Source organism: Mytilus galloprovincialis, chromosome 12, assembly GCF_965363235.1.
Source record: "Mytilus galloprovincialis chromosome 12, xbMytGall1.hap1.1, whole genome shotgun sequence".
Taxonomy (NCBI): domain Eukaryota; kingdom Metazoa; phylum Mollusca; class Bivalvia; order Mytilida; family Mytilidae; genus Mytilus; species Mytilus galloprovincialis.
Genome location: NC_134849.1, coordinates 12,265,330 through 12,409,508, shown reverse-complemented (window position 1 = coordinate 12,409,508; position 144,179 = coordinate 12,265,330). Strand labels below are relative to the sequence as shown.

General features: G+C 31.9%; 3 protein-coding genes and 3 long non-coding RNA genes across 8 annotated transcripts; 3 read left to right on the top strand and 3 right to left on the bottom strand.

Annotated features, from left to right (window-relative positions):
* The first annotated feature begins 37,499 nt into the window (after nucleotides 1–37,499).
* On the top strand, nucleotides 37,500–46,527 carry LOC143054261 (uncharacterized). The gene is made up of 5 exons (XM_076227217.1): nucleotides 37,500–37,865; nucleotides 40,259–40,408; nucleotides 43,716–43,863; nucleotides 44,890–45,135; nucleotides 46,251–46,527. Exons 1-5 carry the CDS (start codon nucleotides 37,768–37,770, stop codon nucleotides 46,443–46,445), a joined length of 837 nt encoding a protein of 278 aa, XP_076083332.1. The 5' UTR covers nucleotides 37,500–37,767; the 3' UTR covers nucleotides 46,446–46,527.
* Nucleotides 46,528–49,314: 2,787 nt separating this feature from the next.
* LOC143054298 (uncharacterized) lies at nucleotides 49,315–53,063 on the bottom strand. Its single transcript, XM_076227257.1, has 5 exons — nucleotides 52,904–53,063; nucleotides 50,921–51,051; nucleotides 50,668–50,774; nucleotides 49,959–50,048; nucleotides 49,315–49,549 (listed from the first exon to the last, which is right to left on the bottom strand). The coding sequence occupies exons 1-5, from the start codon at nucleotides 53,036–53,038 to the stop codon at nucleotides 49,386–49,388; spliced, it is 627 nt and encodes a 208-aa protein (XP_076083372.1). The 5' UTR covers nucleotides 53,039–53,063; the 3' UTR covers nucleotides 49,315–49,385.
* A 7,055-nt stretch (nucleotides 53,064–60,118) lies between these two features.
* LOC143054204 (uncharacterized) lies at nucleotides 60,119–83,596 on the top strand. The gene is made up of 4 exons (XR_012971595.1): nucleotides 60,119–60,228; nucleotides 71,792–71,867; nucleotides 77,375–77,541; nucleotides 81,864–83,596. It is a non-coding gene; the product is annotated as an uncharacterized LOC143054204 (long non-coding RNA).
* Nucleotides 82,037–85,441, bottom strand: LOC143054206 (uncharacterized). The gene is made up of 3 exons (XR_012971596.1): nucleotides 85,359–85,441; nucleotides 84,324–84,437; nucleotides 82,037–82,173 (listed from the first exon to the last, which is right to left on the bottom strand). It is a non-coding gene; the product is annotated as an uncharacterized LOC143054206 (long non-coding RNA).
* A 7,594-nt stretch (nucleotides 85,442–93,035) lies between these two features.
* LOC143055212 (zinc finger protein 862-like) lies at nucleotides 93,036–97,770 on the top strand. The gene is made up of 2 exons (XM_076228346.1): nucleotides 93,036–93,390; nucleotides 95,201–97,770. Exons 1-2 carry the CDS (start codon nucleotides 93,345–93,347, stop codon nucleotides 97,768–97,770), a joined length of 2,616 nt encoding a protein of 871 aa, XP_076084461.1. The 5' UTR covers nucleotides 93,036–93,344.
* A 4,205-nt stretch (nucleotides 97,771–101,975) lies between these two features.
* On the bottom strand, nucleotides 101,976–105,890 carry LOC143054881 (uncharacterized). 3 transcript variants are annotated; one of them, XR_012971859.1, is made up of 4 exons: nucleotides 105,753–105,890; nucleotides 103,769–103,865; nucleotides 102,693–102,771; nucleotides 101,976–102,287 (listed from the first exon to the last, which is right to left on the bottom strand). It is a non-coding gene; the product is annotated as an uncharacterized LOC143054881 (long non-coding RNA). The 3 variants fall into 3 exon arrangements; XR_012971860.1 differs by lacking the exon at nucleotides 105,753–105,890 and adding an exon at nucleotides 105,341–105,395; XR_012971858.1 differs by lacking the exon at nucleotides 105,753–105,890 and adding an exon at nucleotides 105,220–105,324.
* Between the last annotated feature and the right edge of the window lie 38,289 nt (nucleotides 105,891–144,179).

Below are 144,179 nucleotides of genomic sequence, written 5' to 3'. Positions count from 1 at the left end.
GTGTATATGCTGGGATTCAAAATCAAGACCTTTAGAATACCAAGCCACGACACAACAACTCCACCAGGACGACTTGATACGAACTATCAGTAATTTAACATACTTAAAGGAATCAAGGTGATTTTAATAAGTGGGTCGAGTTGACAGACCTTTATTCAGTGGGTTTTAAACCCTTTTCGTTAATAAGTGAGTTGTCAGTGATTGTTCAGTTTGATTTTACACTTTTTCAAAAGTTGGGTGAGTCGGTAAACAAGAGTGGGGCGATTTGTTTTATAAAGTGGCGATATAGGTTGGGCCGATTGGCCAGTGGGGCTAGTTGACAATGCTTTATATCTACTCATCGTGTTAGGGGGTTCAAAAAGAGTATAAATCATACAGTAATGTATAAAGTATATTATAATGGTTGTGTGGCGTCCTAAACTAGATTTAATGAATTGTAAATGGTTTTTCGTCTAATCTAAAACAGCTGGGATGTAAAATAGTTATCCACTTCTTACACTGACACACTGCGTCATCGTGGGATAACTATTAAAGAACTAAGTGTACGATAAGGGATGAAATAGTTTACATTTAATAAACATTTTTATAAGTATCGGCTATCGTTTTATGAAACTGATGTCATGGTTTTACTTTCAATTTCACAAATTCCTAAATGTGACAAATTTTACATGTTTTTAAACTTTCCTTTACAAAAAAATCAACAGCTGTCTATCATTATTTATTTTGCGAATACACATATGCTAAGAGTTTACATATTTTAACCGGATCACTGAATGACCTTAACTGGACACTCATTTATTAGTTTATCCAAGGATTTGTATAGTAAGACGTATACAAATCCTTGGTTTATCCTATAGATGGACTGGTCTATGATGAGCGAACTAGTTAAACTCCGCCCAGTCAAGTGAAATAAATTGAGTAATATCTTGTATAAAATGCACCAAACTCTAGCTCTTTTGTATTTGTTTTTCACCCTTCACAATGATAAATTTGATTAGAAACCCCAGAATTCAAGTCTCGACAAATATTTTTAACTAAAATATTTGACCTTTTTGCTGTGTAATTCCCTAAATTTATCCCTTGGTTATTTCTAAAAAAAAGTAGTCTATTAAAATGGGAAATGGTCTGGTTAAGTTTGTTCTGTTAATGGAGTGAGGCAATATTTGGTCATAATAGAAGCATTGTCAGTGTAAAAAGTGTACAGCTAAGAAAAAAGAGGCCCAATTGAGGCTAAATTTAGATCGATTTTATATTCTCTTGTGTAAAGAATTGTTACATTCTTAGTAATTCTTTCAGCAATTGTGCAATAGTGCTTCCTTTTGTAGTGTCTATCTTTCATTAAATAAAGCATATATTGTTTTTAAATTTTTTTTACTATTTGAAAGGACTTTTGTTGGAAATGAATACTCCCTAGGGACATAATTCAGCTTTTAAGGTGGTACCCAACACTTTAACTAAAATTAATTTGGCTCGTTTAATTTTCTTGAAATTTTGACACAGTATTTACTTTGACCCTTTGAGAAAAATATAAAAACTTAAAAAAAAAAAATTGAACCAACCGTTTTATCAGAAAAATTACACTGGTTGTATAGCAGTTTGACAAACTCTTATTTTGATCATTGAGAAGCTTAATATTCCCTTAACAACACATCGTAATTAAAACGTTTAGCTGATTTTACAGAATAATCTCCCTGCAGTGTTAGGTACCACCGTAACAGATTGATACTGTCAAGAAAGGCAACTTTACAGCTGAGTAGTATGCCTATTTAATGCTTTAAGTGTCTAATATCTCTGTTTTTATCATTTCAAAATAGAATAATGAATTGTTTTACAAGTTGTAAAATTTTTATCCACAATATGGTATATACTAAAGCATGGAAGGGAGATTAGTATAAAAAATCCTGAATTTGTGCTTATGATGTAAATTTCAAATAAATTGAATACAAATTGAATGGAATTGTCATTTGTATTTGTTTAAATGGTACTATTTATTATTCTTTTTAAATAAGATGAGGTATGATTGGATACAGGTAGCTATTATAGTTTATCAAGCCTCATCTGAAAGAAGTATAGAGAGAGGTTAACCAGCATATGGAGGTGGGGATATGAGATGATCCATGTATCATTAAGTAATGGGAAACATACAAGAATTTATTATTGCCAAGGTTTTCACAATAACCCAGTATTGCATTAATGGTGTCATAAGAATTCTTTATATCTTTATGTAACAGTTTATTTAAAAATCTTTACTAACTGAAAAAACAAGTTGGACCGGACAGGATTTATTCCCAGAATGTGTCAATTTTTGGCAGTCAACTGAAGCTTACTCCTTCGTGAGCAAAAATAAGCCGTTGTTCAAACAATCTTTGTATTATATGTCAGATTTCAGAAAATGAAATAAAACTGTCCACTCTAACTGTAAGAGGTAAACAAACCTGACTTTTTGTGTTTCTTTGGTACATGTGACGTGGCTCTGTACTTTAAAACATCCTGCCATTATGTTATTGTTCTATTATAATGCCATTATGTTATTGTTCTATTATAATTTTGAAAATACTTTGAACGAAAAAAATATTTTATATCTCTTCCTGTTTGCATTTACATTCTGACGTCAAACACGCCACTCTACACTACAGTTGATATTTCAATCCTTTATGGGTTGATTTAAAATACATATATAAGTAAGCAATGACTGTGGTTGTTAAATTTGATAGATGCTTTTTTGTGCTTCTTTGTTAGATATTTGTTATTTTTGTTCTAATTGAGATTTTAAAATTCACATATAAGTAAGCACCATGAATGTGGTTGTCAAATTTGATAGATGCTATATATGAAGGCTGTGAAAAACAAGTTTTGCATTCTTTGGTGTAATGATGATTCACGATATTTTTAAAGTCATATGAACGGGGGACTGGTGAAAAATACTGTTGATCCAATTTTCGAACCAATGAATGTATATATCCTCTGTGCACGATTTTATCATTTTTTACGCAAATATGGCTGCTCATTAAATGCCATGTTTTGAAGCCGAAGATAAACGATTTGCCACTTAAAGTAAACAATGAACTCAAATCATGGGTATTGAGCACGTGTTTAACATGTACAATCAGATGCTTGTTTATTTTAATGACGGATTCATGCGTATTGCGATCACCGGATTTTTACGAGGAGGGTCACGCTAAGGGAAACTGTGTCGGCAAATTGCTTCCTGGAAGCAAGCAATGAGAAATAAGTAAACCTCTTCTAAATGTTGACAAATTAAAGAATTTTCCTCAGAAAAAGTATATGTACATAAGTTGTATAATGAAAACTATCCATTTAGTTATAAAAAAACATATGCATATTTTTTTAATTTGAGGTTTCATGTGACTTATAATTAGAAACTTACAGACATCAGACTATCCACTGAATGAACAATATTTTATGACATAGCTTTGTGTTAATTAATGCATGGCAAAGTGTTTAATTGGTAAATAAAGGATTATATTAATGTATTTACTTACGGTTTCTGTGCAAGATAATAAGCAACTGAATTGCCTCCAATCTCATAAAAAGAAGAATGGCTAATTCTTTATTTGTTATAATTAAACGTTATACTGCTTATATATACAGATGTTTTAGTCTTTTTTACATTGTTACAGTACGATAATTATTTGCGTATATGGAAGAGGAAAAGGTATCATTGGCTTTTCAGAAAGAAAAAAATCTTTTTTTCCATTAAGATCATGAAGTACATTTTATTTAAACAATACGAAAAAAAAGAAAAATATGTGTGCAACACATTGCAAATCAGCAGGTTGTTTATTGATATTTAACCTACCGGAGAGAGAAAGAGCATAGAGTACATTTGATAAAAACAATACGAAAAAATTATTATCTAGGTACCACATTGCAAATCAGTAGACATTATTTTATACTTTTAACTATCAAAACAATACACATAAGAACATAATGTTGATAACCGGACCAATACACAATAGAAAGTTCTAAAAAGACCATTTCAATAACCAACTTTCAACTCCGGATTCTATAAAATGATTGACATGTTACATAATCTGTGGTAGGACATCTTGGTCAATGAGCCAAAAGTAAAATCACAAAAATACTGAACTCCGAGGAAAATTTAAAACGGAAAGTCCCTAATCAAATGGCAAAATCAAATGACAAAACACATCAAACGAATGGACAACAACTGTCATATTCCTGACTTCGTAGAGGCATTTTTTTGTTTTTATAGCACTAAACCTCTCAATTGTATGTACGTGCAACCAAAAGAAATAAAATCAAATACTCACATCTGCAATTTGGAGGTGACGTTGACTGTTTTTCGTTGATTTAGACATGTATAGAAAGAATTACACAGTAAAATTTTCCTTCAAAAGGGAAACGAATGAAATCTTCAATTTTCCTAGTTACATCTTTGAACATACTTTTGCATGACCGAAGACCAGAATGTCCTACAGGAAGAAAAGTAACCTGTCAACAGAATATAAATTCCGGTGTCAATAACAGTAATATGAAAATGGTCTATTATATCGTTTTTCATACGTCATAGAAAAATCAGTTTATCTTTTTGTGAGATATCAGATAAATAAATAACGTATTTCTATGAAAAAAAATTTCTTTTAAAAGTTTTAAAAATCGCCTAAAAAGCTTTGGAAGTATGTCACGCCGTGCAATACGTATTCCTATATATAGGCTTTTTCACAACGAACAGTACACGAATAAACAAATAACGATGCTTAAGAAAGTAAAACAAAAACACTACACAGAGAATGAATCATGCCGTGCCTAAAATTCTGAGGTCAAATTTGCTAGTAAATGTCTTTAAAAAGAATTAAAGCAAAAGGTTTCTCATACGCTTTATGTATTTTTAACAACAACAACAACAAATATCAAAATACACGTTTGCATTTAGCGTAAGAGCCAACCACTTAATATGTGTAGTTTAATCAAGTTTGAGTCTCACAGAATGTATGTTTGACGATGTTAACAAGTAACTCACTGACATCTCTATTTAAAATAGTTACATGGTGTTCATGTTATATAAATGATATTCACTGCTGCCAGGAGCAGTAAACTTTGTTTTCATAGATATTGAATACTGAAGTAAACATTACGTCAATAAGTCTTTGGTGTAAATATAATGACCTATACAGGCTTACTTTCACAAAGTGTGTCTTAAATGGAGAGTTGTCTCATTGGTACTAACACTATATCATCTTATATCTAAGATCGGTCTATCTATCATCATCGATTCACGATGATGAAACGTTTAACACCATCAACTGTACGGCGGTTATACGTTGTATAGATTCAAGATAACATGTGACAATAGACTGCTTTCTTACAACTGCGTATTTGTTAATTTGTAACACCAACTTAGAAGAAATTCAAACATAAATTAAGGTGAATCGACTCTTCCTTTTTCGAACTTCCCTTACAGCATTAGATGTATACACAATGGCATCATAACTATCAATTATCCAGTCATCAAAACGTCAATTGGTTGTACAAGATGAAAACGTTTCCACTCATTTAATCAAAATGAAATGAAGATCGTTTTGTAAATGCGTGTTGTTTAAATGTTTGATTGGCTTGCTTGTTTTGTTTGAATAAATGTTTCCTCAATATGAATTATAAAGCACAAGCAAACATCTGAATCAATAAAGCAAACAAGCTACAGATGGTTGCGGTTCTAACCTTGACAAAAATTAACTTTGAGCAGACTTGTTGACTGCTTTCTAAGTTAACTCGAGAATTTTTAAGCAGACCAGCAAGTTAACTTCGTCGTTGGTGGACCAGACCTACAGTCTGCTTTTTTTAAGATTGTTGCAGACCTTTCAATAGGTCCGCTCTAGACCAGACTTGTGGACAGGCCTGCTTCTAACCAGAACTGTGGACAAGTCTGCTATTGACCAGACCTTAGAACAGGTCTGCTTATGACAGGTTATCGTGTTTAAGAGTTTTCGTGTCACACTTGAGATTTGATTCAAATATGCAAACAACATGCATTTGCATTGTTTTTCCCAGATAGCAAATTTCTTTTCTCGATATATAGACTCTACTAGATATTCTAAGTTTTTTTCATTTAATAAATTCTTATTCTTATTTCCATTTTTGATTTTATTATATACATTAAACAATGGCTATACAAATCACAGAGAGTTATCATAAAGGAAATTAGAGTTTTTTTTTGTTTTTTTTTGTTAGAATTCGGAAAGAAAGGTTACCCAACGCATCGGAACAATATCCTTATATCATGGGATATCAACATCATTGTCAACAATCCTAGGACTAGTCAGAGTAGTGCTAAATCCGGTCACAGGTTAACTTTGACAAATCCAAATGACTGGTTATCAAGTTAACTTGCTGTACAGGTTAGGACTGCATCCATCTGTAACCACCTTTAAACTACAAGCATTAGGAAAATAGCTCCTATAACGTTTAATATATTAGTATGCGACGTAGATTTTGACCGAAACGGACTTTGCTTTTTCTTTGACTTGAATTGGTTTAATACGGGCATACGATACAGTTTTGATCCCGTATTTAAAATTTGATGAAAATTTTCATATAGCATATTTTTTTCCTGATTAAATAAAATATGTAATAAAAAATATACCTTCATATGCTACTTTTTGAGTTAAATGAGGTCGAAATTTTGTACAATGCTCAAAATTCGGATTTGTGGTCGTATTTTCCCTTTTCCAGAGAAAGACAGAACTTTTTTGTTTTAAAAGATAAACACAAACTGTTTTTTGTTAAATAATTTGTAATTTCTGTATTTTATAAGCATTCTCAAGATTTATTCATTTTTTTTTATTTAGAAATAACTCATATTTATCAAAAGGTCATGAATTGAGAAAAAACGTCATTTTTTGCTGTATATTAATCAAATAAAAAAAGATAGCACTATTTACAGTTTTATAAAATTTGGTCAACATAATCTCCCTGCAAAATGAAACAAAATGTCATTTTAAAATATTGGGTCCATGCACTCGTTTTAAAATTAAATCAGTTTGATGATAAAAATCAGTCGAAAAATGCATCTTTTCCCGATATGTCACAGTTTGGCGTCGAGAAAATAAAATTTTACGTTAGCAACGTCATTCCTCTGTAACTGTATCGTATGCCCTTAACTTAACAAGATATATGTATTCAATGATGGCGTGTCATCGGGAAGATATATTTTATCCTACATATAATTCTGAATCTGGACAAACTATTAGAAAAAAGAGAATAAACAATATAAGTAATACAATGTCATGCCATTTTTAAGGAATGAATAGATATATGACCTCAGACTTTCACTCACGTAGTATACATATATAATCAATCCTTCTGACTTCATACATTTTGTTGGAGAGTCGACTGAAGTTAGGCTTTATATAAAAAAGTTTCATTAATTTCCTTCTGTGAAAATGCCTCGCATGTACAATTATAGAAATGAATCGTCCTACAGTTAAAATGAAAGTCTAGGATCATTATTCGACAGTAAACATGAACATAAATCGCATACCGAAAACAACACAGTGGAATTTGATTTAATATCAACAACCTGAATAACAAAATATATTTAAAGTTATACAACATTAACAATTATGTTAAAATATACATTTTTCTACGGAAATTCGATCACATAACGTAGTGGGGAAAAATGTGCAGGTTGTTCAATATGAGTGAATACGAATCTAAAACTTTTATACAAGGGAAGTACGACATGCAAATAAAGATGTGTGTTATTATTGAGTCTATTTTACTACTAGACGTATTGTCAGCATCTGTGCCATGCATATTTATACAAGTATGTACGACATCTACATCTACTATAGTGCAATGACCCCTTGAATACAGTTCTGGCATTTGGAAAAATACTCAAGGTTATATATACATTATTGTCGCTATACCCGCTCAAATGTCTCAAATAATAGTCCGATCCAAACGTCAATACATTGTCGCCGATGTTGACTCTATTTACTTTCAATTATTTGTTGTAAAGAACTAGACCCGTGATATTAATTTTTTTTGTATACCTTTGTTTATCTGGAGGAACATTTTTGGCATCGTGTTGTCTCTCTTTTGAAGTAAGGATAATGCGTTATATTATTTTAAGATAATGATGTTAGACTTGTCGTAAGAAACGCTGCATATTCCAAGAGAACATAATTGATTAAAATCAACAAATATAAACCGTAAAATCAAAAAGTTCCTTATTTTCATTAAATTTAATATTTCCTGGGTTGGTATTTTCAATGTCAAGGAACATTAATTTTGATTATTTGTAATCTTGTTCATGAATTTTATAGTGGTGAGGCATTTTAATGTTCGGTGGCGTTTCACGTTGTATGTGCTCATTTGAATAAATATCGAATGTAATAATCACAAAACAACATAAACAATTATTTATTGTTTTTTTTTTCTTATCTTGAAAAATTCCCTGAAAATAAAAAAAATATATATATATTATATATATATGATTATTTTATGACAAAACAATCGATTTTGTGCGAAATAATTAACACATTAACAGCAAGTACATATGTACTAGAACAATTTCATCGTGTTCTCATAGTAATTGATTTGATAGACACTTTGACTTTCAACAATTTCATTAGTTTTGTTTTGATATCTGTTTGGAGATATGGTAAAAAAAACGTCACTATAAAAAACGTATAATAGATAAGATGAAAACAGCACTTAATCTACTAGATATACATGTATCTGTTCTACAGAGAAAACCGTAACCATAATATGCTAAGCATTTCAACCAAACAAGACGTGTTTAGTTTCACGGTAGCAAGGGTTTTAATTTTTTTACACAATACGTTTTCGTTTAAATTATACTATCTAGTTTTAGGAATTATACCTATTACATTATAAAAAAAAGTAACACAAATGATATGAAAATTCCTTCTCTGTATGAAAATTTTATAAAAAAAGAAAACTTAACCAGATTTATAATTTATTTTTGATAAACGTTATTGATATACTCATACATTTAAAACAAAACTGTGTTTTTGTCATATAGCTCTTTAATGATTTTGGTACTTATACATCTTTGGATTTCAAATGTTTGGCTCTGAGCGTTCCTGATAAAGGTAAATACAGAAAAGCGCTTCAGACGCATACAATTATTAAACGTATTGTTTTCAATTTTTTCTACGTCCTTTTCTTCTAATTCTAATTACACATATCATTAGAGATTTGTGGTAGTGGTCTTATTAGACAGTCTGCTTATTCCCACAGGAAACATTGAATTATATTTAGGAGATCATTTAAATTAATTAATCACACGAGTTATGAAAGTACAACAAAAATACCCAACCCCGAGGTAAGTTCAAAAAGGTGAGTCAATAAAAGCTGACAAAATCTAAAGTTATCAATCAACGGAACGAGAAAAAAAAACTGTCTGTCATATTAACTAGCCAAATTTCCCGACATTGATTGCTAATAAAGTATTTAATAAAAAAAAAATAAAAAAAATAGGTCACTTAAGATTTATGAAACAGTTCCATTAGAAACTATTCATATTCCCACATGCAACATTAAGTTATAATCATGAAATGAGATCTATTTTATTTTAATTGCACAATCAACAGAATAAATGATGAATGTGTATATAAAATATTTAAAAGACTTGTTTAAAGTAGAGAACGTAATTTGTTTGTGCTATGCAATTACCATTCTTTGCCAGCTTACGTGCAATGAATGTTTGAAAAAGAAAGACACATAACTATTTTTTGTGATGGTTCAATTAATAAAAATGTGCCATTTGATATTCTTACTATTTATCCTTATTGCTTGGACTTTATGTGAAATAGTTGTTATAAAGAAACAAATAGACAAAATATACACAGGTCATGTGCTGTTTCAAGTATCAATGCCAACGTGGTCTGTATGTGCTCAATACTGTTCAAGAATAAAAGTATGCGAATCTATTAACTTTATAGCATTGAATAAAACTTGCCAGATAAATGATGCTGAACCCGGGATTAGTGATTGTGAACTCCGTGAGAGTTTTGGAAGCAGCTTTGTCGCGGCGTCGACTTTTTCACAGGTATGATAAATTCAGTTCGAACACTTAAATAACATCCTAAAAAAAACATAACATCAAATAAAAGGATTTAATTACATGATATGAAAACTATCACCAAAAAAAAAATCAAAGGAAAAATGCACAAAATAGCGATAATTATATATCCAACTCACAACTAAAAATGTTTAATATGTATCTGAACTATTATTAAATCTAGTCACTAATTTTTTTAAAGTTGCTGTTGAAACATTTCAGTAATCTTGTAAACATGTTAAAAGACACTTTCTCGATGATATATTGGTTTTTTAAGTTTCATTTTCATGTAATTTAAATTTCAGAAATTAGCTGGTCAATGCAATGATAATGATTGTGAGCTAGATCAGGCATGCATGCCAAATGGAATGGATTACTACTGTGTACCATTACCTATCCATGCATCTGACAGTAAGTTTAATATATAATTGTATATGCGTTTATGCTATGAAATCTGATAATAATGTCTTTGCATTCCCGACTTAAAATGGGTTTACCTTCATATTTCAAGTGGAACCTCATATTTTTAGATGCTTTTAATTACTGTATTTTCATTTTAACACTTGCTCTCTTTATCCCCTTCTTATTAAAGTGTTTTGTAAACAGGAAATTTAGAAAAATGACCACATTATTGATATTCATGTCAACACCGGAGTGTTAACTACTTGGCTGGCGACACCCTCGGGGACGAAACGTCTACTAGCAGTGGCATCGACACAGTGGTGTAACAGTTATCAAAGGTACCAGGATTATAATTTAGTACGCTAGACGCGCGTTTCGTCTACATAAGACTCATCACTGACGCTCATATCAAAATATTTATAAAGCCAAACAAGTAAAAAGTTGAAGAGCATTGAGGATCCAAAATTCCATTACACCTAATATTGGAAGCTGTACATTCACCTTTGACCTTGTGAGTAATCTCATGTGTTAAAATTTCTTGTTATTTAAGTGAAATATTACAAAAAAATGAAATATTCTGATTGGATTGAGTCTCCAAAACACATTGTATGAAAATTTTTACATGAAATAGGACTATTCGATGAATATTAAGTTTTTTTTGTTGGGGGGGGGGGGAAGGGGGGGGGGGGCTTTTTATCTTTATTTCTTATAGGAAATACTTAAATAGGAATAAATTGACCAAAAGAGACCTTACAAAGTGAAAAAGTCACAATCAATTTATTAAACAATAATGTCTTCTTTATCAATTGATGGCAATGCTATTGGTGAAAAACTGGAGAAAATAATTTCGCGCCAATTTTTCTGCATTTTTAGTTCGTTATCACGGCTTTACGGTATATTGTTTATTTATAACAGTGATCTTGTAACAGTTAGAGAAAACATCATTAGGTCATAAACAAACAAAATATCACTTTTTTAAATGTTTTTCAGAAATTCTACCACGTGACTGCAGTGATCTTCCACAAGGAAGCCAATCAGGAGTATATACAATACATCCAACAAATGAGACGTTTGATGTTTACTGTGATATGGATACAGCAGGATTTGGTTGGACTGTAAATATAGTGAAGACCTAGAGTTTTATTAATCTATTATATTAGTGTATTTTATCATTTTAAACGTCCAGAAAAAAAAAAACGTATTTTTAAATAGGATATTTTCTATTTATAATATTCTATATATATAAATTTGTTTTATTGTCGGAATTTGTAATATTTGCAAGAAACATGCGAAACTTATTAATAATAATGTTTTATTCGTAAGCAATACAGCTTAATATATAATACAAATATTACAAATATTCAATAACATCAGTGACATATATCTACATTTAATCAATAAGTCAAATAATCATATAAGTAAGTATAGCTTACTGTGTTTTGCGACTTGTTTCCTAAAGCTTCACCATCTAAACAAAATCTTCCAAAGCTTAATTTTATCATTGAAAACACTGTTAATTGTAATTTTGCTTACAATTTCGTTTATAGGTAAGAAAAAAATAATAATAATATAAAGTAAAAAAAATAAACTTTTTATTTTAGCCCTCGATAAAAATAATGTCTCATCAAAATCTGCTTCATTGATTTTCTATTAGAGTAGAATAAGAAGATATACACTCATATTGTTTCATTTCTTGAACATGTTGAATGTATTGGTGCTCACTGACAGCTGAAAACATTGACCTCTATATCTTTTGGAAACTGCACAAGGTTTGTCATTCTCTCAGACAGGGATTAGTTTATGTTTATTAAATTTTGATGTGTCGGCAACAGTTTAATTTCTGTTCATCATATGATAGCCAAATATGGTCCCATTAAAAATACCAGGATTCGAAATGTGTATGCAATTCTTAATTGAAAATTCATACCAGAGGTAACCTTTACAATGCAAAATGAATCATGCATCTTATCAAAATTTAAATTCAGCAAAAAAAAAAAATAACATACAGGAATCTCGTGGAGTATTTTTTTTTTTCAATGTTATTATCAATTTTTTTCATGTAATTTTTTAAAAGGTTTTCCAGAGCAGAATCAATGGAACTGTCGATTTTTACAAAGAATGGTGTGAATATGAAGTTGGTTTTGGAAATTTGAAATCCGAGTTTTGGTTGGGTAATTTTTTCATGTATAACTAATTGAAATACATGTTTTCCATTCAACACAACTAGTTAAGGCAGATTTGAAAAGTATTTTCGTCTTATCTAATACACACGCATCTCGGGCTTATAAACAAATGATAAATGATTTATTAAGAATGTCAACAAATTGTAAACCTTAGAAAAACATAGATATATGAAGATGTGGTGTGAGTGCCAATGAGACAACTCTCCATACAAATAACAATTTATAAAAGTAAACCATTATAGGTCAATGTACGGCTTTCAACACGAAGCCTTGGCTCACACCGAACAAAAATCTATAAAGGGCCCCAAAATTACTAGTGTAAAACCATTCCCTTTTCTGAAACAATAGCATAACATCACAACATAGAAAACCACACGATAAAATATCAATTGGACGGCTTAACTCAATCAATAAACGTAAATTAACACATGATGAACGAATAAATTTGCTTTGAAAGTTTAGTTTTAATATCCTTTCAGCAGTAGAGTGAACCCGTGTGGACATTTCTGTTGGCTGAAAAAACTATTTTTATAATTACAAACAATTAATACAAATGTTTATTTAGTGTTTAGGTTTGGGATGCAAATATACGTACGTGTATGTGTGTATGCCTCTGTAAAGAAGTAACTTGCGGTGAAATGTAATTTGAAGAAAAAAAAACCATCAAACATCAATTAAGATATTTAAATCATTTATTAGTTATTAGGGAAAACAGTATTATTTACGCTGCCATAGGCGACAATACTAACATTTTCTAATTTTACCACTTTTTATAATAAAAACCTGGATAAAACAGTTATGTGTGGTGTTAGTACTTTATTACTCTATTTTAAAAATTGAAGCCAAATAGTATCATGACCAATTTCCAACGGAGCTTGTTTATGTTATTCATGCCCACCGTCATTTTGCAGCAAATTTATAAAATTTTCAAAGCCTTTTCGAATAGTTCTCTTGAAAATATTTCAATGGGTTTTGAAATTTATAATTTAAATATAAACACTGCAGTTATTCATAGATAAATAAAAAAAAAACATATTGTACCCTTACATCCAATCACGGCGCTCATAAGTTGACTTCCTTCACATGTCTTGGGTACACAAAAGGCCAACCTAAAGCTGGGAAAATGTAATAGTACCGTTTTCCCTATTATACGTTGTTGGAATTATGGCTTACACATGTTACATCTTTCATCATAAATGTGATGTGCCATGAAAGTTTAAGTTACCAAAACTCATTGTTGAAGGCCGTATGATGACCTATAGTTGTTAATTTCTATGTCGTTTAGTCTTTGGTGGAGAGTGGTATCATTGGCAATCATGCCACATTTTTTTTATATCATCAAGTACAAACATTGTAAGCGCAGTTTAAGATTATAGAAATTATCAAAAGAAATAAAAATTTAATCGATTGACATTCTTTAGCAGATTATTTAAGAAAAAAATTAATTTTCACAGGAAATAAATTCATTAATCTTCTGACGTCATCCGGCAACTACAAGCTTTACATTCACCTGGAAGATTTTGACGGGAATACCAGATATGCAGAGTATAGCGAGTTTATTTTCGGAGATGCCTCAACACACTATACTTTAACAATAAGTGGATTTAGTGGAAATGCAGGTAAACGTTTTGAGTTTATATACTTTTTTTCATAAAACAACGTTTGTGATATTTTTCATGCCAGTTTTTCTTAGTGTTAAATAACATTATAAAATATATATTCATTCAATTACCAATAGAATCAAATTGATGTTATGGGTCCATATAGTATGTTTATTTTAAACACAATGTGTTTCCATACTAACAAGTATTTTGTAACGTTTTGTAATCCATATAGGATAGTAAATATATTTTGTAATGCATAATATTTAGAATTAGGTTTTTCAGTTTTTACGGTACCCATTTCATTCATGATAATGAATTGTGTAATAGTATCTAAAACAAATGGAATTAACAGTTATGTTTGAAAACTAAATTCAAAAGAAACACATAGTACTTATTATTTCACCCGATGTTAACATTATTTTCCTCTTGATAAGTGAAAAATGTTCTGTACCAAGTAAGAAATATTGCAGTCGTGAATTTACCGTTCGTTTCTGTGTATGTTGCATTTTCATTTTTTTGTTAAACTTCAGTGTTTCTGTTTATTTCGTTGTTTTTTCTCTTATAGTTGATTAATTTCATTCGGTTTTAGTTTGTAACCCACCTATGTTTTTTCTCAATTGATTTATGACTTTTGAACAGTGGTATACTATTGTTGTCTTTATATTGTCAAACAGCTGTGTACGACATTTTGGCCAAGTATAATAGACAATTTATCGCTTTTGATTTTAATTCTACCTTTAAAACATAAGATATGGTATGATTGCTAATGAGACAACTCTTCCCAAGTGAAATTGCACTGACATTTACATTAATTTATAGTTCACCGTACGGTATTCAGTTCAGTTCAGTCCATACACAAAACCTTAAATTCCCAAAAAAAAGTTTAAAAGAATATAATTTGATTGCGGTAACTCGACGACCATTCAAACCATAATGGCGTTCGTAAACTTTCAAAAAGATGACTGCAACTTTATTGTTTAGAATCATTAATACAATAGCTTCACCGTAAACAGAAATCCAGCTTCACATTGAGGAAAATATGGATTGGAAGCGCACGTCTTTGAATGTCGTATCAACTGAGATACAAATGTGCATATATAAGGGGTATTTTGTTATAGTACGGCATAGAGAGAACGACTTTGTTTGCATTTGACAAAATATAACTTTAGAACTTCATAGTATACAAAAGTATTCAAAGATGAGCAATACCGAACCAAAAATAGTATGAAGTAATTGATCTTAAATTCTTCCTTTTTTCAATGTTACTTCACCAATTAAAGAATCTCATTTCAAAACACAATTTGTATCAACCACATAATTATTCAGTTTACTAGTTTTCTACTTCGGTATCCAAATTCAAAGATCAAAAACGTAATCTTATTATAACATTGATCCTGTTGATCAGTAATTGTGTATATTTCCCTAACTCGATAGACAACTATATATTGTATGTATATCTACATCATGTTTGTGTTTGTTATATTCTACAGGAAACAGCCTGATGTTTGCGGGTTTTACAATCAACAACATGATGTTTTCTACCAAAGACAAGGATAACGACAAGCATAGCATCTCATGCGCAATCAAGTATCAAACTGGATGGTGGTTGAATGCTTGTTCCGCAGCTAACTTGAATGGGGCATATTTAGAAGTCAATGACGTGGTCTCTCCTGCTGGCTTTGGAATCAATTGGTTAACATGGAGAGGGAATGGTTATTCACTGAAGGCAACTAAAATGATGATAAAACGACAATAAGAACCAATCGTTTTAAGAAATATAAAAGTCTAGTATGAAATCCCAAGAAAATAGTGGTTTTATATAGTATATTGATAATTTACAAGTAGGAATTGATACTTCAGGGAAAATAGTAATAAATAGAAAATGATAATTCTTTGATTCGATGTTTGGTTACCCGTTTTGATCATATTTTATGAATTTTTAAGAGGTTGAGGACAACCTTCCAAAAGGGGAATTATTCCTACAATGAGTAACAATCGTTTGAGTTATCATTTTGTAGTGCTGAGTATTTTTTTTTTTTCAAAATGGTACATATTCATTAAAAATGCAGCAAATTCTCGCCAAGATAAATAGCTATATGTTGATGAACTATTAGAAGTGGTAAACCTATGTAAAGTTCGAAAAATCGACAATTTTCAACGCTACTTATTTTGATAAAGCCCATAATAAAAACATAATGCTATAAAAGAAGTTGATCCATTTTGTCAAATGATTACTCAAGTGAGGTATTGTTTATCATTTGAGGAATATTTGACAAATTGGCGGGATGTACCTTACCTATTTAATCATCACTGACATTCTAACTAAATTGGGACGTCAAATTTTGACATAATCATAAGAATCACCAAAAGAAATCGATTCAAAACAGTAGAAGGTTGAAAGCGAAGTTGAAGAGCATTGACTAAAGATTGTTGCAGATACAAATGTATACGACAGGGAGTACGACTGAGACTCTATGTGTCTGGGATTTGAAATAAATTTATTCAATATTTTATAAACAACAATTTTACGGATTGATATTAATGATATTTTATTCTTTAAATGTTCATATCCAAAATTATCTATTTTTCTATTTTCTATGTACAATAATAATTTTAAACGTTTGAAGGTGTCGGTAGATATATGCATGTTATTTTTATTTCGTACTTTTAATTATGAAATAGCTCTTCAAGTGTTTCTATGTTTATATATTGACTTATAGATGCTCGGATTTGGAATTTAAAGTAGCAGATAACAATTGGTCTAGGTCTTTAATGAAATGTGCACATTTTATGGAACAGTATGTTATTCATGTGTAAAACTTTTAATGAAAATATAGACAATTATATGTCTTATCATATTTACGGGTGTAATTTCTAAAAAAAGACCAAAAGTGTGTTTGATTATTTTTTTTCGACTTAAGGAGAGAAAACTCTGACGAAGTAATTTTTGTAATAGGAAGTGTTTTGAATTATACGATTTTAAAATGTAGCAAGAAAACTAGTTCGGTGATCCATTTTTTTCTTTATCTTATCCAAAAAGCATGTTATAAGGGATATCAGCTCAAATTTTATCTAAAATTTCTTTTTAAAACTAAAAATTAGATTTGTCATGCAAATCTGACAATTTTGCACAACCTGTAACGTAAAAGTTTGACATAGTATAATGACCCATATCTTTTATCATATTTTTAAAATAAACATGATCATAACAACTTTATTTTGATAAGTTATAAAAATAATCTATGAATTTTAGTTTAGACCTTAATTCAAATATTTGGCTATCCATGTACATACAGGAAACCGCTACGAACTAATGAATTTATAAAGTGTTTTATTTATTTTTTTATTTTTTTTTTTTAAATAAACTTTTCTTGCATTGGTTATATTTAACATTCATTTATTGACTTTTTTTGTTAAAAAGTTAAATGGATAAGAGTCATATTTTCCATTTAATTCAGATTTGATAATCATGATGATATCCAGTAATATGTGTTTTGTGTGTTACATTTCTCCACATGTGAAAGCCAATAGTTTTGTACAAAGCATACGTGTTTCAATTTTAATTAACACATGTAATATTACCAAATTTAAGAAAATCGGAAAAGTCCGTAAATCCAAATTTTCCTTTCTCACCAAATTTGGGCTAAACAAATGATATTACGGTAGCCAAATATTTTCCAAATATATCTGTTGTACATAGTAACCAAAAGTATCAATTTTACTATTTGCTGTCTTTGTCGTTGGTTCTTTTTCTCATCTTCTTTTTCAATATAGTCAAGTAACATGTATGTTGTTTATATATGTTCAGTGGCGGATCCAGAGGGGGGGTTCCGGGGGTCCGCACCCCCCCTTTATTTTGGCCGATCAATGCATTTGAATCGGGACATATGTTTTGCACCCCCCTGCACCCCCCCTTTGCCCTGGGCTAGCACCCCCCCTTTCAAAAATTCCTGCATCCGCCACTGTATGTTTATATAATGCATGCTCACATTAAATTTGTATTGTTATCTACATTGAATAAGTTTGTGTCTGGTTCTTTTTACTTTGAGCGAATAAAATATGTTTAAATTATAACGTATTTAAATTGTTGAATTGTGAACTTCCTTAGTTTCTAAAAGAAACTATTGAGAGATAGGAGAAATATTTGAGAAACATATCCTATCTAAACTACAAGTGTCTTGTTAATCGATGAAATTTTTAATATTATTTTTCAACTGAGATCAACCGACCAATATTAGCAAAGGTAAATGGTCATCAGTGTCGAAAGACGGAACCCTTCTCTTTCATGAATGTGACCTACCGAATTAGACTATTTACCGGAATTGTAATAACATTAGTAACACAACATGTGCCACATGTGGAGCAGGTTCTGTTTTCCTATCCGGAACACCTGATATCACCTCCATTTTTTTGGTGGCCGGGGGTTCGCGTTGCTTAGTCTTTATCTTACTATGTGTCTTCTGTACTAGTATTCGTCTGTTTGTCTTTTTTATTTTTAGCCATGACGTTGTCAGTTTATTTTCGATCTAAGAATATGACTGACCCTCTGGTATCATTCGTCTTAAGTATAAAGTTGTTTTATTGAAATATTATAGGGCATATCACAGCGGATATAAAAACTAGAGGCTCTAAAGAGCCTGTGTCGCTCACCTTGGTCTATATGAATATTAAACAAAGGACACAGATGGATTCATGACAAAATTGTGTTTTGGTGATCGTGATGTGTTTGTGGATCTTACTTTACTAAAAATTCTTGCAGCTACAATTATCTCTATCTATAATGAACTCGCCCAGCAGTTTCAGTGGAAAATGTTAGTGAAAATTTCCAAATTTTATGAAAATTCAAAAAAATTTACTATGAAGGGCAATTACTCCTTATAGGGGTAAATTGACCATTTTGGTCATGTTGACTTATTTTTAGGTCTTACTTTGCTGTACATTATTGCTGTTTACATTTTATCTCTATCTATAATAATATTCAAGAAAATAGCAAAAAACGGCAAAGTTTCCTTAAAATTACCAATTCAAGGGCAGCAACCTAACAACAGATTATCCAATTCATCTGAAAATTCCAGGGCAGATAGAAATTGACCTGATCAACAATTTTACCTCCTATCAGGTTGCTCTAAATGCTTTGATTTTTGAGTTATAAGACAAAAACTGCATTTTACCCCTATGTTCTATTTTTAGCCATAGCGGCCTTCTTGGTTGGTTTGCCGTGTCACCGGACACATTTTTTAACTAAATACCCCAATGATGATTGCGGCCAAGTTTGGTTTAAATTGGCTCAGTAGTTTCAGAGGAGAAGATTTTTGTAACAGATTACTAAGATTTACGAAAAATTGTTAAAAATAGACTATAAAGGGCAATAACTCCTATAGGGGTCAACTGACCATTTTTGTCTTGCTAACTTATTTGTAAATCTTACCTTGTTGGACATTATTGCTGTTTACAGTTTATCTCTATCTATAATAATATTCAAGATAATAACCAAAAACAGCAAAATTTCCTTAAAATTACCAATTCAGGGGCAGCAACCTAACAACGGGTTGTCCGATTCATCTAAAAATTTCAGGGCAGATAGATCTTGACCTGATAGACAATTTTACCACATGTCAGATTTGCTCTAAATGCTTTGGTTTTTGAGTTATATGCCAAAAACTGCATTTTACCCCTATGTTCTATTTTTAGCCATGGTGGCCATCTTGGCTGATTTGCCGGGTCACCGGACACATTTTTCAAACTAGATACCCCAATGATGATTGTGGCTAAGTTTGGCCCGGTAGTTTCAGAGGAGAAGTTTTTTGTAAAAGTTAACGACGACGGACGACAGACGACGGACGACGGACGCCAAGTGATGAGAAAAACTGACTTCGCCCTTCGGCCCAGGTGAGCTAAAAAAGGAATTTGTATGCTGTAGGCTTATTGATAGCTTTTTATATAAACGGCAAATTGGTGTGACTCCGTGAACTTTTACAACCAAGAGCAACATTAGACAACAATACAATACACAATTCCTAAAACAGACCGTCCTACTCTTTCCTGTCAATTACAGTTCATTCAACAAGCTGTCGTATTCTTTAGCTAGTGTGCATGCAATCATGGCTTTCTGTATATCAGAAATATGATAGCGTTAATTGATCTTTTTTTTTAGATTGATATTTATCAGATGGTTTTTCTGTGAACTTTTAATCAGTAGCGTCCTCGCAGGGAAGGTTCAATCATTGTTTAGTTTCAGGATCTCGGGTTTTGCAAGGAAATTATATTTTCGATTAAATATTTTTACATATTATCTCTCAAAGTATCTTTTGAAAAGATAATGGACACGGATGTCTGTGAATCCAATTTTAGATTGAAAGCAAGAATATTCCTTACATGATGAAAAAATAAATATTTTATTAGAAATAACGACCTTATCTGATGTTAAAACAAATTATTATAACATCATTACAATTCTGTTCGCAAGTATACAAAAGTAAAATGGTAATTATAGCTTTTAAAGTACACGGATACCAACTGATACGAATCGCCATTAAACAGAGCGTAATGTCATAATGATCATTCTTAATGATATCGTTTTGTTGTTACCTTACGATACAACGAATCTTATTTGTTTTTAATCTCCAAATTTTAAATCCTACATTTTATATAGAGTCTAATACATGACCTTTTCCATATCAGCCTGGGTATCATCCCGAGACCCCCATATCAGCCCGAGACGGAGTCGGGGTGCTGATATGGGTCGAGGGATGATACCCAGGCTGATATGGAAAAGGCCATGTATTAATCGCTTTATCATACACTTCCGACAATAGTTTTATGTAAGGCAAATAAACAAATGCAATAACTAAAACAGTCAAAAACTGTATATAAAAGAAGTTAAATTATGAATCAAATATACTATAATTGTCCAACAACAGCATCACTACCTCCATAGTGGGTCTCATTGGGGTCTAAGCGTGACGCGGGATTTCCGATTGTTTATAAGCGTGAAACGTAAAAGTCGAATTATTGTGCCGTGAAAACGGAAACTGAAGTCTAGCGGGACACGGGAAATTACAAAAAAAAAATGAAAATTGCTAACGTAAATAGCGTAAGCGGGATACGGGAATCTGACAAAACAGTAAGCGGGACCCGGGATCAGAACCCCCCAATGAGACCCCCTCAATATATATGTATGGTAACATTTCCTATAGAGGCATTTTGAAACATTGAAAATTTGGAAGAGTTTTATGATCATTATTACTCCCTGTTTGTTGTACTATAAAATGATTATTAATTGTCAATGGCATTTGTTAGCAAGTACTAAACTATCCCCACAAAAGTTCCCGTAAATTTTGACGTCGTCATAAAAAATATCTGACGTCACAATGGAAAAGTAAACAATCGATACCAGAAACACCGGAAGTAACTTGCACAAGAAGCACTGTTATGGGTTTTTGCACGAGACGCCCCAGATATGGGTTATCAGCCCGGGTGGGAAGTTATGGCTTGTGTACTTCCGCTCATTACACATATGCAAAAGCTATCATATCAATGCTAAGTATATGATAAATAGTATTATCATATACTTAGACTAAATAACATATGATTTTTACTGTATGATAATAGCATTAAATTAACGTAAATTCCATATTTTTCGAATTGGTGCTTAGCGGGCTGATATGAAAAGTTTATCACATGCTTCGATTGTTATCACATGCCTTTCCGTAACGTTATCACATGGCATTCCGGTGATACTCGGCAAATTCCGGAAAATACACCTCAATGCTACGTTTTCAGTGAAAAACATTACGAAATAGTATACAAAACAATTATTTAGATACTGAAAAGTATACTGTGTAAAAAAATAACAAACAAAATTAAAATAAACAAAAAAATAAACAAACAAACAAATTATTAAACAAATGCATTCTTTATAAGTTTCAAACATAATTTAGAAAGTTACTTTGAAAAGGTTGACTTTTCCAAACAGTGTTCATTATGTATATTGTTGTGTGTTTTTTTTTTTTTTTTTTTGGTTTGTCGAGTCGTCCATATCAAAAATGTTTTCTCCTCTGTTGAGGCATATTGCAGAAAGATTTGATATCGAATGTACTAAATTTGGGTCCGACGTCCGTGAACTTTTCAATCTTTGAACTTCTATTTGGGAACCACGTAAAAGGATCAATATATGAATCTGTTATTTTACTCCATTTTTGAAGCATACGATAAAAAGATCATAACATGTCATTTTTCCATATCGCATGTATTATCAGCCCTCGGTCAATATCAGCCCTCGAGCCATGCGGCTCTTGGGCTGATATTGAACCTAGGGCTGATAATACATGCGATATGAAAAATGCCATGTAATAATCTGATATTAATCTGCTGATCAGCATTATGAGTTAATTAAAAGGAAACAATGTGTGACATTTTCAATATCGGAAACATAATTTAAAAGATGCATTCTTTTTTAATGATGTTCGCTCCTCTTGTTTTTTTGAATAATTTTCCATTTTGCATGGACGTCAAGTTGGTTACTTATTCCCTATTCCCTATTCGTTATATGGACGTCAAGTTGGTTACTTATTCCCTATTCCCTATTCGTTACCTATTCCCTATTCCCTATTCGTTACCTATTCCCTATTCCCTATTCGTTACCTATTCGTTACCTATTCCCTATTCCCTATTCGTTACCTATTCCCTATTCCCTATTCGTTACCTATTCGTTACCTATTCCCTATTCGTTACCTATTCGTTACCCATTCCCTATTCCCTATTCGTTACCTATTCCCTATTCCCTATTCGTTACCTATTCCCTATTCCCTATTCGTTACCTATTCGTTACCCATTCCCTATTCCCTATTCGTTACATATTCCCTATTCCCTATTCGTTACCTATTCGTTACCTATTCCCTATTCGTTACCTATTCGTTACCCATTCCCTATTCCCTATTCGTTACCTATTCCCTATTCGTTACCTATTCCCTATTCCCTATTCCCTATTCGTTACCTATTCCCTATTCCCTATTCGTTACCTATTCGTTACCTATTCCCTATTCCCTATTCGTTACCTATTCCCTATTCCCTATTCGTTACCTATTCGTTACCTATTCCCTATTCGTTACCTATTCGTTACCCATTCCCTATTCCCTATTCGTTACCTATTCCCTATTCGTTACCTATTCCCTATTCCCTATTCGTTACCTATTCCCTATTCCCTATTCGTTACCTATTCCCTATTCCCTATTCCCTATTCGTTACCTATTCCCTATTCCCTATTCGTTACCTATTCGTTACCTATTCCCTATTCCCTATTCGTTACCTATTCGTTACCTATTCGTTACTAATTCCCTATTCCCTATTCGTCACCTATTCGTTACCTATTCCCTATTCGTTACCTATTCGTTACATATTCCTTATTCCTTATTCGTGACCTATTCGTTACTTATTCCTTATTACCTATTCGTTACTTATTACTTATTCCTTATTCGTTACTTATTCGATTTTTGATATCCTTCCCCCTTTTTAATTGTTTATATTCTTATCTCTGGTTATAGTTCTAAATTTGTTGAGGTAAAATGAACTTTTTATGACCTATTTATATATGTTTGCTCAACCGATCCTGTTGATTTATGTTCGATACTTATTTGTTTCTTATTTGATTTGTATACGTTCTACCTTTTAAATGTTTTATATTCGTATGTTTGAAGATCTGGTTCTTGGTTCGAAGAGGAGAAATCACCTTTTAGCGCTTGTATAAAAATGAAGATGTGGTATGATCGCCAATGAGACAACTTACCACAATAGACCAAAATGACACAGAAATTAACAACTACAGGTCACGATATGGCCTTCAACAATAAGCAAAGCCCATACCGCATGGTCAGCTATAAAACATGTTAGCGGGGTGTACATCGTTTCGGAGCTTGACCAATACCTTGTTTATAACACGCGTATTATACGTTGGACCTTTTAGAAAATGATTTTCAATTGTGTTCTTGTCTCTGGCGGTAACTATGTGTTCTTAGAGATTCTTATTTATTCTCGTTTCTTATTCGCTTTTAATACGCGTGGTATACGTTGCACGTTGAAAAAAATCGATTTGTTTTCATGTCTCTAGCGGTAATTACGTGTTCTCTGAGGTGAAAAAAAACTATTAGCGCATATGTATTCGTTTCACCGCTACACTGATACCCTGTTACTTATTCGTTCCTTTTCGATTTTAATTCGTGTGGTATACGTTGCACCTTGAAAAAATCGATTTGTTTTCATGTCTCTGGCGGTAATTACGTGTTCTCTGAGGTGAAAAAAACTATTAGCGCATATGTATTCGTTTCACCGCTACACTGATACCCTGTTACTAATTCGTTTCTTATTCGCTTTTAATACGCGTGGTATACGTTGCACCTTGAAATAAATCGATTATCAAAGTTTTTCATGTCTCTGGCGGTAATTATGTGTTCTCCGAGGTGAAAAAAACCCTACTAGCGCATATGTACCCGTTCCAGCGCTGGGATAATAGGCTGTTACTTATTCGTTACTTATTCGCTTTTAATACGTGGGGTATACGTTGCACCTTGAAATAAATCATTTTTCAATTATATTCATGGATCTAGTGGTAACAATGTGCTCTTAGAGATGAAATAACCCTGTTAGCGCGTATGTATCCGTTCCAGCGCTTGGTAAATACCCTGTTACTTATTCGTTCCTTATTCGCTTATAATACGTTTGTTATACGTTGCATCTTTTAGAAATGGATTTTCAATTGTATTCATGTCTCTGGCGGTAACAATGTCTTCTTAGAGATGAAATATCCCTATTAGCGCGTATGTACCCCGGCGTTCCAGCGTTCGGTTAATAGAGGTTTCTCAACATCTTACGAACGGACGAAACTCTACGAACGTATCGTTATGGAGCAGTAATTTTGTTATAATAAAATCCATAATAAATGTCTACCGATATTGCAGTGTGTTTAAAAGACAACAGTTAACAACTTAATATCCTTTTTTGCAACCTTGCATTTTATTGTTGTCATTAAACATCCGTGTTCCAATTTATTTTCTGTTTTTGACTGTTTCGTTTTCTTACGTTGAATTCCGTTTGTTGACATGTCGTATATATGCGTTCGATTTATCTCCCTTATCCATTCAAAAAGATTTTTTTTTATAATGTCATTGATTAAAAAACTCAACACATCTAGTTTGCAATTGGTTGATTGATTGTTTGGTGTTTAACGTTCAGTGGCAAATATTCCATTCATTTCATTGCGAAATTAGCGTTTAGTAAAGGAGTGATAAGTGATCGAGATAACACATTTTTAATATGTTTCATATATCCACACGTCCCTTCTATGGGTCCAATCTGTTTGAGTTACTATGAGTTTCATTATTTCGTATCGGAGAGTATCTTGAATAGACATGTCGCAACATAGCTTTTTTATTTCTAATATTTATTGGGAATCAGTTAAAGAAATTAAAAGGTGCACGCGATCTATCGTTAGAAATAGAGTTTTGTGTGTTCTTGTTGAAAGTATGAGTGCTACAGCCCTAACACAACTGGTAGTCACATAGTTATCAAAATATATATTTTTATATATTACATCCCTAACTAAAAAGAAAAATGAAAAATATGAAAAATAGGGGAAATATACACAGTATGCCATAGAAGCTTAACGGAAACAATAAACAAGAAAAAAAAATATGTGTATACTCATAATTATACTATAGAGGAAACATACACACATAGAATAAGAAAGGCCATGATAACAACAAAAAAACACAATATATAAGTTTAAATATTTTCCTTTGTTTTTCTTGTTAAGTCTACCAATTTATGACAATATATCAATAAGAAGAGATCATTTGGATTTTAGTGGTTGGGGCAAAGAAGTTATCCAGGAACTTATTGGGATGTTTTCTTTTCAAATTTAAATCGAAAGGCGTTCACTTCTAGATTTATTTTACCTCGTGTCCACGAACGAATTTTTACCGTAAATCAGCATAAAAAAAAAATCCTAGCCCACATGATTCTATATTTACCTTTTTCACATAAACTAAATAGTGATGTTGTCATCATGTTTATTAAAATTTCTTGTACGATTACTGTCCTTTGATTAAATATTCTTCACTTAAATTTATAGATCAATAAGACTTTCAACTGTGTTGATTGAACAGTAAATTGTATATTATATATTATATAATATCAAATAAATATAATATGTATTTGTTTCAAAATGGTTTTAAAAAATCAAGCATGCATATTTTACATGTAAAAGACATTTCAAAGGGAAGAAGAGCACAGCCGATAATCCAAAATTATAAGATAAATTACTGCTCCCTCTTTTCTCGTTACGGCAAGTTACGTTAAGTTAGGGCGATTTTCGTTCGTTCGTAAGATGTTGAGAAACCTCTAATACCCTGTTACTTGTTCGTTACTTATTCGCTTATAGGTTGCATTTCTGTAAGTATTGAAAATGCAATTTCCCATAGGAACTCCTTTTACGGCTAAAACTTTACCACTTTTACTATGAAGTTTTGAAAAAAATCTTATCCTAGAATTGAAAGTTCATATGCACCACAATTTTTTTCAAAGGTCAAAATATAGGGCTGTGCGGCATATTTTCAACGTTTATATGCCCTGAACTTCTCAGAGTTTAAACTTACACTAATTTTCTTAACTACCCCTACCTCGAATGAAAGGTTACCACAGATTTCAATGTAAACAATATGCACGTGTTTATTTACTGGTAACATTCCCAAGTTCTGTCTCTGCGATATGGATCACAGAGAGCATAACTGGGAACCAGAATGTAAACAAAATTAATGTTCTATGAATATTCAATTACTCCCCAAAATAGGCGTGTTTTGAGAAACAGCTGTATTTACAAAGTGCAACCTATAATACGTTTGTTATACTTTGCACCTTTTAGAAAAGGATTTTCAATTGTGTTCATGTCTCTGGCGGTTATAATGTATTCTTAGGGATTTCACCTCTAAGAACCGACAGTTACCACCAGAGACACGAAAATATTTCTTTTTAAAATTGGAACGTATAACACACGTTTTATAAGCGAGTAAGGAACGAATAAGTAACAGGATAACAGTGTAGCGCTGAAACGGGTACATAGGCGCTAATAGGGTTTTTCCCCCTCTTAGAACACATAGGTACCACAAGAGACAAGAAAACAATTGAAAATCATTTTCTAAAAGGTGCAACGTATAACAAACTTATGAGACGCGAATAAGAAACGAATAAGTAACAGGGTAACAGTCGAGCGCTGATACGGGTACATACGCGCTTATAGAGTTAAATCACCCTTTAGAACCCAAATTTACCACCAGTGACAAGAAAACAATTGAAAATCATTTTTATTTAAATGTGCAACGTATAACAAGCGTATTATACGCGAATAAGGAACGAATATTAAGTAACAGGGTATCAGTCGAGCGCTGAAACTGCTACATAAGCGCTGATAGGGGTATATCACCTCTTAGAAACGAAATCTACCACTAGAAACAAGAAAACAATTTAAATCCTTTTTTTAAAAGGTGCAACGTATACCACGCGTATTAAAAGCGATTAAGGAACGAATAAGTAACAGGGTATAAACCGAGCGCTGGAACGGGTACATACGCGCTAATAGTGTTATTTCATCTCTAAGAAAACATAGTTACCGCCAGAGACAAGAACACAATTGAAAATCATTTTCTAAAAGGTCCAACGTATAATACGCGTGTTATAAACAAGATATTGGTCAAGCTCCGAAACGATGTACACCCCGCTAACATGTTTTATAGCTGACCATGCGGTATGGGCTTTGCTTATTGTTGAAGGCCATATCGTGACCTGTAGTTGTTAATTTCTGTGTCATTTTGGTCTATTGTGGTGAGTTGTCTCGTTGGCGATCATACCACATCTTCATTTTTATACAAGCGCTAAAAGGTGATTTCACCTCTTCGAACAAAGAACCAGATCTTCAAACATACGAATATAAAACATTTAAAAGGTAGAACGTATAAAAATCAAATAAGAAACAAATAAGTATCGAACATAATCAACAGGATCGGTTGAGCACAAACACATAGAAATAGGTCATAAAAAGTTCATTTTACCTCAACAAATTTAGAACTATAACCAGAGATAAGAATATAAACAATTAAAAAGGGGGAATGATATCAAAAATGGAATAAGTCACGAATAAGGAATAAGTAATGAGTAACGAATAGGTAATAAGGAATAAGTAACGAATGATATCAAAAATGGAATAAGTCACGAATAAGGAATAAGTAATGAGTAACGAATAGGTAATAAGGAATAAGTAACGAATAGGTCACGAATAAGGAATAAGGAATAAGTAACGAATAGGTAACGAATAGGGAATAGGGAATAAGTGACGAATAGGTAACGAATAGGGAATAGGGAATAGGTAACGAATAGGTAACGAATAGGGCATAGGGAATAGGTAACGAATAGGTAACGAATAGGGAATAGGTAACGAATTAAAACATTCTTCACTAACCCCTACAAGCATACAGTGTGGTATGTGGGTCCCATTGAGACAACTATCAAGTTGTGATAAAATGGCGTGCACGGCATCACCAATGGACAAAGCCATAATGTACGTACGTATTGCTATTATGTATAAAAAAACCTGACATGACAAAATATGTATAACAATTCAAAATTTAATCAGGAAACCAGCTGAGTAATTGTGATAAAACAATAAATGAATACAAAATATGAAACACAGCAGCTACCGACATCAACGTATGCACTGAAATACAAGCTCCTAAAGTTGGGACAAACACAAAATTTTTGTGAGCGCTCAACTCTCCTCTAACCACGGACAGTGTCGTAAATAACAACACAACACAAAAAACTACTGTAGATTTTGGTTGGAAAGGGTTTACTCATCAGATGGACACGAATTAAAAAGCACAAACAATAACGAGGCACCTCAGGCTAGGGGTTTTCAAGAAATAAAAAAACAATCACTATTTCTCGTGAATATATTATGAAATAATCACATATTGATAATGATTATTTACATTTTACGGAGCCCCGCTAGGGACATGCTAAGAAAAAAATATATTGTGCGCACAACTTAAATAAATTGTGCGCACAAAATAATATAGTGTGCTCACAGAATAATATAGTGTGCGCACAGAATAATATGGTGTGCGCCGGTACAACTTAAATATATTGTGCGCACAACTTAAACATACTGTGCGCACAATATAATATGGTGTGCACCCAAACTTAGTTTTCACTTGACCATGAACTCATTTTATGGATCATTAAACAAGGTTAAGTGTTCATGGTTTAGACGAAATCTAAGATACCAAATGCAATAGTTTGGTCGTATGAAACGATTTTAATGTGTTAATGTACACTTGACATGTGTCATCTGACCTTGATCTCATTTTCAGGGTGTATTGGTCAATGTTAAATATCTAAGAATTGGTCTATTTTTAGATACGATAATAAAGGTATAGTTTAACTGTATTTAATGTACAAAATCATTATAAGGCGCGCGTGTTGTATAAGGTTTGTTTCTAAGATACATTTGGTTCTTCAATACAACAAGAAAATTGTGCACCCAAAGGCGCGCTTCAGCTGGCCCATAAACAAAAATATGTACTAGTGCAGCGTTAATGGACGTCAAGTTATACTTCTTATGTGTTTCTTGTTTCTCGTTTTTTTTTATATATAGATTAGACCGTTGGTTTTCCCGTTTGAATGGTTTAACACTAGTAATTTTGGGGACCCTTTATAGCTTGCTGCTCGTTGTGAGCCTAAGCTACGTGTTAAAGGCCGTACCTTTATCTATAATAGTTTTCTTTTAAATTGTGACTTGGATGGAGTGTTGTCTCATAGGCACTTATACCACATCTTCCTTTATCTATCCAAAATATATACAAGAAACTAAAATTAAAGTTCATAAAAGACCAGCCCAAAGGCCAGAGGCTCCTGACCTTGGACAGGCACGAAAATGCGGCGGAGTTAAACATGTTTTGTGAGATCTCAACCCTCCTGTTATCATCATGACCTCTAGCCAATGCAGATAAAAAAAAAACACAGCAATACCGACAGTAAAACTCAGTTTAAAAGAAGTCCGTATCCGATGTCAGAATACATTACAAATTAAACTTAACAAAATGACAATGATACATAAAATAACAAAAGACTACTAGCAGTTACTGACATGCCAGCTCCACACCTCAATTAAACTGATTTAAAGATTATGTCTTAAATCATTTGAATATCAAGCACAATCTCTTCCGTTAGGGGTTAAATATCAACCCAGATTCAGATTCAGATTCAATAGTTTATTTTAAAAAGTCTCACCACATACAACATGATTAAAACAAGATACAATTATTAAATTAATTATACAGTAAACATAGTTAAAACAATTAAATACATGTATGTGCCATTCTTAAAAGAATTATGAGAGACTATTAAAATACAAATAATACTTATTCATTTTATAAAATACTACAAAATTTATACAGTAAAATACTGTTTCTCCTTGTTAAAATGTTATTATAAAAAAGAAGATGTGGTATGATTGCCAATGAGACAACTATCCACAAAAGACCAAAAATGACACAGACATTAACAACTATAGGTCACCGTACGGCCTTCAACAATGAGCAAAACCCATACCGCATAGTCAGCTATAAAAGGCCCCGATAAGACAATGTAAAACAATTCAAACGAGAAAACCAACGGCCTTATTTATGTAAAAAAATGAACGAAAAACAAATATGTAACACATAAACAAACGACAACCACTGAATATACAGGCAGGTTTTGGCAACAATATTACAAATATTGGTATTTTTAAACATATATATAAATTTTTCTTCATCAGACAAGTTTAAAAACATATCATTATGATACAATATATCAATAAAAAGAGCATGTCTTAGATCTTCATACAAGGGACAATTTAAAAGTACATGTTTTACATCCTTTAAAATATTGCAGTTTAAACAGACTCTTTCGTCTAGATTTTTCCTTTCATATCGACCATTTTCAATTTTTAATGGTGCTACACCACATCTAAACTTTGAAAAAGCACTACGATGGCGCTGTGGCATTTTCTGTAGCAAATATTGCTCAGTGTAATATAAGTATGTTTAAAAAGTTTATATGTTCTCAATTTACAACCGGTACTATATGAAAACATCCGTGTACACTAGTCTTTTTATCAAACAGTTTCTCTTCTAACTGAGATATACTATAACTATCAAGAAAATTTTCATTTATTTTACAATATCTTTCAAAATCAAAGGATTTCAACATCTCAGGCCATAACTTTGTAGCACCAATTTTTTAATTTACAACTACCTTTCATCACTGACCATTTAAAAACTTTATAATTAATTCTATTATTGTCCATTTTTGTACATTTGGACCAGTGTCTAAAAAATATTTATCCACTGTTTAACATATGGTGGTTTCCAGCCCATGTCACCTGACACAACATCGTTTGGGGTATATTTACCCACACCCATGTAGAAACGCATGGCGCGATTCTGTACTGCAGTGATGCACGAGAAATCTCTCGTGCCCCAAATAGATGAGCCATAATTTATGACTGACCAAACCATCGTATCAAATACCTTTGTGTAGATATTGTGCTGAAAACCACCATGTGCTTTACATTTAACAATAAGTAAACCTAATGCCCTACTTTCTGACCTGGCTACAGCTTTTGCCATTAATTGGTAGTCTTAAAACTCTGTTAACAATAAACCTAAGTATTGGTAATTTGAAGCATACTCAATATTTTCATCATTTAAACTAAACTGAAAATCTGATCTGGCTACAGAAGGATTTCTAAAATGTATAACATTTGATTTTCTTAAATTTACTTTTAAGCTATTATGATTACACCATACATTTAAAACATCTAATAATTTTTGTAAATCCTCAGCATTTTCTGCTAATAAAACTATGTCATCGGCATACAGCAAGATAGACAATTTTTCACCATCAATATTGATACCAATGTCTAACAACTTTATATCATCAATTAAATCATTAATAAATATATTAAACATTACTGTTGATAATACACAGCCTTGTTTTAAACCAGTATTTACATTGAACCATTCAGTCATGTTACCATTTAATCTGACACTGCATTCTACATTAGAATAAATAGCCTTTAAAGCATACATAAATTTTGTACTAACACCCAGTTTTCCTAATTTATTAAATAACAAAGCTCTATCAATAGAATCATAAGCTTTCTTAAAATCAACGAAAGATACAAAAGTTGACAGCTTACATTCTTTTCTAGTTTCAATAACAGATGTTAATGTACTGATATGATCTATTGTACTTCTACCTTTAATAAACCCATTTTGTTCATCATTTATTATATCCCTTTTGTCTAACCCATCATAATATATACGTACAGAATATAACCCGTATTTGTATGAGCTATGGTGTATATGTATATAGTTGTCTCATTGGTACTCGCATCGACCGCGATCAATCGTGCCACACATTTTTTAATGCCCTAAAACGAACCATATTTGGAAAATGATTCATAATTGTTCCGTTTGTTTTCAATATATACCACTGAGGAATACATTTTCATTGACTATTCCTAAATTGCTTCGTAACATTTCAGTTTCATAATGAATACGAACAATATTCTGTAAATCTATAATACTAAAATTACGAGGTCCAATTTGTCAGCCGTCATCACGTAAAAACGACGAATCAAAGAATTCAACTTTATATACAACTAATATAGTACAAAGGTGTAGATTAAAAATTACACCACTCCAGGCCCCTTTGTTTTCCACGTAATTAATATCGCCAATAATTAGGAAGTTCCGGGTCGAGTCCGATACCGATACCAATAGTATAATCACTTGTTACCTATTACCTTATCTGTACGTTCCGCATCTGACAGGCGCACCACCAAACGGTGTATTCAGGATTAATATGCTATATAATGCTGTTGATTAAAAAAAAACTCCATTTCAGGACCTTTTGTTTTCCAAATATTTAATATTACCAATAATTGATAAGTTTCAGTTTGATGGGTTCAAACAGAAAGATTTGAAAGCAGAGAAAATTGTGTATCTTATAATCGGCATGACTTTATCAGATGACAGTACTAATACTAAGATAAGGCTTGCGCATAGTTATATACTTTAATTCAGTCACGGACTCGCGATATCACGGGTGTGTTCTAGTATGTAAAATGAAATCGATAAAAAATAGATACGATCAGTGACCTAGCTCTTGTCCTCTCTTCTTTTAATCAGAATGAAACATTTGTACACAACTCTTAAAAATTCTGAATCATAATTAGCATACTGTTCTATGTCGAAAACTTGTTATTTAGAGATTATCGTTTATTGGTGTGGTTCATATATATTTTTATCGTTTTGTTATAGCCATTTCGGGCCTTTTATAGTTTGCTGTTTGGTGTCAGCCAACGCTCCGTAATAAAGACCGCACTATAACCAATAATTGTTATTTCTCCATATTCTGTCACTTTACAAAGGAGACATTGCAGCCCAAAATCATGTTTAAGGTCAAAGAATTTATTGCACACTATATTATGTTGTGCGCACAATATATTTAATTGTGCGCATAATGTATTTCAGTTGTGCGCACAATATATTTTAGTTGTGCACACAATATGTTAAAGTTGACTTGTGCGCACAATATAATTAAATTGTGCGCACAATTTCTTATTTTGTGCGCACAATACATTTTTTTCTTTGTACTATAGCGGGGCTCCGTAACTTTTTCAAACAAGATAATTAAAAAAAAAAATAAGAATATGTTGCCTTCCGTAAATTATTTTCCATTAGCTGATTAGTATCGGCACCTTGTGTACCCGGGATTCGTGCAAGAGCGTCTGAATTGGGGCCCTTCATTTTTATTTTTATTTATTTCTTTAAGTCCATTTTTTCTATTCACCTCTACTCATGATCCGATAATGGTATCAGTTATAATAAAAGCGTCAGATAAACCAAATGCTATTCCAAAAAGCAAACATTTGCAGCGTATTAACTGGAATAAGATTGATAAATGTGAATATCAGCGATTAATGGAATTAAATTTACAGTCAAAAGTAACTGAAATAGATAATCTATCAATTGAAAACTTTGATGAATTTGTGTTCTCTGCTTGTGAGATAATAACTCAAACCGCTGATTCGCTTCAACCTCCTAAAAGTAGAAAACGTGGGAAAAATAATAGATGTTGGACTCCGAATATGACTGAAATTTTAAACCGTAGTAAATATCATTATTGGATGTGGAGACAAGAGGGAACATCAGATAAACTAAGCATTCATTATCAACAAATGAGAGTACTTAAAAAGAAACTTAGATCAGAACAAAGGAAAATAGAATCTGCTAAGAGACAGTCTAAATTTACTGATATTATGTCACTATCTGACAGAAATGATAAAAATTTCTATACTTTAATTAACAACCAGCGTAACTTGCGCTCTTCTGTGACATCTATTTTAAAATATGACAATAAAATAATTAATACTGAGGAAGAAATTTTAGATACCTGGGCTTCATATTACGAAAAGTTAGCCACCCCGGTCGATAACCCGGACTTTGATGATACATATAAACTTATCGTGGAACAGGACATATCAGCCTTGACCGATACTTATACTAATAATAGAGATACTCTGGCCCCAGTCTCAGAAAAGGAGGTGGTACAAATTATTAATTCACTTAAGAATGGAAAGGCACCTGATGCCTCTAGAGTAACTTGTGAACATTTAAAATTTGGTGGAAAAACTCTCTCTTACGTTTTAACATCTATTATAACATTCTCATTTTCAAACCATATTATTCCAACTGTATTTAAAAATGGACTTGCTTGTCCTGTTTTCAAGAAAAAGGGGAAACCGAAAGAGGATCCTGGTTCCTACAGGAAGATTACTATTACTAATCCCGTTGGGAAATTAACAGAAAAATTACATCTTGTCAGGAATAAGGACAATATACAAAGTCCGTTACAGAAAGGTTTTACTCAAGGTGAAATACCGCTTGTTGCTGCTCTTATTCTTACTGAATTACATACTGAGGCTAAAGAGAATGGGAATCCACTTATTATTGCACTCACAGATGCTAAAAGTGCTTTCGATGTTGTTTGGCATGATGGTCTTCTTCTTGAAATGAATAAAGCTGGACTTTGCGGTGACAATTGGCTCCTCTTTAAGGACTGGTATAATGGGCTGAACTCTAATATCAAATGGCAAGGACAAACGTCCAGAACATTCCTGGAATCTCAAGGTGTCCGACAGGGTGGTGTCTGGTCCCCAACCGCTTATAAGATTTTCATAAACTCTCTTCTCACTACACTAGAAACCTATCGTATAGGTTCTCATATTGGTTCAATCTATGTAGGAGTCCCGACAGTCGCAGATGATGTCACCTTAGTTTCAAACTGTCCATACGAAATACAGTCTATGTTAGATTTACAAACTTTTCATGCTAATAAATTTCGTTATCTTATTAGTAGTCAAAAATCGTGCGTACTTAACTACAGATGTGCCGACTCTTATGACTGGTCTATTAACGGTGAAATTTTGGATACTCCGGAAAATGCTGTTCATCTCGGTATACAACGTGATAAGCTTTCCCGTTTAGGCACTAAAGAAGTTGTCCCTGGTCGCATTCAACTAGCCAGACAGACTGTCTACTCACTGATGGGTGCTGGACTTTATGGACTAAATGGAGTCAACCCTAAGGTTTCACTTCATCTTATCCGCTGCTATGTGATTCCCAGGCTTTTATATGGACTTGAGGTCATACTGCTTTCTAAAACAGACATTAGTAACCTTACAATATATTTTGTGAAGCTATTAAAACGTATTCAACATTTACCGGACCGTACAGCAAATGCTGCAGTTCTATTACTAATTGGACAAATTCCTATTGAAGCGGAAATCCACAAAAGAATTCTTGGTATCTTTAGAAACATTATTGATAATGATAACTCTGTCGAACGTGACTTAGCATTCCGTCAACTTGCAATGAAATCCGATTCATCAAACAGCTGGTTTCGTAAAGTAGTTATAATCACAGAATTATATGATCTGCCGTCACCTCATGATTTACTTGTCAGCCCTCCTTCAAAGTCAAAATGGAAAAAAATTGGTTAACTCCTCAGTAAACTACTACTGGATAACTAAACTAAAATCTGAAGCGTCAGAAAAATCATCTTTAAATCTTTTAAACTATGCTGATGCTGAATTTGGAAGCATTCATTCTATTTGGAATACTTGTGGATCTGAACCTTACTCTACCTTACGTGCCTGTATCAAATCTAATTTAGCATGTAACACTTATACTCTTCAATGTGATAAGTCTAAATTTAGTAAACGACAAATTAGTGCAATCTGTCCGCTATGTGGAATTGAGGATGAGAACCGGTTACATTTTATCTTGAGATGCAGTAGATTAAATAATGTGAGAAACAGTTTTATACAGAGTCTAAAAACTTTTATTAAAGATGTTGTAACTACTAATCTTTATGATGAACTATTTAGTTCCGAAATCAACACTTTACAGTTAATTATCGACTGCAGTGTATTTCATTTTCTGACCAGAGGCGATGTTTTTAAAGTGGAATGTATTACTAGAGGACTATGCTTTAAGTTACATCAGGTGCGTTCGAATTTATTGAGGTAGTACTAATAAATCAATATCAAACAGCTTAATGAATAAGTGTGCAAAAGTGACAATTGATAATTTGAAATGGGGCAACGAACATTTTGAGTCCAATGACTTGCGCTCCAGTTTCGGTCATGTATATATTCATGGGATGTATTTATTCTCGTGTGTAAATAGAGGTGGTGGTTAATGTGTATAAACAATCAATATTAGTGCATTGGATTAACTGACAATATATATATATATGATATTCACACTGAAAAGTGGGTCGTCTGATATAGGCGGAACAGTACAGACTAAAGTAAGTAAAGTATCTTTTACCATTATTCTCTATATATTTGAGCATCTCATTATTCTCTACTCTTTAATTTGTGTGCCTATTTTTCACTATTCTTTATATTTTCGCCCCATTATTACGCTATTCTGTAAACCCCCATCCACACCCTCGGTCATATTTTAAAGACACTTTGGACAGTTTTATACTGAAACCTAACCTTTTTTTAAATAGAAGTACTAGAAAGGACGAGATGGTCTTGGGTACGAAAGAAACCAAGTCGTCACAAAAAAAAATGTCAGCCTCCATACATAAAAGACAACGAAGAGAAAATTCAGATGATTCTGACGATGAATGGACGGGAGAATCTTCTAGGTCAAGCCAGAAATGTATACCCCATGACACAAGTGAATGGACTGATAATACTCTTCGTAAACTTAACATAAGTTGGCACCAAACCGTAACAAACAGTCCGAATGATTTACTAGATTTCGTGAATGTTCCAATCTTGTCGGAGGAATTGGAAAATACTTCTACGTATATTGAGAAGAAACTTGATTTCGACATGACATTTGATGATATTGATCTTGACTTCAAAGCTGTATATGATAAATTCTCAGACTTGCAACAACTTCTGAAAAATTCTGCTGGAGAAACTCCAAGGTTTATGTCAAAATTATAAACATATATATACAGATTGAAATAAACAATTAATTTCCCCATAGGCGTTAATGGTAGACTTTTTTGAGATACAGACTTGAGAAAGTTGATTTTTTTTAACGAAACCTTGCTAGAATCAAAGAAAAGTTATTAGGACAGTATTTGTTGGTCCAAAAAATATAGCTTTGCGTTGCTTTTCTTAGCGTATTTTGTACTTATCTCCCATGCCTATCAATTTTTCCCTTAAAAATACATGTCTTGCCCTAGCGTTGAAAAGTCATCTCAGTGCCTTTAGGGCTAAGGAATAATTTTTATTTTGCCTTTTGCATAAAGCAGAGTGCATGAAGTCTCTAATCAATGCTAATAATAAAAAATAATGGGCGCACATATCGACCAATCAGGATTTGCCATACTCTTAATTCTAAATACCATGTTATGCTCATAAAATGGCTGCGCCCATAAAATCTAATGGTGTATTGTAACCCACATGATACAGATTTAGAGTAGTCCAAATAATTATGATGTCTTGGAAGGATATTTGTATTTTGGTTTTGACCCCCTCCTGCGTCCATAGATGTAAGGCGTCAAAGAAAAAAAATATAAAAGCCTTTCAAGACGTCATAATAATAATTTGGAATACACATTTGCTAGTCATGCTAGTCCAAATGATTATGACGTTTCAAGGCTACGTTTTTTTTAAGTTTATTTTTTTTTCTGGGACGCCAAATAATAATGACATCTTGCAATTACTAAGGGCATGAACATGATGAAGGACATTGAATTACTACTAGACTATGAAATAATTTTTTTTTCTTTCCTTCTGACTTTATTAAAGAAGTCCCACTTTTCCTGCGCCATGTGTCCCAGATTATTTTTTTAAATAGCCTTGTAAGACGTCATAAATATTTGGACTACACTTTTGGGTATTTAACATGTTTAAGTATAAGAAGATGTGGTATGAGTGCCAATGAAACAACTCTCTATCAAAGTCATAATTTGTGAAAGTAAACCATTATAGATAAAATTTTGGTCTTTAAAACAGAGCCTTGGCTCACACTGAAAAGCAAGCAATAAAAGGGGGGGGGGTACAATGTATCTGCATGAAAAAACGTGATATAAAACTGCCATTTCACGATGAATGAACAATTAAAAATGTCTTGCATCTTGATCTTTTTAGCAATTTTACAAAACAGGATGAATAACAAACCTTTTTCACATCTGCATGTGGAATAAGAATTGCTAATAACGTTGCACCCAAACAACCCTTTACCATCCTCTATAAAGGTCCCCAACAAACGAGTGAAACGACTAGTATAAAACAATTCAAACGGGAGAACCATATCTATGTAAAAAACAAGAAACATTTATGAACCACAATAACAAACGACAACCACTGAACATCAAGTACCTGACTTACATGACTAAGGACAGATGCAAAAAAACGCAGTGGGTTCAAACATTTTTATAAGTACCAACCTTCATAACACCCTTACCTGAAACAATAGTGTAACATCACAACATAGAAGGACACACTCTAAAATATCAATTGAAATGGCTTAAAATCATTGTTAATTAAGGGGGGTTTTAATTCTTATTATCAGCTAATTAATTATAGTTCAATTTTATCTATAATTTTAATTAAGAAAGTGTCCACAAGACAGTTTAGTTTGAATTAAAGCATATATAAACTAATTTAATTAAAGAAAACACATTTCTAATGTGAACAGTATACATGGTAAAGTGGGAACTATTTACCTGCATTGGAATTAAAAAAAGAAAACTGCATGAACCTTAATCATGTTAATAACAAATTCCATTTACATGTGATTCAAATTCAGTTTGAAATTAAATGTACATGTATGTGAAGGAGGCATAAAAATGGGAAGATGCATTTACAATTGTCAATGAGACAACTAAGCATCATACATGTATTCCAAATCAGAACTCACACCACAGACCAAAATTCATCTTTTATTTCATATTTGAATGTCATGAATGTTTCAACATTAATCAAAGTCTTTCATATACATGCATGTATATGTATAAAATTGAGAATGGAAATGGGGAATGTGCCAAAGAGACAACAACCCGACCATAGAAAAAAAACAACAACAGCAGAAGGTCACCAACAGGTCTTCAATGTAGCGAGAAATTCCATGCACTTTCATTTAACAGGTTTAAGGTTTATTCGTATTCAACGCAGCTCAAACATGTATGTTAAACAGTAAAATGTATGAATGATTTTAATAAATGCTATCAGTAATGTTGTTAATTTCATTTTAGGCCTGTGAATTACAAATTAAATGGACATGATGTAAGGGTATCATTGATATTGAGCTCATCTTCTACTGATTCTTCTAGTGTCAAAAGAAATACAATCTGTATTTATTTTTCAGTTCATTTGAACCAGTTCGAACATATGGAATTGAATTTCTAGCAGCCTTAAAGAAACTTGTTGTCAGTAGGGCCTATGCCCTGAATAGTTATAAAGCCTCCTTCCTGACCATTTTAGAATCCTTCTGCAAGATGTGTCAGTTATTTGGAAGGTATGGAAAATGTATACTGTTGATTCATTATGATTCATTGGATACTAATTTTTATGGATTTCGTAGGTACAGGCTAACCAAGAAATCAAATGTTCAACGAATAACAAATTTTCCATAGTCTTGGATGCAGACTTTGACAAAACTACGAAATTAAATATTCACAAACACGTAAGACATGTAAGACTTTCTTCATCAACGAAAAATGAAAATTAGTAATCACAAAAACAAATGAATCCACATTATCACTATTTTGTGCATTTTTCCTTTGATCTGTTTTAAGTTTGTGATAATTTTTCATATCATGCTACTTGCTTGAGATGGAAAATGATAGCTAGAAACTGAGGAGGCACGTGGCCTTGCTGATGAAATTGACATGAAATTGACACGTAGTCATAGGTACATGTAAAACAGTGATCAACAGATTATCATTGATCATCTCAACTCAATTGCTTTTCCTGATTTCGCCGTACCAGCTCAAGCGAGAAAATCACTCTCGATGAGATGATCAATGATAATCTATAAGTATATGAAATTTGCAGTGCAGAATTTATGGAAGATGGGGAAGAATTTCATAAGGGCATTGACCATTTAGGAGTCATATAGCATTTACCTTTTCTGTCTGACACGCATCAACAATTTTTGGAAATATACCATATATTATGGCTTTTCTACATATTAAAATTGAGAATGGAAATGGGGAACAACAACCCGACAATAGAGTTTTTTATTTATGAAAATTCGCTCATTTTTAACCAGATTTTTGTGACAAAAATGTCGGTTATTGATTTGGGGATGTACGGCGGGCGGTCGGTCGGGCGGGCATCAACCAAATGTTGTCCGTGTATTTACTCATGAACTGTTCATCCCAAGCATTTAAAATTATAAGATGAACAAAATGAAGGTCAAGTTCAAGAATGTCGATTTTGACTTATACTGTTCAGGAGTTATGGTTCTTGAAAGATTGAAAAATGGCGTTTCCAGTTGTGTCCGTGCATTTACTCATGAACTGTTCAACCAAAGCTTCCCAAATTTTAATATGTTGTTACCGATGACAAAATGGAAGTCAAGTTCAAGAATGACGATTTTTACTTCTACCGTTCAGGAGTTATGGTTCTTGAAACATTGAAAAATGGCATTTCCAGTCGTGTCTGTGCATTTACGCATGAACTGTTCAACCAAAGCTTCCCAAATTTTAATATATTGTTACTGATGACAAAATGGAGGTCAAGTTTAAGAATGACGATTTTGACTTTTACCGTTCAGGAGTTATGGTTCTTGAAAGATTGAAAAATGGTGTTTCCAGTCGTGTCCGTGCATTTACCATTGAACTGTTCAACCAAAGCTTTTCAAATTTTAATATGTTGTTACTGATGACAAAATGGAGGTCAAGTTCAATAATGTCGATTTTGACTTTTACCGTCCAGGAGTTATGGTTCTTGAAAGATAAAATAAACAGCTGCGCCATGAGCGCATGATACGCCCGACGTCTTGTGTGGAAGTTTTATGCAATAATCATAAATAGTTTCTGAGAAAGTTTTAAGCAATAACCATATATTGTTTTTGAGACACGGCGGGGACATGTGAAATCCCCAACCCTGTTTTTTTTTTACAAAAAACTAAATATCACTAAAATAAAATTTTGAATCAAAACCAAAAAGTATACAGATCTTTAGATTAATATAACAAAGAAGTGTGTAAAGTTTTAAGCAATAATCAAAAATTATTTTTGAGATACGGCGCGACATGTAAAAAAAAACCTCCCCTGTTTAACAAAATACTCAATAACTCCAAAATAAAGTTTTGAATCATCACCAAAAAGTATAAAGATCTTTAGATTAATATAACAAAGAAGTGTGTAAAGTTTTAAGCAGTAATCATAAATGGTTTTTGAGATACGGCACAACATGTAAAAAAAACCTCCCCCTTTTTTACAAAATACTCAATAACTCAAAAATGAAATTTTGAATCATCACCAAAAAGTATACAGATCTTCAGATTAATATAACAAAGACATGTGTAAAGTTTTAAGCAATAATCATAAATCGTTTTTGAGATATGGTGCAACATGTAAAAAAACCCTCCCCCTTTTTTACAAAATACTCAATAACTCAAAAATGAAATTTTGAATCATCACCAAAAAGTATACAGATATTAAGATTAATATAACTAAGAAGTGTTTAAAGTTTTAAGCCAAAATTAAGAATCGTTTTTGAGATGCGATGCGACATGTGAAAAAAACACACCCCTGTTTTAGTTACAAAGTGCCGTAACTCAAAAAGTTTTAATCTTATTTTCACCAAAAAGTATACAGATCATTTGACCATCATAAGAAACAACTATTTTAAGTTTCATGAAATTTGAATAAGTCGTTCTCAAGTTACGGTGCGACATGTTTACGCTGGACAGACAGACGGACAGACAGACAGACAGACAGATGGACGGACAGACAGACGGACAGACACCGGACATTTGTATACCATAATACGTCGCGTCAAAATTTTGACGGGCGTATAAAAATGGTGTTTCCATTCATGTTGTTGCATTTACTCATGAACCATTCGACCTTTAGCTCTTTCAAATTTTAATATGTTGATACTGATGACAAAATGGAGGTCAAATTTGATATTGACGATTTTCACTTTCACTGTTCATCAGTTATGGTTCTTGTGATATTACCAGGACACAAATAAATGTTAATAAATCCGGTTTGCTGTCGTTGTGACAGCCTCTTGTTTTTGTTAAAATGTTTTTATGCCCCACCTACGATAGTAGAGGGGCATTATGTTTTCTGGTCTGTGCCTCCGTTCGTCCGTTCGTCCGTTCGTTCGTCCCGCTTCAGGTTAAAGTTTTTGGTCATGCATGGTAGGAGGCCAGTATACGTTATTGCTATTTGTCTGCCTTTACTGGATATCATAAAACAAAATATCTGACGCCACAATGAAAAAGTGATTGTTGAATGTGTCAAAAGTTCAAGCAATAAGGTGTATGAACTTTTCCCCGATTGATGTGCATATATGTGCAAAACACCAATTTTGAGAAACAATCTATTTGAGTTTGAAATGAAAAGTAATATAAGCACAAGTAACATTCTACTCCAAAATGATTTATGTGTCGAAAATTGATTTCTGTGAAAATTTTTGAAGGGTCAAAATTCATAAAATTCTTATTAAAGCTTTATTTTTTCTAAAAAGCGCAAGTTTATGGTATATAAATAAATGTAAATGTATTATTGAAAAAATGTATACCCTGCATCATGAACTGTTTGTTTTGAATTTAATCATCAAATTTGATATTTTATTTATTTCAGTAATGTTTATATGAAAAGAAGATGTAAGATTCATGGACAGGATGTGAATTCCAAGCCTGACCTCGTTTTTGAGATTGACAATTCACCATTTGAAACAGCACACAAATTAGAGAATTTTAGTGGGGCATCTACATTATGTGTGGCAGAGGTAATCTGTTTAAGATATAGTTTATAATTGGCTTTTTAAATGTTAAGGGTCCCCAGTGGAGGAGACAAGGAAGGTGGTCTAGGGGTTAGACCCCCTCCCCCTTTCCTTTATTTTGGAAGACCTATGCATTTGAATAGGAACATATTATGCAAGCTACCTTCATAACATTGATTAGATGCATGGTACTGAAGTTTTTTAATTGAAGCAAAGAGAAAACAATCAAGAACCTTTAAAATGAGGTGGATGTAAACAAATTAATGCAACTGTACAGCCTTCAACAATTAGAAATATCCATACCGTAAAGTCTACTTTAAAAGACCATGAGTTAAAAAAAGTATGAAATAATTCATTGGAGAAAACTAACAGCCTAAATTAAAACAAAATAGATATATTTGTAATGACAAAAATATATGATGGCTATTTCTTTAAAATGTTTGTGGTACTTTCAAAATTCCCTACAACCAAGAACCAAATGTTTAAATAACTTTGCATAATGGTAATACCAAGACACAAATCAGTTACTGAAAAAAGACCATTGACCCTTTTTCATTAATTAAACTTCCCTTTGAACCGTCCCATTTACATTTTAATGGAATAGCCCTGATTGATCATTGTTGATATGAACCAACAACAACTACTGAAATACGTGCATGCTACACTTGGGACATAAACATAAAAATAGTGGCAGGGTAAGACATGTTTGTAGGCTCTGAACCCTCCACATTAAAGTTTTTTTTTTACTAAAATGAGAAGAGATAGATACCAAAGAGACATTTTAACTCAAAAGTCCAAACTAAACTGACAATGTCATGCCTAAAATAGCAAAGACCAATAGACAAACAAACAAAACTCAACTTAGAAAACTGAAGACTAAGCAACACAAACCCCACCAAAAACTGAATAGTTCTCGGGTGCTCTGGAAATGCAAGCAGATCCTGCAGTGAAATGCTTGTCAAATACTGGAAGGAGATATAGTCGTGCATATGTTTAGTTAAAAAACATACAAAATAATTTTATGTTTTTCAGGTTAAAAAACACAATGATTACAAAGTTCATAAAAAAAGAAGAGAAATCAGATCTTCAGAAACTTCAAGTGACAATTTAGAAGTGAATAAAGACTTACAGGAAACAGATGCAATAACTGAAGAACCATTACTGCCATATGAAATCAATGGTTCAGCTCAACATGCAGGACAACTGTTACTGGAAACTAAACATTCTTTGTTTTTATTTTCAAAGGCCAGCATTGGCATAATGTTCACAGAAACAAAGGTATCATTTACATGTTTTATACCATACAGTCCAACCTGGATAAGCTGGAGTTGAAAATTATTCAACTTATCCAAGATTCTAGGTTGTGTGTCATAGTTTTTGGTTTCATTAGTGTAACTTTATATCATCGACTTGATGAGTCAATATGGAAACCCATTAAATTTTCAATATTCTGCATTGACAGTGCTAAAAATAAATTTTGTTTATAAAAATCACATCCATAGCTGATGTTCATATAATATTCTGGAATAAAACAAATAAAAATTTTCTTCTTAGTTCATGTTGTTGGTATTTGTTGACATGTTGAGGTCCATTCATAATAATTTTACATGATCAGACACATACCCTACTTGTTATCAGCTACCTATATATGTTCATGATGTAAATTCACTTTTTACAAGTTTTCTTTTGTAAGAAATTAATATATTAAAGTAGGTTAAATATTGCTTTGGGTCAGGATGGAAAGATTTCTAAATTGAGGACATTATAAAGCACTGACTTCATGTCCCCAGACGTGTGTCTGCCCACAGAACATTCAATTAACAGAAAATTCTGCCTTTCTATATCTTATTAGTAATAGAGGTAAACACATTTGTCTGAAGGTATATTAACTACAGGTTACTGATCATTGACCAGTACTGTTTATTATAAACTGTATTATCGCTATTTTACGAAATTTTCCATTGATCTTGTTGACTAATAATTTCCTTTCTGAGCGGAATGATATGAACAATTATCACTAGAAATTAAGGGAGCACTTGTCTGTTGAGAATGTAATTAACAATGTTGTCATAGGTAAAATAGCAATAAACTGATTCACAGTGGCCATCATTTTTTTGCCGTTCTGGCTCAAGCGAGAAAATCAATCTCGTTGAGATGATCAACAATAATCTATAAATATCAGAAATTTTATTAATGCTAATAATGAGACTAGGAGATTATTGCAATAATAAGAATTTGCATTTTGATTTCTGATAAATATTTCTGTACGCAGATTTTCGTAAATTAGCAATAATGAATCTTGCATTTCTGTCTTTTCTTCAAAAATCACTGTAATAAAATATTTAATAATTTCTGATTTTTCAATATTTATATAATTATATTCTTTTTTTCAGGTGATGATGACTTGCCTAAAACTCAGCCGTAACTACCTTCTTCACATGGAGAAAGGATTAAATGAAACAGACAGTGGTATTATATATTATACAAAGATGTGTGACATTCTTAAAGCAGAACATAGAAAAGAACTCATTACTGCTTTATTAAGACTAAGCTGCTGTGCAGACACTGTAAAATTAACAAAGAAATGATCATGTTTGCAAATGTATAAACATTCTAGTTGCTTTATTGTGAATGCAGGAATGCTGTATATAAAAAAATAATGCTATCACATTAATTTTTTTTTCACTTTTGAAGCATCTTTTCTGTCACCATTTTCACAATGATAAAAAAATATTGTTAACACATTTGAGTTTACAGTCATTAGGTGCATTTTGAAAAAAAGAGAATGTATGTAATTTTAAAGTCTTGTCAATATCTAAAAATTGTTATTTGATATACAATGAAATCTGTCTAAATCAAACTTCTTAGTAACATGATAATGTTTTCGGTTTTGTCAGATTTTTGGTTCATTATAAATTATGTCACCAGGATTTGTTTTTTCTCAATAGATTTTTAGACTTTCCAACAGCAATATACCTCTGTTGCCTTTATTTATATGTCAATTGCTATAAACCTCGTGTTCACAGCTTATGCATTGCATAAATAACTGTTTAAATTTATTGCCATTTGAATTTCTCTATGAAGGATGACTTTATTTGGTATATGGGATCCTTGCAAGGTCTACATGGTCAATAAATATAAGAAGATGTGGTATGAGTGCCAATGAGACAACTCAATCCAAGTCACAATTGTAGAAAAGTAAACTATTGTAGGTCAAAGTACTCCGTCTTTAAAATGGAGCCTTGCCTGACACTGAAAAGTCCATATCTCAGATCTTTAAGCAGTAAGTCAACAGTGCTCCTAGTATCAAATGATTAGTAGGTGTATGTGTTTATCTAGCAGGTTTTACCAGACATTGACCTTGGTTAAATGGTCAGTGTTATCGATCTTGCCTGCGAAAAATAGTGAGAAATAGGGTGTTGCTTTTCCAGCATTTATGGGTGCATTTCTTTATGGTCAACAATTGTTTTTTTGCCGAAGTCAGTTTGATAGAAACTACTTGTGATAGATCAATTATATTTTGTATGAAGGTGCATCACTATAATTGCATATCAGTTTGGTGACTATTTTTAGGCTCTAGCCCATAGATCATGGTCATGCGAATATGAATTTATTGGCAATTTTCAATGTAAAATTTTTTGCTTAAGAGAGTTTGTTTAGAACTCCTTGGGATAGATCAATGATAATTTTCTATAAAATAACACTAACCTTACTCTCAGTTCATAGCAATTTGATGAATATTTTGTAGCCCCGGACACAGATCATGGTCCAGTGTTTTTATACGACCACAAACATTAAAGAGTATTTAAGGAAGTTCGCTACTGAGTTTCAAAATAACAAGATTTTCATAACACTAGTATATATTGATAGGGGATTAATAAAGGAACAAAAATAGCAAAAAAATATATAGGTCAATGTGCTTTTTTTTGAGATATTAGCCATTGAAATTTTAGCGGGAAAATATTCTCTCTTGATTTTTCATAGCTTTATCATTGACAAGTTTATGTTCTCAAAAACTATTAAAAAATAACAACGATTTTATAAGACTTTAACAGATGGCTAATAATTATATTATACATGTAAAAGATTTATAAAAGATAAAATGGGGGTCAATGGGCAATTTTTTTTTAAGACATTTAAAGTGATAAAACCAGAGGATTCCGAAAATCTGACAAAAATTCCAAAACATGACAAGCGAATATCCTTAAGTATAAAAGATAGATAGAAATTTTAGAATTGAAAAATTGTCAGCATGATAAGATCCACACTTACGTCATCATGACTGAAATTGTGAATTAAATCTCAATAGAGATGTTCCCATTTAATGGTTTTATGGTTTTATTCTTTCTAAAACATTACCATTGGTGAAGATGCAGTTGAGCAACACAGGCACTGTATGGCTCCTTGTTTAATTTTCTGCCAACAGGGGGAATATATCGCAGCACAAAATTTATTTTGGATTCCTATGTTTCTCGGATACAATTTTAATTTTAACTTTATTTGGTGTTTTTTATGTAATGATTATTATGCACATAGTTCTGGCAAAGATCATATGATTCTGATCTCATTTTAATTGTTCATTACAAATGTTCAGTTTAGGTTGTATGTTTTTTTCTCTCAGATACTTTAAACTGAGCCTACTGTATGGTATACAAGATTATCTGACCATGACCTGTTTCACATTTATATTGATCATTGATGATAGTTATTTTATGTGATGCTATATAGCTAGTTACTAGGTGTATTTCCGTAAAGCAAGATTTCAACATCAATTCAATCACAAACAGTTAAACAGGCAAAATGTTCAGCCTATACACTCGAGTTTATAGTATTTATCCAAATACATAATATTTACTATTTAGAATGCAAAACTGTAGCTGTCCTGTTTTCTGTTCCTAAAATTAAATCAATTAACTCACATATGTAATAAATGAAATGCATGATGTGTTGCAAATGTGGAAGACTCCCTAAGATACCTTAAGTAACACTGTTTAATCCAATTCATTTTTCAAGAATTCTTTTTGTGTTTTTTTTTAACTAATTTGTTTTGATTATTACATTATTCTGATAGGTGAAATGTAATAAAACAAATAATAGTTTACTTCATCAAATTTAAAGTGAATCCTAAACTGAAAAAAATAGACTTAATGACAGACTTTCAATAATGATAAAGGTTTTAGAATATATTTTGAAATTGATTAAATTGAAAAAAAGAAATGATAAATGCTTTATAGATATTTTGATTTGAGCGTCACTGATGAGTCTTATGTAAGACGAAACGTGTGTCTGGCGTACACAATTGTAATCCTGGTACCTTTGATAACTATTAAGGTTTATATAATTCATAGATTACGATTCTGCCTTTCATTTTCTTAAAAACCATTGAATACATGATGTCGTTCCAAAATTTCGTATAAATACACTTCAGTTGTATAAATAACATAATACACAAAAAGATGATTTTATAACAAATTTACGTTTAATCTCAATCTAATGTGTGATCATACACTATTTACTTCGAAGAGCTGTTACAGTTCTACTTTTTCTGTCTTTGCTTTACATGTTTCTTTACTCTGGTCAAAAGAACTTAAGTTATTTGCATTTACACCGTACTCTTCTAGTAGTCTTGACAGGCGATTCTTAATTTCTGAAGTCAGTTTATCTTGTTTTCGTGAGTAAATGATAACAAACTCTGAAACATAAAAAAAGAGATAAGAAGTCGCCTCTATTGAATTCATTATATCAAACAATTACTTGTCTAGACGGCCAGTTATAACAAGCGCGTCCGTATTTAAAGATTTGGTAAATATGTAAAGTAGCTATTGCATTGACACACATTAATTGACAATACATTTTAGTCTGTTACAATTCATATTTTTTATTATTTATAACTTTCAGATATCTGGGGAAATACAGCGAAGGGGTTGTAAAATTACAAATGTTGATGCTGTCTGTCAAATTTGATATTGTTTTTCAATGGAAACATTTACTAGTTATAAACCTATCTGTATAATGACCCAGTAGATAATAAATTCGAAATTCTAATACGTCCTTTTTTCCAGGAAAAAAGGATATATTAGAATTTTGAAATGAATATTTACCTAAATTTGTTCCTGTTCTTTTAGGATGAGGAATACAAGTATACACGAGCATATATTCTTCATAATCAATATCCACAACTGTGAATGGAACTGTAAATAGAAATAACCAATAAAATGAATTAATAAAAAAAAAACATGCATCAGAACAACGATAATCATGATAATACCTAGGACTCACTTTTTTAAAAATTATATCTGTCAGTCTCTCATTATAGTTAAATGAACGATTTGTAAAAAAAAAGTTAATTCCAAAGAACTATGAATAGTTAAAATTTTGTTTTGGCAAGATGCCTTTGTATCAAAAAAAAATGTTTCATAAAATGAATCACCAGAAATTAATAATGAAGAAATTACCTTATGCCACCCTTCACTACAGTCCTTGTCACATAATGCGTCACCAATATAGATAAGCAATCTTAGGAGTAATTAAACAGAAGACTACCAATACACCCTCTCATCCGAAATTAATAAAGAGAAAAAGAAAAGAAGAAAAACAACCATTTATGATTAGAGATCTTTCCTTTTTGAATTTACAACGGAGTTCAGATTATTTGTGATATTACTTTTTACGGGTAAAAGAGGATTACACATTTGTTAAAGTCCAATATTTTTTACGAATATAAATGCATTTCTAAGAAATCATATGTAAAACATCTTACCAAAGGAACTGTTCATAAAACGTTTATTAAATATTAAAAATATAACGTACAGTATAGATCTTTGGCTGGTCCACTAACTGCTTCAAAAACTGCTCTTCCTGAATCAGTAGAACTTGGTGAATATACTCCATAAAAATGGTTATTAAACTCTTTGGACCTGTAAAAAAGGAAAACTTAATAATTTCACACAGCAATACAAGGGTATAGCAACTCCTATAAAAATCAGAAATGCAGTCTTTTAAGACAGCAGCAGAGACCAATACAACTTAAACATATTAAAACAGTGTAAACAAAGCTTATTACGTGTTATTTAGATATCCTATGTATACATCAAGTGTTCCGTTTTCATCCTTTAATGGGTGTATCTGCAGTTCGGGACAGGATAACTGAGAAGCATCACCGAATCTTTCTTGAATAAACCATTTACCAGCAATCTGAAACGAATTTTAAATGGCATTAAAAGCTAATTATCAAAACAGCTTTTGTAGAAGTCTGTTTGACAATATTCTCCATTTTTTAAACTTGTATTTGTAACTATTCATCATGTCTAGTTTTTGGGGAAGACGGCTTTAAGCCGTCAATCCCCTATGGGGTTGACCAGAGTGATATTCCCTCACATCATTCATTTTGTATTTATAGTGTGGGAAACCCCAACAAATCTTACTGAGAATGGTGAGATGGGGAGAGACAAATGAATAAATTGACTTTAAACACTTTTTTACACATTTCCCTTCTGTTTCTCTCGAAATTATCGTATATTGAGCTCTCCTTTACACTATTTACGTTTCTGTTACAATCCGGAAAATCAGTATGACGAGATATTCTAAATATATCCAACCTACATTATATTTTAGTGACGTCATTGTTGGAATGTCACACTACGCATAAGCAGGGATATCCTTCACTGGTTATTTAAATCATTCTCAAAGATTGTGCACTTATTAAAAAATAGTATTTGTTAAATTTAAACATAATGATGTTTGCTGCAGATGATTCAAACATCAACATGCAATACTTTAATTTGTAGGTAAACAACTTTCAAGGAAGCAAAGTCCGAGGGGCTACATGAGATTGGGGAGAGAAACGATCTTTTCCATTTTTTTTCTGTAAAACTCTGTTTTGAGAATCTTCCTCTAATTCAGGAGCATCTCAATTTATGAGCTAATTACCCACTAAAATAAACACTTAAAATGTGACATTTAGTATATGATAAGTAGTCTTCCATTAAAACTAAATTTTGTGTACCAACATAATCATTGTAATCGTGACAAAAAAAGTTATAAATGTTGCATTTTGTAGTTTAAACCTATTTATTCATGAAATTTTACGAATATTTCATAATGTAGGGTTTGGAAACAAGCTTCACACAGTTTACATCAATCATATTGTTATTTTTATTAGTACCTGTATCCCTGTGATGAGAGATGTAACTGGGAACTTTATCAATGGAAATTTAAAACTGAATAGATTTTTCAGTCCTAATTAACTTAATTGTATAACTTTAACTGTTACGATGACTTTTGAATTTGTGTTTTAAAACTGTTAATGTCATTACTGTTTTTTCTTTTGTTTGAATGTATTCTTAATTTCAACTTGTGTAACTGTACTTCTCGGTTTATGTTGAACCGTGCTTGCAAATTAAGTATTCATGCTAAGAAAATATATAAACAAAAATAGATGAAATTTATTTGTATTTGCAAGGATGGTGTTCTGTGCTACCGATTTTTTGTTGTCGCGGCGAGAAGAGGGCACACTTAGTTCCAATGGAAATGTCGATTGTTTGTTAAAAAAACTGTTAGCTGTCAACGAGGTTTTATACTTTTTATGTATTAAAAAGAATTTGCTATGTTTGAAAGAAACCGTGGTAAAATTCCTTTCTTTAGGTCTTAGTGCAATCATATTTACAAATGTTTTAATCATTTCAAAAGACGCGTGTTTGATTGATTTTAATCCTTCCGTCTAAAACAACGTTACCATATCATTCTCAATCAAGTTGATGCCAATGTCTAGGTTATATGACGACAGCCCTTGGAACGTTAAGGTAATTAAGGTAATCATATTTCTATACCCAGGTCTCACTCAAAAATTTAGTGCTTTGAAAATTTGAAAAAAAAACTTATTTTAGTTTGTTTACGCGGAATGCTTTAACAACCCTTGAATTGCACATGGAATTTTTTAATTATGACGGAAACTTTAATATAAACATATTGTACAAATGTTGTATACATTATAGTTGCACTCAATTTTGTAATACATTTTCATCATTTTTTTTACAAAATCCCATACCTTGTGCCAGTTACACTTTTCAATAGCCGGTATATCTACACAATCTCCTTCCTTTGGTAATTGTCCTTTGGTTACAGTATTTAATAAAACTAGCACAATAGCTGATTGAAATACGAATACGTTAATACAAGTCATCTTCCCTATCACTAGACGAAAAATGTATCCTTAAAATGTACGCATTCATTTTAATAACAGTTAAAGGTCGTAATGTAGAACGATGTAGTACGGTAATTAAGCTGAAAAGGCTATAATGTAGACCGATACGTTGTTTGTTATAATGGTGTACATGAATACATATTTAAATTTTGCAGATTACAAAAATATTTCATTATGTAAAAACGACTTTTATTATCATTTGATTTTAATAATTTTGGGAACAACAGGCCAAAGACAGACTATTCATTTAAAAATTGCTGCATTTCATACCGTTGATATTAGTTGTTAAATACAATGTTACACTAGGCAGCAACCATTTGATTTTCTAGTGAGGGGGGGGGGGGGGGGCTATAAAAAAAGTTTGTTTCCAGTTTTTGGAGAAAAAAATAATTTGTTTTTGATTCTGAGAAAACAAAAATGTTTGTTTCACCCTCAGCTGCCACTATATGTAATGCTAAAATTGAAAGAAAAAAAATTGTTTTCGACTTGTCGCGAAAAAAATGGATTGTTTTATGCCGCAGGCGAAAAAAAAAGTTTGTACAGAAAAAAAAACCATAACCAACTACTTAAACTAACGTTAAGTCTTGTGAATTATCGCCATATGCAACAAAAAATCAAAAGTTTTGTAAACAGTTAATTTATAAATATGAATAGATGAGGTTTATGCTCTTATAATATACTAGATTATGGTGTGTGTTTCCGAGCGAGAACTTCTTTAGTTCATTACTTTAGGAATATTTATCAAAAAGTAGTACTTCAATATTCAGCCCCTTTCTACTATTTAGTCAGACGTCAATCGCTACCCTAATATACCCTATCTTTTCGGGATAATCAATACGGATAGCGTTTGACATCTTTAGCCGAACAGATTAATCATTGTTACATTACCTAATTCATTGTATGCTGGTTCATATTCTGGACACCAGTCTTTGCTCCTTTCTAATATAATTCACAAACAAAAAACAAATATGAAGCTTAGAAATGGAAAAATATTAAATACTAAACTCGTTCAAAGGGTATCTACACGTCTCAATCTTCAAAATTGCTTATCTAAAAATACGACCATCTCATTTTTATTTTGTACAATGAAAATCGTGGTTACCCTTCTACCGATACGTGTCATGCCAAAAAATGACTTACATGTCCCCGTCTTTCCACCAACAATACGGTAAGATCTACATTTAATGGTCGCACATTTTCTTTAAAATTTGAAACTGATATAACTTGAAAAACAAACAGTCTTATTTATTTACTCACATGAAATAAACCGAGATGCGGTATTCAGTACGTAGGTAAACTGGACGGTATTTATCTAAACGCACTCAAGAACATCTGTATCGTTTTACATGTTTTAAAAGACCCAATAAATTCAAAAGTATCATTTATCAACACCTTAAGGTACCAGTCTTGTATTACAACTCCAGTTTCCGGTGCATGTCAAAACATGGAGGGAAACAAAATAGTGCATTTTTTCTGAATTTTTTTCTGAACTGAATTTTTTTCTGTTTGATTATAGGTTTATGCTGAATTGAAACATATCTATAGACTTTAAAAAAAACCTTGCACCTTTTGGGGATATCAATCCAGGAAAGTGGAAGGATATCGTGTTTACTGGAAGTGGTGCGGCCTAGTAAAAATAGCAAACAGAAAGTAGAAAAAAATGTTTTGACTTCAGGATTGCGTAACTTTTTATTCTTCGTGGCAAGACCCCTTTTTTTCGATTAAATCACAATTTCACATTAGTACATACATGATATGAACATGAAATTTTTTTTCTATGTAGCATTTTTTAATTTTTTATTTTCAAAGATCAGCTGTTTTGCATGTAAGCCTATGGAGCAATCAATTACAAGACTGCAACCTGCATAGGGTAATTTTTTCATATGTTCACTGCAAGGAAGTAGCTCATGTGGACTTTTGTGGGCCCAGAATGATAAAACATCATGATTTAAGAACTTTTTAAGAGAAAAAAATCATGGGGTATCAAGTTACACTGAAAAAACTGAAATTATGTAATTTTGCATTTTTGTACTAGACACCATTCAAAAGTATTAAAAGATATAAGGCACAACAGTTTGAGGCAAATTGAGATTTTGATGGTATTACATACATGATTTTCAATTATAAAGAACATAGAAAGATTTTTTCCTCAATGAAATCTTCTTCTTATGATGAAAATTTTAGTTGCACAGTTTTATTGAAAATCAGAGTAAAGTTGAAGAGACAGCTACATACAAAAGTAATGTTTTTCTTTAGGGTTATTATTTTCATGGCTCAATTGTTGACATTTAGGTAGAATATGTATACAATGAACTTTTGGTGAAAAGATTTTCACAAAATGTTCATTTTTTAATGAGTCTATACTTCTTTTCCTGTCTGCGGCACTGCATGATTAATTGAAATTTCCATATTTGGGTTAAAAATTTGTTTAAAAAGTATAATTTTTCTAAAACTATCCATCATGACAAGGATTTTTGTGATTAGGTGCGACAAGTAATCAATATTCTTACCAAAAACACCAACTTGAGTATTCATTTTGTTTTTTCTTGAATTTTATTTCAAATTTTATATGCATTGGTGGGTCAAGCACAGTCTAAAAACCATGATATAGTAGGCATGTATAAAGACCAGTATAGTCAAAACAGAGAAAGGTATGGTGTTTCTTGTGTCCAGATAGTTGTATTGTAGCAAATTCTTCAATATGAAAAAGTTTTGGGTAGTTTTTCAATTTTGACTTAAACAAGAGGCCCACTTGGGTAGATTTCATTGAAAAAAAGGGAGGGGTAAACTATTGAATGAGGTTCATTTAAACAGGAGGAAAAAAAATAAAAATAATAGATAAGAATACTCTTCTAGCTCCACAGTATCCAAATAATAGAAAAACATTCATAAAGATAGACTAGAATGAGATTTACAGATCATTTAGTAGACATGACTGATTTCCAAATTTTGCCTGTTTTCAGAAAGGGGTACTGCTTTAATAGTGGGATTATTTTTTAATATTACAGCCAAACAGTTTTTATAATGGCATTTTTTATGTTCAAATATGGCTACTTAATGAAACTAAGTAAATGAATTATTTTTTTAAGACATGTCATTATTGTTATAGGTACCAGTCTTGTATTACAACTCCAGTTTCCGGTGCATGTCAAAACATGGAGGGAAACAAAATAGTGCATTTTTTTCTGAATTTTTTTCTGAACTGAATTTTTTCTGTTCGATTATAGGTTTATGCTGAATTGAAACATATATATAGACTTTAAAAAAAACCTTGCACCCTTTGGGGATATCAATCCAGGAAAGTGGAAGGATATCATGTTTACTGGAAGTGGTGCGGCCTAGTAAAAATAGCAAACAGAAAGTAGAAAAAAATGTTTTGACTTCAGGATTGCGTAACTTTTTATTCTTCGTGGCAAGACCCTCTTTTTTTTCGATTAAATCACAATTTCACATTAGTACATACATGATATGAACTATGTAGCATTTTTTTATTTTTTATTTTCAAAGATCAGCTGTTTTGCATGTAAGCCTATGGAGCAGTCAATTACAAGACTGCAACCTTAAGAAGCACAATCATCCTATTAAATATTTAGCAGTTCAACCTTTAGAAGTAGTAAATAAGCAGCCTTTTGAATCTGATTCAAAGTTTGTACGATCACGGAAAATAATTGAATTAAATTGGATTAAAAAATTACAGACAATCTACCCTCTCGGTCTTAATGCTAATATCATGGGAATTGGCAATATATCAAGAACCGATTCTGTTAACGTTTTGGATATTGTTTCTAAAACTGTTCGAAAAAACCGCTCCCATGGTCGAAGAAAAAATCGCAATCAAAGAAAATTTCGGACAAATCATACCAATATTTCGGACCTAATTTCTATTTCAAAAAACAACGGCAGAAATTATCTGTTAAAGGGGCACTAGCTACGAGATATATAAAAAATCTAAAATTTGATTTTTTTCTGTTCAATCAATAATGAAAGTGAAATAGTGAAATAATAAATCGCTTTTTGCAGCCAAAAAGGTTCAATTTTATCAAATTACGATAAGAAACATTGATAATTAGTTATTCATTTGCAAGTTGAGTCGACCTCTTTAAGTCCGCATATTTATGTGAACTTCAATTTAACCCCTAGCTAGAGATTGACAACGCATGCATTGTACGTGTACTGGTTATTTAAAGAAAAAGAATGTCAACAATGAAAATGAAACTACGGTAAATCATTTGATTACTAATTCGATGCACATAAAATCATTCTTATACGGTTAAAGACAATGAGAAACATTTATTTTTAATCTATAAAATAAAATAAAACAGACCTATAAAAATCCAATTGCACGTGTTGGTTTAATTTATTCATATCTTTATTTACGTTTACATCGCTTATGTGGTCATCTGAGATCAAATCGATAGTTAATTAGATGGCGTCTGGACTAAAATACACACGAAACGAACTTATATATTATCTACCCCATGCTCTGTAAACTGTTTATTTTAGACTTTTGATAGTTTGGATAAATGTTTTACATTATTATAAATGAAATATGAGAATTTGAGTCAAATCGGTGACCATGGATTTGACAGCTAGTGCCCCTTTAACAAAGCTCTGTTCATTACCGATTAATAAGTTAAATAAAATTTTAGAGGATTGCAACACAATTTCATATAGCAGATCAAGTATGAAATCGTTCAAATTATAAGGGCATATTGTTATTCTAAACTGTTTCCTAAAATTGATCGTCCTGAAGATCATAAAAAAAAACATTTTATTAAAATAAAGTATGTCAATAAAGGTTTTGATTTTGTTAATATTGCTGGTATTTTTAACGACCATTCTGTTAAAGAACAAATTCCTGGACATTTTGATAATACTGAGCTCCCTCTTATTTGTTATATTTACAAGAAATCTACCCGGAAGTTTGTGTTTAATTATAGCCAATTGTGTAAAAATGTTAATATCAGTGAAAATACACCTACTTCATGTAATTGCAGTAATTCCAAATACATTTATGGACCAATTTCCCATGTTATAACAGGAGATCTTAACATCGAATTCCAATGGGGACTAACTGTGCACCACTTATTCCGGACCTGTTTTTGTATTGCTATGAGTTACAATTTATGACAAAAATCAGCAAAGACACATCGAAACAACATCTGATACACAAATTTAATAATACTTTTAGATATTTGGATGATATTTTAGCTCTCAATAATGACGACTTCAGTATGTATACTAAAGAAATTTATCCTGTTGAACTTACTTTAAATAAAGCTAATACTAACAATGACCACTGCCCTTTCCTCGATCTTGATATATATCATTAACGGAAAGCTTAATACTCAAATTTATGATAAAAGAGATGATTTCTCATTTCCTATCGTTAATTATCCATTATTAGATGGTGAAGTTCCATTGTCACCATCTTACAGTGTTTATATATCTCAACTTTTCGCTCGTGTATGTAACAATGTTTTAGATTTTAACGAGAGAAATTTATGTATTACTGAAAAATTATTACACCAGGGTTTTCGATATCACAAACTAGTCAAAACATTTACTAAATTTTATCATCGGTATAAGGACATCATTCGTAAATATAGCTCAACATGCAGACTTCTTATACGTTCAGGTATTTCACATCCAATATTTTATGGAAGTATTCTTTATAAAGCACAAAAATGTCAGTATTTACCTCAGAAGTTAACAAAACCTTTAAATAGACTTATTAGGAAGGGATATAGTTACGATATTGTTGTCAGGTCATTTAAGATTGCATATTTTGGCGTTGATATTGATTCACTTATAGGGTCTTTGCATTGGAACTAAACACATTTATTATTAATAAACCAGTTGTTGGCATGACACGGGTTATGTTCTTCTCATATATGTTATGATGGTATGATACTAACCCCCTCACGGGGAGGATTGTGCCTGATATTCATATGATGAAGACATAATTTTTCAATCAGTTTAATTGAAGTTCGGAGCTAGCATGTCAGTTAACGGCTAGTAGTCTGATGTTATTTATGTATTATTGTCATTTTGTTTATTTTCTTTGGTTACATCTTCTGACATCAGACTCGGACTTCTCTTGAACTGAATTTTAATGTGCGTATTGTTATGCGTTTACTTTTCTGAATTGGCTAGATGTATAGGGGGAGGGTTGAGATCTCACAAACACGTTTCACCCCGCCGCATTTTTACACCTGTCCCAAGTCGGGAGCCTCTGGCCTTTGTTAGTCTTGTAATATTTTAACTTTTAGTTTCTTGTGTACAATTTGGAGTTTAGTATGGGGTTCATTATCACTGAACCAGTATATATTTGTTTAGGGGCCAGCTGAATGACGCCTCCAGGTGAGATAATTTCTCGTTGCATTGAAGACCTGTTGGTGATCTCTGCTGTTGTCTGCTCTATGGTCGGGTTGTCTCTTTGGCACATTCCCCATTTCCATTCTCAATTTTATAGCAATGATAATTCATGTCAGCACAGAAGTGCTGACTACTGGATTGGTGATAGCCTCGGGGAATTAAAACCCCAAAAGCAGTTGCATCGATCCAGGGGAATACATACTAGGTTCAAAAATTTAATTCTTTTAAACCCTTACCCAATGAAATCCGAGAAAATTAGTAACGATTAGTAAATGTTCTCTAGCTTCAAACACCATATGCAAATATTTTCAAAATACTTCTTTTCAAACCAAAAAAATAATCTTTATTTAACAGTTTGTAAATTGTCTTTGTGAAAAACACGAAAGGAAATTTTAAAAAAGGAAATAGAGTAAATCTTATATAAAGAGTTAAATTGAAAAAAAATAATTCTAAAAAAAGTTGTATAGAAAGTTTAAAACGTTGAAGGTTCCTTTATTCCTTAATATTAAGGTTGATGAACGTTATAAAATGCAAACGGATTTAAACTTATTGATTTAAAAAAAATCAGACGTCACACTGTTTCTGTTTTTTATGATCAATAATAATGATGTTTGTAAAAGTGCAGAACAAACAATCCATTTTTCAAAGACTGTTTACAGTTATGCATAGAAACATTATCTTATCATATGCGCTAAACGTTCGATTTTTCCACCTTACACTTACGAATATTATGTCAAAAATGGATATTCTGACCCTTTTTGGGGTGTGTTTTATTGTCATTTTTAAGATATGTAAGTATTTGATAATTTTGTCAATTTAATAATATAATCAAATTGAACAATAAGAACATAAATGTTTTTGTGGTAAACATTATGTAATCATTGATGAGAAAGAGAAAGTAAACAATTTGACTTACTATATGGTGTGTATGACACAAAATCAATTCACCACATCTTTAAATGTGTATATCTTAGATCCTTCGTATTAGTAATTCAAAATATAAACATGTTATTTAACATGTTTAATCAGCAATAACTTTCTACAAGCTCTTTTTTCTTGAATCAAGGTTCATGAAAGGTCAATATTGACACTATAACTCAATGAAATGTATGTGTGCACTGTTATTAAGAAAATCAAAACTCATACCAATCTGCAATAGTTTTTGTACTTCAGTTAAAATTGGCAACATGCAAGGAGTAGCATAATATTTTGATAAAATGTATACTTGGTCCATATATATATGTGTATAGTTATTTTTTGTCGGCAGAATGTTTATAAAAAAACCTGGCTAATGAATCAAATCATCAAATCTGGATATAATCCTGAAACAAAAATCATACACTAGGAACTCTCAAAATAATTAAAATAAAAATGAGACAGACAGGGTGTCAAGTGTATCTAGATGGGCATTTACATATTCAGATTTTAGGTTTTGCATAAGACATTACAAACTTTTAGGGTAACATTATGACTTTGTATTCCTATCCCTTATAAGAGACGAATCTGTTGTCCTTTGCAAAATATCAATAAACTGTCTATGAAAAGACTTCCAATACATACATTTAAAATACGATTTTAATTTGAAACATTGCATGTACACTATAAATAAAAAGATGATACACACCTTCACAACCATATTTTTTTGTACACTATGTTGCTATTCAATTATTATGCTATAATACCAAAGACATAGGAAACTAAATTGATCTCAATTAGCCTTAACTAGCTGTTTTGCAAATTTCGTTTTAGTAAATATATTTTTAAAGAAAAATTTGAAAATTTAAAAGTGTATAGATATATATATATATATATATATATATATGAATCATTCTCCTAATGTTATGTCATCTATTGTGTACATATACATTTTAGATACATATATTAACATATTAATCGACATGTCTGTTAGTATATGTATATTACCCGACCAATGTTCAAACATTCTAAATCTAAACTTATTTGCACAGAATGCATGTAGTATTATATGTTTTATCAGTCTTTAGTTTTGTATGTGTACTATTTATTGTGTGTTGGTCTTTTTCTTTTTGTCCATTTTGTTTTAAGTTTATGTTCAACTCTGGTATTTGTCATCTCTCTTGTATTACTAACATTGTCGAACTATGTTATTTACGGGCGCCTTTAATCAATATTACATTATATATACACATATTAATGTAAAACGAAAATGTTAAACTCAATATTGAACCATGCGAAACCTATATAAACCATGATGCACTTCTCGATAATTATCTGAACTTAGTCTATCGCACAACCCAAATCATGCCTAGTTTTAATATTATTTTAAGGTTTCGTTAATTTCTTACTATGTTTGTGTGTATGTAAAGCTAGACGTGCAATATCACCTGCGCTTTGATAGCTTATTTAACTGGAAAGCAGGTAATAATTCGCATGGGTGTCTTATTGTAAAGGTCGAGAAAGAATAACCAATGTTGGTCAAGCATTGCGTTTTGATCGTGAATGCTATTAAGTGTAATTCTACTTCCAAATCTGCATTTGCAAAAGTAAGATTAAATCGGTTAAAAAGATTTATCAAAATAAGTCACCTTCCTTGATAAACCTGTACAATAATTGAGAAAAATTCAGTGCATGTTTCGTTCTAGTTTAAAGTTTAAAAAAATAATATGTCATACAAATTGATTTTTTTTATGTAATGCGTACTTTAAATATTACCCTCTTCCCTGACAAAGATTGTGACACAATCCATACAGGTAAAATTCGTCGACATTTCTGAAACCTACGGAAAACCATGTTTGATAAGTTACGGAAATATCTAAGAATGTTATATTTTGTTAAGTTATTTCTGACGATCGGGAAACATTTACTTGACGAGTTTGAATAATATAAGATTATAGTTTTATTAATTATACTGAATACTGAATCAGAACAACCAAGGGAAATACTTTTTGTTGAAAAGGCGAGACATATCGATACTGCATTCCATCGTCGTCGTCTCCGTCTACGTTGTTGTCGTTGTCAGTGTAGTCCACATATATTCACTCTGTGGTTAATTTTTTTGAAATTTAATAACTTTTTTATGTTATACTTGATTCTACCAAACTTGGACAAAAGTTTCTTTATGATCATAAGATAGTATCCAGATATAAATTTTGTAAAACATGAATCCTGTTTATTCGTATTTCACTCCTATTTTTTATGTATATCTTCATAAATGGGATTGCAATCACAGTTTAGAGAGCCGTGGTGTAGGGTTCGTACATCAGACTACTAACACAAAGACTCCAGGTTCGATCCTCGCTCCGGAGAGAAAATTTCAGGGACTGACATTTCGTCTCTCGCTTGACACCATTTGCGAGTATGGTCTTGAGGAAACGATGATATTCCGTTAGAATAAGACGATAAATAGCTAACCCGTGTTAAAAGATCATATATCTTGCACGTAAAAAGCACCTTGTAGATTTCGAAAAAGAGCAGGCTAATGCCGCTACAAGGCAGCACTCACACCCGCAAAGAAAAAAAGTGATGAATATAAGTTACAGTAACTTGTTGCCCATTCCATTATAAGTAAATATGTTTTAACTTAAACACATTTGTAGGTTTGGTTGTCTGGAAATGCATTTAGCGTGATAGTATACCGAAGACCGAGCTACGAGTGTATTTATGGGAGAACATAGAATTTTCGGCATCAACATATGAACTCTCAACTGACAATTCTACAAGACCAACTTGATTGTTGCCTCTTTGGCACATTCCCCATTTCCATTTCCATTCTCAATTTTATTTTTTACAGAGTTTGTATTTAGTGCCGTGTGAAGACAGTAGAGTGCCCCCCCCCCCCCCTGATTCAGGTTTCTGCTCTTTTAATATACTAGATTATGGAGTGTGTGTCCGAGCGATAACATTTCTAGTTTATTACTTTAGGAATATCTATCAAAAAGTAGTATTTCAATGTTCAGCTCCATTCTACTTTTTAGTCAGACGTCAGTCGCAACCCTGATATACCCTCTCTTTTGTTTTATTTTTCTAGTTATTAATAAGGGTACCGTTTGACATCTTTTGCCTAACAGATTTATAGTTTTTACATAATTATTTTATTGTATGCTTGTTCATATTCTGGACGCCAGTTTTTGCTCCTTCCTAATATAATCCACAAAAAAAAAACCAATATGAAGCGTAGAAATGGAACAAAAATTAAAACAAAACTCGTTTAAAGGGTATCTACACATCTCAATCTTCAAAATCGCTTATATATAGATACTACCATCGCTAATATTTTAAACAATAAAAATCGTGGTTACCCTTCTACCGATCAGTGTCATGCCAAAAATTACTTACATGTCCCCGTTTTCTACCAACAATACGGTAAGATCCTCATTTAATGATCGCACATTTTCTTTAAATTTTGAAACTGATATAACTTGAAAAACATTTACTCTAATGAAACAAACCAGGATACGGTATTCAGTTCGCAGGTTAAACTGGACGATATTTATCTAAACGTACTCAAGAACACCTGTATCGTTTTAAAAGACCCAAAATAAATTCAAAAGTGTCATTTATCAGCACCTTAAGAAGCACAATCATCCTATTTAATATTTAACAATTCATGATCAACCTTCAGAAGTAGTAAATAAGCAGCCTTGTGAATCTCATTCTAAGTTTGGACGATCACGAAAAAAAATTGAATTCAATCGGATTAAAAAATTACAGACAAGCTACCCTCTCGGTCTTAATGATAATATCAAGAGAATTGGTAATATACCAACAACCGATTCTGTTATTATATTGAAAAATTTCTGAAACTGTTCGTTAAAACTGTTCTCATGGTCATGGACAAAATCGCAATCAAAGAAAATTTCGCAAAAACCGTACCAAGATTTCGGACCTGATTTTTCTTTAAAAAAAAAAACAACGGCAGACATTACTTGTTAACAAAGCTCTGTTCATTACCATTTAATAAGTTTAATAATATTTTAGAAGATTGCAACAAAGTTTCAGATAGCAGTTTTAAGTATGAAATAGTTCAAATTATAATTACAAATGTAATTCTAAACTGTTTCCCAAAATTGATCGCCCTGAAGATCATAAATAAAAACATTTTATTAAAATAAAGTAGGTCAATAAAGGTTTTGATTTTGTAAATATTGCCGGTATTTTGAAGGACCATTCTGTTACAGAACACATTCCTTAATATTTTGATAATACTGAACTCCCTCTTATTTGTTATATTTACAAGAAATCTACCCGGAAATATGTGTTTAGTTATAGCCAATTGTGTAAAGATGTTAATATCAGTGAAAATAAACCTACTTCATGTAATTGATTTTGAATACATTTATGGACCCATTTCCCATGTTATAACAAGAGATCTTAACACCTCAGTAAAGGACATAAATATCGTCCCAGTCAATTATTAATTTGAATGCGTGTCGTAATATCATCCACGACTCACTCCGTACTTTATATATGAAATGGATAAAACGGGAAAAAGCTGACGAAAAATCTTTGGACCGTTTTTTTTATTCAGTAATGAACATAGTTGATATACGTATTCAACATTTTAAAGAACATTTTACTCTTAACAACAACCACAATAAACCTATTTCTCTTATAAAACATAGATTAAAAGACCTAGCCAAGGAATTTATTTTGTGCCGGCCAATAAAGCTGCTAATAATATCATTATTGTTTGACGTTAATTTTACATTGAGGTTCTAAAAAAATCACTAATTCAACAACACTCCATATTCAGAATACGACATCTGTAACATGTGTAACAAACATAGACTTTTAGCTACCTCTTTACAAGCAGAACCAAATATAATGAAAGTCCCAACTATGTATTGGCTTCCAAAGCTACAGAAAACACGTTACAAACATAGATTTATTTCGTCTTCAAACCATTGTTCCACTTCTAAATTATCTATTCTTCTTACCAGTACACTTAGTACAATAAAAACAAACTGATAATAAATTGTTCAAATAAGGCCGTTGAAAATAGTGGAATTAATTACTTTTGAAGTGTCAAAAACTCGTTGGAAGTACTTGATACATTTCATGCCTATATTGGTTATTTTGAATCTGTTCAAAGTTTTTATTTTTCTACCCTATATACCACATTGCCCCTCATTCTCATTAAGAAAAAATCACACACCTAATCAAATGGGCATTTAAAAAGTCAGAATGTGAATAAATATGTTCAAACTCCTTTAGGTCATTTTTTAGTAGCAATACACAAAATGTCCATATATCTGCCCTTGAATTTTTACTTGATAACATTTTTGTTCGCTTTGGAGATTCCGTATATCGTCAGGTTATCGGAATTCCAATTGGGAATAACTGTGCACTACTTATTGCGGACCTGTCTTTGTATTGCTATGGGTTACAATGTATGACAAAAATTAATAAATACCCATCGAAACAACATATGATAGAAAAGTTTAATAATACTATTAGATATTTGGATGATGCATTGGCACTCAATAATGACGACTTTAGTATGTATACTAAAAAAATCTATCCTGTTTAACTTACTTTAAATACAGCTAATACTAACAATGATCACTGCCCTTTCCTCGATCTTGATAAATATATCATTAACGGAAAGCTTAATACTAAAATTTATGATAAATGAGATGATTTTTCATTTCCTATTGTTAATTATCAATTTATAGATGGTGACGTTCTCTTGTCACCATCTTATGGTGTTTATATATCTCCACTTGTACGAGTCTCTCGTATATGTAACAACATTTCAGATTTTAAAGAGAGAAAAACATGTATTACTGAAAAATTATTACACCAGGGTTTTCGATATCAAAAACTAGTCAAAACATTTATTAAATTTTATCATCGGTACAAGGACATCATTCGTAAATATAGCTCAACATATAAACTTTTTATACGTTCAAGTATTTCACACTCCAATCGTTTATGGTAATATTCTTTATAAAGAACAACACATGTCAGTATTCACCTCAGAAGCTAACAAAACCTTTAAATAGACCTATTAAGAAGGAATATAGTTATGATACTGTTGTCAGGTCATAAAATATTGCATATTTTGGCTTTAATATTGATTCACTTATAGGGTCTTTGCATCGCAGCTAAACACTTTTATTCAAAAAACAGTTGTTGGCATGACACGGGTTATGTTCTTCTCATATATGTTATGATGGTATGATACTAAACCCCTAACTGGAGGATTGTGCCTGATATTCAAATGATGAAGACTTAATCTTTCAATCAGTTTGATTCAAGTCTGGAGCTGACATGTCAGTTAACGGCTAGTAGTCTGTTGTAATTTATGTATTGTTGTCATTTTGTTTATTTTCTTTTGTTACATCTTCTGACATCAGACTCGGACTTCTCTTGGACTGAATTTTAATTTGGGTATTATTATGCGTTTCCTTTTCTACATTGGCTAGAAGTATAAGGGTAGGGTTGAGATATAATAAACATGTTTAACCCCAATGCATTTTTGCGCCTATCCGAAGTCAGGAGCATCTGGCCTATATTTTGTATTATTTTTAATTTTAGTTTCTTTTGTATAATTTTGAGTTTAGTATGGCGTTCATTATCACTGAACTAGTATATATAGGGGTCAGCTGAAGGATGCCTCCAGGTGTGGGAGTTTTTCACTGCATTGAAGACCTATTGGGGACCTTTTGCTGTTGTCTGTTCTTTGGTCGGGTTGTGTCTTTGGCACCTTCCTCATTTCCATTCTAAATTTTAACTAAAGGTCCCTAAAATATGATTTCTTCATGATCATTCTAAGCAAATTCAAGCAATTTTGAACGACTTATAGCTTGACAAATGGGACGGTGACCCAATCTTTTTAATAAATTTTTGAAAATAGCATTGTGAAATCTTAATTTAGGCAAAGTATAAGAAAATTCAATCTCGGGAAACATATACCTATGATCTGCCTTAACTAGCTCCCATTGTACGATATGATGCAATCCATTTATTGTGTTATTGTTTAAAAGACAAGCTGTTTTTTTTCTATAACTATGTACATTCAAGAATCTAAATAGACCTAAGTAAGCTATGCTTAGCTGTTTTGCAATCTTGATTTTAGAATGTATGATTCATTCACTTTAATTTAATTTCATAATATATTAGTTTGTTTTAATATTTTATCAACTTTGAAACGCGTAACATGTCTCAAATGTACAATTTAGTTAGATAGTTTATGAATCTATACATTAGCATGATGTGAACAGAACTTCCAAAAAGTAGTGAAAACATGTATAATATTTTTGATGCAAATGACATTAAAAATTAGAAAAATAAATTAGAGACACATATCTTTTTGACATGATGAACATAATGATGCATAGATTTTAAAAGTGGAATACTTCTCCAAATAAGATTTTTTTTATCCTAATTTGTATGTAAGAACCCTTAATAAATGAGATAATTTCTTAAGTCCATTGGTTATCATGTAGGAAATCAGGAAATTCTTATAATGTTTAACTACTAGAATATAAACTGACGTCCTGCATACACTCACCTGTTGAAGGCATTACCCGTTCAATAGTTTGCATCTTTGTGCTTACATCTCAAATTATTGATGCAATGATCTTCGACATAGACATAAGTTAGACATTTAACCTGTTTCCATTCAAGCGTTAATGGTGAGACTTATGTTTGCTTTTATATACAATGTGTTATGTCGTTGTTCTCTTATATTTAATGCGTTTCCCTCGGTTTTAGTTTGTTACCCCGATTTTGTTTTTTGTCCATGGATTTATGAGTTTTGAACAGCGGTATACTACTGTTGCCTTTATTTATACAATACACCAGACCATTTTCTGAACTGAAACACAGTTCACCCACACATACAGTATATTTATATATCATCCAATGGTAAATTATATATTCATATATATATATATATATATATATATATATATATATATATATATATAATCGACTGACCATAACAGTAGTTGACCACAACACTGCTTGGTCTAGGGAGGAAAGACTCACTCGGAAAAAAATATTTTAGATAAGAATATTAAAAAGTTTGTCACTAAATGGGATAAATAGAAAGATGTAGTTCGACTTCGCGCAGTGCTTAAAATTTCGGTTATATAACTTTTACTTCAGTCTCTGTTTCTATTTGTTTACCTTACTCAACGCTAAATATATTTAGTGATACTACCAGTTTAAATTACTTGGTTTTATTAATTTTTGTGATGTAAAAGTACCAAGTCTCTGTAACGTTTTAATTTTAGTCAACATTAATTATTATATTTTAACTGCTATATATTTGGGTTGTTTGAAAACGATGTCTCTGAGGTATAACTCTACCGTTGTCAAATTTGAAATATGTTCAAACTTAGATTGGTCAGTGCTGGTTTTTTTTTAATGTTTATTAACGCAATTTGTTTTGTAACATCGTTGCCGTCGTCAGTGTTTGAATTTTAGAACAGTGCTGGTTCATATCGCACTCTACTTTTGTTAGTTGAAGCATACATTTGCTATCTGTGTTGTAAATAGCCATATAACCTATGTCATGTTTAAAAAAATAGAATTGCACAAGCATATAAACCATGATGTTCGGTTTAACTGTTTTATTGTATAATGGCAATATTGTTATAGGTTAATCAAAGTAGATTGACAAAATTCAGTTAACATCATAATCCTATTGTAAAGAATATCTGTTATCCGAATTATTCATAAATAATTTATCTTTTACTAGTTTCCATTTTTGTTATTGGTGTTGTTTTGTACACTTTTTAGGCGTTTATACATGTATATAAATATATATACATATGATCAAGTCAATTGAAAACTACGTTCAAACCTATGATTGCGTTGGAAGGCCATATAAAAAATACCTTCATGCAAAACGAATTCCGCGGTAGTGGGGTTTATATTCAGCACAAACAACATTCTCCAAAAGACCAAAAAAGTGAAAAAGTGTATTTTAACAAAACGCATTTGACTAAAAGGTCGAACTTCTGATGCTTTTAATCCCTGCTGACTACCATTGACGATTGCCAAATAAATTGATCACAATAGTAACAAAATGGATTTTTATTTCAATTTATTATCAAACAGAAAACAAAAAACTTGCGGCAAGGATGATATACCACAAACATAATGTACAAAATTTTATACATCTGATGCCGATTTCCACAATTAGCGTCTCTTCAGTGTTGTTAGGTATCGAAACGTTTTAAAGAAGGCCATACAATTTACCTCAATTTAGGATAGACTCTTGAATTTTAAAGAGTCTAAAATGGATGAACGGATCATATCAACCGGAGGGATAATATGATACAAGCGCATAGGACAAAATATAAACAAGTCTAAAATGAAAACTACGTTCAAACCTATGATTGCGTTGGATAAGAACCGCAATTTGTTTACGTGTACGTTTACAAAAAAGAATTCGTGGTAGAGGGGTATAAATACAGGGATTATATATGTAGGACACAAATCTATGGCGGGTTCTAAATCTATGGCAGATTCCTAATCTATGGCAAATGTGAAGTTACAAAAGTCAAACAAATCAAATCTATGGCAGATTTTTGTTGTCTCCAAATCTATGGCAGATATTTTTCACAACGTCACAATTGAATAGCGCCATATAGCATCGTCGCAGCCGAATACGATGGTGGACCCCATAGATTTTTCCAAATGAAGGTATTAACCTAGACAAAAAATTGCGGATGGTGTAAAGGAACATATGACCTTTTATCCAAAAGAGGGACAAAATGTGCTGAAAAAAAGACACCGCTGTTTTCAGTACCAGATATGTTAGAAAAGGATTTATAATAAGTATTTTACGGCTGGCCAAGTTATAAAGTGAACGACCAAACTACAAGATACTAATTGGAATTGAATTGTTATCAAGTAAAAAAAATGTATCAACAATGAAATAACACTATGTGAAAATTCAAACTTCCTTTTTATTTGTCTTTTGTTTTTATATAAAAAAAAACCTGCCGTCTTGTTTGATAAGGAACTTACTAATTGGTTTAAATAATAGGCTAAATAGGTACCATGCATAGATTTCAAAATGTTTACTTTTACCGGGCGCATCATTCATTTTAATCTTTAAGTCTGTATTATGTTCTATGAATTCGTCATTTTCAAAATGTTTTAGTTGACCATTATGGAATGTTCATTTCACAAATGTTTATAGACAAGATCCCGTTGTCGTACAAAGATATTTAGGAAGTTGTGGTTTGAGTGCCATTGAGACATTTCTCCATTCAATTCAAAATTTATAAAAGTAAACCATTATAGGTCAAGGTACGGCCTTCAACACGGAGCCTTGGCTCACAATGAACATCAAGCTATAAAGGACGCCAAAAATGACTATTGTAAAACCATTCAAACGGGAAAACAAACGATCTAATCTATAGATTTATTTCATTTTGATAAGACATTGATTTAATTTAAAACAATGTTACCTGATGATGTATTTTATAATGAAAATTGCTAAATATGGTTAATCATTGTATTCAGATTACTAATTTATGATTAATCAATTGTAAATCTTTTTGCGTAAACCCTGTGGTAAATAGTTCAAGCATGTCACTATTTTTTTTCTCTGTCCTTTTACTCAAATTTGATAATGCGTTTATGTATGAGAACGGCAAATGTTTGCCTCCACCTAGAGCGCTGTCATCCAAAATAATTGTTGTATTTGTCCTATTAGAATCGAAATAATTCATGGGGGCTTGAATATATCGTGATGTGTCCACAGTTGTCTCTTTGTACTGATATTTTACCCCTCGGTATCGCTCAGGGTAAAATATTTGTTATAAAGGGCCAAGCCGTGATAAAATCACGATATATTCAAGCCCCCGTGAATTATTTCTTACTCAAAACGAGACACGAGAAGTCCACTTGTTTAAGACAGGTCAATGGTCGTACATGTACTGCATTGTTTTCTATTTGCACGATATTTGCCATAGGTTTGGAAACAACCAAAAATTCGCTATAGATTTAAAAATTACAAAACTTGCCATAGATTAGGATTGAAAATAATTTGCCGTACATTTGGGATGGCATGACGTCACATTTGTCATAGATTAGGAATCAGCAATAGATTTGGAAGCCACCATAGATTTGAGTTCTACATATACATGATATATATATAGACTTTTAAATGTTGAAGATTTACGAAAAAATTAAGTATCAATTATATTTCACATGCATAACCTAATTGCATTCGTTTGATGTGTTTGAGCTCTTGGTTTTGTATTTATTTAGGAATTTTCCATATTGAATTTTTGAGTTCAGGGTTTGTTATTGTACTTTTTGTTTTACCTTTACAAAGATAAGAATATGCTGAACTAGCTGTTACCGATAGATATTCTTTCATCTAAAAAATTGACTTTTTTCTTATAGTTTCAGCTGAAGGTAAATATTGTTATGATACCTATCCTGGAGGTAAAAAGACAAATACCTGTATAGATATAGATACGTAAGTATGCTATTGATACTTATTGATGGTGTGAAGAGAGGTTCAAAGCTGTAATTGATCTCTTTGAATCAAAGATTACCGCCACACTCAGTAAAAACTCGTTTAAACTGCATTTAAATGATGTAATCAATTCCTGCCACCATCTTGTTTCGTTAAAACTAAAAAAAGATAGAACTAATCTGCCGAAATTTACCCAAAATACCTTACTTTGAATAAATTAAGATATTTCCGTTTTAGACAGAAAAATCAAACAAAGAAAGTAAGGAGAAGAAGAAAAAAATCGTTCCGTATTGTTTTGTATTTTCTATTCTTTTTTGGATGAAGATGCTCATTTTGTTTTGTCTTCCCTTTACAATCTGAGTTTTAAGTCACTCAATTTATTTATTACAAGTTAATTGATGAGTAAAAATTCGAACATGTTGAATTCTTCTAAAGAGAAAAATACTTTGTTATGGAGTTTAGCTGTACTTGTTTAAGATTTATTACAAATAGAATAACACATCATAATTTTTACGATGTTTTTTTAGCCCGGACACTAATTTAAGATATAATATCGATAACTTTATCCATCTTTTGAATAAATTTAGTCCAAAAAGCAACTTATTCAACACTGTTATTATATCTCATCAGAATAATGTTTTATCGGTATGAATTATTCATTTTCTAAACAATAATCAAACTACGTGCTATTGTTATACACATACGATCGTTCACGGTTCTACAATGTGGATGCCTTTTTTGGCTTTCACTTATTATACTTTTCACTCATAAATGACGTATTTAGAGCGTATTTTATATGAGTACAATCGGTGATTAGAGCGAGATCTATCAGCCCTGACAATTTCAGACGCATCAGACAAACCGTTGTTCTAGTGGTGCCCCTGAATTTGTAATACTAGGTCCATTTTGCAGTTTAGGGTTAATATTTTGAATATCATAAAATCATGAAAAGATAGAGATAAAATGTTATAACTTATTTGTTCAGCTAAGTACGATCTACAAATTAGTCAACGTAACCAAAATTGTCAGTTAAACCCACAAGGAGTTATTTCCCTTTTTGAGTTAAAATTTCACAATTGTTCCTCAATTTTTGTTATCTTTTTAAAAAATCTTCTTCTCTGAAACTGCTGGGTATAACTAAATGAAGGCAACAGTAGTATACCGCTGTTCAAAACTCCTAAATCTATGGACAAAAAAAAATCAAAATCGGGGTAACAAACAAAATCCGATGAGAATAACAAATATAACATCAAAACCACATACATGAATTTGGGATAGAAAAGTACCGTGACACGTCTTATAGTAATGTGAAACCGCACTTAGCCCAAATTATCCTACGTGTATCTTTGTTAAAACAAAACGTATCCGATGACCCCATCCATAAACAAATATATTCTAGATGGTTAAAAATAGATCATGGGGATAAAATGCAGTATTTGACTTTTAACTCTATAACTAATGCATTTAAAGCAAATCTGACTGGGATAGCAATGTTCATCTGTGATTTTCAGACGAATCAGCTGGTTGACTGGGCCTTAATCGTTCTTAGGATATCTAGTATACAACTGTTTGCGAAGATCCCGCCCATCAACCAAGATAGCCGCTTTTGCTAAAATAGAATAAAGAGGTTTATTATTGAAGTCTATGTGAAAAAAGATAAAAACAAAAATTTCAAATAGTCGCAACTTGAAAACTAATTTATGTAATGATAAGGGGTCTGTAGTGACTATTGTAAGATTACAATTTGATGACTTGCTTTAAATTCAAATACTGGGCCAAATTAAACCAAACTTGGTTCCAATCCTTGTTAGTTTATATAATACTGTTTGATATGATGTTAACCTTATTTTACATGATTTCTTTGTGTTAGACCTAAGGTACAGTCTGTTCTTATTTTGTACTGTTACTGAATCGGCTACGACTTTAAAACAAGTAAACCACATTCCTTTTGTGTCCAAATAAGGAGTCTTTAATTTAGTTGTTTTCGTTTGCTGTTGAATATTATATTTGTTTTCCGTTTATTGTTTAATACATACATCAGACGTTTTCTCGCTTGAAATGTGTGTATAGGTCATTTCTATGCCTTTATTCTAACAGCTTACTCTGTGTTTTATGTTTTCTCATAGTTGAAGACCATGCGTTATTATATTGATGTAAACATCTCTGCATTTAATCTCATCATACCACATGTTTTAATTTTTCAATTCACACTATAAATTTATATTTTCATTATGATATTTTTTTTATCAAGCGCTAGAAGTATTGAGAAATTATCTTGCCTGATTGATAATAGTTGACTCCTTTTAGGACACATTCATAAAAATGCGAAATTCATAGGGAAATTAAGTGCGTATCTGTAATTAGGTCTTTCCACTTTCCACTTTTCGTGGAAAGACCTTTTGTTTTTCCTCTGATTATTTTTTTTTTCTTCTTCTGCCGTCTGAGATGCTTTTTTGTCTTCCAACATATCGAATCGATCTTTGGCCAATGATGTTGTAAAGTAATGGGGATTTCAAACCCCCCCCCCCCCCCTGTGTGACCGAATACTTATTCTTATAGGAGTTATCTCCCCACGTCCTCTTTTTCTTGTTATGGCTATATCTCTAAACTGTAAAAGATTTTAACAAACTGTTAAGAATGATTTGGTTAATTTTGACTGGAGTGATCGGAAGACATCTTATGGGAGTTATTTCCCTTTGAAAATTTAAGATAGGCGATATGTTAGATAAATTCATATGTTATAAGTCATAGAGGCATACAGTCTTTTGATATGAAGTCCTTGGTCCATTTGAAGAACATTGAGTTTAAGGTCAAAGGTCAAGATCATGTTAAAAAATTTGAATTTTGTTTTTTATCTTTATTCATAAGAAACTGTTACAGTTAATGATATGATGTGTTTGCCAAATAACTGTTTACAATAAGGCTCAACTTAAACCTTTCTAAGTCGAAGAGGTTTGGTTAACCCTTATGGGAGTTTTCGACCCTTTTGTATTTAAAATTAATATTTTATCCACAACCATACAAGTGATTGACCTGAGATATTTTGATTTCGGATCACGGACCTATGACCTAAAAATTGAGGTCAAGGTCAAAGGTCAATTTGACGTTCTAGATTTTGACTTTTGCTAAAATTTCTTTCTGGGTCATTAAAAAACAATTAAGTCTTCTGCATAAACCTATTAATCTTATTATTTTTATATCAGTTTGATTTACCACATCACATCAACACAGTGACATTTTCTGACATCGTTTTTTTTTATTTCTTTCTTATTATCGAGGTGGAAAGACCTTCAATTGTTCTCTGAAGAATTGGTTTTTAATTGCATGTCTTGTTCTTAACTGTAAATATTAAATGTACTGTTTAATTTATAATAATTTGAAATGCAAAATATATACTGCGCGTGTAATAGTTCAGCGACTACCAGCATATTTCAGAAAAGTTGTGCATTACCTGCTACAAGTATGAAATTTAGCATAAATCTACCTAAAGCATTACTTTTAATTCAGATAGGTAGGCATTTGAAAAAATGTCTCACTTACGGTTAAATGTGAAATGGCGGACATCTTATCCTGTTCAAGTCAATTTCAACAAAAAGTATATGAATAAGCGTACCACTCAATATAACTGCATCAAATTTGGCACAAACCTTTCTTTTGTGAGTTTTTTTATATAATATTCAGCAATCCGGTATAAAAATATACGTCTCGGGACCAAATCTGATCTTCTAAATACTAGTTACTGTACAACAACGACAGATGATGTTCCTGAGGTGGATGTTTTAATTAATGACAAAGCAGCAATCGAACCATCAACATCTCTTACCTTTGAAAAGTGAGTTAAATTTGTATTCTTACATTAGGAATCATCCGGCAACTGTAATCAGAAAGACGTTTGGATATGCACACAGACACTAGTTTGAAAGTTACAACAGACATCAAGATTAGAAAGAAAATACCCAGACACGGCAGGGTCAAAATAAGTTCCTCAAAATTGGAAAAAAAATTTAAGAGAAGACGACAGTTAGAAAAAAAAAACATTAAAGGTTTCTTTCACGGCAGCTTGCTCAACAAAAATTTGAAGAAAAGGTAGCTGTAGCAGCAAATTCTCAGGATATTCTAAGTTATTCACCACGTGATGATGTTTTACATTTGTAAGTTATTCACCATGTTCACATGAAAAGGCTGACAGTAGAATCTAGGCGCTTGTGTATGATGCAGTGAAACAAGGACAAGTCATAATTAGTCGATACTGATGTTGATGTCACTGTTGTTTCACTATTCCGTGAGATTCGTATAAACGCATGCGTTTGGAAATGGAAAAAAAAACTGTAGATATATATCTATCCACGACCTTGCAAATGTACTAGGCATTGCGCGATCACACACACACTTCATGTTTTCCATGCCTTTACCGGTTGTGAAATGGTACATGTATTTTCGTTTGCTGGAAAAGGAAATTGACTTGCTGGAAAAGGACATTGACTGCGTGGGATACTGGCTGGTATCTGACGATGTTATTGTAGTATTCAAAATGGTGATTGATCAGCCTACATCACCAGGTATGAATTTTATAATGACTTTGATAGAACAATGCGTGGTTTTTATGTACAGTATAACAAAGTCATCAGAAGCAAAACAATTGATGTACAAAAGGGAAGACTAGTTGATGATATGCCGACGAGTCTATACTTTTCCAGCATGTAAAAAGTGCAATATTCCACTGCTGGACGTGTATGGGGAACACGCTTTGTTTCTTTGCTACCTAGTCTAGTATAGGCGCTAATAGAAAGCGTAGGGACAACGATGATCAATGTGAACCTTTCTGGACAGCACTTTAAGATGCCTCTTTGTCTTGTCAGCAGGTTGTACATTAAGGATTTAAGAAATATGCCACTGTCGTTGTTAATGTTGAAAATCGAGTCTCCACTGCTTTATGTTCTTGTGATGGTAATTGTGAATAGACCTAATTGCAGCCATATATCAGTTCTTTTAAGGGAGTTTTGGTAGTTTAATTACTTTATTTTTTTAACGGTACATCCAACTCTACATCGAGGATACCAATTGAGTACTAATCTTGGAAACTTACGCCATATTGCTTTTTACCGGAAGTGTTAACATTTTCTATAAACATTTTAAACGTAATAGTAATCAAGTGGTTTTATGATAACTTAAAGCCAAAAGTTAAATGACCAGTACATTTTGAAAAAAAATGAATAGTAAGGTAAAAATTGATCTTTCGATGTCCGTCATATTGGATATTACTGTCGGATTTTAAAGACATATATCTTAAATCCATAAGCAGCAGCAATCAAGGTTCGTGCACAATAGACTGATAGTAGCAATGCATTAAAGTACATTTAAATTAACTTTGATTGGTTGTTATGATTGTTTACTTATATAAAAAGGATATGTGTTAAGTTTTGCTGCATAAAATGTATACATTGTCCTAAGTGTGAATGATGTTGATGATGGAGAATTTTTTTATCCGATACTTTGTTTTGTTTCAGGAACCATCTTGTGATAATGATAGGACTTGCAATAGGGACTACCCTTGGTGTATTGATCATCATATGCGTAGTATACAAAATCTATAAGAAATGTACAAAAAGAGGACAAACATCAAATAGTAAACAGAAATGATACCCTTTGACCAAAAGACAGGAATAACACACCGGTAATTATTGTTTAGTTTAACAGATGCAAATTTCTGAGACATGTTCGATATTGAAATTCAAGATGGATATATAATTAATACAAGTAGGTAATGGAAGTATAGGAATTTAAACTTAAAAGGGGTAATTAATTGATAGTTATGTATGATTATGTCTAGAGTTTATAATGTAAATTTTAAGAATAACATTTCCTGAGTTCGGTTTTAATGACTTGAAAGACGCCATATTATACATGTTATATTTTGTATCGGATAAGTTATGTATATTTCTTAAGTATTTTAAACAAATACAGATGTTTTTTGTTCATTAAACCCATTAATCGTTTGATTTTATTTCATAAAAACAAAATACAACATTTATTTTGGATCATGTTCTCCCGAATGCCCAAAACAATAAATATGAAATATTATTTTGAATATTTCAAGGAAACTTTCTTTGTATATAGTTCAGCAATCTACACTATTGTGATTATAATCATCACGCAGCCTTCGTAGTTTCAAAATAAAACTATTTCATTATTTCTATCTTTACTCAAAGCAATTAAAACTTGAATGGCGTAAAACGTTTTAATTTCTTTAAATACTTAAGTTTGTAAACCAATTGATGCTCAACAAATCATATAAGTTTGTCAGATAGAGTGATTAAATAGTTACTAGATAGATGTCAGGATATTTTCATAACTTAAACGCTCAACATTCCCCACTTTTTCAACGTTTCAAGTATTTCGTGTTTCTATGAACAAAGATAATCTCCGACCTGCTAATTTAACCGTTCTTTACTTATATTGCACCATTTTTTTAAAATTACATGAAAGAACATTGCGATGTGCTTATATACTCACGAAAGGAAATTGTCTAGTTAATCTTTAAGAATCGTATAAATTCATAACATTCTATCAAAGACGCAAAAATAACATTTTGGAAGAGCAACGTGTTAATGTTAATATCTTAAGAAGAAAAAAAACTCTAGAGATCATTTGTACCGATTCTAATGTAAAAACTTCAAATCAAGATTTCTAAAATGGTCAATGTCACTGCTGTTATTTCACAGCTAAATTTGTAAATGTTGACCTCATAAGTATCGAGCAATATTTGGCAACATCAAATTAGTCCAAGATAAAGAAATTACAATTTTACTCCTTTGATTAGTCATGGCATGCCTCCAGTATTAACATCCTTTATAGCTAAAATATCATATATAGAAGACAGACACGACTTGTTCCTCGACAAATCATGGACAAAAGATCTTAATCAAGAACAAAAATATAGACTATTTGTTTTCCTTTTCGAAGGTCTTTTTTATATTTTATTTAAGGAATTATTCCTAAATATAGACGGTATTTTTGTAATTTCTCTTTAAAAAGATATACTTCAGATGATTCAGATAGTGTGCAATTTAAAATAAATATTCACAGTTTAAACAATACGTATGTGTTTCTAATTGCATATCACTCAATATTTATTAAAACAAATAGCAAAGTAGCAAATAAAATGATCAACTGTGTGTGCGTTTTCGATAATGATCGTCATACTTCGAAAAAAGTAGACCAGTACTTATCACATACGATTTTTTTTTTGCAATCAATACAATATACGAATTCTTAATGTATAACTGATTTTTAACAAAACAATTTCTTGCGTTCAGTTTAGATATCTGCATAAGAACTACATGTATAACAATGAAATATTTGAATTGTGAAAGTTAAGGTAATACTTTGTCCAATGGGTATATACAGTCTTTAACATGTGCACATTTTCTAATAAATTAGATTGGTGTAAAGCTAAAGGAAGGCACCAACCATCGGGAAAACATACGGGAATGAAGCGTGCAAGGTCAATATAATATAATTGTGATTTAGATAATACAAAAAGAAACGTTGAAATGAGCAAAAATTGATGACAGCAATAGATCGTTAATTTTGAACTCGACTAAAAATTATTGTTTTTCATCAAGAATATACATATATATGTTTCTCGCTTTTTTTATGTATTTTAGACCGTTGGTTTTCCCGTTTGAATGGTTGTACAACAGCAATTTTGGGCCCTTTATAGATAATTGTTCAGTGTGAGTCAATATTCTGTCTTGAAGGATGTACATTGACCTATAATGGTTTACTTTTAAAAATTGTTATTTGGATAAAGAGTTGTCTCATTGGCACTCACACCTCATCTCCCTAAATCTATAGACTCAGATCGTCGTCCGACCTCTAATCGATGTCCGTTCCTCAAATCGACGTCCAAATCTGACGTCACATTCTCAAATCGACGTCCAATATTTCAGTTCCCTAATCGACGTCCAACCTTAAGCCATAAATGACCAAAGGGACGTCCAATTGATTGTAGTCTTCTCTAATCGAAACAAAAAACTCATGCCATACAGTATGTTGCATTAGATTACAGTAGTTTTTATGAACATATATTTGATAGAAAGGTCACGGAATATAAAAAAAAAATATACATTTATATGTGACAGAGTAGATAGCAGTAAACATTTCCTACTTTGGTGTCATAAGTGTTCACATGTTCACGAAAAGTGTATTGTTCAATTAAAGTAGCAAATCACTTTTTGCCTATATCTTTATGGGCTTCATCTTTATCTTAGATTTGTGGAATACAGTCTGATACACAATTCCTAATGATTTTTTTACCATTTGAAAAGCAGCTTTTCCTTCTTTCTATTGTGATTAAAAATGATTTCAATATATTTTGTGTCATAAAACTTAACCCGCAATCGAAAATATTAATGATAAGCAAGTGTTTATTTATTTTTTTTCTAATCATTAAATTTAGAGTCAAACAAATGAACTTAGATAATTTCTAAACGACCTTTCAGTTCGTATTTATCAAAAGCTTTGACGTTGGCCAAGCGATTGTACAGCATAGGCCTAAGTGATTGTAAAATAAACTCGCAAGCGTTTGAACATTTAATAATACATGCATTGAGATAAGTGTATTTGGATATTTAAAAGGACACTGGCTTTATAACTTTCAGACAGGTTATACTGACAATAAAAAAGGTACAAGTGAATTTTTTCTGGTAGCAATGATTGGGTTTTTAATCTTTTTCTACATTTTTTATCGCTGTAGTGTTACAGTTTGATCAATTTAATCGGTGCTCTAGCATTCTAAGAAAAACGTTGGGAATCATATATCGTTTTTTTTTTATAAATTGATTGTTTCGAATCTATATATGGAATGTTTAGATACCAAACATATAAGTAGAAACGTTTAAATATAGTAACATTGGAGTTCATCAAAAATCCATTTAGCAACTTGAATATTTTTCAAATGTCGGAGCCCCACTTGACAGTCCTCCGAATGATCAAATTATAAAAAAATCACATTCCCGTTCAACAATTTTATTTTGTTTTAGATAGATTTTATTTGTCACACATTTGAAAGTCTTAAGGTGTCAGCTATTTTAGTCATATTATGTGTCAAACAGGGATGAAGATTTGAGAAGCTAAACATTGGCCGTCGATAAGAGAAGCCAATAGTTAGACGACGATAAGAGGAGCCAAAATTGTACGTCGATAAGATACTAAGCATAAAAGTGCCTGTCGATTTGATTGTATTTTATTATGACGTTAAATTTGGACGTCGATTTAAGGAACGGACGTCAATTAGAGACCGGACGTCGATCTGAGTCTTACATATATATATATATATAATCCCGGCGAGGGAAGAACCAAAAATTTGCGAAAGCAAATTTACAGATCTAACATTGTTGGGTTGATGTTAAGACGAGTTGTATATACATTATGTACACAGCCATGTATCACCATCATTGATGGCGATCCGATGGATACATCTGTTGTAGGGTTGTCACTGACTCAGACGTACTTATGAATATAATTATTTTCTGTGACTGTATCTTACATTAATTTGTAGGATCCTTTACTATAGATAATTTAGCTGATCTGTAACAATAACATCTTCATGCCTTATATATCATGTACTGTAGTACGCCGCTAGATTAAAACTGACGTGGAAAGGTAACACATGCCCACCGAAAGCTCTTTTTTTGAGAGCCCAGGTGGTCGTGTGGTCTAGCGGGACGGCTGCAGTGCAGGCGATTTGGTGTCACGATATCACAGTAGCATGGGTTCGAATCCCGGCGAGGGAAGAACTAAAAATTTGCGAAAGCAAATTTACAGATCTAACATTGTTGGGTTGATGTTTAGACGAGTTGTATATATATATATATATATATTTCAAATATGACACATGAATTTTTATTATATCTAATGTTATCAAGATGTTCGTTTGTAGTACAGCATGTACAGTAACCGTACATTGTAATCGCAATTTTATTTGTTTTTCAGATTTAGTTATTCAGATGATATTCTTGTGTATTGAAGAAAACGCAGTTCGTGCATGTTCAAATTCAGTGCTCTACAAGTCATTTTAATTGATGTTTAACGCTAATAAATGATAACATATGTTTTGTATGTTTTGTTATAAATTCATCTGTTGTGCAAATGCTTTTTAACATATATACTTGTTGCGATCGAATGTCTTGTAAGTGAAAATTAAATGCTTATTGCTTACACTTAAAACATTTTGCCAATGAATTGGGTGTTTTACTGTCGATTGACGATGGTCCTCTCTAGTTTTGTCAACCAATAAAAACTGCTGAAAATAACATGAAATATAATTTGATATGAAATATATGGAAACGTTAAAAAGAAAATAGTAAATTATGTTATCTTAATCATTTATCCTAGTCTAAATTAATAAATAACAGTTAACTTCATTTACGCGTAACCATTTCGCGTTATTTGTTAGGTAGTTGAATATATCTCTGGTATTTTTCGTCCCTCTTTTAGCTTCATGTAAAAAGTTTGCAAAAACAATAACTAAAAAAACAATGTTGAGAATATGCGTTTTGATTCAGATAAATCTAGTTAAGTGTAATTGCTTATTATAGTTATCAAAGGTACCAGAATTATAATTTAGTACGCCAGACGCGTGTTTCGTCTTCATAGCTGTGTTTTAAGTCAATATTCACATGAATGTGTTTTAGTTGTACCATGTTTTGGAACAGATTACACTTATGCATATTTAATTTTAAATCAAGCAATTTTTGTTATTTGTTTGAATAATACATATTCATATTCAAATGCGAAAAGTATCAATATTGACAGGAAATAATTGTCCAAAAGAATCTGTATAGATAAGTTATTCATTTTCATTTTTCATGTCATTCTATACTAGGAACTTAAGGTCTGAACCAACTTTTTTTTCTATGATTAGATTTTATCTTATACCTAATAGAAATATAAAATCAAAATATGGGGTCACCTTTCATTTTAGCTCAAAATCTGCCTCCGAAAGAAGCATACATTTTTGTTAATGTCCTTTTAATCTGATGAACAAATAGGAGAAATATTGGTAATATCGAAATAAAAAAAGAACTAAATTACAGAAATTGCTTAAATCTTATATTTATTTAAATATGTACAGCTTGTTTGAAAACACTAATGAAAAAATATAGGTCACCGATGAGTAAAAAAAATTTTTGAATTTAAACGTCAAAAAAGGACGTCACATACGAAGTGGTGAAAAGGCACAAAAATTTCGTCACACAGACATTTGAATTTCTGAAACAGCAACAGTGACGTCACATTTGAAAAACTATGTCTCAAAAATAAGATAGAAATAGGATTGATTTAAAATTAAATAGAACTAAATACTGATATTACATTTAAACACAATGCACATTGCAATACTAATTAATAGTAATTAACTATATTATATATATATGTCCGGTTTGTTTTCAATCTAACTTCAAACATAAAATATCGTACAGATTACGTTGAACAAAATCAAAACTAATAAATGAGGGCGGTAACACAAAAATGAGTAAACACACTTCTTTTTTATTAGGACATTATTATGTTATACAGACTTTTTCATACTAGTGCATATACATTTGTAATGACGTCACTGTCGATTATTGATTATTGAGTTATATGCATTTATTGTTTTATGTATTGTTCATTTAAATGTATGCTAAATGAGTTACTTTTGTTAAATAAAGAATTTATTATTATCATACCATATTCTCATACAAGTATTCAGAAATAACACACGACAAACTATCAGGATGTTCCTAGAGCCTTGGAAATATCTGACTGGCTTCCACTTGTATTTTTGTTCATCTGATGAGTTAAGCCTTTTTCAACTGATTTTTACAGTTCGTTCTTATATTGTACTGTCTCAGGTTAGGGGAGGGTTGGGATCACATTAACATGTTTTACCCCGCAACATTATTTATTTATGTGTCTGTCCCAAGTCAGGAGCCTGTTATTCAGTGGTTGTCGTTTGTTTATGTGTTACATATTTGTTTTCCGTTCATTGTTTGTATACAAATAAGGCCGTTAGTTTTCTCGTTTGAATTGTTTTACATTGTCATATCAGTGCCTTTTATAGCTGACTTTGCGGTTTGGGTTTTGCTCATTGTTGAAGGGCCGTACGGTGACATTTAGTTGTTAATGTCTATGTCATGTTGGTCTTTTGTGGACAGTTATCTCATTGGTAATCATACCACTTCTTCTTTCTTTTTACATTAAACGAGTGTTTTGTTTTACACATTTGGATACACAAATTACGAGTTTTTTTTTGTGAATCGGTAAACAGGTTGACACATGCCTGCTGGCGTAAACGATGTCTTTGAACAATCGATTCTTACTTTTGAATAATGACAACATCATTTTGACGCATGAAATAAAATTATCATTGAAAATAAATACTGATATAGTTTCTATTTAAATTGTAGATACATTTTGCTTGAACCAAGTTTTTTCCTCTTGCATATCTCAAATGTTATACATCCAATTACTAGTGTGAGTACAGGAATAGAGCCAACTACAACCATTGTTATAGCATATGTTAATCTAAAATAAAAAATGCATGAAATCAGAATGGTACCTGTTAAGGTTTACGAAATTTTATTCCATATAACTATTAAATGTATTAGTCAGACATTAAATATTTTAAGAACTACACCTAAATTGAAGTGGCGTATCCAGGATTTTAAAAAGGGAAAGGAGTGTACTGGCTGGCTAAAAGTGAGTCTGTTCAAGTGATATCTTAGTGATTTCCTTTAAAATCAACCAAGGTTTCAAAAAAAAAAAAGGGCGGGGCCGGACACCCTTCGCCTTACATCAGCGTCTGAAGTGGTCTCATTCGACATAATAATTTCTTTACCATGTTAACGCATTTTTTATTCTGTCAATGTCGGTCATGATATTTCCTGCTGTTTCAAGCAAACGGTTGGTGTATCGTGTATATATATGCATAAAAAACATCCCTTATTTTCATTGATTCGATATGTAGAGTTACCTTTTCCCTATAAGACGCAGTGTGGAAGTGGTATATAATTCTGCATTGCGATCATGTGTCTTTAGTTTTTCTCCTTTGAATCACATTCAAAATTATGATCGATACTCAACCATCCAAACGTATAACTTACTTGATAAACAGCAATTTATCTACGCACGATCTTGAAGGCTTAACTGTTTTACAGATTTCCGCTTTTTAGTAACTCTTTTTTTGTAACTCAAAAACTAAAACGACATTTGAATTTTCAACTCTTCGCAAGTGTTTATAATCCCCAATGAGAAGTCAAGTCAGTCATCATTGCAACGGTCATGCACTGCACTAACAATTACAGCACAGCTCTCTTGCAGCTCTCTTGGGGTTAGCAGGGAAAATGTTTCAATGGTATGAAAAGGATACAACCATAGAATTCCAAATATCTTGCAAAAAAATCGTAAAGAAGAGGAGCAAACATTTTTAAAGAAAGAAATACTTACGCTCTCTCGTTTTCAGAAGTCTCGTGATCCCTTCCTCCAGGGTATGTTTTATTCACGTGTTCGTTATAACCTTCAACGACTGAAAATATGAAGACACGATCAACGTAATTAAAAACATATTCGTACTGTCATTTGATTTATAAGAGGAAGGAGGTAACATATTTTGGACATATATAGTCTGGCCCACAATTAGGTCAAGATAAATGTTCTAGCCTGATCTATTTAAGCTTGAGTTATTTTTACAATAACGCAAAGAGGCATATTATGTTGAAAGTTCATGTGACTTGACTGACCGGAGTACTTAAAAGCTTAAATGTCGAAAGAAAGTGGATTTGGGATAGTTTTTAATACAAAGGACTATGCGACAAACGCAGACAAGTGGAGCTGTAGAAGAGGGACGAAAGATACTAGAGGGACAGTCAAACTCATGAATCGAAAATAAACTGACAACGCCATGGCTAAAAATGAAAAGGAAAAACAGACAAATAATAGTACACATGACACAACATAGAAAACTAAAGAATAAACAACACGAACTCCAACAAAAACCAGGAGTGATATCAAGTGCTCCAGAACAGTAGGCATATCCTGCTCCACATGTGGCACCCGTCGTGCTGTTTATGAGATAACAGATCCGGTAAATAGTCTAATTCAGTAGGGTTTGTTTGTTATGCATATTTTATTTTGCTTTTTTTTATCAAAAAAGCAAAAATTAAGTAAACAGAAGCAATGGACAAATTGTCGTGTAAAAACGTATCCTCAATATCTTTTAAGAAATGTTATAATTGAACAAATCAGAGTAGAAAGCTTTAGTTGCAATTATAACCACAAATACTGTTCATTCAGGAATTAATACGTGTATTCACAATTATCACCACAAATACTGTTCATTCAGGAATTAATACGTGCATTCACAATTATCACCACAAATACTGTGCATTCAGGAATTAATACGTGCATTCACAAATACTGTTCATTCAGGAAATAATACGTGTATTCAGAATTATCACCACAAATACTGTTCATTCAGGAATTAATACGTGCATTCACCAATTCTGTTCATTCAGGAATTAATACGTGTATTCACAATTATCACCACAAATACTGTTCATTCAGGAATAGATATGTGCATTCACAAATACTGTTCATTCGGGAATTAATACGTGCATTCACAAATACTGTTCATTCAGGAATTAATACGTGCATTCACAATTATCACCACAAATACTGTTCATTCAGGAATTAATACGTGCATTCACAATTATCACCACAAATACTGTTCATTCAGGAATTAATACGTGCATTCACAATTATCACCACAAATACTGTTCATTCAGGAATTAATACGTGCATTCGCAATTATCACCACAAATACTGTTCATTCAGGAATTAATACGTGCATTCACAATTATCACCACCAATACTGTTCATTCAGGAATTAATACGTGCATTCACAATTATCACCACAAATACTGTTCATTCAGGAATTAATACGTGCATTCACAATTATCACCACAAATACTGTTCATTCAGGAATTAATACGTGCATTCATAATTATCACCACCAATACCATTCATTCAGGAATTAATACGTGCATTCACAATTATCACCACAAATATTGTTCATTCAGGAATTAATACGTGCATTCACAATTATCACCACAGATACTGTTCATTCAGGAATTAATACGTGTATTCACAATTATCACCACAAATACTGTTCATTCAGGAATTAATACGTGCATTCACAATTATCACCACAAATACTATTCATTCAGGAATTAATACGTGCATTCACAATTATCACCACAAATACTGTTCATTCAGGAATTAATACGTGCATTCACAATTATCACCACAAATACTGTTCATTCAGGAATTAATACGTGCATTCACAAATACTGTTCATTCAGGAATTAATACGTGCATTCACCAATACTGTTCATTCAGGAATTAATACGTGCATTCACAAATACTGTTCATTCAGGAATTAATACGTGCATTCACAATTATCACCACAAATACTGTTCATTCAGGAATTAATACGTGCATTGACAATTATCACCACAAATACTGTTCATTCAGGAATTAATACGTGCATTCACAAATACTGTTCATTCAGGATTTAATACGTGCATTCACAAATACTGTTCATTCAGGAATTAATATGTGCATTCACAATTATCACCACAAATACTGTTCATTCAGGAATTAATACGTGCATTCACAATTATCACCACAAATACTGTTCATTCAGGAATTAATACGTGCATTTACAATATCACCACAAATACTGTTCATTCGGGAATTAATACGTGTATTCACAATTATCACCACCAATATTGTTCATTCAGGAATTAATACGTGCATTCACAATTATCACCACCAATACTGTTCATTCAGGAATTAATACGTGCATTCACAATTATCACCACAAATACTGTTCATTCAGGAATTAATACGTGCATTCACAATTATCACCACCAATACTGTTCATTCAGGAATTAATACGTGCATTTACAATTATCTCCACAAATACTGTTCATTCAGGAATTAATACGTGCATTCACAATTATCACCACAAATACTGTTCATTCAGGAATTAATACGTGCATCCACAATTATCACCACAAATACTGTTCAATCAGGAGTTAATACGTGCATTCACAATTATCACCACAAATACTGTTCATTCAGGAGTTAATACGTGCATTCACAATTATCACCACAGATACTGTTCATTCAGGAATTAATCAATGCATTCACAATTATCACCACAAATACTGTTCATTCAGGAATTAATACGTGCATTCACAATTATCACCACTAATACTGTTCATTTAGAAATTAATACGTGCATTCACAATTATTACCACAAATACTGTTCATTCAGGAATTAATACGTGCATTCACAATTATCACCACAAATACTGTTCATTCAGGATTTAATACGTGTGTTTACAATTATCACCACAAATACTGTTCATTCAGGAATTAATACTCGATTTACAATTATCAACACAAATACTGTTCACTCAGGAATAAATACGTGCATTCACAAGTGCAAATCACTGAATACATGTGAAAACTAGAACTGTAATAAATGCAAGTATTTCCATGAAATACTATCAATTCGGAAATTATGAATACGAGTTTTTAATATTGCGAACTGTCACTGCCGAATTTTTTGCGTTAATAAATAAAACAACATCACAGAAATTTCTAAACATAATGTAATGAGGTTTATGTTTGTTGATGCAGTTCAACTTCAACTTTGTACTTTATTTGGCCTTTTAGATATTTTCGATTTGAGCGTCACTGATGAGTCTTTTGTAGGCAAAAAGCCCGTCTGGCGTATATATAAATTTTGAATCCATGTATTTATGATGAGTTTATTTTCATATGTGTTTCTCGTTTCTAGTTTTTTATATAGATTATACCGTTTGTTTTCCTGTTTTAATTGTTTTACACTTGTCATTTTGTTGCACCTTATAGCTTGCTGATACAATTTGCTGAACCTGTCTAGCTGTAGTTCACTGACATGTTACAATGAGATAAATATAAAAAAAAAATTAGGTACATCTTTCATTTGCCATTAACTTGTTGAACCCAAATTGAAATATATATAAATATAACTTTGCGGAGACGATTTTAATGTGTAAGTGAATTAAATCATTCTTTCATTTGGGATTTGGAAGTTAATAATGTTTTACCAATAGCATTTTTGTATCCATAACATATAACTCGAATATTTTCACTCATTTCGTATTATAATTTCACAACAATGTTTTCGATGTTAACTTATTGCATGATAAATAAACCCAACATTGAATATAGGATTAAAATTGTATATAAACGCCAGGCGCTCGTTTCGTCTAAAAAATACTCATCAGTGACGTTCAAATCAAAAAAATGTTTAAAAGTCCAAATGAAGTACGAAGTTGTAGAGCATTGAGGATCAAATATTCCGAAATAATTTGCCACATGAAGCTAATGTTATCTAATCCTGAGGTAGAAAAGACTTAGTATTTCAAAAAAATTAAGATTTGTTTATTATTAAGATCATATCAATCATAAGTCAATTTAACACCGAAGTGCGGACTACTCGGCTGGAGATACCCTCGGGAAATTAATCTCTACCAGCAATGGCATCGACCCAGTGGTTGTAAATAAACTCATCATAGATATCAGGATTAAAATTTTATATATACGCCAGACGCGCGTTTCGTCTACAAAAGACTCATCAGTCACGGTCAAATCAAAACATGTTTAAAAGGCCGAATGAAGTACGAAGTTGAAGAGCATTGAGGACCAAACATTCCTAAAGGTTTTGCCAAATACAGTTCAGGTAATCTAGTATATAGGTAGAAAAGACGATCTGTTTACGTCTGAACAGTAGACATAACATTTCACACTCACTGAACCTGATTCGCAGAGATGATCAAATCAAAGTAATTAAATCGCCACAGCTGTATGTGCAGACGACTATTATTTGAACTTTAAATGACTAGAATGGGAGTTTTAGCTAGCTATTATACCAGATTAAATCCTCCATTTTCTACATAAGAAAATGCTTGTACCAAGTCAGGAATATGATAACTAATATCCATTCGTTTGATGTGTTTCAGATTTTGATTTTGCCATCTGATTAGTGAATTACTGTTTTGAATTTTCGGAGTTCATTATTTTTATTGTTTTACTTTTTTCATAGTCTGAAAATGCTTTAGTTTTTCCTTACTTGGGAGTTGATAAAGGTTAAAGTTTGAATAAAACTAAAGAATCATCAGGAGGGAAAGGAAAAGTTCTTTATTGAGCAATTAGTCGCCCCAATATGTATCAATGAATGATACTTCGGGTTGAAAATTAATAAAATGAAATCAAGGTAAACAAATATTGATAACTATACTTACATGAGATTAGACAAAGAATGTATAATATTAATATTTCCTTCGATTTTATAAAATTCATGTCTCATACTGTGGATATGTCTTCGTATGAATAATATTTTTATTTTTGTTATGCTATATACCGGTATTACGTAAATCAAAGCGATGCCATGTAGTAAGTACTTGACATATAATGTTTTAAATAGATTTGACTTTTATGGATATGTATATATATATAAAGAGATTTTCCCAGATTATCTAGATAGTTGTTCGTGTAACAAAATTATTTTGTGATTAAAATTGACCTTGTGTATTGAATTAAACAATCTTTTTGTTTCAAGTGAGTAAATATCTACAAATAAAATTTTAAAATTTTAGTATATTGTAAGGTTGTCATTATAAGGCGGTTTTTAAACCTATTGTTTATTCAGAAGTTGTTTTACAGCTAGTTAATTTTTTGCTAACAGTAGTTTCCATTCATAATTTAAAAAGTGGATCTATTTATTTTGATAGTTCACCTAATCGATAACATTGATGTGATTTGTTGGTAAATAGAAATTTATAGATTTTTTTGTTTCAGTCGTGTTTACGCCATACTAGGATTTGTGTATCAGTCATCCAGGTTAAATGAATCTAACCAGTTTTAGTTTGATAGGATTCAAAGATTAATGTGTTGGAAAAGAGCCTTTTTAAGTCGATCATCTTTCAAGTTTTTTTTTAATTAGTTTTTTTTTAGCTCGATTGTAACTATTGCATTACAAGGATATATTAAAATCGTCTGTAGCTTTGAATTTAATATTCTTCAAATCAAGTGTTATGGTCTCAAAATGCTTTTTTATGTTTCTTTCCTGGTTATTTATATAACTGTGTATAAATTATTAGGTGGGAAAGCGAAAGCTCATAATTGAGCATTTAGTCATCCAAATTTAATAAAACAATGACATTTTCTGAAGAAATATAAGTACGTTGATGCGGTTGTTTGAATAAAATAGTGAGAAATTTGTTAGTATTGATAGCAAAACTTTCATGATTGTAGGCAGACAATGCATACTACAAATATTTCCTTTGATTTTATAAGATTCATATCGTTTACTGTGGATGTGTTGCCGTGTGCATAGTGCTGTAATATTATTGTTTCGTTATGCTATTTATAGGTATTACGCAAGTCAAAGCGATGCCAAGAGGTTAATGCTTGACTATTATTAAGTTTTAAATAGATTGGACTTTTGTGAATATATATAGATAGATACTTTCCCAAAACTTAAAAACAGTTTTTTGTGTAACATATTTATCATGTTTATATCGTGATTTAAATTAGCCTTTTGTATTCAAATGAACAATCTTTTTCCTTTTATTTTACTGGGGAAATTGAGTGGGGGTAGTATTTGAAATAAAAACTCTATTCATTCGATCATATTTTTAACTCTGTTGGAAAAATATCAGTAATATCAGTACATAACGAGGATATATTTATTTCTCTAATTTTTCGTAAATTGATCCCTTTCTGCACCCATTGTATACAAAAAATTTAATCAACGTGTGGAATCTGATTATGACATCGAATGTTCTTGCTTTCCTCTGAAATTCCTATTGTGACAGCATGAAAAAAGGCGAGCATGCCTGATGACGTCACATAGAAAGAACACATCTTTTTGCAGATCATTCGAATAGAAGGAATAAGTTTGTCTGCATAATGTAGAAAATCATTAGTGAAACAGATTCCACCACCAAATCTCGTGTAATACGATATTTATCCACTCTCAACAGTTAAATTTTAAACATTTAACTGTCTCGAGTGGATAAATATCGTATTACACTCGATGCAGAGGTAGAATCTATATATCTGCAATAGCTGACCATTTTGATTTTCTTAAAATTGATACTAACGGGGGATTTAATATGAATACACCGTATTCTCTACAATAAGAATTACCAATGTGTACATTGTCAATATACATGATTGAGATATAAGCATACTTATGTTTCCAGAGTGATTTTAAAGTTTAATTTGCGTATGAATTGAGTACATGTAAGTCCTTGAATATTTGCTTCTACTGAATCAAGTAAAATGAGTTTTTTCCATTCATTTATAAACTTTGAATGATTAAGTGAGAGGATATAATCTTCAAAACCAAGCGGTTAAATGAAAATGCTAGCTTCTGTTTAACTCTTGTAGTGCCGATTCAAGTTGTAATTCCTCCTAATCTTTATGGAACAGCCCTATAGTTATGAGAACACCCTTATACATAAAGTATACATAATGTTACGATAAAGGAACGAGGTTTCAGTTGAGATATGTAAACGCCATATGAAAGACAATAGAGTATGTTAAAACTTTAAAAAAGGGTTCTAGATTTGGGACAATTACAAACTAGAACGTTTGTCATAGACTATTAATCAAATTGTCAATATTTCAAAATTAAGAATGGTTAAAGGCAAACAACGTTTTTTTCTCTTCTACACACACAATTCTTATCTTTAAAGATAAATCTGTTTTAAACTATCAGACTGTCATTTCAATCTCGTGATACAAAAAAAGATTTACAAAATTTACGAAGGGATGATTTCAACTTCACTATTTGTAACTCTTGGTTTAATTAAATTGAATCATTATGGGATAACAGGTAAAACAAATGAGTGAATAAAGAACTTCCTCAGTGATAGAACACAATCAGTAGTGGTGGAGGGAGAAACATCAACCTCAATACCTGTGGAGTCCGGCGTACCCCAGGGATCTGTCCTGGGACCAAGTCTTTTCCCATTCTACATAAATGACATACCCCAGCAGTGTTTTCCATAAGAACCGGCCGCCGGCCAAATTGACCGGTTCAAGCAATTATTTGGCCGGTTCAATCGTCATCAGTCTAAAAAATTTGGGTGCATATTTTACTTATACGACTATTTTACATTTCGTAACTTTATTGATCTTTATTATTATCTTCAATTCTTGAAGTTTTATTTACGTTTGAGAGTTCCGGTTTGGATTTCTATCGGAACACACGGCCGTTATCCATCGAAAGAGAAACTCCCGAGAGATATCGAGTATTTATGCAAGTCATGCCATGTCAAGGTCGTTAAAAACTTTCGTTTGTTGTTGAAGATGAAACGTTTCATTACAGATTTTTTCCCCTCAAAGCGACACAAAGGTGTGGATTTTTATGATAATACAATTTATAAAGTTTGCATGCATTGTTCTTCAATTTGTTCTGTTGTGTTTATAAACGGATAGTTTAAATCGCGAATGAATCGATGACATAGCAGTGTTCCAGCTAGGTCGTTTCAGAGGGCGCGGTGCCCACCCTTTTTTCAGTTGCGCCCGTGCCCTTTTTGACGATTTCGGGGCGTCCTGTGCCTTTTTCTAGGCGTCCTGCCCTTTTAGAGATCGATGGTGTTTGATTTCATTTCCTTGTTGACCCTATAATTAATATCGATTTTCATCATTAATCAAGGTAATTAATACCTGCAAGTTAAATTGACAACCTACTGACTTCACTTGACAGCTTGTGTGTCTAACAAACTGTTAATTAACATTTATTACCTGAGCTTAAGGTCATAAATTATCCGCGAATTTGAAGCGTTTGTAAATATATTTTCTCAGTTATTTCCCCCTTGTTTAGCCTCAATCAAATTTATTATCCTTCAAATGTTATTTACTATTAAAAATTGAAATAAACATGAATTTAATAAGAAATTGCATAATTATGCATATTTAGTGATCAGAAATTTATTTTGAACTTGCAGAGATAAATATTTTGCAAATTATTTTTTATCTTTATACTTTTTTAAACGTCTGACAGATTATGATCACTACCTTTTCTTCAACATAGATATGATACCTATATGCGATAACTCCTGTAAACATGAGGAGTAGTATAATGATAAATACACTAATAATTACAGTACACTAGCACCACACATTTCACATTAACTGTTTAATGGTTGATAACTATTTTTTAGTAAAAAAAATATAGTTTTACTTTAACTATCAAAATAATGTTTGATTTACATCTTTAATAAAATATGCCTTTTATAAATTATCTTTCACGCGTTAAATGTGCACAACAGGCCTGAACACTTCAAACAAATACGGAAAAATTCCTACGATAAAGGAATATTTACAAATCAAATATGTGCACAATAATTTGCTGACAGAATCAAAAATATAATTTAATTTTGAAAAATTAAGTCACACTTAACAAGAATACATGTACATTTGTACTCATGAAACTAAGACTTTAATAGTAGTTAGAAAATATCAATTGAGGGGCATTAAGATAAAGATGTAAATTAAAACTCTAATTTTGAAATAAAGAAAAAATGTGAATGTTACTTCTTGTGATCATTAACATTTGGCTTCATACTTAAACAGGTAAATATTTTTTATCCTTTTTTATGGTAATTTTCATTATGAATTATTGCCAATGGGGCCAATACATGTATATGTAGGAATCATTCCAATGCACTCAAAAACAATGTGTGATTATATATGAAGAGATGAAAAGTGTGACTTAATTTCAGATCCAATTTTGTTTGTTTAAGTTATGCATGGATGACTTGAAAAAGTTTTTTGTTTCAACTGCATGTTTATTTTTGGATTTGACCAATACAAATCATGTAAGTATATATAATTGAAGCCTTTAAAGATTTAGACATAACAAATCAATACAGAATAAAAAATAAGATGAAACAACATGTGATGTAGTTTTATCAGAAAGACAACACAAAATGTATTTTGAATTTAAAGGTTCTATATTTTTATAAATGAAGTAACTGTTGTAAACAGTATTTAATCAAAGAACGATGCAATTTAGCAATTACATATATTGAAAATAACTGGTACATGTATGATATTTATAATTTATATAAATATTTTTTTGAAACACACTCCATTAGCCACATCATTTAATTTTTCTTTATTCAAGATTGATTAGTTGTATTTACTATTATATGTTTCAGGCAATGACTGTGTTGACATTAATGGCAATGCAATAGATGAATCACCCTCCCCTACAAGTAGCTGCTATGATAAAGATCAGCATAGTGAAGAAAAAGAACCTGAGCCAGGATTTTCAACAGAAACGGCAACACACCCTACTAGTAGTTCTGTTAATGAACAGTCTCAATCTTCAAAAGATTATATCTCAATGCCAAATGAAAAGAGTTATGGTCCGTGGAATTTTAAACAATGTAAAACAAACGTAGAAGATTTATTTGAGAACAAAGCAGTACATTCCTTTTTTACAACTATTCATACTGATTCCCAGATCTTCAAAAAATTTAAACACTCCTGGCTTAACAGTAAAAATTGGTGGCTCTGTTTTGTTGAAAATGATGGCATGTTTTGTTTGGTTTGCAAAAAGCATCAGATGAAGCACCCACAAAACCAACGCAGTGTATTTGCCTCTACACCAAGTGTAAGATTCAAAATCGATTCTCTAAATACTCATGTGCAAAGTAAATTACATATTGCTGCTTTACAAAATGAGTTATTACAACAAGTTTCGGTATTCCATCAAGAAGTTATTAAGAAAACAGAAGTGAATAACACTGTTTTAAACCAAGTATTTTCTTCAGCATATTTCTTAATGAAAGAATTTGTAGCAAATAAAAAACTACTTCCACTCTTGCAGTTTATTGAAAAAATCTTTGAGGTTGAACATTTAAAGTTCTTTCAACACAGATCAGCAAGGTCACAAACTGAGATTTTTCGAACTCTGGGGGATGTGATGAAAGAAATAATGTTAGAGAATGTACGAAAGTCTAATGCGTTTGGATTGATGACAGATGAAGTGGCAGACATTTCTGTGAAAGAAAATTTAGTAACTTTTATACAGTACTACAGCTTTAAAGATGAAGAAACTAAAACAAACTTTTTGTCCTGTAAAGATATTCTTGAGAAACACAATGCTGCTAATGCTGAGACAATAACTGGTCTGTTGCTTGAAGAACTTGAATCAGACAAGTTAGATGTTTCAAAACTTACAGGTTTCTCCTCTGATGGAGCTTCTGTGATGGTTGGTAAAAGAACAGGTGTCGCTACACGTCTCAGAGAAAAAAATCCATGTCTAATAAACATCCACTGTGTATGCCACAAGCTTGCCCTTTCTTGTGCTGATTCTAACGAGTCCATCAGTTTTATCAAGAATATGGAAATTATTCTTCGTCAACTTTGGCAACTCTTTGAAAATTCACCGAAGAAAATGGCCATTTACTTAAAAACTCAGAAGGAATTGAAAAATATTACCATGGGGGATAAGGCCCAAAAAGTTGTAAGCAAAAGATTAAAGAAGGCATGTAGGACAAGATGGCTTAGTCTTGAATCATCAGTCAAAGCAGTATTTTCAGAATATGAAGTTATTCTTCATACATTAAGTAAGTTAGAAAAAGATGACGCAGCAGCATGTGGACTTTTAAAAAAGATGAAAGGTCTTAAGTTTCTTGGAGCTATATACATTTTAAATGACATTTTGCCAATACTAGCTGATTTATCAAGACTATTTCAGAAAGACTCTTTAAACTTTTCTGTGATATGCCCAGCAATTAACATGACAAAGGACAAGCTGAAACAACTAATTGAGGAAGATAAACCTATTGAAAGTTTAAGAAATGATATAGATTCTTTCACAAATATGTGTGCAGAAATAAACTTGACAAAGAAAGATTCTGATGAACTAACATCTCTTTTCAAAAAGTATGTCGATGCATTAATCAAAAACATTGATAGACGATTTGAAGATTGTGGAGAAGTCTTATCGTCTTTTGCAATTTTTGACCCAACACTTCTACCAAAAACTGATGAAACAGGATTTAAAGAGTATGGAGAAGATTCGATCAAAGTGTCGGGAGAACATTTCTATCAAGATGATGAAGAAGAAAAGAAAAATCAGAAAGCTGAAAAACTGCTGACAGAATGGCAAGGATTGAAATATCAGATCAATGACAATTTGAAAAAGATCATGCCTCAAGATGTGAAAGATGGAAAATCCAAAATTACAGCCACTGAATGGCTTTTAAACCAACTAGTCAGAAACAAATCATTTTGCAACTTCTATCCTAGTATAGTTTTTATTGCAGAAGTTGCATTGGCACTTCCAGTGTCCAATGCATGGCCTGAGAGAGGGGCTAGTGCATTAAAAAATGTTAAGACAAAGCAAAGAAACAGACTAACCAGCCACATGCTAGACTCAATTCTTCATGTATGTATAAACGAGCCACCTGTTGAGTCATTAGAAGGTGAAGCTCTTATCAAACGAGCAGTAACAACCTGGACTGGTGCAAAAAATCGAAGACGATTACCAGCAAACAGAGCTCCTACATCTAAAGTACAAGAAAACACCATGACTTGTAAAGCACCTGTACTCGAAGATGCAAGTGTTCAGACAGAGACACCGACAGAAATTGTCACTATTGAAACTGAAGTCAGACAGACATTGAATGAAGTTCGAAATGCAATGAAAATCCTAGAACTTGATGAAATGGATAATCTCTCCGAAGATGATTGTTCCTCTTCTGATGATTTAGATTAATAAATTTCATTTAACCAATTTGATAGTCTGAATTTTACCCACCATGTTGTGTTGACTTGTCTAAGTACATTTGGTTATACGAGTTCTAAAAACAAGAAGATTTTCATTCTATTTTTATTTGTATTTCTATTACAACTTAAATATATCATGACAAAATGACAAAATTATTACAAAACAAAAGCTTATAAGACATGATAATATAGAATATAGTGTGCATCCTATCTATAATTAAATAATAATAAATAAAATTGCTTGTATCCAATACAGAATAGAACAGTATTCTTAATTTTGTCAACGTTCATGACGTTTAAATTATAGTAGTATTCAAAGTCTTAAAATTGTGCAGACAAAATTTTTTAGAAAAAAATTCTCCTAATAATATGCCCATTTAACAAGCATGAAATATTGTCTTAAAATTCGTCAGATGCCAGGATTTTGAATCTAGATTTCAAAATTTTTTCGGGGGGGCAAGCCCCCCCGGACCCCCCCCTATTATCCGGTGACCACCTACTTATTCATTTTGGCCTGTTAGGCCAAAATGAATGGAAAACCCTGCTATGTAAAGATTGATATATCAAATAAATTGATACAGAATAAACGTCCTTCCAGGAATAATAACGAAAGAGCATTCAGAATTCTATCATGCAAAACAACCGTTCGGAAGGAGTCTTTCTATCCTATAACACTAAGAGGTCACCTTGGTCAACTGTAAGGTCTCTGCCCGAGTCATGAATCTTTCAAGGCTCAGCTCCGTCAATAAATTGAAATGTACAAAGATCAACATGAATTTATATATTTATATATGTGTGTAATACTGGTTATCAGTTACTGGTTAACTGAGTTATCATAATTTTTAAAATAAAGGTAAATACATTGACTGCTTTCTAGATATAAGGGCCAAATAATGTTCTTATTATATCTTTGCTTTAGTCAGAACACAAATATCTAGGATGTTAGAATGAAAAAAGCAGGTGAATGTTAGCTGTTTAAAATTGTAATGCTCACCAAAATATATTTCAAAATCTCATCAGCAGCCAGACATAATTCAGACCCATCAAACAGACCTACAGAATCGTCACAACATTAAACATATATTTCATTCCCTCGAATCCAAGATATTTTCTCAAGGATTGAAGAGTGGACTCAATCAACGGACAACCAGCTGGACCTACGAACAGGGCTTGGTGTTTCCTATGAACGTGAAATCGTTCTGCTTTTACCAACACAATAACATATTTGCTGTACTTTGTAGACGTTCTTAATGTTATATGTTATCCCCTTACAAACCTGATTTCGTCAAGTTGCGGTATTTATTATTTCCAATCGAATTTAGTCTGAATAAAATTTCACTCACTACTTTTCGATATCACAATTAACAGTGTAAAATTATTAATTAAAAACCCTCCGCTTTGAAAGTTAATTATCCTTGGGCGAAATGTCTAATTCATATTGAAATGTATCAGGAATGCATTATACTTGCAATAACTACCTGATTTATGAATACAAATTAAGAAAACTTTAAATATTCCAAAGAGAAAATCCATCAACAAATCAACATTTCACAGGAAAATGTTTTAGTTTATTGGCGTCGTATTGCCATATATTATTATTATCATAAGGCAGCTGTGGCGTTCCTTAGTATTGCCATATATTTCAATATATATATTTAGTTTGTTGTGTGTGCAGTTTCGTAACGACAACCAATAATAAGTTAATATCATTGAACGTACATAATATTTTAAACTAGCGATAGGTCCGATTTTTGCTGAATTACTAAAACAATCAAACAAATCCCTTTGAAATTCCGAGTTTATAATGCGACATTTTTACACATTTGCAATGGCTGCTGATAGAAAAAAAGTGAAAATTTGTTTGCAGGTGATGTTGAACAGCATGATCATTTATTAAAAATACCTAGCTCATTGGAGGGCTTTAACACAATTTACAAATCCTCAATTGTAGTTGCTTGTTCATTACATAAATATTCTGATATATACTATTAATGTCCATATATTTAATTGGATAGTACTTTAATAAATCACCACGTTAACAAGTGTCTAATTTGATTGGAAACACTAGTTTTTCTTTTTTTAATTTAAACTACTTTAACACGTGTCTAAGATAATTTGAAGAAAAAAAAATATATCAATTTCTGGTAAGGTAATCGTTACTAAATAAATGAAATCTTCATGTACTGAAATTGTGAAATGAACCTTTAACAAAACCATATGGTTGCCATAATTGGTATTTTTTTAATAAAAAACTAACCCAATTATGTACGGAGAACGCAGGCATATGCATGTAACAAAGAATTGTTCATGCTTTACAAATTATGCAATTTATCCATCCGTGATGTTAAGCCCCAGTCCCACTAGACCACGATCGCACCACGCTCACCGCGATCTAAAATAAATTTAGATCGTGGTGAGGTCGCGGTATGAGCGGCATGAAAATGTTAATTTTCGTTGCTTTCACGATGCTACTACGTCCTAATTACGCTTCTACAACGATCCCGCTACGATTAAACCACGTTCTCACCGCGCTTATTCTGCGACCTCACTACGCTTATAAAGATCTTTCTACGCTCTTCAAGTTCTCACTACGACCATATTACGAGTTATCCGATTGCAACACGATCTTACTGCGATTATAGCACGTTCTTACCACGATTGTACTACGTTCATACCGCGATCTTACTACGTTCTCAGCAATACCGTCAATATCGTATTTCATATCAATATAGTTCCATTCCTTCTATTTCTGATTAAAACGGAGATTTCTCGGAAACAATACAGTCATGCAACCAAAATCTAATAGAACACGTGGGTGTGGTGGTAGGGGTTGATGTAGATGCAGAGGGAGCAAAGTATGAACGTCATACTAAACTCCAAATAGTACACAAGAAACTAAAATTTAAAATAGTACAAGACTAACAAAGGCCATAGGCTCCTGACTTGGGACAGGCGCAAAAATAGTGGGGTTAAACATGTTTGTGAGATCTCAACCCTTCCCCTATACCTCTAGCCAATGAAGAAAAGTAAACGCATAACAATACGCACATTAAAATTCCGTTCAAGAGAAGTCCGAGTCTGATGTCAGAAGATGTGAATAAAGAAAATAAACAAAATGACAATAATACATAAATAACAACAGACTACTAGTAGTTAACTGACATGCCAGCTCCAGACTTCAATTAAACTGATACTATACACATAAGTAGTATAATACTTGTCAGCAAGAGATGTCGGAACGACCAATCAAACCTAAATTACAACCTATTGCTGGTCCATAAAGCTCAAATGACAATATTTTAGTGAACGATAGCAGAGATGACACAGATGTGTCAATATATATAGGAAGATGTGGTATGAGTGCCAATGAGACAACTCTCCATCAACGTAAAAATCTATAAAAGTAAACCATTATATGCAACGGTATGGTCTTCAATACGGAGCCTTGGCTCACACCGAACAGCACGCTATAAAGGACCCCAAAAAATACTAATTTTAAACAATTTAAACGGGAAAAACCAACGGTCTTATCCATATAAAAACGAGAAGCATGGTTGAGCCGTTAGAGCAAATTGATAAATACATTCAGACAAACAAAATCTAGTGAGTTTTTTTTTATATATATTTTATGTGAAAATGACAATAAAATGATGGACGTAGTAAGGTCGTGAGAAGAGCGTGATGAGGACGGCAAAGGCGTGCTAGAATCGTACTATGGTCTTGAACAGCGTGGTTAAGTCGTAGTGGAAGCGTAGTTGGGTCCCGGTGAGAACGTGATGGTCGTAGTTAGGTCATGATAACGTCGCTGTGCGATCGTAGCGCAATCTCTCCAAATAGAATCACGCTTTCGCTACGCTCTCGCTACGATTGTACAGCGACTTTTGCGATCTTACTACGATCTTAGTGCGCTCTCACTACGCTTCTACTACGACCTTGTTTCGCCACGACCGCACCACGATTGTTTTGAACATGTTCAAAGTTGGCCACGCTCTTCACGATCTTGAAGACCTCACCACGACCGTGGTACGACCTTACTGCGACCTACACGATCGTACCACGATCATCAAAAAAAATTTTCACAGATCGTAGTGCGATCGTGGCCTAGTGGGACTGGGGTATTAATATGGATTAAGTAAAATATAGAATGTAATTTTATTCTTTTTCGATATTAACCATAAAGGAAAACAAAAAATATTAGATTTGATACTTATAATCTTAAAAAGAAAGTATATAACAATGAAGTTTATTTGATAGTATTCAATGGTCCTCTAAACAACAGATTTCTGATTAAACGCATCTCCATTCAGCCTTTAAATATCACGAAAATGTGATTTGCTTCCAAAAATAATGTTCCGCTTGTTGTTAGAGGAGAGTCATATTTCATCAGTATCAATGCTTCATCAATGTCCCAGCCATCTCCATATTCTACGTACACAAAATGAAATCGGGATTGCAAGTACCACATGAATGACAACACTGCAGAATATTTTTATTGCAAAGTTCATTCTGAAAAATAAACCATTTCTGATCAAATTATTTTGTAATCATCGTTATAATGTCTAATGACCTATCTAAATACAAATAAAACGTTTAGAAAATTCATTTTGTACAATGCAGTCTCAGTAAAATCGTTAAATTTTTAACTTATAAGCCAAACTTTCAGATAACCTGGCTTTCTGTTAGATTAATATATAATTGAGATAGCTGTAAAATTAAAATCCTAGTAGATATGATAAAGCAATACAAGGTGTTTAAAGGTCACTATCAGAATTTTATCTGAACTGAACATTTTCTCTTTTTTTACATTTGATTAAATCGTAACGCGTTAAAAGTATTAACAGATAAAACATTTGTTTGTTGTTAGTTTTAAGGTATTGACTATATATTCATAGTTTCAAGGGAAAAACTTACCCTGAATCATCTACGCAGGTCTCGTGTCTTTTACCCATGGAATACGTATCATAACAATATTTAGCTTCAGTTTGAATAACTATAAACAAAGAGATAAAATTCTGAATTTTATTTTAATTCAAATATATCAACGAAAAGGGCATGACGATATTTGCAGTCCTAATATCTGCAAATGCGATATCAGGTATTTGGTCTCAATTCTAACAATAATACCTTAATTTAAAATATTGAGATGAATATAGCTAAATTAAAAAATCAGCAATTCATATATATAAATTGCTACAATTTGATTAACTCGGAGGGAAATCACTGTAGGGAAACGTTTTGTACCTCATTGATACTTATTTAGTTAACTGCATTTTTGCTTTCATAGGTTAATGTTGGCTAGAATCATATTTGAAGGAATGTTGTGACACTATTCTTGACATGAAAAACAGATCAAAGAATATAACTCACAAGGACGCTTGACCAAAACCCTTAGAAGGTAGATTTGCTATTTAGTGATTGGCTTTGCTTAAACTCAATACAATTATATTAATTGTATTAAGAAAAAATGCGGATTTTGCTAGCTGAGAAATTTTATACAAATCTTTTTAAAATTATACCTATCTGTACATGCTGTATTTGTACCTTGTTTACGAGTCAAACACTGAACTCTGAAGGATATTCGCTACGCTAGTAAAATCAGCCATTTTTTTAAAAATTTCATATCCCTCCAAATTTTCAACGGCTTATATATCGAAAACAAGCACACGGACCCTGCATTTTTTCTGGTTTTAACGTTTCTTTATCAATTTTTATTAGCCTTTAAAGAAGCTTGTCATTTTGAAACAGAGTAATCCTTAAGGGAATGTTTGCTGCATTAAAACAAAACGGCTGCCTTTTGTGTCGTATGTTTCCACATCAAAAGAAAACAGATATGTGTTTTCCTTTCGGAATTTATGAAAACATACTTTAATTTTTTGTGCAATACACATGCTAAACATGCTAAATTTGGTTTCATTTTGTTTTTCTTTATCAGAATAACCATTGCCATAACACAAAGGCATTTATACTTTTGCTATAACAATACATACATGATTGAACACACAGAATGAAGAGCATAAAAGATGTAGATGCTGTTAAAGAATCCATATCCTTTGCTGTGGATTTAATGGCTTAGATAGTGGAAATCTACAAGTATTTATAGAACTCTAAATAGGTATTTTACAAATAAGGCTGATGATATTACGTTTTAAATAGATATTGAACTTTTTATGAGTATAAATATAGAGCTAGACAATAGAAGTTCTTATAGTATGTGTAAATATACCTTTTTATGATTGATTGTGATATTTTGGATGAGCGTGGATTGACAAGTGGTGAATTTATACGTATAAAGACGAGTACCCTGTGGCCATACTCAGTATCGCCCCATTTTATATGTCATTAGATTCCCCTTTGTTTGACTTTGTAGTCCTAATTTGTCCCTTTGAAAAAAATACGATGCTTGTATTTAAACATCTGTTTACGATTGTTTTCTGTTATCTTATTTTTCCTATTCCCTTAATGTAAAGGTTTAAGTTGTTAAAGGTTTTCTTGAGTCCATGGTATCCAACAAAAATCATTCTTCCTACTTAATCAATATTTTGACTAAGATGGCATTATTGGGTGGACGTTTGGAGTAATGCGCAATGTTTATGTTCCAGACCGTATGAGTATTTGGACCGTACGCGTACGGTCTGGACCGTATGCGTACTTTTTCAAAATACGTATACGGTCGGACCGTACGCGTACGGTCTGACTTATATTAAGAAGTTGGTCAAGTTTATTAGATACAAATGTATATAACAGATCAACATAACTTATATCTCAAACTAATATAAAAAAATCAATAGTAATTGAAATAAAAACTTAATACTTTAACTATTTTAAAAAATCACGCTTATTAAAATCTGTTAATCTTCTGTATTTAGCATGTCAGTAATTCATTAATTGCAGCCCAGTATGCTCATTGAAATTGAAGTTATCGGAAGTAAACATAATGTGGGAGGACAATTGTTATAGAATATTTAGGAACTTTACAAAAAAATGCATATGCAAAGGAACATGCATGAACAAAACATGTTAATGTAAAAAAAAAATATGACGTTCCTTGTGGTAGCAAGACTAGTGTCACCTTGGGCCAGAGTAACAAAATAGGATTCAGATATACAATTAAACAAATATTTAATGTCAATTGTTCGCTTATTTACTTCATCCATCTATTTGTAATAATAACAATTTGTATAACTAAAAATAAAGATTTTGATAAATGTTTGTTTAAAGATTAACCCATATGATCTCAAAACATGTCTGGTCAGCTGGACCGTACGCGTATACTCATACGGTCCGACCGTACGCGTATGGTCGGACCGTACGAGTATACGCATACGGTCCGGACCGTACGCGTACGGTCCAAATACTCATATGGTCTGGAATATTTACATCACTCATCAGTGTCGACTCATTTTACATAAGTTTTGTTAAATAAATCGATGGCTCTTACCTTTAAAATTGACCCTTATTGTGTTGGTTGGAAAATGTCCATAACTTTACAATGATTTATTTAAGTACCACTGTATACTGTCATTTCCTTTAAATTTGAATTTTCTTAAAATTAATATTACCTGTAGATTTAATATTGGTTTTTCCGTTTTCTGTCTAATAAACGAAGAATAAGGTAATAACAACGCTGAACAAAGGAGTGTGACCAGTTAATGTAAAAATAAACAAATATGTATCAAACATGACAGTTAAGTTAACATGAACCAACATATATTCATGAAAAAGATACGAACTTTTCAACTTTTAATTTTTCATATTTTCATTTATTTAAGATTTGGTCAACATTGGTTTCTTTATACTTTTAAAATTTAAATAAATTAACACATTCAAAACTATTTTGATCTGAGCGTCAATGATAAGTCTTATGAAGACGAAAAGCGCGTCTGGCGTATTAAATTATAATCCTGGTAACTGTGATAACTATAAGGAATCAAAAAGATTTGTTAAAAATCAAGTCATAACAGAGGTACTGACCTGATGATAGTACCTTCGGAGACTGTTAGTCCACTAACAGCAGTATTGACCAGTGATGAAACAACATGCGTTGGAAGCGCCTTTTTGCAATTTACATCGCAATTGCTATGAACCAGGCATTTCTCGGTCTGTATTTTTTAATGTATATGGATGAATGCAGTGTGAGGTTACATGTAACGAATAAAAAAAAGATATAGGTATCTCTTGTAATATAAACTGGAGAATTTCTCTGTTTTTTCTTGAAAGGTTGCATTATATTTATCTTAATTTATGTTTAATAGTTCTACAACATTATATACAGTGCTAGCTATTTATACCTAACAAATTATTTTTTTCAGATGAAATAATTTTGGAGCTGGAGATCTTCCAATCCATAGTTAGCTTTATATCGCACGACACACACACACAAGGTTTAATCATTTAAGACTATGGAACGCGGAAACCACATTAATAGATAGTCACAGTTTATCGGGGATAATGATAGTTTATCGGTCGATCATTATAGATAGTCGGCGTAAAGTATACTTTACGTTCGACCATCATAGATGATCCAATTAATGTGACTCGCGTGCAGATAATAATGGTTACTTTTTTTATAATGCATTAACGGTCTATAATGTGAATTGTTTCGATAATGATAGTTATAAATTCGATAACTTGAATTAAAACCGGAAATGCTTATGTTATTTATGACATAGTTTCTGTAATTTGTAATACTTATTCTCATTACACCTATAAATATATAGACCAGACTCAAGCTAGCAGCCACTCGCTAGCAGCCAATACGCTAGCAGCCAGTTCTCGGATATGTCTATGAACCCAAAAGTTGCATAAGATTCAAACGTACTCAAAATGTTTTTATTGATATATAACCAATATATTATCAGTGTTTGCTATATAATAAAGCTGTCGGAGAACTATTTCATGATTTATAAAATATTTAGTCCTGTTCATTAATTTAAGACAATAGTACAATAGTAATCGATGTCAATATACCAAACAGCGTGCTTCCCCCTTTTATTTTAATAGTCAACAGTTTTGAGTGTACATAGAATCGTAAATGTGTAATAAAATTATTGAAATGCTTAAAAAATGGTTTGTATCAGGGAAATGACATTGAAATTATGAATTCATTTTGTGATATTGTTTCAAATAGCTTTCCATATTCTCGGCATCCTGTCAAATAGTTCCTGAAAAGTTATAATTGTTCTGCATGGCAAGAAAAGAAAGTTGCACTCGTACATTAATATTCTTTTAATGAGACACATCTGTTTTTACAAAACATTCTAATTCTGAAGCAGTGGATATCGCTTACTTTTGATTAGACGAAAGGTTTATTTTTTGTACACAAAGTATGGAGGGCAAGGAAATTATTTATTATCTTTTAAAAAAGAAAAGAAAAAGAAAACAAAGCCTAAGCACACCCTGGATTTTTTCTCAAGTAAACCTTAGCTATTCAGCTCCACATTGCACCTAGTGGCGAAAAAAGTATTGCCGTCGAACATTTTTTATTAACCTTTCCGTAAGGGTGGGATAGGGTGTCCGACCCCAACTTTGGACCTAATTTATAAAAAAAATTAAACCTAAGTGGAGCTGAATAGGTAAGGTGTACTTGAGAAAAAAATCCAGGGTGTGCTTAGGCTTAGATTTTTTTTTAAATTAGCTCCAACGTTGGGGTCGGACACCCTACCCCACCCTTACGGAAATGTTAATAAAAAATGTTCTACGGCAATACTTTTTTCGCAACTAGGTGCAATGTGAAGCTGAATAGGTAAGGTGAACTTGAGATAAAATCCAGGGTGTGCTTAGGCTTAGATTTTTTAAAATTAGGTCCAAAGTTGGGGTCGGACACCCTACCCTACCCTTACGGAAATGTTAATAAAAAATGTTCTACGGCAATACTTTTTTTCTTTTTTTCTTTTTTTAAATAGATTAAAAAAAATTTCCCTGCCCGCCATACTTTGTGTTAAAAAAATAAACCTTTTGTCCACTGCTTCAGAATTAGAATGTTTTGTTAAAACAGATTTGTCTAATTAAAAAATATTAATGCACGAGTGAAACTTTCTTTTCTTGTCATGTAGAACAATTATAACTTTTCAGGAACTATTTGACAGAATGCCGAGAATATGGAAAGCTGTTTGACACAATATCACAAAATTAATTTATGATTTCAATGTCAATTCCCTGTTATAAACATTTTTTTAAACATTTCAATAATTTTTAACTGTTGACTATTAAAATTAAAAGCGGGGAGCATGCTGTTTGGTATATTGATATCGATAACTATTGTCTCAAATTAATTAACAGGGCTTGATATTTTTAAATCATCGAATAATTCTCCGACTGCTTTATTACATATTAAACACTGATCATATATTGGTTATATATTAATAAAAAAAAAGATTGAGTACCTTTGAATCTTATGCAATTTTTGGGTTCATAGACATATCCGAAAACTGGCAGCTAGCGTATTGGCTGCTAGCGAGTGGCTGCTAGCTTGAGCCTGGTAATATATAGACCTGAATCAAGCGATTTTCCTAAATTCCTTGACAGTTCAACGTCAAAAGACCAAGGTAGCCTGTTGTCACCTGGCATTTAGATGTTGACCCTATGTGCCTATAAATTGTGTTTGTGTTATGGGGAAGGGGGGTTTTGAAATTATTGAATTATCGGTGCTGGCAATTACCGAAAATAAGTACCCAAGTACAGTAACAAGCCCCTGTGACAGGATGAAACAGTTTAAAAAGAAATAATCTACAGGACAACAAAGGCAGTCTGACTAGACCCAGCCCCTACTAACGGCAGTGGATAGTAGGGGCTGGGTCTAGTGACGCAATGTGGTTTTCAATTTTTAGTTCAAGTGCTTAAAACTTGCTTGTCCAAACAATTATGACATCTTGTGAGGCTAGTTGTATGCTCCAATAGAAGGGGTATTATTTTTTTTGGTAAATGTATCTGTCCATCTTCCTGTCTGTTTCTCAATCCATTACTAATAAGGTTATAGTCTTCAAAGAAGCTTAGCCCCTCTACTTGCTGACTTGTTTCTTTATTATTATGAGGCTGACTTCATGCAGGAACTTCTTAGGAAGAAAGATAAGAAGTTAGCAATATCCTTTAACTCTACTTTCCGCTATATAGATGATGTTCTTTCACTAAACAATTCAAAATTTGGTGACTATGTGGAACGCATCTATCCCATCGAATTGGAGATAAACAATACTACAGATACAGTTAAGTCAGCTTCATATCTTGACTTACATCTAGAAATTGACAATGAGGGTCGGTTGAAGACAAAACTTTACGACAAAAGAGATGATTTCAGCTTTCCAATTGTGAACTTTCCATTTCTAAGTAGCAACATTCCAGCAGCACCTGCATACGGGGTATATATCTCTCAATTGATACGATATTCCCGTGCTTGCATTTCCTATCATGATTTTCTTGATAGAGGGTTACTGCTCACAAGGAAGCTATTAAATCAAGAGTTCCAAATGGTGAAGTTGAAATCATCCCTTCGTAAATTTTACGGACGCCATCACGAGTTTGTTGACCGTTATGGAATAACCATTTCACAAATGATATCGGATATGTTCCTCACGTCGTAACTACAATCCCCTTCCCTTTCATGAATTTGACCTACCGAATTAGACTATTTACCGGATTTGTAATCACATAAGCAACACGACGGGTGCCGCATGTGGAGCAGGATCTGCTTACCCTTCCGGAGCACCTGAGATCACCCCTAGTTTTTGGTGGGGTTCGTGTTGTTTATTCTTTAGTTTTCTATGTTGTGTCATGTGTACTATTGTTTTTCTGTTTGTCTTTTTCATTTTTAGCCATGGCGTTGTCAGTTTGTTTTAGATTTATGAGTTTGACTGTCCCTTTGGTATCTTTCGTCCCTCTTTTAGGGTGAAGTTGTAGTCACTTCAACTTGAAATTAAATAATAAATGTTCCTTATGATGTATTCTTTCTAATTTGCAATTCAAATGAGGGCTTTTGACTCCTTTTTCATGCTTCTGGTATGCGTTTAACGATTGAAAAATATAAGGAACAAGAAGTCACACCGGGACTAAAAAACACAAACCAGTCCAAGGCCATCAAAGGGCCCTCTATACAGCCAGAAATCCAGCAGCCAGAGGCTGTATTGAGCAGGTCTCGAAACACTAATGTATACTAGTTCAGGAAAATGGACGTCACTCTACACTCCGAAACATAGATATGAAGCAATATGAAGAAAAGAAATACAAGACTAACAAAGGCAAGAGGTTCCTGACTTAGGACTGGTGCAATAATGCTGCCGGTTTAAACGTGTTTACTTTTGTGAGATCTCAACCTTCCCCCTATAAGCATGATAAATACATTTTAATAAACTTGAAAAAAAACTTTAAATATCCCTTATCAATTAAAAAACCCTATACGTATAAAACAAATAATGTTTCAAATATATAAAATTTATCAAGAGTAGACCGAACGGAATACTATATGTTTTTAAAAGAGACGGAACTGTTAGACCACTTGCGACCTGGGAGTAGATCAAATGGGAGTAGACCAACTGGAATGTTACCATTTTCAGTACCTGCTAATACCTAAAGTTATCTAATCAACATAAATATAATTTTATGGTATATGTACTGTATAGTACTGTAAATTAAATTTTTTGAAGCCGTGGGCTCTGAAGTAATGAACATGTTCAGAAATACAAGTAGGAGGTAAAAAAGTAAATTGAATGTTTTTATTAACATAAAATCTTTCTGAACCAAGTATAATGAACAGTTCTTGTAGTATAAGTAATATCACTGTTCCAAAGTTCATCAAAGCTTGATTTTTCACCGTCTACTTTAGAAGTTTTCTTTAAATATAAACAACTGATCTGAAGAAAAATCAGACTATGTATAAACATCATTTATATAACATATATGTGCCCATTAAATTATTTATATTTTTTTACTTTAAATATGCTATAATGTGATTTTTTCAGATACATGTATGCATTAAAAATCTACCATCTAAATAATTGTAACCTTTTTTTCTGTGCATTCAAACATTTATTTGATTAATATATTTCATACATGTAAATTATGACTTTTTCTGCTCCATTTAGAAAACTTTACTCTGTCATATATTGCTACTTTTATCTTGTGATTTTTTTCCTGTGACATTGTCCAGTGACTTTTTCCCTATAGTATTTGTGACTTTTTTGCTTGTGACTTTTCATTTTAACAAACTTAGAAATCATATCAAAATAGCCTTTTCCTTTATTTTAGTTCAACTTAAGAATTTTATTTTATGCACAAATTGGAATGTCATTTTTAGCTCACCTGACCTAAAGGGTCAATGACACTATATTGACCCTAAATGACATTAAAGTCGTTTTTTAAATAATTTTTCGTAAATTTTTGTAATCTTTTACAAAAATATTCTCCACTTAATCTTCACGGCCAAATAGAAATTAAACATTGATGCGCCATATACATTAACACAATGTTTACGTTATAAACTAATTTATACTGCAATCAGCTATTTTACTATACAGATAAAGCTATACGTATAAACGTTAACTTTATACGTCAATGACCTCAACTAACCTATAAGTCCCGCCTACTTACCGGAACTATTTTATTTCATCAACAACGTCACGTCACAACCATGACAACGTGTAGTAACAAAGGTCAAACTTTTATGAATTTAAACTTGTTATGTCTTCAAATTGGTATTTTTTCGCCATGTTTATTAAATGTTATCAATTAAGCTAATTTTCCCTTTCTAATTCATTAAAATGTCAATGTTTTACCGCCTGGACTCAGCTCATAGGGAAATACCCCAAAATGGTACCCCAAGAGGGAAATTCCAGACACTTTTTTTTAACAATGTTTTTTACATATTTATTTTTTTTTTATCGATTTCAGTATAAAAACAGTAGAACCTTGCATTTCCCCCGTTTCTAAGCCTCATACAAATAAATTTCATATTTCAAGACACTATACGTATATTGTCTAAATATTTACAGCCTAACGCTTCAAACGGTTGCACATTATTCAAATAGCAATACTATTGTAAATGACCAAATTAAGAGACGTTTTGATAATACTTCACTTATGATCACGAGGAAGAAGACTGATCGCATCAAATAACGTAGATTTAAATTTTAAAGTTCATTGTTTGTGTTTTAAACAGAAATATTTTATATTAATTTTTACAAAGCGATATGTCTCATCCAAATTTCATGTTCGTTAATTTAATGACAAATGTTTTAATCAATTACAGACAAATCTCACAAATAAAAAAAAATAGAGTTAAATAGTTATTGAAATCTTTGTTTGCACATTATCGGTAATATTTGAAATTTTCAACATGTTACAAAATGAGTGCTTGTATCTTTCAAGTTACACAAAAAAGAGGAAAAACCATCCCTCTCATCTTTTTTATCATTTCATTAATATTGCCTTTCTGATGCTCATTTTTTGGTTCGATATCTTCTATATGTTATCAGAACTCATCAAAGAAACCATGCTCATATCTAATACTCCAAACGTGCATGTCGTCTACAGAGAACTTCAAAGTAACGCCTAAATTAAATCAGTTGAAAGACCAAAACAATTAACGACGATAAATACCAAATCATTAGCGACGATAAATACCAAATCATTAACGACGAAAATACCTAATCATTAACCACGATAAATACCAAATCATTAACAACGATGGATACCTAATTATTAACGACGATAAATACCTAATCATTAACGACGATACATACCAAACGACGATAAACACCTAATCATTAACGATGATCAATACCAAAATCATTAACGACGATAAATATCAAATCATTAACAACGATAGATACCTAATTATTAACGACGATAAATACCTAATCATTAACAACGATACATACCAAACGGCGATAAACCCATAATCATTAACGACGATAACTACCAAATCATTAACGACAATAAATACCAAACAATGATAACTACCTAATAATTAACGAAGATAAATACCAAATCATTAACGAAGCTGAAGACCACTGCAAACCAAACTTTAAACTTCAACTTCTCAGTAGTAAAATATCCTCTGTTTCATCGTATGGCGTTTGCATATCTCAGTTAACACGTTAACTTTATATCATTAATGATGTTGTACATCTTTCACAAAAACTGCGCGAACAGAGGAATGAGGAATATTGATTACAATCGACACACTACATAAGTATCACGGTCACCATTATATAAATAATACATAGCTGAGAGAGTGAATGAGCTTGTTGTTACCCCGAGAAAACATTGTAAACTGAGGCGAAGCCAAGGTTGACATTGTCTTTTCGTGAGGTAACAATCTGTTCTATCAACCTCTTAGATATGTGTTATTTAATTTATTATACTGAATGTTCTGTTATTACTGTCTATTAAAGTTTAAATTCACAGTAATATACTATGACGTCTTGTACATACCAACCATCCGTAATTAATAAAGCACACACTAAGTCAAGCGTCTCCGTGAAGGGCAATAGAGTATTTGCCAAACAAAATCTGGCACTTTGACATGAAGTATATTAACATCAGTTGATTGACCGATGAGATGTGTTGGTGTCTCAACTCATTTTGTTGCGGTCTCATATCTTTAGACACATATTGTACAAGAAAAGTCGTGTGGTCTGTAATTTTTACCGATGGTGCCCTATGTCCGATTGTGCCATTTTGATCGATTATTGATTCGCCTGGCCGGTGATACTTACATAGCAGGAGACGTTTACCGTGTCGACACAGAATGCCTCGTTCTTTTTTGAGTTAATGCGATTCCATCAGTCAATTATTGTTCCCTGATTTTTTGTCTCCTTAATCGGTATATGAAATGTTAAGCGTTTATACTAGTTATCTACAACAGGTATCTTCCGCCTTTGTTTGGTTTTTGTTGTTGTCTTGTGTCAAATAACTTGTTTGCGAGTTAAGCAATTTACCAGTAAGATTTTATCACATATAGATATATCTCAACTTGTTCGATTTGATTTAACGAAAGAAATCTCTGTATTCCTAAAAAAAAAAATTACACCAGGGTTTTCGATATCACAAACTAGTCAAAACATTTACTAAATTTTATCATAGATACAAGGACATCAAATGTAAATATAAATCAACATGCAGACATCTTACGTTCATGTACTTAACATCCAATCTTTTATGGTATTATTATATACAAAGCACAAAAATGTCGTCATTCACCTCAAAAGCTAACCAAACATTTAAACAGACCTATTCAGAAGGGATATAGTTACGATACTGTTGTCAGGTCATTAAAGATTGCATTTTTTGGAATTGATATTGATTCACTCATAAGGTCTTTACATCGGAAATAAACACATTTATTCTAAAACCAGTTGTTGGCATGATACGGGTTATGTTCTTCTCATATATTTTATGATGGTATGATACTAAACCTCTAACGGGAGAGATTGTGCTTTATTTTCATATGATGAAGACATAATCTTTCAAGCAGTTTAATTGGGGTCTCGAGCTGGCATGTCAGTAACTGCTAGTAGTCCTTTGTTAATTTATGTTACATTGTCATTTTGCTTAGTTTCTTCTGTTACCTATTCTGACATCGGACTCGGTCTTCTTTGAAAATGAGTTTTAATCTGCGTATTGCTGTGTGTTTATTCTACGTTGGCTAGAGGTATAGGGGAAGGGTTTGGTTGAGATCTCACAAAACATGTTTAACCCCGCCTCTGGTCTTTGTTAGTCTTGTATGCTTTTTTAATTTTAGTTCATTTATATGTTTCGGAGTTAAGTGTGACGTCCATTTTCACTGAACTATCAACGTTTTTGTTTAGGGGCCAGCTGAAGCCCGCCTACGGGTGCAGGATTTTCTCGCCGCTGTGTTTAAGACCCATTGGTGGCCTTGGGCCGTTTTCTGCTCTTTAGTCGGGTTGTTGTCTCTTTGACACATTCCCCATTTCCATTTTGAATTTTATCATTATGTAAAAAAAACAAAAAAAGGAGTTTCATATCTTAATAGCTTACAGAGTATAGTATATCATAAAATGATTTCAAACAAGAGGACAATTCAATTAAAACTGTTTTGCATGTTGCACGACAGATCGCATATCTCTCCTTTCACAATGGATAATAATTGCAACTACCCTGTCAATGCACTTACAAATGTAACATAATAAGAAAGTTAATGATTTCACATTTTTAAGGTTTATGGTGATTTATATATTTTTGCCCATTTAAAGAGAACTATAAATATATTGTGTTGTTAATACTGTAAAATGATATTATGTTTGCGTATAATTAATCACGACATCAGTATCATATACTTGTCCTTGGTAAATGTACATCGTAGGTGTTTCAAAATTTAGAACGTTTGCACAGCTGACATATTTTCCCATTCAATTTAAAATGGAAATCCGGAGTTCTATTATGTTGCAATTTTGTTGAATGTTTCTCAGATTCAGAATAGTAAGGGGTATAACAAAATCAAACTTATTTGCAATTCATGCTTTGTATGAGCATGATATCTCCCCCCCCTTTACACACACACACACACAAAAACACAAAAAAACACAAACAAAAAAACAAAAAAATGCAGTCGTAAAATGTCATTTATCTAAAATGTATAGTAAGAGATGAGGTACGATTGCCGATGAGACAACTATCCAAGTGTGTTTAATCTCGCAGTTGAAACTTTCCAATACCCGCTCTTTAACATGCATGAGGTACATTGTCCGAGAAACATGTTCTTTTATTAAAACATAGTTTGGGTAAATTTTAAGATTACATACCAATCATCTTTAAAACATTTGTTTTATAGTATATTGAGTGAAGTTTTCTGAGATGTTATAGATAATCAGGAGCCTTTGTTCAGTGGTTGTCGTGCGGTGGTGTGGTTCATAGGTATTTTTCGTTTCTCGTTTATTTATAAAGATTAAACCGTTGGTTTTCCTGTTTGAATTGTTTTACACTAGTCATTTTGGGGCCCTTTTGTTTGCTGTTCGTTGGACCCAAGGCTACTTGTTGAAGACCCTACTCTGACCTATAATTGTTTACTTTTTATACATTGTGACTTTGATGGAGGGTTGTCTCATTGGCACTCATACCACATCTCCTTATTTATATGTACTTTTTTCGTTTCTATTGTCCCTCAGTTTTAATGGATCTCATGTCTACCATCCCTCTCTGGACCCTGTTTTTGAGCTGCTATAAATAAATATGCAGTCCTTTGCAGTTGATGGAAATATAACGTGTAGTCAATTTTGGTAATAATCTTTTGGCGTTGAACGGTACTTATACATCCCGCCATTGTGATATTGTGCTATAGTCATTTTTATACGACCGCAAAAAAAAATGGGGTCGTATTGTGTCCGAAGACATTTGGTTTCCGAACAATAACTTTAGTTTATGAGTGTGGATCTCTATGAAATTTAACCAAAAGGTTCAATACCACAAAAGAAAGGTTGGGATTGTTTTTGGGGTGATGGTCCCAACCGTTTAGGAATTAGGGGCCCAAAAGGGGCCCAAAACAAGCATTTTTCTAGTTTCAGGAAAATAACTTGTTTATAAGTATTGTGATTGCTCTGAAATTGTAACAAGGTTCAATACCACAAGTAGAAGGTTGGGATTCATTTTGGGGGTAGTTGCCCAAACTGTTCAGGAATTAGGGGCAAAAAAGGGTCTAAAACAAGCGTTCTTTTAATTTTCCGGCAATAACTTGTGTTTTGATTTTTCTTAAATTGTATCACATTTTGCAAATAGAAAATTTCTTCAAATGTTATTTTTTTTTCGGGGGGGGGTAACTTCTTTAATTTTAATTTCAGATATAGTAATGATGTCCTAACTCATATTTCAGTCAGTACTTGCATCTCATATTTATGTCACTGAACTTGAAATTGAGGATACTATTGATACTAGATGGACTGCTTCATACCTTGATCTTTTCCTCAATATTGACACAGATTGACGACTTCACACTAAAGTCTATGACAAACGGGATGATTTCAACTTCCCAATTATTAATTTCCCATTTCTCAGCAGTAACATACCCTCTGCTCCGTCGTATGGTGTTTACATATCTCAATTGATACGTTATGCTAGTGCATGTTCACACTATATGGACTTCATATACAGGAGAGTGCTCCTTACGCAGAAACTGCTCCAACAAAGTTATGAGGAGGAAAGATTAAAAATGACACTCCGTAAATTATATGGACACCATCACAAATTGGTTGATCTATACGATGCGTCTCTGTCTAACTAACTAACGATGATTTTACCACGTCTTAGATTGTTTTTACCATCTACATCGTCTGTCTGCTAAGTACCGAACGTGACCTATTTCCGAATATGACTGTTTTGCCGATTGAAAATTCGCATGCTATACAACGTGTTTCGGTATTTATAGATGCAACATTCATGTATTTAGTTATTATGTTTCTTTTCTAAGTACGGTTAGATATTGTGTTTTATTATACTTCATGTCAAAATTCCAGATTTTGATGGAGACAATTTACTCTATCCCATGGCAAACACTCTATTACCCTTCACGGATACGCTTGATCGAGTGTGCGCTTTAATAAATACGGATGATTGGTATTGATTCTTCACAAGACGTCACAGCTTATTTCTTTGAATTTGAAATTTGATAGACAGCAATAACAGACCATTCAGTATAATAAATTAAATAACACATATCTGAGAGAGTGATAGAGCAGATTGTTACCCCTCGACAAGACATTGTCAATCTTGGCTTATTTTTTTTTTTTTTTTTTTTTTTTTGGGGGGGGGGGGGGGTATAATGCATAAACAGAGCACGACTTGCAAATAAGTGTGATTTTGTTATACCCCGCACAATTCTGAATTTGAGAAGGTTATATTAGCTAACTATTTCATTTTACAAAGATGTAACTTAATAGAAAACCGGATTTCCATTTTTAACCGGATGTGAAAATATGTCAGCTGTGCTAAGGTTCTAAATTTTGATCGAAACATTTATCAAGTGCGTCATTAAATAAAAAAAAAACTGCGATGCACATTTAACAAGGACGGGTATATGATAATGATGGCGTGATTATATAAGAAAACAATATCACTTTACAGCATTAACAATACAATATATTTATAGTTCTCTTTAAATGGACAAAAATATATAAATCACCATAAAACTTAAAATGTCAAATCAGAACTTTTATAAGATTAACAAAGTACAATACTGAGAATCGTCTTACTGCTGTATTTTTTCTGATTCCAAGTATTCATAGAGAAAGTCTGTTCTTATTATGTTGCATTTGTAAGTGCATTATTGGGTAAATACAAATTATTACCCATAAAACATAAAATCTCATATACCGATTAAGAAGACACGAAAGCAGGGAACAAGCAAAGACTGATAGAATCGCATGACTTCCAAAAAGAACGATACCGGGTTTAATTCTTACTAAACCTCCTCACAATATTTTCACATGAATGAAATAATGTATTCTGTTCAAATGGTACTTGTAGATATCAGATTGCGAATATGTTTTCATTATAAACAGTTACACGACTAGTTTTAAAAATAACTTCATTACATGTTTGGTTCATTATAACTTGTGTTTCTTTTAATATGCAACCTAATTTTTGTTTGTGTTATTTTTGTGTTTGTTCATGAACATTAATAATGTGTTAACTGTCGATATCTATAGTCTTTTGTTTTCCTTCGCTGTGAATACCACTGCCACTCTAATATAATTAGAATCAATTTAACTATTGTCAATTTATTGTTTTAATTTTGTAACCATTGATTGGTTTACCACGATGGCGAGGCACTGCTATGTTAAATGTTATTTCCGTATAGAATAGCTATGACTGAAGGTACTATCTGAAGGTGAAACTTGATATAATTATTAATTTCATGGTTGGAGCATACAAATGAAATTATAAGAATAAAATACTTCTTTTTACAATTGTATATTGTTAAAAAAGCGTTGATCATGCGCACATGCATCCCAATAAAACTATAAAAATAGCATTAAAGTCTTAATTTCTTTCTAACAAAAGGTATTTATGTGTGATTAAACTGCCATTACTATCTGATTGGTTTATTCAAAGGAAGCTGTAAAAAACAAAGAATCCCCACAGGGAATGTTACAAAATGAAGCAAACTACGTATATGAACACATTAATTCCATTGTTCTCTGTCCGTCTATATATATATTCCTTAATTGTTATGCAGTGCTCCAGAATTCTATAGTGTACGTTTCATTTATTTTCAAATTGTGTTCACACTGATCTTTGGGAATTTGTTAATTAATTAGAAGCACGTTCATTAATATAATAACAGGGAAAACAAATATTCTAATTTTCAGACGATACAATAGACCTTACATGTTTAAAGGTAGAAGAAGATACATTTTTGACACAGCTGAAAATGGTTATGGTTTCGGAATACATCGAACCATGTAACATGTGTAAGAAGTTTATTTTAAGCATCGTAGGAAACGATGTATATTCCAAGTTCTGTACACAGTATCCTGTAGAAGAAACAGATATGTTAAGAGAATTCGAAACCAAATATAAACATTTATCATCATTCCAGTGCAATGCAAAAACAATTACATTACATTTGCCAGTGATCCTTTACCAATTACGCACTGTCATTTTAGCTCTTGATAACCATTAATATATCCTTATAGCATAATTACTATCCCTATATCTAAATTGTTTTTTAAAAGATAAATGTATCTACTACCTATTTAGCATCATTTATTGCACTTTTATGCATCTGATTAACTAAAAACTATTATCTGATCAGTTGTTAGGGTGAATTTTCGAAAATTCAAAAATATTAAAAAAAAATCTAATCAAATATTTCGTGGAACATGTGGAAGGGCAGACTATATAAATTCATAAGTTGAAAACTAATTATCCTAGATAACAGACACAAAGAAATGAAGTTTTTTTTAAGATAATTATGTATTTTTTAAGATCCAACTAGAAAGTCTGTCGTCCAGTACTTTTAGTAAAAGTTTGTTATTCGAACACACCTATTCTGCTGTTATGACTCACTAAAAAGGTATTTTACTTGACCCATTTATTTCATCATTTAGTGCTGTAAATTTTAAATGTAATTTTATCAACATAGAGCCTAAAAATATAAAAATGATAGAATTTGAAGCGAGGTGATGTGTGAAATATGATTCTTTTACACGTTTTCAAGTCATAACCACACTCGTCTGTTTTGTGAAAATTTGTCTGTTATTTAAAAATTAAAAAAAACCTCGAAGCTCCATACTATAATTCATGTGAAAACACGCATGTAAGATGCATAAAATCATAAATTATGCACCTTTATTAAACTTTAAAAGCCAATAGTAACAGATGTAAACAATTCAAATATACCAATTATGTTTTTTTTACTTTCTCTAATAAATAGTTCCATTTCTTTTGTTCAATTCCAACTGGGTTTCCGCCTGACAACGGATTTGATATTCTACATCTAGTTATCATGAATTCCTTTATGATATAGGGTTGCTGCTTACAAGGAAGCTATCCAACCAAGAGTTCTAAGTAGGGTGTTTGATATCATTGCATCAAAAATTTTACGGATGTCATCATGAGTTGGTTGACTGTAATCTGTTATAGAATGTCTATTTCAAAAATTTTGTAAATTTGGCATAGGCGGATCCGGGGTGGATTCTTTGGGTGCTCAGTCTTTATTTTATGTTGTGTTTTGTGTACTGTTTTTTCGTCGTCTTTCGTTATTTCCACGACATTGTCAGTTTGAATGTCGCTGTGATATCTCTCACCTCTCTTATACAGTCAATCATTTTGTCCAGGGATAGATTTCCTAAGCATTATTTGAAATTTTGGGTCATGAATGCTCTTCAACTTTTGCTTGGCCTTTCCAACTTTTCTATTTGGGCCTCACTGATGAGTGTTCTGTTTCCTGTTAACTACATATTTTGTGAATTTAGAGGTACCCTGTTTCAATAAGTTGTCAGCATTCTATAGGAACGAAGTGTGCGCCTCTCCTTGTCAACTCTTCTTATTCTTATATGAGTCGGACTCTTCAAAAACAAGACGAATCATGATCATTCATTTCACATAGAGATAGTATTGATGATATTTTTTCCATTATCAATTCAAACTTTTCTGATTAATTTATAAATCCTTTAAAAAAAAGAAACAACAAACACGGTTTCCTTGGCGTTATTTTTGTCGAGCCTGCGACTTTTGTCGAGCCAGCGACTTTTGTCACAGAAAGCTTGACATAGGGATAGTGATCCGGTGGCGGCGTTAGCTAACTCTTAAAAGCTTTATATTTTAGAAGGTGGAAGACCTGGATGCTTCATACTTTGTATATGGATGCCTCATGTTACAAAGTTTCCGTCAGTCACATGTCTAATGTCCTTGGCCTTATTTTCATGGTTCAGTGACTACTTGAAAAAAAGTTAAGATTTTTTGTAATGTTAAATTATCTCTTATTATAAGTAATAAGATAACTATATTTGGTATGTGCGTACCTTGCAAGGTCAGAAAGTTTTCACTTGACTCCAGTTTTCACTTGACTCAAACCACATTTAATGGGAACACGGTTAAGTTTTGGTGGTCAAGTCCATATCTCAGATACTATAAGCAATAGGTCTAGTATATTCGGTGTATGGAAGGACTGTAAGGTATACATGTCCAACTGGCAGTTGTCATCTGACCTTTAAAAAGTAAACAACCAATACCGGAAATACCGGAAGTAACTTGCACGAGAGGCACTATTATGGGTTTTGTGCACGAGATGCATCTGATATGGGTTATCAGCCCGGGTGGGCAATTATGGCTTGTGTACTGTCGCTCATTACACATATGCAAAAGCTATCATATCAATGATAAGTATATGATAAATGTATTTTAATAGTCTCTCATAATTCGTTTAAATAAGAATGGCACATACATATATTTTAGTGTTTTAATTATGTTGTATGTGGTGAGACTTTAATGAACAGAGGCGGATTTAGGGGGGGGGGGGGGGGTCTTTCTGAGAAAAAAGTTGGTTGCTTATATAGGGAATCACTGTAACGTGACTGGAGCGGCCCCTCTTAGGCAATCAGTGGGCTTCCACTTTCTGGATCCGCCACTGATGAACTATTGAATTGAATTGTGTTTTAAACAGATATATATTGGAAATAATAACATAATGTCCCTTGGTGTATGAAATTTGGTAGCAATATTTACTAAAAATTTATATATCAATATCAAATAGAAATTTAAATCTTATTGATGAACTTAAAGAAAGGAAAATAGAGGCTTTTATTATCTGAAATAAATATAGTGGTATATAGTATAAAATAAAATGGGTTACGGATTGCTCTAAAAAAAAAAAACACAAGAAAAAATGGGCATTACAGGAATAATCTAGAATGTGTCGATAGTTCATTGGTGCACCACTTAGTTTAGTTTAAACATATTTTATTGTCCAAAAACATGCACCACCTGCACTTTCATCTTCTATGTTCAGTGGATCAAACCTCTAATTTGTTATTTGTTTTTGGGTATCATGTTAAATAAGGTTAAAATCTTAACAAATAAATGCTCCCAAATTATTTTTTTGAAAAATTGTGTTTTTATATGAATTATATAGCAAAAAAATGTAGGTGACCACTACTTTTGGCCAGGTATACGTACTGTACATTAAAACATGGATGCTGTTTGTTTGTAGTTTTATTTCGTAGATCTATTAATTTTCAAAAAATAATGTATTACAATGTAACATGTGTAACAATGTAGTACTCTTGTATATATTCAGATCAACATTGAAATAAAATTTATCCATAATTAACGTGTGCGATCTTTAAAATTTCCCCCGGTGCTGAATGTAGATTATGATGTAAATAAAGACTGTACAGTGAAGCAAATGTACCTACCTTCTATTCGAGATAGATTTGCTATTAATTCTGAAAGCTCTTTATCCGTGCTGCTAGCATCTAGTGTCCCACATTGAGCTTTTCTTTGTGTTTGAAGAAGGACTGTTGAGACGCGGATTAACACACTGTCAATTGATGGTTGATGAGGACGAGCTAGACGATCCATTTTGCAGTTTGTTTGTAAATTGCGGCCGAATGTGTTGTCATTTGTATCGATGGATATGATTGGTCGGAATTAATTAGCATGGCCGAAAACCCATTGTGATTGGGTACATATGAATTGCTACTGAAAACAGAGCGCAAATGTATTTACGAATCTCCGTTAAACTGTTCTTATCCAATAATGTGGTTCTCGCATGATCTATCATAGATTGTCGATCGTTAATGCATTTATGTTAGATAATGATAGATTGTCGACGATAATTTCGTAAATGCATTTACAACCGTAAAGTATACTTTACGCCGTACATCTATAATGGTCGACCGATAATCTATCATTGTCGCCGATAATCTGTGATTATCTCATTAATGTGGTCCCCGCGTGCCATATAAGACTGTTAATTACATTTTGAATTATCATCGATATGTTATGATATTTAGATCCATTTAATTTGAAGGATATTTTGGAAACTGTTTATACAGGTAAATATAAAATAGGTTATTTGTTGTGAACTATTTTACTAAATAATAAGTGAGTCGAATTTTATTTTTTATGTTTCATTACGTTAGAAATCCTAGATATTGTTTCCACTTCCATTTTATTCTTTTATGAGTGTGGTAAAAGATTATTTTCTTGCAACGTGTTTTGCCATTTTTATTTCACGTGCAGCAGTGAAAAAGGTTCGTTATTCACCGTGTTTATTGAAATTGGTACAAAGATCAATTTGCAAGAAATGTTTAAGTGTTTGTTTATCGTGAAATGGCAATTTTATTTCACGTTCTTCCGTGCAGATACCCCCTTTACGCCCCTCTTTTATGGTGGCATCTTTTTTGGGTTAAACCAATTTAGACTATATTACATTCGACAATATTTCTTCATTACCAGAAATATGTGTTTATGTGTCAACCTGACAAACTTTTCATCTCACAAAAAATTAAACTCAATATCGGCCGGTTAGGGTTCCTATTGACATAATCCCTATGCTGAAATCTTAAATGTGCTGCAAGTGGAGCAGGATCTGTTCACCCTTTTTTTAAAGCTCCTGCGATCATGTCCCTATAGTATATTTTGCCTCTTTTAAAATATGGAAACAATATTTGCTTTAGTAATATAAAATGTAAATATCACAGCACACACATATTTTCAAATGTTCAGCAAATGCATTCTTAGTTATTTTCAAGTAATATTTGTTGCATAAAAATTTATAATATTATTCAAAATGAAAGTTTAGCTTAATATACTTATTTGGTTAACAATTTGCACCAGTACGTACATTATTAAGATATAGATGTACTCACTTGGTAAATTTCCAAATAATTGTAAAATATCCAAAAGGGTATAAATTTAACGTATAACCTAAATACGACTTATCTGTTGGCATGATTTATTGAAATCATTGTTGTTATATTCAATATGATTGATTAATTTAGGCTTTTGTTCAAAAGCATTACAGCTTGTATAAGTTACATATATACCAAATTGAAAACATCAGTAATACATTACATATGTGTTTTATAATAAAAAAGAGCTTCTTCTAACTATTGAATGATTGAATCATCGACGGCGAATAACAAAAACTACTAGCGGAAATGAATGGTTTTTGATTATGGTGTTCTAAAGGAATAGACGTTCCCTGATTTTAGTCGTCCGTATTCTTTCCAAGGAATTAGATCTAAAGTATTTAGTTTCAATGTACCAAATTTCGGTTTAATTATAATTAAATTATTTTGTATACACTCCCATTTTAGTTTTCAATAAAATAAACAATTTTCCAAATACGTACAAATTTGAAAACTATTAGTGATAGTGTCATGGTTTACCTGATACTTTACCATATCCGTAAAGCAACACAATTGTATTTGCGGTATTATCGTTATATGATAGAATCGACAAGTTTTATAGCTGACTAAGCGATATGGGTTTGCTCATTGTTGAAGGCCGTACGGTGACTTATAGTTGTTAATTTCTGTGTCATCTGGTCTCTTGTGGAGAGTTGTAGCATAGGCAATCATATCACATCTTCTTTTTATATATCGACAAGTTATTTACATTGTTTTTTTTTATTTTTCCATTCATTGCTTATCTTTAGGTTTGAAAAATTATTCTATAGACCTTTTTGGATCTGTGAAATTAGGCAGAGCAGAATACTATTGATGATTGATATAATAATGTTTAGAAAATATTGTATAAATTGAGAATGGAAATGGGGAATGTATTGCATGCATGCATGTTAATTGCAATGACAAACTAATCGTAGCTACTACAAATATGGTAGATCTGTATCAATTGCAAAACGTTTCGAATGAACAGAGGAGAACAAGGTTTATGTTGGATAGGGAGCAGAAACTTTTCCTTTCAACAGATACCTTACTGACGCCTAATATGGTTGTTGCAAGGGTTCATCAACTTGCATAGAGCGTGAGATTATTGACAGGAGGCATCGAATTAAATGTCTATATTCCGAACGAACTTGGCTGCGTGTTTTACATCTCACACAGTCAAACGAACTCATTACTCAACCAAATGTTTCACTGCATGACGGATAAACTCAACAGGAAGACCATATAATGATACTCAAGTAAGCCTTTTGGGTCACAACTGTTTATTTTATTGACACGAAAAACGACAGCTAACCATTTATCTTAAGTCGAACTCTTTCAAAAGTTTGTCTTCAAATTTATTTATTTATTTGATAAGAAAGAAGATCCCACTTTTATAGATATGTCTTTATTCATTTTACCGGTTTGTTAATATCCTTTATAATAATTATATACCATTAATAACAATCCTTGACTTCAAACTATATTTATTTCTATATAAAATTCCTGTTAGCAAATTGAATAAAGTTTAGATCTGGACATCTTCCAATCCAAATACCAGACTTAGTTTGCCCCAATATCTAACAAAAGACAAAATCATTTAATGTGTGTTAATTACACGACCAATTCGTACGGTCGATAAGTTATAATTAAAGTTGAAAACAATTTAAAACATTTTTTGGAAATTGTTTGTACCAATAATTTTAAGATATGTTACCTGTTGTACAAAATGACGTCCAAGTTCTTGATTTTTTTTTCATGATTTTGCTGTCCCAGCATTTCCATTCATTACAACATCTGGGACTAAATAAAACTTTATTTCTTGAATTTGCTATCCTGACAAAAGTCATTATTTATTGCGACCAATTTACCAAAAAGAAATAAAATAATTCAGTAGGAAAAGGTTATGATATTAAATGTGTTTCAATTGGAAAAGAGGAAGGGCTTAATTCACAGCGAGTTTCCAACGAAATAAAATGTACCTGGTCGTAGAAGACAGATACATTAACGGTCAAAATATAATCTTATAGGTATTTGCAGTTGTTCTTTTATTAAGTTGAGAATAGGATAACCGGACAGAGAGTAAAAGGACAAATTGTCACTGGACAGAACGTCACAAATTAAAAAGAAAATATTTTTTAGAATTGTTTTATCACATCATTCAGACTGATTTTTTAGAAAATATTTCATTAAGCTTTGTTAACAAACAATGACAAAGTTGTTGTCTAATTAGCATAAACCATGTTTGAAGGATTCGCACAGCCTAAATTTTTGCATTCTCATTATTTTCATTTTTTCCTTTAAAATATATATATTAGCCATTGTTAGCTTCTTATATAAAAATTTCATTATATATTGTTATTAAAACATCAGATGTTTACCCTGCTATTAGTGTTTATACTTAGTTAGAAAATGGTATGTGCCTTATTCATGGGAGAGAAGATGGAATATTATACAATTACTGTCTTTTGTTTCGGTAAATATGCGGTTTTATTGACTTTTGAAAAAACTGATATTCACTAAGGCCGACGGCCGAAGTGAATATCAGTTTTTCAAAAGTCAATTAAACCCCATATTTACCGAAACAAAAGACAGTAATTGTTTTATGCCATATTCCGAGAAAAGAAAATGATTTAATGACAAACATGTTATACCAAATCAAAGTTTACATGAAACGTTTTACCGTAACGTTGCAGGTAAAAGCACGTGACGTTAAGCGCGGTGAATAACACTTTCTCAGGTGAATATGCTTTTTTATTCAAAATTCAATTCGTATAGAGAAACCTACTAAAATAATACCAATATGGAATAAACAAATATATTAACGGTATTTTCGTCCGCTTTGACCTACACAAATGTTGTATGTGTCCTATTGAATGTCACTAAGGTCAACATAAGATATGTAAATACTGACGGAAATGTGAGTTATTCAGTATTAAGACATCATCAATATAGCTGAAGGTAAAATTAAAACATTTCTCAAGATGTTTTTTTTTTCTTTAAGAAGGTACAAAATAAATTCACTTTCGTATGCGTACAAACACAAATCATCTACTAGGGCTACACAATTAGTTATAATTGGAATACCGACTGTCTGTAAAATGTCAATCCTCCAAATTCATCAAATATATAGTCGATCAAAAACTCCATCATTTTGATAATGTCATATTAAGTATATTTTCTTGTAATTCTTATGCACTATTATAACCCAATCAATCAATTGTCTCATCACAATATTTTTAGGTCATATTTTATTTAGAAAGAATAGAAGTCAGCATTTAGTTTTCTATGTTGTGTCATGTGTGCTGTTGTTTGTTTGTCTTTTTCATTTTTAGCCATGGCATTGTCAGTTTGTTTAGATTTATGAGTTTGACTGTCCGTTTGGTATCTTTCGTCCCTCTTTTAAGAAAGATGTTTAGTTAAACCTTTTGATGATTCGGCTGTGTATAGTTCTTGCGTCGGTATGTTGGTAAACATGTTTAATGAAAGTAGAAATATACATAAAATCAAACCATAGATGTAAATACATCTATATTATATTTAATCAAACATTGGTTTATACCGCCCTTTTAACCGGCTAAAACATCAACTTTATGTCAGTTTTCTGAAAAGAGACCTTCTCATATGACAGTTGTTGTTGAAAGGGTAGAAAAAAAAACAACAAGATATATCTTAACAATGCAATTTAACAAGTTTCGTCCTCGTCTGTCGTTGTTTTGTTACACGTATTGGGAGTGTCCTATCTTGTCGTTGTTTTGTTGCACGTGTTGGGAGTGTCCTATCTAAAATCATTTTCCTCAATGGGAAGTGATCATGCACGGTTTAAGAACATTTTGAATAATAAACATTTAATACAATAGATATATAGACAATAACTGGTTTAGTGTCTTTAAATATCAGCTGTATTTGTACGATGCTAAGAAACAAGGTTTATGCGAGCTTTTAGCGAGCTACTACACCTGTTTCGAGCCGAGTACAAATACAACTGGTATTTAAAGACACTAAACAGTTATTGTCTTTATCCTGCAACTAATTCTGTATATTATTTGAGAATATATTTAAGAATTGCATGCTTCTTGTTGTAAAATTTGAATTACAGGTGTACAAGCGTAGACCGAAGTACATTTTATATAAAGCGCGGAATGCTTTATTCTAAAACTGTGAGCACGGTCAACGCTTTTACAACCCTATCAAATTACAAAAAGAAGCTATCAATACTTATAATTACATTTGTTAGCTAGGATCATGAAAAACACAAATTTTATCAATTTTTTTTTAATTTACCTGTGCCCTTTTTGGGAGCTCGTGTCTTCATGAAATCTTCGTTTCATTGTGCTATGAATGTTAATTTCAATAGGACGCGAGATTGCTGTTAACCAATCAAAATAACGTATCATAATGAAACATACATGCATTTTATTAATTAACAGATAAAAAATAAAATCTCAAAAATACTGAACTCAGAAGAAAATCAAACCAAAAAGTCCCTAATCAAGGCAAAATCAAATGACAAAACACATCAAAGACAACTGTCATATTCCTGACTACGTACAGGCGTTTTCCAATGTAGAAAATAGTGGATTAAACCTGATTTTAAAGCGCTTAACCTCTGACTTTGCCACACTGGATCGATGCCACTGCTGGTGGATATTTAATCTCCGAGGGTCTCACCAGCCCAGTAGTCAGCACTTCTGTGTTGACTTGAGATATCATTGATATGGTCATAATAATAAATAAACTGTTAACAAAACGTTGCATTTTGAAAATTCTGGGACTTTTCTACCTCGGGAATAGATTACCTCAGCTGTATTTGGCAAGACTTTTGGAAATTTATGGTCCTGTATGCTCTTCAACTTCGTAATTTATTTTAGACTTTTAAACATTTTTTTTTTATTCAAGCGTCATTGATGAGTCTTTTGTACACGAAACGCTCGTCTGGCGTAAACTGTGTCAAATTTTAGTCCTGGTGTCTATGATGAGTTTATTTGACATAATAAATAAAATAGTCAAAAATATGGATACAGCAGTCATCATCGTGTCACAATTTTAAAAGAAACAATTTGACAGAACACAAACCATCTATCAGATTAAAAATACATAGAGCACACAATGAATGCTCACATTTCACAAATTGAACATTTTTTTACGCAACAGTTGAAACATTCATTGCGGTTAATTCAAACTTCAGCTTATTTCATCAACTGTTTTGATTTCTTTTTTTGTTTTAAGTTTTTATACCTTTAACCTTCTTCACTTTAATTCAAATTTCATTTATACAAAAAGTGAGAATTTGAGTACAAAGTAATGATCACTAATAAAGTATAATTTTCCATAAAATTAAACAAAAGAAAACAGCCATTCATGATCAGTATAGCAACATCGTTCAATTTCTGTTGTTGGCTTCCAGAGAATAGATATTTGATCAGATTACGCAAACAAGGAAGACACTGTTTCAGTCAATCTAATAACTTAGCTAAATTGTCATGTAAATTCTAAAGTTATTGAACAGTTAAAATTACCTCCAATTAACCATAAAGATAAAGATATTAACTAATTGAATAACATCCGGCATGTGTATACATTTAAAAAACACCTGCTTGTTATACACTAGGTCATAACAATCCAGCAATACATGTATTCCTCTTGCAACACAAAATTTTACACAATAAAAGGGAACAGCTCAAAACCAGACAATTGTTTTGTCAGGTAGCTAAAATATATGTGGATAATATATATTTATAAATATATATGTTTGTAAAGGACAAGGTACACTAAGGGCCGTATTTGGCCCCCTAGTTGGTCAAAAAATCATTTTCATCTTACAAATGAACTGAGCATCATAAAATATCTTAATATATTTGTTCTGCAATACCACATGCCCAATTTGTCTTCTAGTTAGGCAGAAACCTGATTTTAGGTTGGCTAAAGTGTGTTGACAGCGTCAAAAGATAGAAAAATGTCCATTTGTGGACTGCAATCCTTCGTTTTTAAAGGCCTCCGCCAACGTGAGCCACAGTAATTATTACAAACAGGGTTTTCAAAATATGAAAAGAAATTATTGGCTCACGTTGGCGGAGGTGCTCAAAAATTAAAAAAATCTCTCGTAAAAAAACAACAATTTGTGTCAAAATAGTAGTATCGGATCGAAATCGGAGAGAGAGCTGAAAATATCCGCATTCTGCTGTTACGGCAAGACACCCTCAACTAAAGCAAGAATGCTTCGATAGGTGCTCAAGGTTTTTAGTTGTAGGATTTTGCCATCATTCAGTTTCAAATTGTATCTTTTTTTATCTTTATATCAAGGTGGAGTGTGTTTTATCGATTTAAATCAACACCTTACATAGTGAAAACATATGCACTCGGCACACACGATAAACAGGAGTTTTGCAAGTGTCCCCCTCATAAAATAGAGCGAAAAAAGTTTGAATATTTTTTTTTTCCTTTTTTGTGGTTCTTTGGAATAATGTGTAAATTCGGGACAAGATACCTTGGGTCGAGTCTGTAATTGCATACGACTTTGCAAAAGACCACTGCCGAAAAGAACAAGTTAATTCTGTTTAATATTAACGTGAATCTTTTTTGTTTCGAGTACACATCGTCTCATATAAAGGAAACAAATTGAGAGTTGGTCCCGGGAGGTAGTTAGCCCTAGTGCCAGATTTCTTTTTTCATTTCTATCATGACTTTACAGTATGCCTATAAATACATACATTTACCTCATTTGAGACAATGTGGCAACGTAGTGTAGTGGAATCGCATCGGCTTTTGAATGCCGCGATTTACGTTCGAATCTCACATAGTGCATGCATATTTTTGTCCAATACGTTTTTCTTCTGATAATATTTAAAAATATATTCAACGAGACAGAATGGCTGGAGTATTTGTTTTGATTATAATAGCTATCAATTTAGTTGGTTGTCAATACACATTCTTTTTTAGTATTTTTCAATGGGATGTTTAGGGACATTCTTCACGGTTTTTAGTCTCACTTACAGTGTTTCTATATATGCCGCTAATTTCCGCTGTTTCTGGTCCAAGACCACGAATATAGTCCCTAGTGTTGACAGTGGGTTGCTTGCCACTAATTTTTATACCCCTTCCAAATTAATTTCTCCATGTTTAATGCCTCAAATTGCAAGTAGGGGGGTGAAATTACACTGTAAAAAAATTTGGGTCCAGAATTTTAAAGGAAAGTAGTGATTTGATCCAGCTGTAAAAGGTTGAAAGTTAGCACTTCGGAAGCTGTCAAAAGATTTCAAGACGCCCTAAACATAAAATTGTCCATATTTTGAGTTAGAGCCGATGAATTTTTCTATAATTTTGATAAAATTTGTCCCAAAAGTAGTACAACACACTGTAAAAGTTTCTTTGAGAATGCGCAGGTGGGATTTTTTTTTATTTTCATTTATGTTCTACAAGAAATGCACTACAAAATAATTGTGGTCTCGGACCTTCTGGATGGTTTAGTTTCAACAAAAAAAAGCTGTAGAGGCTTTTTGGAAAAATAATATTTAAGGAAGTACCTATCTATATACATCATGTAGTTTCAAACGCGCAGGAATTTTTAAGGGTGCAGCTTTAGTCAATTGATAGCAGACAGATGTCCTTACAAAATGACTTTTGTATTTTAAAAGTTGAAATGAATAATAATCATGACATGATTAAAAGGTATAAAAAAAATCTTGGCCAATCTGATCATTATGATATGTAACGTTTGCTATAATATATATATATTACTCGCAAACTCTTTTTCAAATATGAAATTGCCATCCTGAAAATGTAAACCATGGGCGCAACATAATGCAAAAATACATGGACTGTCTTGTGTCTGTTCTCAGTAAATGGTATAGTTATTTTGTTGTATATCATTAAAGACTTAATGATTGTTTGTATTCAAAGATCAGATCACTTTTTAGGCGATCGGGAAAATGTTTCCGTCCGTATAATATTATCATATGTTGTTGTTTGGTGTTTGTTAATTATTTCTTGACCAATTTCAATGGGATTTTATTCCGGGGGTTCTTTAAAATGCGGCATCTAACTGTGTTTTTATGTTTTTGGATTCAAGGCCCCGTGTTTAAATTGGTCTAAACGTGAGGTCAAAAGGTCCAAAATTAAACTTTGTTTAATTTCATCAAACATTATCATGTATGCCAAATATATCCGTGAATATATTTTTGTTTATTTTGGGCCCGCCTTTATATCGGTCTACATTGAGGTCTAAAGGGTCCACAAGTATATTTTTTGGTTTTACCAAAATAAAATTCTTGTGGTTCTTTTGACAAATGTTTGATGAGCTGAATCTGTATGTGTATTAAGATATTTGATTTTGGAACTGGTTTTCAAATTGGTGCAAAAACAGGGTTCAAATTAAATTCGTCAACAAAAAAGTGAATACATGGGATAGTTGATCTGTATGTTACTGTTTATAAAGATTTTAGATTTTAGGCCATGTTTTCAAATTATTCTACATTGAGGTCTGAAATTAAACTTTTTTTGATATAATAAAATATGAATTAGTGGGGTTCTTCGATTTGCTGAATCTAATAACATATAGAAATCGGAGTCCAAAAATGATGTTATGTATCGTTATGAACAATCATAGAATAAAAGTTATATATCTGCTTACCCTTCAGGAGCACCTGAGATCACCACCAGTTTTTGGTGGGGTTCGTGTTGCTTATTCTTTAAGTGTATATGTTGTGTCATGTGTACTATTGCTTGTCTGTTTCATTTTTTTGTCTTTTTCATTTCTTGTCCTGTCGTTGTCAGTTTTTTTTTCAATTTATGAGTTTGACAGCGGTGATTTTCCTAGTATTTAGGGGAAGGAGCCCAGGGCCCATGCAATTGAGAATAAAGTTCGTGAAATGTTGGATTGTGGGGAAATATATTAGTTTATTTATACCGATGGCACACAGCACTAACCGTTTGCAACTTTGAAGTGGGGTTTGGGGACTAGGTCCTCAAGAAAATTTGGAAAATTATGTGCAAAATTCTGCATTCTGAGAAGGAATAAGTTATAATTGCATAAATTGTGAACAAAATTCAAGAGATTTGTAAACAAAATTCAAGAGATTTGTAAACAAAATTCAAGAGATTTGTAAACAAAATACCACAGTACGACACCAACAAAATCTTGCAACGATGTCTATATACAATGATATACAACTGGTATTTTTAGAGAGGACAGGGGCCCATAATCGGACCCAAATATGAGGGTTGAAAAATCCCTAGACTTTCCCTCTCGGGTATCTTTCGTCCCTTTTTTATGTAGTCTGATTTTAACGTAATTACTATAGGGCAAAGGTTAATCATTATGCTTATGATGTCATGAGTAGGTCTGCATGAAGGTCGATATAGTTTCAATTTTGGATAAACACCTTTTTCGTATGTCTTGTTTATTTATTTATTTATTTGCTATTTTTTTTAAGGGGGGAAGGGGGTTGTTTGTTGAAAGTGAACACCAAGCTATTTTCATCCATAGTCGGACAGATATTAATCTATAAAAGCTCATTTACTTAGACGACAAAATACTATTAGAAAAATACAACATCAACGTAAATCATAAATGAAAAAGGTCGTTGCTATGCAGTTATTACGGTTGCTAGGTAGTTTCTTGACGAAAAAAAAACAAGCCAAACAAATTGTAAGATTTGTTCAATTGTCATGAAAGTACCTAGCAATAGAAACATAGCTTTGGTTAACATATTATTGTTTACATAAGCCATGAACATATACCAAAGTCTACTTAATAAACATTACTGTTGCTAAGAGCCATTACTGGTGGTTAAGATGTTGATAAATACTCGTTTAATTAATATAGATAAACAAAACATTACTGCTTTAGATTTCCTTATATGTATTTTACAATTATACATTTTGATTCATATGGAAAATACGTTTTTTTTTTGTTAGATAAGGATTAAAATAGCATATTATTGGCAGGTTTCAAATCTGTTGCTAGGAAACCAAAAAATGAGAATCACCAAAAAACAAAATGCCATTTTTTTAAGCTTCTATACTTAGTCTTTTGAAATTATAAAATTTAATGTCTTTCAAGAGGGGGCCAAAATTGGCCCTTATTGTACCTTGTCCTTTGTTAAAAGCAAAAGAGAAAATCAAGTTATCATGTAGGCATACTGAGCAGTCGATCGGATACATATGAACGTTATCAATAATCCAACATATGCTTTCTTCTGTAAAAGACATTATCAAACAATAGAGCAATTTTTGTTGGGGTAACAATTCTTCAAATGTCTTAAATGCATACACTAATTATTTACTATAACAGCTACAATAAAAATCAGAAATAACCATTTTAAATTTACATTTCTGTCACAGAAAATTTCGTTGTTTAAAGTTTGATCATCTAGACAAATATAATTAAAATAATATCCATTTATAGACATTTTACATAACAAAGATCTCAACACTACAGTAGAGATAAAACAAGCAAATTTCTTTTCAAAATAAAAGTGAAAGATACTACTGTGTGCATGTAAGGTTAAGAACGGTTGACACACAATAACATATATCCTAGCATTGCTGTATTCATCAAATTATGGGAAACCTTAACTGTCGGATATTTAAATAAATAGAAATAGACTTCAATTCGAATGTTTTGTTTTATTCTAACGAAAATCGACAAATATGATAATTCTGTCAATAACATTTTATATTCATCAATTGTAACAGAAGCAAAACATCATTGAAACAAACAAATGTGATAGAAACACAAATATTTAAAGAAACTTTGTTAATAAAAATACCTGTACCAAATGCAATTTGATCATGTTATAATATGTGCAGAAATATTGTATATATCGTACCTTGAACCATGCTTAAATACAAGTTAAAACATGAACAATATATTTATCAAAACTGTGTTGTACTTGTTCAGAATGTGGCAATAAATATATGTTTCTGTTATTAATATTTATTAACACATGTCATCAACATCAATTATATTTTGATCATTTTTTATTGTTTATTCATGTTGATGTGTTTTGTACTTTTTAAACATGTATGCCATTCGGTATAGTAAATTCGTAGATTCAAAGCACATCAAAACCACAATTTTTGTTTAATAAAAACATCTTCTTTTTTATAACAAAACCACAAAAAGTAATCAAACAGAAAAATGTATCCACAAAAAATAACAATCGAAGCACATATGTTGCAAAGACAAGTACTTTTTTAATGGGGTAAGGGAGATTTACCTTCAAAACGTTTCTCTGTGCTTTTATAGGATTTGCATGCAATCCATACAAATATTGCAAAAAATATTCCAACAAACACAACACTCGTAATGATTATGGCAAAGATTATTCTGAAACAAACAAAACAATAATCGATCAGAAAGCCTTCTGTCATCGCTTTGTCTTCCTTATAATACATAGTAAACATGTATTGATATTCTTTTAGCAAATCATAGCATTGAGGAACAACAATCTTAAACTCATATGTTTCTTAATTTTTTGTTCTTTGAAAATATATTTAAACGTTTTCGTTTTTGATAATAATAACCTTTTCTATGTTTAATTCTTGCTAAGTGAAGAATGTTACTTACCATTACAATACCCCATAATAATAACAAAACGCAAATGATAATATCAAGATGACTTACTGTCCTATTACACTATAAAAAGTTAAATGTGTTATGTATAGTTGAATGGCTAAGTTTATCATATAACATACCCTATTTCACCTATATAAGTGTCATGTTCTACACCACCAGGATAGGTTTTATAACAATATTTTCGATCAGCTACAACACCTATAAATTAAAAGACATAAACTTCCATTTACTTTAGCATCTACGAAAAACACATACATGCTGTTCTAAAACATGGAATCAACTCTTTCTTAAATTTTATGCGCTCAAAGCGACCTTTATAAAGGGATCCAATTCTTGTAAGAATTGCCGTAAGAAACTGGTTATTAAATAACTCTTTTTATTTACAAAATTCAGACTTCTACAAAAAGCTTTTGCGATGCAATTTAGTTTTTGTTTTATATTTGATTAGTTTAGTATTTGTTTATATAGAAATAAGGACATGTGATATGATATTGTCAATGAGACGACTATCGATCAAATTTCAAGTGAAGTGAATGTTACTTACAGAAAATCCAATCCTTATTTTAGGGTGGTGTTATTAAGATATCTTTATCAAAACTTTTGTATCCTTTCAAACCCTTTCTCTTAAAATTTATAAATTTTTAAGTTTGAGTAAGATCTACTACAATTACTCTCATCGGCATTTTAATATTTAACTATATTAAGTTTAATATTCTGAAAAACAACACAGGTCGAAATATTCCAAATACTGATTTTTAATGTCATTATTGCCATAGAATTATAAGGCCTTTCCTCGCAAATCGTTTGCAATATAATGATTAATATCATAGTCTTGAGAAAATTAATTTATCTATTTTAAATATAAAATAGTGTTTTAACGATTTTCTTTTCTCATAACGTACTTTTAAATCAGCACTTTCGTCATCTGAAAGTGCTTTCATGAATACTCTCCAAACTTCTATTATATTTTAGGACAAGTGCTTTATTAGCTCAGCTTGCCCGAAGGTCCAAGTGAGCTTTTCTCATCACTTTGCGTCCGTCATCCGTCGTCGACGTCCGTCGTTAGCTTTTACAAAAATCTTCTCCTCTGAAACTACTGGGCCAAATTAAACCAAACTTGGCCACATTCATCATTGGGGTATCTAGTTTAAAAAATGTGTGGCGTGACACGGCCAACTAACCAAGATGGCCACCACCGCTAAAAATAGAACATATGGGTAAAATGTAGATTTTGGCTTAAAATTCTGAAATCAAAGCATTTAGAGCAAATCTGACGGGGTAAAATTGTGTATCAGGTAAAGATCTATCTGCCCTGAAATTTTCAGATGAATCCGACAACTGGTTGTTGGGTTGCTGCCCCTGAATTGGAAAGTTTTAAGGAAATTTTGCTGTTTTTTGATTATTATCTTGAATATTATTATAGATAGAGATAAACTGTAAACAGCAATAATGTTCAGCAAAGTAAGATCAACAAAAAAGTCAACATGACCAAAAAGGTCAGTTGACCCCTTATGGAGTTATTGCCCTTTATAGTCAATTTTTAATAATTTTGTAAATTTTGTGAATTTTTATATTTTCCTCTGTAACTAATGGGCTAAGTTCATTATGAATTGAGATAATTGTAAGAAGCAAGAATGTTCAGTAAAATAAGATCTACAAACACATCACCATCACCAAAACACAATTTTGTCATGAATCCATCTGTGTGCTTTGTTTAAAAAAGAGGGACGAAAGATACCAAAGGGACAGTCAAACTCATAAATCTAAAACAAGCTGACAACGCCATGCACATGACCAAGGTGAGCGACACAGGCTCTTAAGAGCCTCTTGTTTTTTTTATTGATTATCAAAATCATCGTGCTATTATTAATCATTTGAAAAGGCGACACAGTAATAGATCTTATCTAGTTAATTAGTTACCCAATATGTTTTAAAAAAAACATATTCCATCTGTCGAATCAAAAGATACAATTGATACAAAGGTCAGACATTTAAAATATAAATATTCACACCTCAATGAGATTAAACAAATCTATCGAATATCCCCATGCTTGAGCAGTTGAAGTTATAATATTCAAAACCATTGTTTAATCACATAATGTTTGTAGCCAAAAATTCATCGATTGCATACATCATGCACTAATCAATTCTTGAATAGAGGAATACAAAATCAATTGTTCCTTTCATAATTTGTGCCGCGTTAAAAAGTATTGGCTTCTATAACTTTTATTCCCTAGCGTATATGTGATAATTCCGAACCAGATAGACCCTTAAATAGTTAGATTGATAGCATGCTGCCAAACTCATGTCATGATTTCAAACTTTAACTCAAAATGGCTCATATTTGCAAATCTGCCATTTTAATGTTTGTACAACACTCTATATTATAAGTGTATTCGTATATGCGTCTGGTATAACCCCTTTGTCTACATGTGTTATTGCAATTTGCTTTTATTTGATTTAAAAATATTATTTAAAATGCTATATTTCTAGCCTGGCAATTTTAAGTAGGTCTTCCATCCTTTCTTGTAAATACTATTTGATTTTGTTACGTAATAAATTAATGTTGCTTCCAACAGTTTATTGGATTTTAAATGGGAGGTATTCCCACGTAAACATCAAACTGCTTCTCGTCTAGAACAGTTAAATATATCGCTATAATTGATCTGGTTGACTGAAATAATAGCGATAAGGGTTCGGCCTGTCAATGGTGTTTTGTTATGAATTCATTTAGCTATATTATGTGTTTGAGGTCACGGTTTATGTCATAATTCAAAATTAAGAACTTGGCTAATATTTCATATTTTTTATGTTGGGACCTTTCATAGCCGAGTTTATAGTATGAGTTTTCTCATTGTTGAAGGCCTCCTGTTTACAAACAAATGTTTACATCTACCATTCTACTTCGTTCGAACATTGTTGGGTAGTTTTTCCGTTGGCAATTATACCGCATCTCGGTATTTAAATATTAAACGCAACTCAAAACGCGAAACTATTTTCTCATCAAATCATATGTTACGAGTTTTAACGGAACGTCTCCAATGTAGCAAATGATCTTCCTTCTTTAATGCCAAAGTTCTTACAATTCTTTGTAATCAGAGGCATTGTTAGTTATCACGACACCGGTTAATTGTTTTATCTCAACATATATAGATGTTTATCTACCTTATTGCATAGAAATGATCAATACTTTTTATAATAAACATGTTAATCATTACGTTTGATAAAATATTATTCGAACGAATATAGTTCGGAATATTTATATTGGACATTATAATAATACTTGGAATGTCATTATGACCTTTAGACGCTAAAACATTCTGGTAAGAATACTGCTTCTTCCCTTAATAAAAAATCAATAAATATATGGTTAATTTTAAAAGTATTAAAATATCAATGAGACTTACAACTGAAAAGGTATATAAAGATTCCTGCAGTTTGGAGACACTTCCTATCCATAACTGTAATTATTATTTTATAAAAACAATCAAATTTAGATATAATATAAATAAAGTATGATTGCAACACATCTAATTTTGTACTTCAAATGGGACTTTTGTGAATTTATATATAAACTTGGCAGTAATCACATAAGAATGTGCAAATAACATAATGTAATTGGGTTAAACTAAATTTTCTGGTTAATTAAAGAAATAACAATTGCATAGACTCGGCTTCCTCCGCCTCATTTTAAGACTTATACCTCAAATTTGACATACACGGTCATTTCAGTACCAGAATCTATGACAAACGAGACGATTTTAATTTCGAAATTATCAATTTCCCCCACCTTAGTAGCAAACTACCAGCTTCATCTGAATATGGGATAAACATTTCCCGACTTATTGTGAAGTTTGACTACAGTAAAAGTTATAAAATGCATTTTTTGGTACAAAAAACACTTCATTTTGTTATAAAAATTTGGGTTAGATAAAACATTTTTTTTTCATATATTTTTTGTTCATTTTAATGCCAATGTTATCATTAACTACTTTTCAATATTTTTTTACAAATATTTAATCATATTCCGTCCAAAATAAGAGGCTGATTTTTCAAGTTTTAAAATCCAGGTGTTGCAATACTTTTGTCCATGTGTATTATTAGTTACAATTCCATATGGGGTGAGAGCGAAGCTCGAATCCCCATGGGGAATTTACTGACCCCATATATACCGTATTACGTCACTAGCACACTATGTAACGAATTTATCTTACCGACTATCTTAACTTGTGTAAAATTTAAACTAGTGAGCAAGTCTTCAATACAGTTAGCATTAACATGATGCCAACAATGAAACTTGTTAAATTTAAATGTGTTTTCTGAATTTATTTCACTTTATCATCACTTTCTTCGTCTATTGAAACCTTTAAGATTTTTTCTCAGTACTGTTTTGTTTTTCTAAAGGGACGTAACACCACTACTAACCTTGTATGAAATAAGCCCCGCCTCCATATAACCTTATATGGAATATAAAGGGACGTAACTCCACTACTAACCGTGTATGGAATAAGCCCCGCATCCCAACTAACCTAATATTGAATATACACGGTTTCCACGAGGACGCTTTTAACCAATCATATTCCTAGAAATGTATAGGAGGTAAGATAAATATTGATATATGCAGATGTGGTAGGAGTGCCAATGAGGCAACTCTCCATCCAAGTCACAATTGATAAATGTAAACCATTATAGATATAGTAAGATGCGGTGTGAGTGCCAATGAGACAACTCTCCATCCAAATAACAATTTATAAAAGTAAACCATTATAGGTCAATGAACGGCCTTCAAGTTAAGGTTTTCAACACGGATAGATCGAAGTTCCATGACGATTATTTAAACATGTCAAAATAAGGAATCTCTAAAACGAGTCTTACGTATGATTCTTCAACCCTACGCACCTTTTGTCATATTGTAAAAAAGCTCTATTAATCCGTAATTGTAATTGATTTTAGATAGCTGGTATATATAGTGCGACTGGCAATTGGAAAATTTGTTTTCATAGAAACCAGCTTTAACTTCTTCATTTGCGATAATTTAAGGAAAATAATACAAAGATATAAAATAGGTGGAAGATACGAAAGGAACATTCAAAACTCAATGTCATGGAAAAAATGAAAAAACAATGAAACGCTTGTCTACATAGAGATTGAACAATAAAAACCCTACACAACAGAGAGCTTATGTGCTTCAAAGAGTAGGCATTTTCAGTTCAACAGTGGACATCCTCAGTGTCTCTTTTCGTTCTCTGTGGTATCACTTCAGATGATCCACTAGGATTTGTTTTACTGCAAACACAAATGTTTTTGAGTTAAAGGCATCATTCTACATGAATATCTAACCACATATCTAAGGGTTTTCGAATGTCTTTTTCGTGTTTAAAAAGGTTTTATATTGATTAACTTCCTGAAAACAAAATAATTCAGCTATCACAGAAGCTCAACCTATATTCACTATAATTATGTCTTTTTAAATATAAATCAACAAAACCACAAAAAAAAACTGCTGATCAAAAGCAGTAATAATTCTATTAAATATTAAGTAAAATGACATTAAATTGGAGCATTTTAAACTTTATTAGTTTTATAGTTTATATTGTTAAGATTGCTGCGTCCTCTACTGAAAATTATTTTACAATGTTTAAAACTCTGTAAAGTAATACAAATAAAATCGTACTGATAAATTTATAACTTCTTTATGATATATTACACAATAAATTCTTAAGTGTTATCCTTATATCAAACAAATTAAATCACATAATTTGTCTTAATGCCATAATATCGTCAATATTATTGAATTAAACTACGCGTTGACTCATTGATTTTTACCTGCAATTTTATATCATGTATTATTATAATTCCTGTAAGAATGTCCTTTTATAGTAAAATTGCAAAGTTTTTAAAAGAAATTTATATAAAAATTTATGTAGGGCAAGAATAAAATGTAAAACTATTGGTTATCAAGTTAAAATAAATGTTTTCGACTAGTCCTGATAACATGGATAATAGATCAATTTGTTTCGTACGCCACCACCCCCCCCCTTTTTACACACACACTCACACGTTATTCGTATAATTTCTCACGTTTCGTAGTTGATATACGGTACTAGCGTAGAAGTTTTTTTAAGTTTACGTCAGTAGGTATAAGACACGTGTCTAATTTTATAGCGGGAAATTTTTTCCCTGATATTATCACTTTCTAGCCCGCCGTAGACAGGACATCAGTCAAGTCCATAAATATTATGAATATATTTTGATATATGCATTCATATATTTTTTTCAAAACAATATATACGTCCGAGTATGTCTCGTGAGATGACTTGTCGCATGGGGTCGGACCCAGGTTTCCAGTTTATCCCATTAATTGGTTTGGTTTGGTTGTTCCTGGCTGGCGAGGTCGTTGATGATCGAGTTATTTATGTATTTAGTTAATATTCAGTTTACATTCATGTCAGCTTCAAAATGTATATTATAGCTCTCGTTCGTACAAGGTTTACCTTTTCGAGCTAAGTTGTACCTAATAGTATATTTCAAGGTTTTGTTATTAGGAGTAATTGGGGTTATTTCTTTTTTCATATGTTTATATATATTTAAGATACATGTATGTAAATAAATTAATAAATTCCGTTGTCTACTATGCTTACTGGGCTATCGGCAACACTATATATAGTGTATTCATTCATGCCTTATAATAGATATGAGCGTATAGGGTATACATATCCTTATTTATGGTCCACTTTTCAGCTCCACGAATATGTTTTAAGAAACTGTGTTAAATAAATTATTTATGTCCCGAGTTTCTATATACAATATATAACACGAGATTCCCCTTTGAACTTTAAAAATGATCTAAACAGTTTGGCACTTTGAGTTCGTCTCATCTAATTATTTATAATTAAACATATATTTACCGTATATGAATGTGTACACAATTTAACGGTATCAATTGTTTTTATTTTAAATGACATTTTCCTCTTTATTTTCTTTCTTTACTCGATCTAAAATATTTTGAAACTTACATTTATATTATAATATAAGATTTAAGTTTAAGTATAGTATGTGTGAAAACCTAACGTACCATACAGAAAGCCTACTATTTTTGTATATTCTTTATAAAATGATTGCATCATTATACGGCAATGACAAAATTGCACATAGGACAACGATAGGACATCTTTGTTAAGATTTTGATGTACAGTCTGAGACATATTATAACACAGTCCTAAGACCGTCCTATAATTTGTCATAAGACACTTTCGATGACACGGCCCCTGACAAATAATTAACTATTATAATTGAACAACAAGGGGAAAATAGTAGATATCATTCGAATATTTCAGACATTTTAGGAGACTTTAAAACTGTAGTTTCTGTTAGAACGTTTTTATTTTTAGTTTATTTCTGCTTAATGCCGTTGAAGCCAAAATTGTTTGAATATTTTATAAGTCATTTGTTACAGATAAATAGTTATGACCACATCACTGTTTTTGTAAGTTATTGAGAATGGAAGTGGTATGGAGTAAACCTTGTTTAGACAAATTCCAAAACAAAACAGGGCAATCAAAGTTATCACACGATGCCTTTTTTGGTACTTCTTCATCTTAAAGTTAACCTGAGTTCATGCCTTTACCAATGAGCAAAATATAGGTATATTATAGCAAGTTTAAGACAACCTCTAGCACCAAATTAAGCAGAATTGAATAATGATTTACATTCAGATATAATTAAAATCAATCATTTCACATCAAAACACATACTTTTGAATCTATGTATGTGAGACTCTTTCTTATAGTCAAGTAGACAACATTAACTATCTTTAAGACAACATATATATATGCAGAGTAACATAAAGGGCTTCTTTTCATACTGTAAAGCATTGTTTACATAGAAATACCCAATTAGCACTATTCCAAATAGTAAACAGTCAGTATAATAATGATATTAATATTGTGTTTAGTATTGACTATGGAAAAATAGTAGCCAGGATGAAAGATAATAGTGCACTACCCATCGGGTCGTGCACTATTTCTCTCATCCTGGCTACTATTTTCGCATAGTCAATATTAAACACAACATTATTATATATTCATACAAGAAATAGTTTTCTCCTGATTTAGAGTAATTTCTCGCAATTTAATTAGCTGATATTGTCGTAATAAATTTCAGTTCAATTATAGTTATAGATATTTTTAAAGTATATAAATATCTCAGCTAATTCAAAACACCGCGATTATAGTAGATAAGAGATATTCTGCTCAGTGGAAATTAAGATTGTTTAGCCGTTAAAAACATTTTAGTGTAAGTAAAACTTGACAATTTGTCTGATTGGTGGATAATTGGTGATAAAACTGTAATATTTTTACTATGTCATGTATGTAGACCGTTTTGATATACGGATAGATAGTTGCCTTTTACGCCTAGCTTGTCGGAGGAGAGAAAATACAGATGCTGCAACAGCACATTTGTTTTATTAAGTCAAATCGA

What these genes read in the sequence shown, in the direction of transcription:
- LOC143054261 (XM_076227217.1), top strand. Translation starts at nt 37,768, where the DNA reads ATGACATTTGATGATATTGATCTTGACTTCAAAGCTGTATATGATAAA. An exon ending in ATGTGTCAGTTATTTGGAAG is followed by an intron (nt 40,409 to 43,715) that starts GTATGGAAAATG and finishes TATTTATTTCAG; the next exon opens with TAATGTTTATATGAAAAGAA. An exon ending in CTACATTATGTGTGGCAGAG is followed by an intron (nt 43,864 to 44,889) that starts GTAATCTGTTTA and finishes TATGTTTTTCAG; the next exon opens with GTTAAAAAACACAATGATTA.
- LOC143054298 (XM_076227257.1), bottom strand. Translation starts at nt 53,038, where the DNA reads ATGACTTGTATTAACGTATTCGTATTTCAATCAGCTATTGTGCTAGTT. An exon ending in ATAGGATATCTAAATAACAC is followed by an intron (nt 50,775 to 50,920) that starts GTAATAAGCTTT and finishes CCTTTTTTACAG; the next exon opens with GTCCAAAGAGTTTAATAACC. An exon ending in ACCAGCCAAAGATCTATACT is followed by an intron (nt 50,049 to 50,667) that starts GTACGTTATATT and finishes TTCTATTTACAG; the next exon opens with TTCCATTCACAGTTGTGGAT.
- LOC143055212 (XM_076228346.1), top strand. Translation starts at nt 93,345, where the DNA reads ATGAAACGTTTCATTACAGATTTTTTCCCCTCAAAGCGACACAAAG. An exon ending in CCCCTCAAAGCGACACAAAG is followed by an intron (nt 93,391 to 95,200) that starts GTGTGGATTTTT and finishes TATATGTTTCAG; the next exon opens with GCAATGACTGTGTTGACATT.